This window comes from Saccostrea echinata, unplaced genomic scaffold (genome assembly GCF_033153115.1).
Source record: "Saccostrea echinata isolate AGI-Se365-2 ecotype Australia unplaced genomic scaffold, CSIRO_AGI_Sech_v1 ptg000054l, whole genome shotgun sequence".
NCBI classification, from domain to species: Eukaryota; Metazoa; Mollusca; class Bivalvia; order Ostreida; family Ostreidae; genus Saccostrea; species Saccostrea echinata.
Genome location: NW_026889803.1, coordinates 10615918 through 10754256, shown reverse-complemented (window position 1 = coordinate 10754256; position 138339 = coordinate 10615918). Strand labels below are relative to the sequence as shown.

The window sequence follows — 138339 nt, the reverse complement described above, 5'->3', positions numbered from 1 at the left end:
GATGCTGATTTATTATTGCACCATTTTTAAAATTGATTTTTTTTAGGATCATGGTGATACAGGACAATGTCGAGGTTCATGCAGATGTGTTTAAAACTATCAGTCAGTAAAAACAAACTCATTTGAACACATCTTGAGTCTTCACATGTAAAATGATGGCAGTACTTTTAATATGTAAGTTGAATTTTCTAAAGCTTCTTTGTGTGTGTATGTGTGTGTCTAGGGGGGGGGGGGGGGTGTTAAAGCTTAGAAAATGTAGATTTTAAATATTTGAGCTATAAAAGTGACCATCAAACTAATCTGTACATGTATGCTATATATTTTACAGCTAATATATTTTAAAAAGAATTTCAAAACAATTACATTCATAGTGTTGTGTATGATAAAATATTAAGATTAACAAATATAAGAGTTGAAATTTCTTTAATATTTATCAGTCAGAATGAGCAACTTGTAAGGAAATTCAAAATTTTCAAAGTTCTCTTTCACTTTCCTACAAATTACAAAATGGTTACCATGGAAACAAAACATTTTCTGTAGACTATTTATTTGATCTGCTCATGCAAGTATTTTTATCATTTTATAGTTGTAATGAATATTTTAGTTTTAATTTCATGTTTAATTAAAAGTACGGGAAAAGTAACACTACATGTGTAATAAGCAATCCATTATTATGATGTCATTATGACATCATAGATGAGTGAACTTGCACTGGCGTAAAAATTGCTTTGAAACAGATGAATGTATACAAGAATATAAAGGCTTATAACTTTTTTATTGCTACACCAATTTTCCTGAATGATACATCAATGGACAGGAAATAATCAGTACTTTCTATTTTTACCACTTTCGGGGTATTTGTAAACTTAATTTTTTCTTAATCATGGAGAAACAATGAATGCAAGGGTGAGGGATGATAAAATTTTGTGCAAAAATGCATTGATTTTTTGAAATAAGAGAAATTGACCCATATGAGTTCTTGATTATGATTTTGCTTAATGTATTTAAAGTTTTGAAAGAGAATAAAAGTGGTATAAGTTTATTAATAAGCTAACCGATGACTTAAAATTTGGGTGCAGTTGTGGCTAGATGGAAGCATTTTAGAAGAATTTTGCATACAGAACTGTGCATGGTGTAAAATCTTTATTAATGATTGAATTTTCCTGAAATTTGGCATAATGTCACTACATAGTCTGTAGTATGACTTAGGATGTAAAATGTTGTAAAATCCAGAAAATACTTTTTCAAATATGAGGAGCCTATTGGTAAGAGAAAATCCTCATAGATCATTACTTTGTTTTGAACTCATTGTTTACTATCATTTCCAATTGTTTAAATTTATGAAAGAAGCAAATTTGAATTTGTTTATACGTATTTTGAGACAAATCGATTTGTTAATACCCCCCCCCCCCCCCCCCCCAGGAACAGACAGCTTATGCTCATATCTCCCATTGTGTACAGATGTAGCATGTAAATTAAATGTATCGATTTTATACAATTTATTAATTCAGAGCCATTAATAGATATTTAGAAAAGGAACAATTATTTTAGAAGTACATCCACCACTATTGTTTATTTTCAATACACAAAATTTCACAAATGAGGTCGGAATCGGTAATCAGTGAAGTTCAAGGTCAAAGTGAAAGTAGAATGGCAGTAAGTTATCAAAACTGCTTAGTGCTACCTAGTGCAGAGTCTTGCAGTATGTAGGTGATATGCATTTGTCATTTTATGAAAGAGGTAAAGAAAAAAAAGGTTTCCATGCCTTATCACAATATTTGTAAATGAAAACTTTTATTTTCATGGAATAGAATTACATGTCAACGAGGACATACATGTGCATTCTTTCAAAGAAGTCGGTCAGGCTACAGTTGCGTAGAATTTAAGCAGTGTGTGCGTGAACATGCACACTAACATTTTTTTTTGATTTTATTAACTGCATTACATGTATTTGTCTAATGTATAATTATTGTCAGTAAACATGCTTTTTACCTGTATTATTAATTTACATGTAATTTAACAATGCTGAGACTAATAAGTGCAAATTCATAATTTTCAATTGATATCAAATTATGGGCATAAAAGGATTATGGTAGGATTTGTTTGTTTGATGTCTGTCTGTGAATGTTTTAGGTGCTTTATGATGCTGATTTATTATTGCACCATTTTTAAAATTGATTTTTTTTAGGATCATGGTGATACAGGACAATGTCGAGGTTCATGCAGATGTGTTTAAAACTATCAGTCAGTAAAAACAAACTCATTTGAACACATCTTGAGTCTTCACATGTAAAATGATGGCAGTACTTTTAATATGTAAGTTGAATTTTCTAAAGCTTCTTTGTGTGTGTATGTGTGTGTCTAGGGGGGGGGGGGGGGGGTGTTAAAGCTTAGAAAATGTAGATTTTAAATATTTGAGCTATAAAAGTGACCATCAAACTAATCTGTACATGTATGCTATATATTTTACAGCTAATATATTTTAAAAAGAATTTCAAAACAATTACATTCATAGTGTTGTGTATGATAAAATATTAAGATTAACAAATATAAGAGTTGAAATTTCTTTAATATTTATCAGTCAGAATGAGCAACTTGTAAGGAAATTCAAAATTTTCAAAGTTCTCTTTCACTTTCCTACAAATTACAAAATGGTTACCATGGAAACAAAACATTTTCTGTAGACTATTTATTTGATCTGCTCATGCAAGTATTTTTATCATTTTATAGTTGTAATGAATATTTTAGTTTTAATTTCATGTTTAATTAAAAGTACGGGAAAAGTAACACTACATGTGTAATAAGCAATCCATTATTATGATGTCATTATGACATCATAGATGAGTGAACTTGCACTGGCGTAAAAATTGCTTTGAAACAGATGAATGTATACAAGAATATAAAGGCTTATAACTTTTTTATTGCTACACCAATTTTCCTGAATGATACATCAATGGACAGGAAATAATCAGTACTTTCTATTTTTACCACTTTCGGGGTATTTGTAAACTTAATTTTTTCTTAATCATGGAGAAACAATGAATGCAAGGGTGAGGGATGATAAAATTTTGTGCAAAAATGCATTGATTTTTTGAAATAAGAGAAATTGACCCATATGAGTTCTTGATTATGATTTTGCTTAATGTATTTAAAGTTTTGAAAGAGAATAAAAGTGGTATAAGTTTATTAATAAGCTAACCGATGACTTAAAATTTGGGTGCAGTTGTGGCTAGATGGAAGCATTTTAGAAGAATTTTGCATACAGAACTGTGCATGGTGTAAAATCTTTATTAATGATTGAATTTTCCTGAAATTTGGCATAATGTCACTACATAGTCTGTAGTATGACTTAGGATGTAAAATGTTGTAAAATCCAGAAAATACTTTTTCATATTGGGTACATACCTCTAATTATTTTTAGAATCGGTAGGAGAAGAAAGTAGTGCAGAAAAAATTACAAGTTCCTTAATTTGTAGACCTGAATAAAAAAAACTGTGATAAGGTATTAAATTGAGCCTCATACTTGTTGATAAGGAGTATGTTCCCTTGCAAAAAAGCTTGTCAGATGTAATTTATCAAGAAGATCAGCAGAATTATTTTATGTATTATAACACCAGTGAGAAGTCTTGAAATCCCCTACTTTCACTTTCATTTTCAGAGGTTAACGCAGACAGACGCATTTTGCCGGAAAACGAATCTGACATGCCACCTCGAGATTTTAACCAAGGAAAGACAACTTGATGTGCTTTGATTTGAGGGGTCACTCAATGCTGAACGAAAATTAGGGACATTGCTATGTGAAGAAACGTTAACATTGCCGCCTATGGGAAAACAATTAGTGGGCTGTACCCATCTCATCTAGTTATTATTAAGTCTTCCGTTCACAACGGAAGACTTATAGTGATTGTATTGTTTCTTTTTATTATTATTAAGTCTTCCGTTCACAACGGAAGACTTATAGTGATTGTATTGTTTCTTTTTATTATTATTATTATTATTATTATTCCTCCCAAATTTTGTGAGCGCGATTACTCAGAGATGGTTGGATAGATTTTCACAATTTTTCACATGATAGTAGGCTGATATATGAAGTTTATATAAAATTCCGTTTTTTGAAAAATTCACTTCCGGTCCGAAGTTACGGCCGTATTTCCAATTTTTAAATGGACTTTTGTCCGGAATTTTTCTCGGAAACGGTTTGAGGTAAAGATGTGAAATTTACAGGGGTATTAGATCATGACATTCTCTTTGTTTCGAAGTTGTTTTCGTGTGTTTCCGGTACTACCTGTCCGAACAGGAAGTGAACTTGTGTTTGGTCAATTTTTAACTTTTTTGTTTTTTAATATTTTTTCAAGATATTATTATGTATAACAGAGGTTATTCTACAAATACTAAATATATAATTTGTTTTGAAATCAGATTCCACATTTTGCAGATTTTCGGTACCCTCATTTTCCCTATTTACCTAGTGTGTAGACAATGGGCAAAGAAAGATAACTCTGACTTGTAAGTGAGAATAGAACTTTCGAGATAAAGGCGGAAATAGTATCGATGACGTCAGAGACATATACACTCTCCATATCAAAATATTTAGACGTTCTATATTCACTCTTCAAAATTTAAGAGTACGTTGGTTACCGCTTCCAGTGCATGTAAAGTTTGAAGTTGCCAGTGTAGTGTAAGTCTGCATTGACAGTTAATTGATTTACACATGAATATATCTAAAAAAATAATATATATGCTAGGTAGCTAATTCAAGTAAATATATTATAAGCACTAAATATACATTTATAGTGATGAACAGGCATGCAGTTTTATCTATTTCGTATATTAAGTCCAGAATATGATAGTTATAAGCCTTCTATAATGCAGACGATTTATTATTCTCTATGATTTGAATGCGAAATTATCCCGATTTCCGAGTTTTACTTTCGATATTAAAAAATATTACATACACTCAAAAAAGGAATTAAGCGATAGAAAATTGTAATACAGTACTGTTTTAAAGCCTTTATAAATAAATTGATATCTGCCACTGAAAAGAAAGAAAATCAATCTAGAGATTAGATTTGGTTATTACATGTATATTTGATAAAAGGTTAAATTATTTATGACACATGATCTATATTCTATATACCCAAGGAATTATAAAAGATGTGAAAAGGCGATTCTTGGATTCTTGTGAAATACTCAAAGAGTTAAAGAGTGTGTGAAATAATGGTACGCTATATGTTTCTTTTGAAAAAAAAACATGATAAAAAAATTGTACAGGTCTGTTGATATGTGAGATAAGTATATCTGAATGAACACAATTTTATGCAATGATATATAATCATGTACATGCAACTGACGTCCGTACTTTTCCTTATAATTCATAAAACATAAAATTATCTAATTCCTTTGAAGCCCCCCCCCCCGTCTTGATTAATATTTGGAGACGTTCGTGCAGCTAGGCATTTGAATTATATATTCGTTTTAGATTTAAATCTGGAACATGTGAATAACATTACCATTTACATTTATACAGAATTTCATATTCTATAATTATGAAATGTTCAATTTACATGTCTGAGAGAGAGAGAGAGAGGAGAGATTCCCTCTTAATCCCGATCCAGACCAAAAATTAGTTCTATATCGGTCACACCCATTCTTTATTAGATGTTTTCTGATTACATAGTCAGTCATGGTCACATCCTGTATATTTTTCAGCTTAAAAAGTATCGCACGAAGTGCACGTGTGTTGACCTGTCAATCAAAATCACTTGACGCTGTATGCACTGCAATTCACAGGCACTTGGGGTATGGACCCCCCCCCCCCTTTTTCCATTTTTTTTCTTTTTAAATCTGGGTTCGAGTCACCTTTTTCCTATTTTTGTATTCTAATATGCACTATATGTTATCAATAATGTAACTCTTTTGTTTCTATAAGCTGTTTTTAAAAACCTCGCTTAAACTTCGCCTGATTATTTATCGAAAGCATAAGAAAACATGGAATATGCATACATCAATAAATTCGTTATACATTCTTCTTCCTTTTCATATTTCCATTTAATTTTTATGTGCCCCCGATTTGTAAATTTTTCGATTAAATCACCCACATCTAGGGTAAATTTTGTTGATGTGCACCAGCTGGGACGGAAGTGCAATAACGGTAACTCTAACTTTATAAATGTTATGCATTATAAAAAAAAATTCCAAGCTTTGCAATAACAATATTGTGAAATTTGGTTGTCTAGGTCTTCTGTTAAAAGTTAATCTCCATCCATTAAAATTTGCTTGTTACAGTTATCTCGTTATTCACAGAACTTACCGTTACATGTTATATGAAGAGAAAATTCGGGATTTATTCCTTCTCGCATTTAATGTTCCGAATGACATTACACGTAATGATGATACCCGAAAATACCGGGCACTTCCGTCCCAGCTGGTGCACATCAACAAAATTTACCCTAGATGTGGGTGATTTAATCGAAAAATTTACAAATCGGGGGCACATAAAAATTAAATGGAAATATGAAAAGGAAGAAGAATGTATAACGAATTTATTGATGTATGCATATTCCATGTTTTCTTATGCTTTCGATAAATAATCAGGCGAAGTTTAAGCGAGGTGAGGCAGACGATGAGAAAAGAGTTGCAAGCCTTCTCTCTTTTTATGTATCAGTCGAAAACGATATATTTAAAAACAGCTGATAGAAACAAAAGAGTTACATTATTGATAACATATAGTGCATATTAGAATACAAAAATAGTAAAAAGGTGACTCGAACCCAGATTTAAAAAAAAATGGAAAAAGGGGGGGGGGGGGGTGGTCCATACCCCAAGTGCCTGTGCTGCAATTAAGTAGCCTGAGTTCGAAATGATCTTGAAGTATGATCTTTAAGTAAATTTGATGCAATAAACTTGTGAAAGAATAGAATAAAATAAAAAATAAAATATCTCGGTATTATGAACTTCGACTGTGGGACGTGGAGACCGGTCCTTTGGATGAGATCGTATAAATCGAGGTCCCTTGTCGCAGAAGGTGCTGGGATAAAAAAGATTCCTCACTGCTCAATTGTGATAAGTGCCAAAGTATAGGACAAAAATTTGCAGTCTCCACCGGCGAGTGGTGGCATCTCCATGTGAGTGAAAAATTCTGGAGAGAGACGTTAAACAACATACGTATAATTAATCAATCAATCGATTGCTGAAGAATTACTGTAATTGAATAATCTGTCTTATAGGTATGCTGTCAAATCTTGATATTATAACTTTACAAAACTCAGTGACTTTACGTTTAATGTGATACTAACTTAATTCATTATATTTTTTTATAACACCATCACAATTATGCCAAAACATATACACAGTGAAGTTTATGATAGTACGGTGTTCGTTCGTCTGTTTGTTTGTCTTAGAAATGATTGCAAACAATTTTTTTTTTTTAAATTGCAAATGATATACGTATATCTCTTATAGGTGCAAAATGTATTATACAAGATTGATAATGAAAATCAAAGTACCTTAAGTACTGAAAGGACTTTTTTCCAGTAATTTTTTTCTTTCACAGTAAATATGATATGTATGTTTTTTACACAGAAAAAAGCAAATTCTTACAGATTTAGAAGAACGGAAGACTTTTTTGTTGCCATGGCAACAAGAGTCTAGTTATTATTATTATTATTATTCCTCCCAAATTTTGTGAGCGCGATTACTCAGAGATGGTTGGATAGATTTTCACAATTTTTCACATGATAGTAGGCCGATATATGAAGTTTATATAAAATTCCGTTTTTTGAAAAATTCACTTCCGGTCCGACGTTAGGGCCGAATTTTAAATTTTAAAATGGACTTTTGTCCGGCGTTTTTCTCGGAAACGGTTTGAGGTAAAGATGTGAAATTTACAGGAGTATTAGATCATGACATTCTCTTTGTTTCGAAGTTGTTTTCGTGTGTTTCCGGTACTTCCTGTCCGAACCGGAAGTAAATTTGTGTTTCGGTAAATTTTTAACTTTTTTGTTTTTTAATATTTTTTCAAGATATTATTATGTATAACAGAGGTTATTCTACAAATACTAGATATATAATTCGTTTTGAAATCAGATTCCACATTTTGTAGATTTTTGGTACCGTCATTTTCCCTATTTACCTAGTGGGCAAAGAAAGATAACTCTGACTTGTAAGTGAGAAATAAACTTTCGAGATAAAGGCGGAAATAGTATCGATGACGTTAGAAACATATACACTCTCCATATCAACATATTTAGACGTTCCATATTCACTCTTCTAAATGTAAGAGTACGTTAGTTACCGCTTCCAGTGCATGTATAGTTTAAAGTTACCAGTGTAGTGTAAGTCTGTATTGACAGTTAATTGATTTACACATGTATATTTCTAAAAAAAAAAAATACTATATATGCTAGGTAGCTAATTCAAGTAAATATATTATAAGCACTGAATATACATTTATAGTGATGGACAGGCATGCAGTTTTATTTATCTCGTATAGTAGTAAGTTCAGAATATTTATAAGATAGTTACTAAGCCTTCTATAATCAGACGATTTTATTATTCTCTATTATTTGAATGCGAATTTATCCCGATTTCCGAGTATTATTTTCAATATTAAAAAATATTACATACACTCGAAAAGGAACTGAGCGATAGAAAATCGTAATACAGTAATGTTTTAAAGCCTTTGGAAATAAATTGATATCTGCCTCTTAAAAGAAAGAAAATCAATTTATAGATTAGATTTGTTTATTACATGTATATTTGATAAAAAGTTTAATTATTTATGACACATGATCTATACTCTATATACCCAAGGAGTTATAAAAGATGTGAAAAGGCGATTCTTGGATTCTTGTGAAATACTCAAAGAGTTAAAAAAAAAATATGTGAAAACGCAATTCTGTGTGAAATAATGCTACGCTATATGTTTCTTTTGAAAAAAAAAAAAAACATGATAAAAAAAATTGCACAGGTCTGTTGATATGTGGGATAAGTATACCTGAATGAGCACACTTTTATGCAATGATATATAATTATATACATGCAACTGACGTCCCTACTTTTCCTTATAATTCATAAAAAATAAAACTATCTAATTCCTTTGACCCCACCCCCACCCCCCACCCCCGGTCTTGATTAATATTTGGAGACGTTCGTGCAGCTAGGCATTTGAATTATATATTCGTTTTAGATTTAAATCTGGAACGTGGTTATAATTACCATTTACATGTCATGTGTACAGAATTTCATATTCTATAATGGTACATTTGTCATTTTGATACTGAAATGTTCAATTTACATGTCTGTGTGTGTGTGTGAGAGAGAGAGAGAGAGAAAGAGAGAGAGAGAGAGATTCCCTCTTAATCCCGATCCTCCTATCCATTTACATAGACCCAAATATATTTCTATATCAGTCACACCCATTCTTTATTAAATGTTTTCTGATTTCACAGTCAGTCATGGTCACATCCTGTATATTTTTCTGCTTAAAAAGTATCGCGCGAAGTGCACTTGTGTTGACCTGTCAATCAAAATCACTTGACGCTCCATGCAGTGCAATAAAGTAGCCTGAGTTCGAAATGATCTTGAAGTATGATCTTTAAGTAAATCTGATGCAACAAACTTGTGAAAATATAAAATAAAATAAAAAATAAAACATCTTGGTATTATGAACTTCGATTGTGGGACGTGGAGACCGGTCCTTTGAGATCGCATAAATCGAGGTCCTGTGTCGCAGAAGGTGCTGGCACAAAAAAGATTCCTCACTGCTCAATGGCGAAAAGTGCAAAAGTATAGGACAAAAATTTTAAATCTCCACCGGCGAGTAGTGGCGTCTCCATGTGTGTGAAAAATTCTCGAGAGGGACGTTAAACAACATATGATCAATCAATCAATCGATTGCTGAATAATTACTGTAACTGAATAATCTTTCTTATAGGTATGCTCTCAAATCTTGATATTATAACTTTACAAAGCTCAGTGACTTTACGTTTAATGTGATACTAACTTAATTCATTATATTTATTTTATAACACCATCACAATTATGCCAGAACGTATACACAGTGAAGTTTATGATAGTAGGGTGTTTGTTCGTCTGTTTATTTGTCTTAGAAATGATTGCAAACATTTTTTTTTTAATTGCTAATTATCCTTGCTCTGTGATATTCGTATATCTTTTATAGGTGCCAAACGCAGTATACAAGATTGATCATGAAAATCAAAGTACCTTAAGTACTGAAAGGACTTTTTTCCAGTTATTTTTTTCTTTCACAGTAAATATGATATGTATGTTTTTTACACCGAAAAAAGCAAATTCTTACATATTTAGAACGGAAGACTTTTTTGTTGCCATGGCAACAAGAGTCTAGTTATTATTATTATTATTCCTCCCAAATTTTGTGAGCGCGATTACTCAGAGATGGTTGGATAGATTTTCACAATTTTTCACATGATAGTAGGCTGATATATGAAGTTTATATAAAATTCCGTTTTTTGAAAAATTCACTTCCGGTCCGAAGTTACGGCCGAATTTCCAATTTTTAAATGGACTTTTGTCCGGAATTTTTCTCGGAAACGGTTTGAGGTAAAGATGTGAAATTTACAGGGGTATTAGATCCTGACATTCTCTTTGTTTCGAAGTTGTTTTCGTGTGTTTCCGGTACTTCCTGTCCGAACCGGAAGTGAACTTGTGTTTGGTCATTTTTCAACTTTTTTGTTTTTTAATATTTTTTCAAGATATTATTATGTATAACAGAAGTTGTTCTAAAAATACTAAATATATAATTTGTTTTGAAATCAGATTCCACATTTTGCAGATTTTCGGTACCCTCATTTTCCCTATTTACCTAGTATGTAGACAATGGGCAAAGAAAGATAACTCTGACTTGTAAGTGAGAATAGAACTTTCGAGATAAAGGCGGAAATAGTATCGATGACGTCAGAGACATATACACTCTCCATATCAAAATATTTAGACGTTCTATATTCACTCTTCAAAATTTAAGAGTACGTTGGTTACCGCTTCCAGTGCATGTAAAGTTTGAAGTTGCCAGTGTAGTGTAAGTCTGTATTGACAGTTAATTGATTTACACATGAATATATCTAAAAAAAAATTAATATATATGCTAGGTAGCTAATTCAAGTAAATATATTATAAGCACTGATTTATAGTGATGGACAGGCATGCAGTTTTATCTATTTCGTATATTAAGTTCAGAATACGATAGTTATAAGCCTTCTATAATGCAGACGATTTATTATTCTCTATGATTTGAATGCGAAATTATCCCGATTTCCGAGTTTTACTTTCGATATTAAAAAATATTACATACACTCAAAAAAGGAATTAAGCGATAGAAAATTGTAATACAGTACTGTTTTAAAGCCTTTATAAATAAATTGATATCTGCCACTGAAAAGAAAGAAAATCAATCTAGAGATTAGATTTGGTTATTACATGTATATTTGATAAAAGGTTAAATAATTTATGACACATGATCTATACTCTATATACCCAAGGAATTATATAAGATGTGAAAAGGCGATTCTTGGATTCTTGTGAAATACTCAAAGAGTTAAAAAAAAAATATGTGAAAATGCGATTCTGTGTGAAATAATGCTACGCTGAATGTTTCTTTTGAAAAAAAAAAAAAAAAAAAAAAAAAAATCATAAAAAAAATTGCACAGGTCTGTGGATATGTGCACGTGGGATAAGTATACCTGAATGAGCACAATTTTATGCAATAATATATAATTATGTACATACAACTGACGTCCGTACTTTTCCTTATAATTCATAAAACATAACACTATCTAATTCCTTTGAAGCCCCCCCCCCCCCCCGTCTTGATTAATATTTGGAGACGTTCGTGCACCTTGCCATTTGAATTATATATTCGTTTTAGATTTAAATCTGGAACATGTGGTTATAATTACCATTTACATGTATACAGAATTTCATATTCTATAATGGTACATTTGTCATTATGTCTACATGTCTGAGAGAGAGAGAGAAAGAGGGAGAGAGAGAGAGATTCCCTCTTAATCCCCATCCTCCTATCCATTTACATAGACCAAAAATTAGTTCTATATTAGTCACACCCATTCTTTATTAAATGTTTTCTGATTTCATAGTCATGGTCACATCCTGTATATTTTTTCTGCTTAAAAAGTATCACACGAAGTGTACGTGTGTTGACCTGTCAATCAAAATCGCCTGACGCTGTATGCACTGCATGCAATAAAGTAGCCTGAGTTGGAAATAATCTTGAAGTGTGATCTTTAAGTAAATCTGATGCAACAAACTTGTGAAAAAATAAAATAAAATAAAAAAAATGAAATATCTCGGTATAATGAACTTCGATTGTGGGACGTGGAGACCGGTCCTTTAGATGAGATCGTATAAATCGTTAAACAACATATGATCAATCAATCAATCGATTGCTGAATAATTACTGTAACTGAATAATCTTTCTTATAGGTATGCAGTCAAATCTTGATATTATAACTTTATAAAACTCAGTAACTTTACGTTTAATGTGATACTAACTTAATTCATTATATTTTTTTTATAACACCATCCCAATTATGCCAGAACGTATACATAGTGAAGTTTATGATAGTACGGTGTTCGTTCGTCTGTTTGTTTGTCTAAGAAATGATTGTAAACATTTTTTTTGATTGCTAATTATCCTTGCTCTATGATGTACGTATATCTCTTACAGGTGCCAAATGCATTATACAAGATTGATCATGAAAATCAAAGTACCTTAAGTACTGAAAGAACTTTTTTCCAGTTATTTTTTTCTTTCACAGTAAGTATGATATGTATGTTTTTACACAGAAAAAAAAGCAAATTCTTACAGATTTAGAAGAACGGAAGACTTTTTTGTTGCCATGGCAACAAGAGTCTAGTTATTATTATTATTATTATTATTCCTCCCAAATTTTGTGAGCGCGATTACTCAGAGATGGTTGGATAGATTTTCACAATTTTTCACATGATAGTAGGCTGATATATGAAGTTTATATAAAATTCCGTTTTTTGAAAAATTCACTTCCGGTCCGAAGTTACGGCCGAATTTCCAATTTTTAAATGGACTTTTGTCCGGAATTTTTCTCGAAAACGGTTTGAGGTAAAGATGTGAAATTTACAGGAGTATTAGATCATGACATTCTCTTTGTTTCGAAGTTGTTTTCGTGTGTTTCCGGTACTTCCTGTCCGAACCGGAAGTGAATTTGTGTTTGGTCAATTTTCAACTTTTTTGTTTTTTAATATTTTTTCAAGATATTATTATGTATAACAGAGGTTATTCTACAAATACTAAATATATAATTTGTGTTAAAATTGGATTGCGCATTTTCTAGATTTTAGGTACCGTCATTTTCCCCATTTACCTAGTGTGTATACAATGGGCAAAGAAAGATAACTCTGACTTGTAAGTGAGAATAGAACTTTCGAGATAAAGGCGGAAATAGTATCGATGACGTCAGAGACATATACACTCTCCATATCAAAAATATTTAGACGTTCCATATGCACTCTTCTAAATGTAAGAGTACGTTGGTTACCGCTTCCAGTGCATGTATAGTTTAAAGTTGCCAATGTAGTGTAAGCCTGTATTGACAGTTAATTGATTTACACATGAATATATCTAAAAAAAAAATTAATATATATGCTAGGTACCTAATTCAAGTAAATATATTATAAGCACTGAATATACATTTATAGTGATGGACAGGCATGCAATTTTATCTATCTCGTATAGTAAGTTCAGAATACGATAGTTATAAACTTTCTATAATGTAGACGATTTATTATTCTCTATGATTTGAATGCGAAATTATCCCGATTTCCGAGTTTTATTTTCGATATTAAAAAAATATTACATACATTCAAAAAGGAATTGAGCGATAGAAAATTGTAATACAGTACTGTTTTAAAGCCTTTATAAATAAATTGATATCTGCCACTTAAAAGAAAGAAAATCAATCTATAGATTAGATTTGGTTATTACATGTATATTTGATAAAAAGTTAAATTATTTATGACACATGATCTATACTCTATATACCCAAGGAATTATAAAAGATGTGAAAAGACGATTCTTGGATTCTTGTGAAATACTCAAAGAGTTAAAAAAAATATGTGAAAACGCGATTCTGTGTGAAATAATGGTACGCTATATGTTTCTTTTGAAAAAAAAAAAAACATGATAAAAAAATTTGCACAGGTCTCTTGATATGTGGGATAAGTATACCTGAATGAACACAGTTTTATGCAATGATATATAATTATGTACATGCAACTGACGTCCGTACTTTTCCTTATAATTCATAAAACATAAAACTATCTAATTCCTTTGAAGCCTCCTCCCCTCCCCCCCCCCCCCCGTCTTGATTAATATTTGGAGACGTTCGTGCAGCTAGGCATTTGAATTATATATTCGTTTTAGATTTAAATCTGGAACATGTGAATATAATTACCATTTACATGTATACAGAATTTCATATTCTATAATGGTAGATTTGTCATTATGAAATGTTCAATTTACGTCTGAGAGAGAGAAAGAGAGAGAGGGGGGGGGGGAGAGAGAGATTCCCTCTTAATCCCGATCCTCCTATCCATTTACATAGACCAAAAATTAGTTCTATATCGGTCACACCCATTCTTTATTAAATGTTTTCTGATTTCATAGTCAGTCATGGTCACATCCTGTATATTTTTCAGCTTAAAAAGTATCACACGAAGTGCACGTGTGTTGACCTGTCAATCAAAATCACTTGACGCTGTATGCAATGCAATTAAGTAGCCTGAGTTTGAAATGATCTTGAAGTACGATCTTTAAGTAAATCTGATGCAACAATCTTGTAAAAAAAAATAGAATAAAATAAAAAATAAAATATCTCGGTATTATGAACTTCGATTGTGGGACGTGGAGACCGGTCCTTTGGATGAGATCGTATAAATCGAGGTCCCTTGTCGCAGAAGGTGCTGGCATAAAAAAGATTCCCCACTGCTCAATTGCGATAAGTGCCAAAGTATAGGACAAAAATTTGCAGTCTCCACCGGCGAGTGGTGGCGTCTCCATGTGAGTGAAAAATTCAAAAATTCTGGAGAGGGACGTTAAACAACATACGTATAATCAATCAATCAATCAATCGATTGCTGAAGAATTGCTGTAAATGAATAATCTGTCTTATAGGTATGCTGTCAAATCTTGATATTATAACTTTACAAAATTCAGTAACTTTACGTTTAGTGTGATACTAACTTAATTCATTATATTTTTTTATAACACCATCACAATTATGTTAAAATATACACACAATGAAGTTTATGATAGTACGGTGTTCGTTCGTCTGTTTGTTTGTCTTAGAAATGATTGCATACAATTTTTTTTTTAAATTGCTAATGATATACGTTTATCTCTTATAGGTGCCAAATGTATTATACAAGATTAATAATGAAAATCAAAGTACCTTAAGTACTGAAAGGACTTTTTTCCAGTTATTTTTTCTTTCATAGTAAATATGATATGTATGTTTTTTACACAGAAAAAAAAGCAAATTCTTACAGATTTAGAAGAACGGAAGACTTTTTTGTTGCCATGGCAACAAGAGTCTAGTTATTATTATTATTTTTCTTCCTGGGTACTTTTTTGTCCGTGAGTGATCTCCGAAACTACACATCCGATTGAGGTGAAACCTTTTTAGGGTTAATAGGAATGTTATGTAGATTTGCGGAACGAAGATCATTTTGCGCGCACGCGCATGCACGTGCGTGCGCGTACATTGCGTAAAATGACCAATATACTTGATATAGCTGTAACTTTTATATTTTTTGATGAAATGCTTTGATACTCAGAATATAAGGATATAATAAAAGTGTAAACAAGGTGACAAGGTCAACATGCACATACATGCACATGCATGCACGTGCAAAGCGTAAAATGACCAATATACTTGATATAAGCGTAACTTTTATACTTTTTGATGAAATGCTTTGATACTCAAAATATTTATATATACTAGAAGTGTAGACAAGATGACATGGTCATCATGCACATGCATGCATATGCATGCACGTGCGCGCGCGTGCAATTTGTTAAATGACCAATATACTTAATATAGCCGTAATTTTTATATTTTTTGATAAAAAGCTTTGATATTAAAAATATACAGATATATTAAAAGTGTAGACAAGATGATGTAAACATCATGCACATGCATGCACATGTGCGCGCGTGCAATTTGTTAAATGACCAATATACTTAATATAGCCGTAATTTTTATATTTTTTGATAAAAAGCTTTGATATTAAGAATATACAGATATATTAAAAGTGTAGACAAGATGATGTAAACATCATGCACATGCATGCACATGTGCGCGCGTGCAATGTGTTGAATGACCAATATACTTAATATAGCCGTAACTTTTATATTTTTTGATGAAAAGCTTTGATACTAAGAATAAACAGACAAATTGTAAGTGTAGACAAGATGGCTTGGTCATTATGAACATGCATGTAGGTGCGCGTGCGCGCAATGCTAAGATGACCAATATACTTGATATAGCTGGAACTTATATATTTTTGATGAAATGTTTTGATACTGAGAATATAAAGATGTATTAATAGTATAGACGGGATGACATGGTCATCCTGCCCATGCATGCACGTGCGCGCGCGTGAAGTGCAAAAAAACGACCAATATACTTCATTGCCTTATTTAATGAAGCTTACAGGAAATAAGACACCAAAAAGGGTGTTGGGGAGCGTTTGGGGAACATCTGTAACGGTCCCCGTTACAATTATAACCAGTTCTCTTTGTATCTGATGTAAAGTTCGCCAAATACAGGTACTCTGTTAGACACATCGATGTATCTGATTTAACGCTCGTCAAATACAGGTACTCTTATATATATCGATGTATCTGATTTAAAGTTGCTAGATACAGATACTCGATTAGATATACATGTATGTATCTGATTTAACATCAATGATATGTATCATGAACTTCAAATTGTTTTATTATACCTCTACTGTTTTTTCACTATATAAGAGTAAATCGATATATTTTGCTGATTCCCTGAAAATCACTGTAAAAAGACTGATTCCCTGCAAAAAGGTGCGTCAGTTTGATGAACTGATACACACCTATTCGGAACACCTAGCAATTTCTTTAAGTCGTATGAAAAGTACCTATATGTTCCAAATAAAATTATGAATATTCATAATGCAGCTCAGTTAAAGTTATATATAAGGAGGCGGGGCCTAATATTTATTCGGGAATTCAAAGAGTAACTTGTTATTGTGACGTCAACATGATAAACTAATAACTTTGTCACAGTGTACATGTAAATTGTTTATAAACAAAGTTGCTTGCAGATCTATAAACATGTGTTTAATAGACCATTGATTCAAATGCAAAGACCTTTTATTGAATTAATTTATTTATTTTATTTACATTCTGAGTAATCAATATTTCCATTACGCACCTTATAATTGCACTGCGTATAAAATAGAGTTGCAGTTATGGGTTTTGAAAATAGTCTAATTTTGGTATCGGTATAATAAAACAGTTAAAGTATATCATTGAGGGAGTCAGCAAGATTCCAGTTCCCTTCGAGCAGGCCTATTTCGCTTTTTCAATGTAAAGCACGGAGTTTAAACGTCTACAATGATTGAAACTATAAGCTTTTATATATCATTAAATGCAGTACCTGAGTTCATACTACTAATAATTTTCTTTCGGCAAAAAGATGAATATCTATTGATATATAGATAGAAATTTATTTCTGTTGTAAACAATGTGAGCGACGTAAACATTTTGTTTTTACACAAAAAGTTAACTCTTTTGGAAAAAAAATTCTCGTAAACAGCAAAATATTGAAAATGTTATCTAATGGTCATTTCCTTGTCAAGCTGGATGTGATCATGCTCACGTGACAGTTGGCACATGACGCAAAGTGGACACCATAAAACCATACAACAGTCCTCACAGATACTGCCCTGTAATTAACAGATAATGTATAGCCGTTTTTAAGCATTTATATTTTTTATTTCTATTCAAACAAAACAATGTACATGTACCTGTATTGGCATACCCCCGCCCCTTCCACCTACCGAAATATTTGCATTTGAAATAAGTCAACTGAAGAGTTAAAATTGATTAAGAACAAAAACTTACAACTATGTTGTTCTCCGCTCTCATTTTTGTTCTTAAAGGGACCAAGGACTCGAATCCCGACATAATGCAGGGCAGACAGCAGGACTCCCCGAGTTTACTGGACAGGTGATATATATAGTACCCGGAACACCAAGTCACAGCACAGCCTTTTGTGAAAATATTTATAGGTGTATTGAATAAAATATGTACATTTCCAAAAAATTTTCGAGATAAAGATTCATTATTATTCTATCAATCGATGAATTAACTATTTTGACGAAAGTTTGATCAAACTTTCGTGACCACACTATTAATAATTTATACCCCCCCCCCCCCATTATTTAAAATATGAATGTCAGTATCTGATTGGTTGATTTGGTCATATAACAGACATCAAACCGTTTATATGGTGCAGAAAATTACGGCAAAAGGAAGTCGTCAACGTAATCTGAGATATAAAAGTTTAAATGATATGAATTGCTTAGAATAAGAAAAACAATATTCCATGCACATAAACATTCGTTCTGAGACTCCTTAGAATATCATTATGACTAATAAACATACACGAAGACATGTCCTCGAAACAACCACAAATGCCGGTACTCCATTCTCTTTTCTTAGGGCGAGTTTGGACTGGTTGTTGTTGTTGAACAACCACTGTTGTGCTGCTGCTGTGCTACATGTACACGTATTTCAATGAAAATAAAATTGAACATTGAACAATTGCAGTGCTAATATTTTGCATTTGAAAACAACACTGATTGGCTAATAATATTTCTGAAATTAAGCATTTTAATATTGAAAAACAATTCCAATAAATATATTATAGTTTCTACTGACAGTTAATTACAGACTTATGACAGGAAGAAATACTTTGTGCAAAATCCCGCAGTTAGTTTCGGAGCAGAAGTAGTGTCATTTTCTTTCAAATGGTCATGATTCAGGACTCTCGAATGTACAGGTTTTATAAATAAGATTTTTAAAAATAACTTCTTAGATTTTTAATAAAAATAGAGGGATTGCTGAAATAAGTTGACCTACAGTCTATATTGAAGTCATGTACGTATAATAAGCTTATAGTTATACACATGTATGTGTTTGGTTATGCAGTGAAATCTTGGACGTCAAGTCTCAACTCTGATATCTCGACACCTCGGATATCTCGACATTTTCCGATGGTCCCGTCGATGTCGAGATAACGAAGTTTACCTGTATTAGATAACAGTTTGTGTAGACTAAATTTCTTTATTTTTTATCTTTTATGTCACCTCTATTTTATAAGATTAAATGTTCGAAAAGATTCATTTATCTACATTTGCATCATGTGACAGTGGTCATGAATATTTACATACAGAAGATCTTTGAAAACTAAGGTTATCACACCGAATATTCCTCTCTGCTTCATATCTTGATTACGTTAAATTGCTTACGTATCCAAATGGCTGCCCCATCCCCGGCTGGCCTGTTATAGGCATAGACCCTGGAAGTCCTGTGTACTGCGGCCCATTGTACCCATGAGGGGGTGGACCATCGAATCCAGGAGGCGGCCCTTAGTCGTAAGGTTGGACTTGATTTTGCATTGGGAATGACGTTGCGCGTGGGATTCCTCTCCTTTCTAACTTAAAAAAGTAAATAAACATTAAGAAAAAATAATTGGGCCATCTTTAAACAATTGTCTGTTTCTCCTCTCCTGACCGACTGACAAAAAATGGCTAGACTCATTTTTTTTTATTAAACCTTCAGGAAACAATATTTTTTAATTCACCCGGAATATTCTCATCCCATTAACAATAAAATTTTAATCATACCTTCAATTTGGAAATATAAATTGATTTTGAAATTTCTACCCCCAAATATCCTCCTAAAAGCATGTACCTATAGCTTCCCATTTTTTAAATCCTGAGTCGGGAGAGAAGAAGCAAAAGTTTCTAAAAAAAAAAAAGATGGCCTTAGAATTAGTTTTTCAATTTTGATTTGATCGTAGAACGGTCTTATTTGGCAAAATAATAGTGGTAAATTATATGAAATTTAATGTTTAGGTTCTATATAGATTGGACTAGGTGAATATTGTACTCTTCAATTGGCTAAAATATTCTACGATTCCATGGAATCAATTACTGATAACTTTATCTTTCTCCAATGAGTTCTATTTATATGTTTGTGTTCCTTTTGCAATGGAAATTCTGAATCTGCTTCAAGTATTTTGAAAAAAAAAAATTCACTAAAACAAACTTTTTTTAAAAATGCTAAAATCGCTAAATCAGTAGTTATCCCTTTACTCCCCATATTACTTATATTTCTACTACTGAAAGTTCTTTGTACTGAAAGTTCTTTTTCTCCCAAAAGGTATAGAGTATACAAACCTAAAGGTAACATTGAAAAAATATCATTTTTTCGTATTCATTTGATTTCTTTGACAGAAATTTCAATTGATATTTTTTTTTTGACATACTCACCATGATTTGCCTTATTGCTAGATGTTTCCTGGCGTATACCTGCACTGCTCAAATTGCAGTTTTATATCGAGTTTATCAAAGCAGGCGGAGTTTCTTCTCAGGAAACAACTATAAAAACTGATGCAGAAATTATATCATATACGAAAGTCTATTAGGTATCAAGTAACCAAAAAACCACCCCATTTTCTCGTACTTATAAGGTAATTATCTCGTAATTGCGAGAAAATTATCCCGTAATTACGAGAAAAAATCTCGTTATGATATGAAAATATCTCGAAATTACGCGGTCTTTTCTCGTAGTTACGAGTAAATTATCTCATTATTAATGAAAATTATCTCGTAATAATGAGATCATTTCACGTACATGTAATTACTAGAAAATTATCTCGTAATTACGAGATAAGATCTCGTAATTACGAGTTAGGATCTCGTTATTACGGGGGATAATTTTCTTATAAATAAGAGATAATTAACTCGTAATTACAAGGAAAAATTATTTATATAGAATCGGGTTGCACAAACTATGAATAGTCTTAAAAGCGTTTGGTTTGGAAAAGGGGAAAATGTACCAGCTGAATAATTTAATCAAAACGTTTTTTCGCTCAGTAATTTAAAACAAAGAATTCATGCAGATTTTAGTATATCCAGAGAATAAAAAATAATTTAAATAAGATTAAGAATAAATGTCTTGGCTTTATAATATATGATGTAATCACTGGCACGTAGTTTTGAAGGAGATGGGGTGGGGGTAGAGACGGGGACTGTCCCCTCCTTTTCCGAACCTTATCTGTTTTTGTTAATTTAGTATGAAAAAATGTTCATTGAAAGGCCGGTTTGCCCTGCTCTCTTTTGCAGTATAGTCAAAACCTCCAATATTGATGGATTAAAAACATTAATTAAACATTATTAAAAGGTGACCCCTCTCCAGAAATAGATTTTTTCATGTTGGATTTTTTTCTTTTTTTTTTTTAGCTCACCTGAGCCGAAAGCGCAAGTGAGCTTTGTCCGTTGTCTGTCGTTGTTGTCGTCGTCGTGGTAAATTTTTTACAACGTCGTCGTCTTCTTCTTCTCCAGAACCACTGGGTCAATATTTCAACCAAACTTGATATAGAACATCCTTAGATAAAAAAGATTCATGCTAGTTCAAATGAAGGCTCAAACCCTCTTACAAAGGGAGATAATTAAGAAAAAGTAAAAATTGGGTGGGGTCATTTAAAAATCTTCTCTCAAGAACCACTGGACCAGAAAATTTATGTGAAAGCTTCCTGATATAGTGTAAATTCAAGTTTGTTCAAATCATGACCCGCGGGGTAGGGTGGGGCCACTATGAGCGGTCAAAGTTTAACATGGGTATATATAGGAAAAATCTTTTAACATCTTCTGAAGAACAGCAAAACCATTGATCAGTCATATTTATATGGAAACATCAATAGGTAGTGTAGATTCAATTTTTTTCAAATCATGACCCCCAGGGGTTGGTTTGGACCACTATGGGCGATCAAAGTTTTACATGGGTATAAATAGGAATTTTTTTGAAAAATCTTCTTCTCAAGAATAGCAAAGCCATGATCAGTCATATTGATCTAGTTCTGTATCCTCAGATCGTGTAGATTCAAATTTGTTCAAATCTTGACCCCCGGGGGAAGGGTGGGGCAAGTATGGGCGAGCAAAGTTTTACTTGGATATAAATGGGAAGAATCTTTAAAAATCTTCTTCTCAAGAAAGGAAAGCCATGATTAATCATATTAATATGGAAGTATCCTTAGATAGTTTAGATTCATATTTGTTCAAATCATGACCCCCTTGGGGTAGGGTGGGGCTACAATGAGGTCAAAGTTTTCCACAGGAATATATAGGAGAAATCTTTTTTAAAAAGTTTTCTGATGAAGAACAGCAAAGCCATGATTTGTCATATTTATTTTTAAGCATCCACAGGCAGTGTAGATTCAAGTTTGTTCAAATCGTGATCCGGGGTAGGGTGGGGACACATGGGCAATCGAAGTTTTACCTAGAAATAAATAGGAAAAATCTTTAAAAATCTTCATCTCAAAAATAGCAAAGCCAAGATCAGTCATATTTATATGGAAGCATCAACCTGTAGTGTTTATTCAAGTTTGTTCAAATCATGTAGGGTGGCGCCAGGGGTAGAGTGGCGCCACAATTTTTTTTTACATAGGAATACATAGGAAAAAATCTTTAAAAATCTTTTTCCCAGGAACAGCAAAAACATAACATAGTCTGGGTAAAAATACATGTATTTCGTTCAATATTCAAATATTTAAGATAATACTTTACCTTTGAAAAATTTTATCTGATATGTCATTAATTAGCAAGAATCGGGGGCACATATAATGCACTATTTATCTTTAATGTTTAGAAAAAGGCAGTCGTAATGTGATCATTATTGTGTGAGAGCTGATACACAAAGAAATAGCCACAAATAGTTTCCAGAAAGCATATCATATTTAGCTAGCAGCTTTCTTTGCAAAAATATCGTCAGTCGGTAGAGCGCTCGCTCCGTGATTGGAAGGTCATGTGTTAGAATCACGGGCGCGACTGACCCAAGTAGTTAAAAAATAGGTAGCAACTGTTCCTTCGCCAAGGGAAGGAAGTGAAATTTGCTGGTCTTTCGGATGAGACCTTAAAAACCGAGGCCCGTGTCACGGCAGGCGTTGGAACGATAAAGAACCCTCACTGCTCAATGGCCCTGAGTGCCGAGTAAAGGTCTAAATTTGAAACCCTTCACCGGTATATGGTGACGTCTCTATACGAGTGAAAAATTCTCGAACGGGACGTAAAACAACTTACAATCAATCAATCAATCAATCAATCTTTGCAAAAAGGGTCCTGTAATTTTTTCCTCTTTAATATCCTTCGTAGCTGTGCTGAGCATCAATTTTTTTTCAATTTATATTCCTTTATGTTTGAATTTATCCCTCCACTCTCCCCTAGTGCTGTTTCTCTATAATTTGTCATGAGTTTTTTTCTAAAGAGAGATAGAACATTGTGTCGTAAATGATTTAAACCAGTAGATTGCTAAGTTTGAATTGGTTCCAAGACATTTACATGTATACAATAAGGTGGGGGATGGTGCGCCCCTTAATGTAAATGGGTTGATTCAAGGATCATATTTTTATTTAGGATGGTTTTTTCAAACTTGACTGAATCTTGTACATGTAAAATGAAAAATAAACTTGTTGTTTTTGTGCCCCAATATTCGAAGAATCGGGGGCATATAGTTTACGGTCTGTCCGTCCGTCCACTGTCTATTTGTCTGTCCGCAAAAACTTTAACCTGGCCCTTAACTTTTGGATGGGTTGGTGCTAGGGCATTTATATTCAACATGTGTATTTTTTGTGGCAAGACCTTTCTTTGGGTACCAACCCTTTGACCTTGACCTTTGTCTTTGACCTACTTTCGAAAAACTTTGACCTTGGCCATAACTTTTGAACGGTGGATGCTAAGGTATCCCTTGTGACAAGACCTTTATTTGGGTTCCAATATTTTTGATCTCATCAAAGATATTAAAGTTAAAAATCACAAATTATTGCTAAAATTTACATACAATATATTTTTAAAAATAATGAAAATACCCAATATTCAGTAACTATTGTATTTTCAAGAGACATGCTTATAATTGAAATAAATTTAAAATTTGAGATATTTGGCAAAATTCATTTCCCTTGAAAGTAGGTCAACCGTCTAGTTCAATGCCTCAAGGTCAGTAAGCCAAATATATAAATATCTGTTCTCATGTGCTCAATATCGAAGTCTGATTTTTTACAGTGCAAAGGACCTTGGCTTTAGGCTATAAGCTTCTCTCCATTCTGAGATCAATCCAAGTTTCAAGCAAATTTTTACCTTCATGGCTTCATTCTATATACATGTATACATTGAAAGTAGCATTTTGGAGTTAGAAATAAAATAACGACATTGTAAACTATTTCAAGTGCAAGAAGTTGAAAACTTTTATTCAAACTGTGCAATTACAATAGTCAATCTTGTTCAAAGCACTGAAAAATTCCATGAACAACTGGAGTTCCAACAGGTAGTATTTCTTTACTGCTTCGTGATAAAGTCGTGTTCTCGCGAGAGTTGACACAGGACACATGGATAACAGTAGCAGATCTTTGCGCTGTCGTCTAAGATGCTTCCCTGAAATGGATGAAAAATGCAAACACTCGATCGATCGATCGATCGATCGAGAGAGAGAGAAATTCAAGCAACATTAATCTTCAAGGTCTATTAAGCTTATCTTTTACTGCAAGATAATTTTCATACCGAAATATTATTTTCAGCTCTCATTTTGACCCGCAGAGCCAAGAGCCATGAGAGTCCCGGCAGACAGATTGGAAGACAGACAGACTCGCCGAGTTTGTCAGAGAGATAGCAGGGATAGCAACATTCACCGCAGAGCCACACGCCAAGACCTGAAATTTTTACGAAGATTTTCCTTTTTGAGATTTCCTTAGTCTAAAATAAGTATATGCTACATGTAACGGAAAAAGAGATTGTTTACTATAGGCCTTTAGATGAGTGAGCTACCGCAATGCATAATGATTTCGGGAGACAGTATACTGTACATGGAAAACATCTTCGGTGATCATTGACAGATATCTAACGAGAAATCGGTAAAGGGACGAATTGTTTAACCCTTCGTTCAGAATCGTGAACCAACAAACCACACTGCAACAAGACAAGGCAAAATACCACGTTGCACATGCTGTTTTTGGCAGGATGTGAATGTAATGCCAATAAAGTAGCTTGTTGTTTCCCTGATCCTTCTTTTGGATAAGAAGTGGGAACGTTTTCATAATTATGCAAAGGATGGGATTTCGAAACTAGAATCTCGAATGAGCCTTTTGCGCTTTCGTAACATTGGCTAAACTGTGTCTGGATTGGATCGGATTTGAAACACATTCCACTAATGCATGTACATTAGCTTTATAGGTATATAATAATTTCCCACAATTTTTTTGGAAAAAGCAAAGATATATTACAATTAACCAATTAATTAAAAAAGCTAGAAATGGGAATTTGACAAAGGTTTGGTAATATTTAAGAGTTGATTTTAGTTTTGAACTTTTCTGTTCTACTTTTTCTTTTCACCGATACTTTGAAGTACAGGCACTTATTTCGGAGTAGTATGTAGTATGTATGTAATATATGTAGTAGCTTGTATGTAATATATGTAGTAGTTTGTATGTAATATATGTAGTAGTTTGTATGTAATATATGTAGTAGTTTGTATGTAATGTATGTAGTAGTATGTATGTAGTAGTTTGTATGTAATTTATGTAGTAGTTTGTATGTAACGTATGTAGTAGTATGTATGTAATGTATGAACATGTAGTAGTAATAGGCCCTATGTTCCATTCGGAACCAAAAGTAATCAATTTACTTATAATTACATTTCAAGTATCCTTATATTTCATTCAAATAAACATCTGAAAAATATGACAAGCTTACCAAAGTTCATTTCCCCCATTTTAGCTTCAAGTACGATATATAATTAAGTAATGCCAGTATGAGCAATAGAATTTAAAAATATGTATTATATATTTAACTATATATACAAGAATTAAACAAAATAATGCACTTTAAATCAAAGTAAAAAAGAAAACATACAAGATGGCATGTCGGAGAAACATCCAAAGAGTCCGCTGCTCCAATCTCGCTGAGGAGGGCGCTGTGGCTGGTTCTGTTGGTTGATTACCACGGTAGTGCTTGATTGATGTGTCGACTGAAACAAAAAACTGTATTATTTTAATTTCTTGTAATAAATGATATTTGTAAAGGTACATTTGACATGCTAGCAACTAAGCAAGGTAAATACTGTTCCAGTTATCGGGATTTTGCCGAACTTAAACCTGGAAATCTTTCTCGTGCCAAATACAATGAACATGCATGCCTCGATATATAACATTTATTTTCTTCTTTTTTTCTATTATATGTGTACTTTAATTTGTTACGTAAAACGAACATTTCTATTATATTGACATGTGATTATATACATTTATTGACTGGGTTCGAGGGCAACATGCATTTTGTTGGACCCAAGAACCAAACTGTTAAAACTGTTTGTAATTATAAATTAAAATAAAATATGTTCAAATCAACTGTTTGTTTGCCTGAGGCTATTTGGTTGGAGAGTCGCTAATATACAATTATTGCTGGTTTTTGAGGTCAATACGACGATTTAGACACCTGAGAAGTACAATATTCACCGAGCACGAAGGGCGAGGTGAATATTGTACCACGAAGGTAGCTAAATCATCGTATTGAACGAAAAAAGCAATAGTTGTTTTATTATATGATTCAATGATTAAATGACACGCATTCATTAAACAATCCATACCATCTTACTTGTTCACATCTACTGAAGTACTAGCCGAACATAATGAGAGAAAGGGGTTAAAAAAAAACAACCAGTTATATTACATTGGATTTTTTATTCTAGTTTGGGTTCAATGTAGAAGAAATAAGTGTCAGGCACATATAAAGGATTAATTTTGAAAAAGGGGACATTAAAAGGGAAAAAGTGACAACTTACCTGAAAACAAATCTTTGACTAACCCCCCCCACCCCCCCCCCCACCCCAAAAGAAAAGGAATTCTCCCAACTCAAAATTTTATTTAGTGTGAGGTAAAGGTCCATAAACGAGGGGAGGGGGGCTTTCATTGAAAAATTTTATCCTTAAAAATTTAAATTAAAACTTTACATTCTCAAAAGGTGAGAAGAGGGGCAGGCCTCCTGCAACCCCCTCCCCCCATCCCTCACCCAAGAATCTATGTGTCTTAATGTTATGTTCATATGAGTGGAAATCAGGTGCAAGTGAAATAACTTTCCAAAACTTTTTGCATCAATTTGGAATTTCCCTATCTATTTTTGGTCCAATGTAGAATAAATAATTCCTTTTGTTATACCTTTAATAATTAGTTCCTATATATTTCTTTACTAAAAAAAAGTCTAACATTCCTTATGTTTTACTGAGCAGTCATAAAAAAATCGATGTTTGACCGCAGAGTGCGATATTGGACCTGTGGACGAGATATTGGACCGCTTACGTCACACCGTGATCGGGATTAGCTAAATCTTATTTGCATTCGTTGGTATGGAAGCCAGCAGCAAAAGATACATGTATAACATAAATAAATAAATAAATAAATAAATAAATTTAAAAAAGTAAATAAAAGGCATAACAAAACATTTATTGACTGTGTTCTCGCACAGGTACTTGTGGACAGGACCCCCCCCCCCCCCCCCCCGAATATACCCCACGCGTCAGAAAATATTTTTATGTATTTTTTTCATAAATTATTCTTCTAGTACACGTTTACAATGTATTCCATTAGAAAAATCCAAAAATAACGCAGACTTAACGTTTTACTAAAAAATCATACCCGCGGTATTATAAAATTTTAATAATAGTTTGGTTCTTGGGCCGTCCGACAAAACGCATGTTGCCAGAACCCAGTCAATAAATGTATAGTATTTTTCTAACATTGTTGGATCTTAGCCAATCAGAGAGATGGGAATTATTCAATCATGTTTTCTTCCTACTCAATATTTTTGATCCAGTTTCAGACTATTGTGACTATGTTGCAAATCTTGCATTTTCATGAGTATCCTACTCGTGTTATTGTACATCTTTCATTTGTACCCTCATGATAGATATGATTTATATTCTGTCATATTACAATATACTTTAATATTATTTATATGTAATCATTCTGAAATAATTGTATATGCCCCCTGAGGGCCCTTGATTGGTGAATAAACATAAACATATATAAACATATAATAAAATGCATTTTGCCGGAGAACACAGTCAATAAATTTAATGTTTTTTACCAATTACTTTTTATTTTGACATGTCTTGCACCATCCTCACAACGTCATGAGGTCCTGAGTCCACTCGAGGCCGCTGGACAGTCACGAGTGGACTCAGGACTCTTAACGTAGAGAGGATGATCTTGCGCCGGCTTCCATGTTTGCGAAAATGGACGCAAATTTCCTTTACCCACACTGTGGATTTAACTCGGTCAATTCCGTAACTGTCGAGCACCAACGAATTCAAATAAGATATACTGATCCCCCCTTTATAGCATTATATTATAGTGGTCCAATATCTCATCGACAGGTCCAATATCTCATCGACAGGTCCAATATCTCACTCAGGGGTCTAACATCGATTTTTTTTTTGGAAGGTTCAGTAAAACATTGAAAATGTTAGACTTTTAATAAGTATAAATTTATATACTTGGGAAACAATTTTTTAAAAGTATACAATTAATTTTATAATGAATTCGAAGAATGTCTTTAGAAGCTTACAAAATGCTGCATGCACCGACTTAAGTTTGTAAAATAACTACCATTCGAATGCTAACATTTAAGCATGTACGTCACTATTTGACTGTTCGATGTGACAAGTATAAGTACAAGCGTGTGTCACTGAAAGTCTAACCTATCGATAAAATTGTAATATCTTTGAACTTTTATGTTGAAAATTGTAATGGAAATTTATCAAATATTTCATGACAAAAATAATTTGTTGGATGTAAATTTATAAAGTACTGGCCAGGCCTGTAGGAGCGGGGTGGGATTGGGGTTGGGTGGAGCTCCCCCAATAATTTTACCAACAAATGCTATACAATAGAAAACAAAGTTGATTTGCGGTTGTACTTCATAATAATAACACCTGATACTTTTTTTTTGCTTGTCAACGAATTTCTAACTTTCGTTCGGTTACCCCCCCCCCCCCCCCCACTGAAAATGGTTTATACTGGCCCGGTGGTATTTAGTATTGTGCGGCTAATCATATATTTTTTACAGGTTATAGCAAAAGTAAAGAAAAGTTGAAGGGCTAGTTGATTAAAAATGGTTTATTCGTTCAGATGAATTAGATAATTATTTCGCCCGAACACTTAACTAATGCGTTTGAACAAATATTTTTCTCTGGTGTTTCAACGGCGCAGTAAATTGATTGAAATTAAATATTAAGTTTTATAATTAGTTATCTCTTGTTGACGCATCCTCACAACGTCAGGGGTCCCGTTGGCCAGCAACTTGTTGACTCAGGACCCTTGATGTTGTGAGGATGTTGTTGAAGATGCCAATTTATTTAAAATCCTTTCCGTTTCAACACTCACATGAAAAGGTGGAGGTTGAGCCGTCGGTTGCTGAGAAACCGGTGCAATCTGGTTGTATCCGAAACCTGTCGGGGACAGATATAAAATTCACGTTTTTATTTCTTATAATAAGCTATAAAATTTGTTGACAAAAATATATAGATATCAAGGTTTATAAAATTCTTCAATATGTTTGCAATGATTGGATTATTTTTATCTACTAAAAAAAATCAATAAATTTATTTTTAAAAGTAATACATGTGCAGGTAATAATCCCAAATAAAAAAGTTATATTGTTGATACGCGCAACTGATTTAAAAACAATTTCATTAAATCTTAATTGCTTATTTGAAAACCACACGGGACACTGGTAGTATTTACGTAAAATAAATAATTATAATTAAAATGCAAGTAATTAGGGTATATCGCAAAATGTGTCTGCTTCTTGATCAAATTATTACTGACCTTGGTTTTGCTGGTACTCCATTTTTCGCCTCGTCCCAGTGAAATATATTATTATGAACGCGGTGGTTAAAATCTTTATTTCAAGATACTAAATTAAATGACGTCAAATTTTCTGCTGCCTTTGTATTGCAATGTCAAACGCATAGATTGATGCATATGATAATTTGCTAAAATGCACGATATCAAACTTGAGATCATGTGATTGTTTCTAAGCATTGTTTATTATCTCTTGGAACACTTCCTTTGTTTGAGTAAGTAGTCAATGACAAGAGTGTTTGGCTATTCCTTCTTTCTATACGTTTTTTTTTTTTTTTGGACTTTAAACCCACAAAAGGTTCCTGTCTTAACTATACATGAGAGCATTATAAAAAGTAACCATGTCCGGTTTAAAGGATATAAAATGCGAAAAAAGGAGCAGTAAGATTATTTTTATAACGTAAACAGATGGATTTCCTCTTGAAAAATGAAGATTTAAATGCTGAGATGACTAATTCTTGGAACAAATATATAAGTCACAAGCATCAGGTATTCAAAAAAAGAAAGCATTTAATAACAAATATATTTATTCTAATGGTCTTTCAAATCAAAAAATACGAAAATCCAATGAGCTCATTTTCGTACGTAAAAAAAACAAAACGCGTTATAATGCGTAACTTTCGCGAATAAACACGTCTTTCGCGTTATAACGCGAAACTTTTGTGTTATAACGTGTAACTTTCGCGAGTAAACGCGAAACTTTCGCGTTTTAAGGCGAAATTATACATATGTATCAGTCGAAAACGATATATTTAAAAACAGCTTATAGAGAATATTAGAATACAAAAAAAAGTAAAAAGATGACTTGATCCCAGATTTAAAAAGAAAAAAATGTAAAAAAAAAAAAAAAAAAAAAAAAAAAAAAAAGGGGGGGGTGGGTCCATACCCCAAGTGCCTGTGGTATGACTGTGAAGTATGGAAATTTACAAAAAAAAAATACTTCAATTGAAAAACTTCACTTAAAATATTGTAAATATACCTTAGGTTTGAACACTTTATCATCAAACTTTTGGGTATATGGGGAACTTGGTCGATTTCCACTTATCGTTATTATTAAAGTGAGAATTGATTACTTTCTGGACAAAACTTCATTTTTCTCAAACGATCAAAAACTTATGCACTTGCATCATTTCATAACTTGCCCTGGGCCAATTATGTTAAAATTATTTCAGAGGAGTGTGGCCTACCTTGTTTATCGGCGACACACAACAGATGTACAGTTTAGCATGGGTTAAAAAAAAGTGAAAAGAATACTTGTTGACCGAAAAAAAGCAATGTTTATAATTCAACTAAGGGTATGAATATCGAATTTATGAAGAAATACTTGAATATCGAATTTATGAAGAAATACTTGAACCAGAAAAAAAATATCTTGTTATTCTTGCCTCGAAAATTTAAACTTTGATATACAGATTTAGATCTAACAATTTTAAAGTTCCTATTGAAACTGGGAGATGGAATGGTATTCCTATAGAGAACAAAAATTTTGTACTTTATGTGATCTTTGTAAGATTGTTGACGAATTTCATTATATTTTTGAATGCACACAAAAAGAAATTAAAGAGGCTAAGATTAAAATATATCTCAAATACATGTATCTATCTCACATACAAAGCTACATGTAATAAAGAGAATTTTAAACAACTCTTTTCACCAACAAACTGTTCAGCATTGATTTCTTTGTGTGTGCATATATCTGTTAGTTGTCAAACAATTCTTAGATAGAAATAATTGTCTTGAATTATTAAATGATATTTATGCACTGCTTATTCATATGTGTTTGTATATTTTCTTTTCCCCTCTCTACAATTAATGTATGTTTGTACATTTTTAAGAGAATAAAGTCATTCATTGTCATTGTCACATTTTACAAGTGTTTACCAAAATGTGTAGTTACTTCTACAAAAGCAATTAGATTTTCAAAAAATTAAAATGATAAGCTAAGATAATAAAACACGGTTTCTCCCCGATTAATTGTATTTAAAGCAATTAAGGTATGGAATGGAAAAGGTGGGCATTGGGAATAATGGATAGGAAAGCACTTTAAATTAAACTTTAAAAATTATCAAACAATTCTAATTAAGAATTAAAAATCTTTATCGAATATATATATTTTTGACTATTTACTCCTGTCAATTATGTAAAAATAAAGCTTCTGGGACTAGTATTCATTTCCATTCAATATATAATAGGCCTATATCTACACAGCTATCAGTATGGAACGCCTCAACTGCCTTATGAAGATAACATCATCACAACATGAATGGTATCCACATATGTGACGCGTCATGAGACTTGGCCCAAATGCGGCATTGGTAAATTGTGACACGATTGCGGTGTTTTTCTTTGAAGTTTGCCAATACTGAACGGAAATACAATGGGCGGAGCTACTTTCCGTTCTGTATTAGCGCTGTATACTGTCTTGTATTAGAAGTGGGCGGTGCTTTTTTTTTTTTTTTTTTGATTGATCGTGTCAAAAATCATTTAGAGAACTCGACAGGTTCTGTATCGTAGATACAAATTTGGGGTGGAGACTAGTGCTAGGCACTCGTCCACCCAAATTTGTATCTACGATACAGTACCTGTCTCGTTCTCTTAAATAATACATAGAGAATTGACGTCATAAACAACGCACGTTTTTTTCTCGGTTTTCCCTCATTTTTTACTTCATCATCGGTAAAAAAAATAATAAAACTGTCAAACATTATGGGCTTCCCGTGAACATAATAAAGGAGAAAAAACTCTGAATCTTTATTTATTTAACATTTTATACTATTATATATTTTATTTGACAAGATATTTTGTGAGAGATCATGACTTTGGTAGGTTCTTCTTTGGTAAAAGCATCGAAAGTGTATCTACACTACGATGGGGTATTGCTAAAACGCGGAACGGAAAATGGAACAGAAAACCGATAGAAAATATAAAAATGAATTTTTGAACATATTTAAAAAACAAATAAGTTAATTCTTTCGTAGCAGCATGATCTACAAATTTACATTGATCAATAAGGGGGTTTGGTATGCCTTTCTAGGCAATCGGAAATTCGTTGGTTTCGGCGATATTTCATGTATGCATATTGCATAAATAGTTGAGTTACACAATTTCTAATTAAACGATTTTGCACTAAAAAGAAATCTCTCATTATAAAATTTTTGTTTTGTTTTCTTTCTTATTAAAAGGGGGTGGGGGTACAAAAGAAATATAATAAACAAGCAATCAGTGTCCTCAATAGATGATGACTATTTAAATACATGTACTTTTTTTTCTAAAATATCGCCGACTCGTAGTTAAGCAATAATAATCAATCAATCAATCAATTAATCTTAATAAAATATGCCATGCTGATATATGGAACGCTTCAACTGTCCATATTATGATAAGGCAGTTGAAGCGTTCCATATATCAGCATGGCATATCATAAGAATATAAAACGTGCATAAGTTTTGTCTATTTGAATCATATTGATCATCAAAAAAAAAAAAAAAAAAAAAAGAAGCGCACTTAATTTTTCTAAAAACCATGGTTCTTCTAGGTATTAGCTAGACCCGTTTTTCCGCATGGTCGATATAAAGCAAACTAGAGAAAACAAAGCTACATTATGTTTGTGCCCCCTTAAAAACATCTGACGATCTTTTTGTGTGTGTTTGCTTGCCAAGGAACTTTTGCTTGGTAGTGCCTACTCAAACTGAATCCCCCCCCCCCCTGAAATTGCTTCCTACAGGCCTGTTCTTATCCATTCAGTTCTCAATTAAATAATTTTTCACGAGTTAATTTTCTTCCAAGTGTTTTCTTTTTTCAGAAAGCTTTATTTATCACTGTATTTCTCTGAATAAAAAAGGTTTAGATTTTAATTATTTTATTTGAAATGAGGTTAGTAAAACGTATTCATAGAGGGTTAATTTAAATTAGGCGATCATTAGTATATTACGTCATTTTGAGAACAACCGAAGACAGTAACTTGTTGATTATTTTGATAACTTATTATAATCTTCTTTCCTTAGCTGACTTAAAATTGGCCCCATTGACAAATGAAACAATTATTTTAGTTTGGAAAAATGTTTCAAGAAAGAAGTTTCGATAAAGCTCTTTTTCGGCCCCCTCAAAATATGTTATCAAAATTGAAAATAAAGTAAATAAAATTTTTATCTACACTGTACCAAAAAATATAAATATAATTCAAACTGCATGCGTATTTTCCGGTCACGTGAAAATTCAAGAGCAGGTGATTAGATTTTTAAAGTAAAATGTAACGTAAATCAAAGTACGGAATACATGTACTCCTAGGAGTTGAACCTTTCAACAATTTAAAGAACAAAATCAATCAATCATCGCAGTAATTCAATAAAAACCAGAAGTCTCTGATGAGACTGTAGCTCTACTGGTTGTACTTATAAAGGAAGATAAAAGTAGCACTTGGACTTGAAACTTTGCAACAGCAATAAATAGAATAATGATCCTTGGTTTAGTCTGTTTCTTGATGCAAGATTTATTGCAATCAGAATAAAACTGTAGGAGGAGTAGCCTTTTAAAATAATTTCACAGAAATTTCGATTTAAGTAACCATGGCAACATCATTCAAAAATCAAAAAGCAATAATGACAATTATGTATCTCTGTGTAGTCTACTTGTATGCGAAGGTATACTGAAATCAAACAAAACATGTAGGAGGAGTAGCATTTTGAAAGTATTTCAAAAAAATTCTATTTTTAGTGACCATGGCAATACCGTTCATTGAAATCAAAAACGAATAAACAGAAATACGTATCTTAGTGTAGTCTATTTGAGTGCCAAGTTATATTAAAAGAGATCAAAACTGTAGGAGGAGTAGCGTTTTGAATGTATTTCAAGGAAATTTCTATTTTTAGTAACCATGGCAACATCATTCATCAAAATCAAATACACAGAATTATGTATCTTAGTGTAGTCTACTTGTGTGCCAAGTTATAATGAAATCAGATCAAAACTGTAGGAGGAGTAGCGTTTTGAATGTATTTCACAGAAATTTCTATTTTTAGTAACCATGGAAACACTGCTAATTGAAATTAAAAAACCAATACACAGAATTATGTATCTTAGTGTAGTCTACTTGTGTGCCAAGTTATATTGAATTCAGATCAAAACTGTAGGAGGAGTAGCATTTTGAATGTTTTTCAAGGAAATTTCTATTTTCAGTGACCATGGCAACACCTTTCAACGAAATCAAAAACGGATATATAGAATTATGTATCTTAGTGTAGTCTACTTGTGTGCCAAGTTATACTGAAATCAAACAAAACATGTAGGTGGAGTAGCATTTTGAAAGTATTTCAAAAAATTTCTATTTTTAGTAACCATGGCAATACCGCTCATTGAAATCAAAAACGAATAAACAGAAATACGTATCTTAGTGTAGTCTATTTGAGTGCCAAGTTATATTAAAAGAGATCAAAACTGTAGGAGGAGTAGCGTTTTGAATGTATTTCAAGGAAATTTCTATTTTTAGTAACCATGGCAACATCGTTCATCAAAATCAAAAACAAATATACAGAATTATGTATCTTAGTGTAGTCTACTTGTGTGCCAAGTTATAATGAAATCAGATCAAAACTGTAGGAGGAGTAGCGTTTTGAATGTATTTCACAGAAATTTCTATTTTTAGTAACCATGGAAACACCGCTCATTCAAATTAAAAAACCAATACACAGAATTATGTATCTTAGTATAGTCTACTTGTGTGCCAAGTTATATTGAAATCAGATCAAAACTGTAGGAGGAGTAGCATTTTGAATGTTTTTCAAGGAAATTTCTATTTTTAGTAACCATGGCAACATCGCTCATTGAAATAAAAAACCAATACACAGAATTATGTATCTTAGTATAGTCTACTTGTGTGCCAAGTTACAATGTATAATGAAATCAGATCAAAACTGTAGGAGGAGTAGCATTTTGAATGTTTTTCAAGGAAATTTACATTTTTAGTAACCATGGCAACACTGTCCATCGAAATCAAAAACGGATATACAGAATTATGTATCTTTGTGTAGTCTACTTGTGTGCCAAGTTATATTGAAATGAGATCAAAACTGTAGGAGGAGTAGCATTTTGAATGTATTTCACAGAAATTTCTATTTTTAGTAACCATGGCAACACCGTTCATTGAAATTAAAAACCAGTATACAGAATTATGTATCTTTGTGTAGTCTACTTGTGTGCCAAGTTATATTAAAAAGAGATCAAAACTGTAGGAATAGCGTTTTGAATGTATTTCACAGAAATTTCTATTTCTAGTAACCATTGAAACACTGTTCATTGAAATTAAAAAACCAATACACAGAATTGTGTATCTTAGTATAGTTTACTTGTGTGCCGAGTTAAAATGAAATCAGATCAAAACTGTAGGAGGAGTAGCATTTTGAATGTATTTCACAGAAATTTCTATTTTTAGTAACCATGGCAACACCGTTCATTGAAATTAAAAACCAGTACACAGAATTATGTATCTTTGTGTAGTCTACTTGTGTGCCAAGTTATATTGAAATGAGATCAAAACTGTAGGAGGAGTAGCATTTTGAATGTATTTCAAGGAAATTTCTATTTTCAGTGACCATGGCAACACCGTTCATCGAAATCAAAAACGGATATATAGAATTATGTATCTTTGTGTAGTCTACTTGTGTGCCAAGTTATACTGAAATCAGATCAAAACTGTAGGAGGAGTAGCGTTTTGAATGTATTTCACAGAAATTTCTAGTTTTAGTAACCATGGCTACACTGTCCATCGAAATCAAAAACGGATAAACAGAATTATGTATCTTAGTGTAGTCTACTTGTGTGCCAAGTTATAATGAAATCAGATCAAAACTGTAGGAGGAGTAGCATTTTGAATGTATTTCATAGAAATTTCTATTTTTAGTAACCATGGCAACAATGTCCATTGAAATCAAAAATGGATAAACAGAATTATATATCTTAGTGTAGTCTATTTGAGTGCCAAGTTATATTAAAAGAGATCAAAACATGTAGGAGGAGTAGCATTTTGAATGTATTTCAAGGAAATTTCTATTTTTAGTAACCATGGCAACATCGTTCATCGAAATCAAAAACGGATAAACAGAATTATATATCTTAGTGTAGTCTATTTGAGTGCCAAGTTATATTAAAAGAGATCAAAACTGTAGGAGGAGTAGCATTTTGAATGTATTTCAATGAAATTTCTATTTTTAGTAACCATGGCAACACTGTCCATTGAAATCAAAAACGGATAAACAGAATTATATATCTTAGTGTAGTCTATTTGAGTGCCAAGTTATATTAAAAGAGATCAAAACTGTAGGAGGAGTAGCATTTTGAATGTATTTCAAGGAAATTTCTATTTTTAGTAACCATGGCAACATCGTTCATCGAAATCAAAAACAGATAAACAGAATTATGTATCTTAGTGTAGTCTACTTGTGTGCCAAGTTATAATGAAATCAGATCAAAACTGTAGGAGGAGTAGCATTTTGAATGTATTTCACAGAATTTTCTATTTTTAGTAACCATGGAAACACTGCTCATTCAAATTAAAAAACCAATACACAGAATTATGTATCTTAGTATAGTCTACTTGTGTGCCAAGTTATAATGAAATCAGATCAAAACTGTAGGAGGAGTAGCATTTTGAATGTTTTTCACAGAAATTTCTATTTTTAGTAACCATGGCAACACTGTCCATCGAAATCAAAAACGGATATATAGAATTATGTACCTTTGTGTAGTCTACTTGTGTGCCAAGTTATATTGAAATGAGATCAAAACTGTAGGAGGAGTAGCATTTTGAATGTATTTCACAGAAATTTCTATTTTTAGTAACCATGGCAACACCGTTCATTGAAATTAAAAAACCGATACAAAGAATTATGTATCTTAGTATAGTTTACTTGTGTGCCAAGTTTTAATGAAATCAGATCAAAACTGTAGGAGGAGTAGCATTTTGAATGTTTTTCACAGAAATTTCTATTTTTAGTAACCATGGCAACACCGTTCATTGAAATCAAAAACTGATATACAGAATTATGTATCTTAGTATAGTCTACTTGTGTGCCAAATTATATTGAAATCAGACCAAAACTGTAGGAGGAGTAGGTTTTAGAAAAATTGTTTACAGACGGACAGACAACTAGCTAGACGGAGGGACGATGGACACTTTACTATCACATAAGCTCTTCTGGTCTCTGACCAGTAGAGCTAAAAATAAAGTTAACATATATATATATCATGTATTTGAGAGAAAGGGGACGTAACGAGTCAATCCTAATCTTCCCTCCCCCCTTTCTCATTGTCGATGGACTTGTCCATCCATTGGTCAAAATATTGATCGCAGTTTAATGATGCATACTAATATGAATTTGAAAAAAGCTTTACTTAGAAAATTTCATTTGAGAATCCTTTTTTACCCATTTTCTATATACATCGGAAGAAATCGAAAGATCATGTGGTGTTTCTTCGGCGGATGTATATACCATACCTACATATGATTCTTAGAGCAAATTTCTGAGTAAATTGGCTGACACAGCGCACAGACTGCATGTTATTCAACTGTATCAACATTTTTGACCTTGACCTTACTTTTCTTAAATTAGTTTTAGCTCGGTTTCAAAGAAACCATTCAAGATATTTTTATCATACTTCATATGCTGATATATATTGATGTACGCTATTTAATTGCATCAACATTTTATGACCTTGACCTTTCTGTTGACCTTGACCTTACTTTTCTTATATTAGTGTTTAGCTCAGTTTCAAGGAAACTATTTAAGATATTTCTTATCTTTTTTCATATGCAGATACATACTGATGAGAGCTTTTCAAATTCATCAATATTTTTTTTTAACTTGACCAAACTTTTCTTTTAAAAAAAGGTTTAACTCAGTTTCAAAGAAACAATTTTTTTAAATTTGTGTTTAGCTAGGTTTCAATGAAACTATTCAAGATATTTTCAATCAAACTTCATATGTTGATACATATTGATTAACAATTTTGATCTCCACCTCTCCTTTGACCTTGACCACACTTTTCTTAAATTAGTGTTTAGCTAAGTTTCAATGAAACTATTCAAGATATTTTTATGTAAGCTTATGCATTGATACATAATTTGGTGAGAATTTTTCAACTGAACCCATTTTTTTACCATGACTTTCCAAATGACCTTTGACTTTATCAAGTATGAAACTCAGTTTTAAAGAATCTATATGAGATATTTTCATTAAACTTCATACACTTATACAAATCACAGTTGCATCATTAATGGAACCTAGACATGCCATTCATGTCCTATGGACATATTTCTAGTTCAAGTATATTTCTTCAATATGTAGAGTGCAAATTCACGTATTGTGCACTAATATATGTATCTGATCTTAAATTTCAAAATCTCAGAAAAACAAGCAGGCATTCTGTGTAAACCAAGGCAAAATTAACAAAAAAATTTAAGGACATATGCAACGTACCTTACCTACTGATAATTAAGATATTCTTAATTTAAGATTATAGTGCCATCAGATGTTCGTATACAAAAAATCAGCATGCATTACCAGGGGTTTTGAAAAGTTATCAATTGAGGAAAATTCTTGTATAACTCAAAGAAAAATATACAAAAATTACTAAACATATATTCTAGATGTTTTGCTTATCCAAACTTGTTTTAGAAGAAGTGTACAACAGCATATATAAACCTTAAAATGCAGCACACAGTTCCTTTGAATATTGGAACTCTTCAAATACAGGGAAAAAGACTATAAAGTTCAAACTACATTGCGTATGTCCTTTAATTAAAAAAGTCACATACAATATTCTGAATCCCATGTTAAACGTGGGAGGGGCAGATTTTATCATTACCTAACTTAATCCTTTAATTATTGTCAAATTTTTTGCAGATGTTTTATTTCTGAACTAGGGAGGATTGAAACCCCTGAAAGAACATTACTTTGCAATGGCAAATCTTCAAAAAAAAAAAATCAAAGCTTTATTATACTGGTTTTGAAATGTGAAGACAAGAATTCCTTTTTTACTGGACTTGAGACAGTTTTGCTTCCAAAAAAGCCAAGCAGTAATTAAAATACCTTTATTAAGAAATATACTTTTTAAAAAAAAAATGGACGGCAATGATTGCAAAGTAAAAATAAACTGCAGATTCATAAATAAAATGGGTATCCACAACAATCAATATCACAAATGTTAAATGGTTGTACATATATACATTTACCAAAAAACTAGCATAGATGAATCAAAACATAATTTCCTCTAAACAAATATGAATCTGACACAAAATCAAAGCAAAATGAGATTCATATTGGAATAAAGCTGATAATTGTCATAAACATATATCATCAACAATTTTAAAACAGATGATTTAAGAAAACCGAACAATCTGACAACTTCATGATCTTTCTACAATAATCAAACTTGTTGTTGTTCTAGTTCAGCATATCAAAACTTTCTGAAAATAGCATATTTCTCAAGGTCTCATTTTTTTCAACTAAAACCAACAAGTCTTTGTTTTTAGACATTTTCTTGTCATGGTCTTGTGATGTTAAGCATATCCCTAAATATTGTATCTCTGTATTTCTTCTCAAGCCCAATCATATAGGTCATGTAATTTGATGAGTGAAATCCTGTGATAGCATTCTCCTGAAGAAAAACATAAAAACTCAATGACTCTTGGTGAATACATCAATACTACGAATGAAAACCAATAACAGCTTTTAAAGAATATTAATTGTCAAACTCGTCGTACTGGACAAAACACAAAACAAACATTTTTGGCTAAATTATGTGGTAGTGTCAGATACATGGCTTCCTACTAGCTTAGGCTAGTGGGTTAACCCTTTAGCTCAGTTGGTAGAGCACTGGACTGGCATGCCAGAGGCCCCAAGTTCAATCCCCAGCAGAGGTAGATCAATGTCCCTGTTACAATTATGATTTATTTTTTTAATTAAAGACTTAAGAGCGAAAATTAAGTTAAATGTTCAAAGTCAGAAGTGAGAAACAATGTCAGAGAAATCTCCCAAAGTTTACAAAAATCTTATGAGAAACCAGAACATCTGAATGCGACTTCAAAAAAAAAAAAAAAGAGAAAAAAAGATTGGTATACAATATTATGACATATTAGTCACAAATGTCTAATTAACACAAATGAATACCTGGAGGTAAATGGTGAATTCTTGTGGTTGCATGTTTTCCATGATATTACACAGATAATATATGTATACAGCTGTACTTGCCTTCAGATATATGATGAGCTCTTGTGTTTGCATGTGTTCCATGATATTTTTCTGTAGGTGTTTGAGGATGGAACAGCACAGATACACCTGGTAGTCAATCCCCATCACAATACACAGACAGACATACTGACAAATCTCAGTCCAGTCCAGATAGTTCCAGAAACACTGCTTCAACCAATGAAAACAGATCTGGAAAAATGAGATCAGTAATAATGATAAAGAAAAAAAAAAGCAAAATAAATTTGACTGACTGTTACATGATTCAAAAGCAAAAGTAGAAATATGTCCATAGGACATGAATGTCCTGCCTAGGGTTCATAAGTAATGCAACATGAAAATTTGTATTAGTGTAAGAAGTTTGATGAAAATACACCTGTATCTTGAATAATTTCTTTAAAATGAGTTTTATACACAATGAATAGTAACGTCAAAGGTCATTGGGAAGCTCAAGGTAAAAGAAAAAAAATGGACACAGCTGATAAATTCTCATCAAATTATGCATCAGTGTATTAGCTTACACAAAAATATCTTGAATAGTTTCTTTGAATCTAAGCTAAATGCAAATTCAATGAGTCAAAGAAAAATCAAGAACACAAAATTTTGATGCAGTTCAATAGCACTCACCAAAATGTATAAGCATATGAAGTTTGAAAAGACTATGTTAATTTTTCCTTTTAAACTGAGCTAAACATAAAATTGAGAAAAGTGAGGTCAAAGAAAGGTCAAGGTCAGAAAATGTTAATGAAATTGAATAGCTTTCACCAATATGTATCAGCATATAAAGCTTGATAAAAACATTTTGAAATGTTTCTTTGAAACTGAGCTTAACACAAAATTTTGAAAAGTAAGGTCAATGTCAAAGAAAAGGTCAAGGTAATAAATGTTGATGAAAATGGAATAGCTCTCACCAATATGTATCAGCATATTAGGATGGATAAAAACATCTTGAGTAGTTTCTTTGAAACTGAGCTAAACACATTTTTTAATAAAAGTAAGGTAAAAGGAAAGGTCAAGGTCAAAAAATGCTGATGCAGTTGAATAGCTTTCATCAATATGTATCAGCATATGAAGTTTGATAAAAATATCTTGAATAGTTTCTTTGAAACTGAGCTAAATGCAGAGTGGGACAGAGGGACAGAAGGATGGATGATGGACAAGACAAACACTATATGCCCCGGCCATATTCATGGCAGGGCATAAAAATTCATCCATGTAATGAAATATGAGGTATCTTCAAAACATGGGGAGGGGGAGGGGAGAGAGAAAACATTAGCTAGACAACTAAAATGAAGGGAAGAGAGAGAGCATTAAAACCCTACTGGAAGTATTTGAAAGGACCATAAGTATTAATGGTTACATCCAAGTGGATATCAGTTATAACTAGGGATGTCAATTTTTTCAGCAATTCATTTAAGAAATGAATTTAATTTTTGAAGATTCATGAGGACATGAACTACGACGCTTCACGCCGGCATATTTCATGAAGCGCATTAGCGCTTCATGATAAATATGCCGGCGTGAAGCGTTGTAGTTCATGTATCTCATGAATCTTCAAAAATTAGATTCATTTCTTATATTTACATTATATTTCTGACAATTTGCCACATATAACACCATTCAACTGTCATTTTTAAAGCAAAACAGTTTGCACTATAGTTTTGACGTCAAGTAAGGTATTATGACGTAACAATGGAGATATTCATGCCTATTCATGGTAGTTCATGAGAAAATGAACTGTATTATATTTTGTAAAGAATCATAGGGGAAATGTATTGGAAATGTATATATATTCGAATATTCAATGAAAGTATTCGAATATATTCAAATATTCGATAAGATTTACTTCATTTTATATATGCATCATCTTACCCTCATGACAGATTTGAGGAAAAATTGGGTGTAGAATTTTGTGGGTGTACAGTAAGGAATTTTACATTTGCTATTTGTCGATGTTTGAAATAAATATAGTGATTTGAGTGTACAGGTAAACATCCCAAATATAATTTTACAAATTACATCTTGAAGCTCTAAACAATGAACTGATTGTCTTATCAAGGGCAAGATTGTCGTATACTGTTCAGATTTAAATGTATGTAATTAATTACAATTATCTACCCAATAAAAGTTGTAATTATAATCCTTGATTCAATGTTTTCAAAACGCAAACAAACACTTCCAAGGACAATTTTCGTAGGTAATTAACTATTTTCCCGAAAATGGTTTTTAGAATATATGGAATATGTACAACCGAGATAATCAAGTAATTAACGCAATTTATTGTGAAATTGATCCCTTTATGGTATTACAGACTAATTAATTCAATGATCAATGAATTTATTTTGTCAAGTAACCTCTTCACATCTTTCAGATTTACAAAGAAGGGTTTCATTTTGTTGTCCTCAAAATTAATCATAGTTATCTCTTTTTTGTGAAATCTGGAAAAAAAACGAATATTCGAATTGTAAATTCTTATTCGAATATCAACTCATCGAATGAATATTCGAATAATCGAATATTCGTTGACATCCCTAGTTATAACAGTAAATGAATTTGAGTAAATTGGCCCGAAAGATTTATCTATGAACTAAATAATTGAAATTCAAACACTTGACTTTCTGCTAACCTGTGCTGGAGTAAATCCTGACATTTTAAATGCAGAGGCTACAAGGGGAAGTTCTATTTGAAGGATGAGTTCAATGTTATGACCCGTGCTGGAAAACAACGGGGAAATTCCACTACACATCAGGTCAGATGGCAAGTGAACCTGAAAGTTCACAAAATATTATGAAGTAACTGGTTTATTAAACATAATTTATATCATTCAAAACAAAGGCAAATAAATAAATAAATTAATTCCTTCACACTTCATTACTATTTCCAAGGAAGCCTTAACCACAGTGGATCTGATTCATAACACATTCTAATGTTATACACAACTATTAACTTTATTTCAATTTTTCTTTTGAAAATCATAATCTTTCTGAATTTCATGGTGGGTCTTGGACTTATCATACCTTTGTAGCAATATATGCAATATCTATGTCATATATACAAATAAAACTTCCAAAACCTTAGAAGCTACAAAGTCAAGGTCAGAACATGGATTGATATGCTAGACAACCAATGAGCTTGCTGCTGACTTACAGAGCAGTGAAGTCTTGGGATCCACAGATAGCCAGAACAGCCTAAGGTGGAGAACTTGTGAAGGAAGTTCCAGGACTTCTCCAAGTTACCACCAAACATCAGGAAAATTGTGGCAGCAAACCAGTCAAAGCCTCCATAGACTGAGTGGAGATACTCTGAGAATGGAGAGCAAATTATTATATCAATTTCAATCAAGGTAAATATGATTGAATATATAAACAATCTGATTCAATTATTCAAGAGAGTAATTGGTAAAATGAATTTGTAGAAATCAAATATTAATGAAAACAGTCATTCAACAGCCTTTAGTTGGATATATATTGATGCAGGCAACATCATTTGATATATGGTGTACAATAAACATGTATAAGATAGACACGTAATTCCACATACTGGGAAACCATACAACTTCACAAGTTTGGAATGTTCTTACCTATAGAAGAATCAACTGCTTTCTGCTGTTGCTTGAGGTAGTAAGAACACTGCCTCAGAAGCTGGGCCAGGCGATCTGTTACATCATTGTGTATCACCTTCAGGTGAAGGCCATACCTGAAAGTCAAAGTCAATATTAAATGAATGTTTGCATGAACAATTAAGGAATGAAGCTTATTTTAGCCTATGTTATACGATATAACATAACTTGGGGCAGTTTATGCTTTATAAACCACGAAGCCGTTTATAAAAAAGAGTAAACTGCCCCAAGTTATGTTATATCGTATAACATAGGTTAAAATAAGCTTCATTCCTTATAATTTAATTTCAGTGTAGACAATAAGACAATTTTTCCTCCAAAAATGGCTTCAAATTGAACAAATTTTAAAAGTAATGTCAAGCGGAGTAATACGTTCTTGACGTAACTCATTGTGACATATAACTTATGTTATACGATATAAACAAAATCTTTTATCCAATCAAATGACATGTTACAACTAAAATTAAATTATTTGGATTTGCAAGTACCAGTACTGCATTTTTTGGGTCTTTGTCTGTGAAGTTTTATAATGATATATATTCTCTTGCACAATTATGGCCACCATGAGTAAATATAAGTATCTGTTATTTAATATAAAAATTATATTCTGCTCAGGAAAAAGAGTTAACACTCTGAATATGTTTTAAGGTCAAGATCTAGTAATTGAGTTTATACTGTCTTTTTGTGCTAGATCCATAATGACATCATAAATTAAAACTTTTCCCCATACTTTATGGTTATAATTGAATTATGTAGAAAATGATGCATATTCATGGCATTCAATTTGACATTTTTAATCCAGATGCCTACATGTATATTTCATTTAATATTTTTTAAAGAAAAGGTTAATAACATATAATCAAATTACCATTTTCTGAGAGGCAATCATCAATACATATCCTTTGTCTGATATGGAAAAAAAATCCCAAATCTATAACTGATTTTCTTCATTTTTTTCATTGAAAATGACAGTTTAAAACATGTTTTTCTATTTTGTTTACCCAAAAATTATGTTCCAAAACACTTTACCAAGCTGAATTAAGTTAATATAGCATCATTAAGGAATTCCTTTCTCAAATTTGTAAGCATCTTTCATTAACTAGATATTGACCTTAAGAATGCTACCAATCAATAGTTTTGTAATACCAAACTTTTTTTTTTTTTACCTTATAGCCATTTTGATGCCATTCTTCTGAAGTGGTGATAGTTTTAGACCTTTTAAAGCACTATCTGTACCTTTAGGATGGAAGAAAAGTAAGAAATTGAGCCTTACATCACTGCACTTGTTCTTATATCTGGGGTTGGGGTTTGAGATGTCATATTACATGCATATATCTAAATGTGTACATTGAAAAAGCATCTTTTCTATTTACAAAGAGAATTTAGTAAAAAAAAAAAAAAAAAAAAAAAAAAAAAAAAAAAAAAAGGATTTTTTTTTATCACTAAAGCTGCTATTTCTTTCAAGAATTTTTTATTTATTCTCTGAAATAAAAAGCAAAAATGTAGAGTGTTTAATATTGATACAAAAACAAAGAAATATCAAAGTGTTGAATAAAAAGTTAAAATTTGATGTTAATAAAAATTTAAAAAAAAAACACCTGAAAAGAATTATAAAGAAACAACATTTGTAATTGTTTTGTTATCCACAAGATTGTGCAAAATCTAATTATTAATATGAGTGTTGACCTCAGTTTGTGACAGTACAATGTGGCAAAACTGTGGCAACGGTGAGTTAGCCTACCACTGTTGCCACTGCTGGGGCGTGAGCGGCGCCCATAACACCAAGGCTCTATAAACAAAGGGACATTACTACAAATTTAATGGAAATGGCACAGCAAAATTAACAAGAGGCCCAAGGGCCTTAACGGTCACCTGAGTATAATACAACAATTTCGAAGTTAAATACACTGATAGATGAAGCAATGTGCCCTAAAGCAAGAGAAGTAGGGAGATCAGGATCAACAAAACAATTAGTCTAGTATTCAGTATCAACTCATAAATTAAGTTCTAATCTGTCCCCCACTTAACACTATCACCATGCAGACTATTGACAAACTATTAGTGCTTCTGTACTATTTTTAAACCCATATTAAGACCTCTAGCATTGACCTCTCTTATGGTCTTTGAAGAACTTTTAATAAGATAAGTTATTTTTGTCTCATTTTTATTTATCTATTACTTACAGGTCTACCTGATTATTAAAACTAAGAAAGTACTTTTTTAATTATACGATAAACATTCTTGCATAATTATCTTATTCTATTAACCTTTCAAATACATTATTTACAGTGATTAATTATCAAAGGTGAATGGAAAAGGGGAGTAACTTCTCTCAGTAGAATACAAATTAATAGAGCCCTGCCCAGGACCAGAATGCTTAGACGAATGGTCCAGATGTTTAAAAATCTGGTAGAAATACACTTACTCATATCATTTAAACTTTTACTCAGTTTGGTTCCGATATGCCCAGAAGCAGAGAAGAATTTCACAGGTACAGTGCATTTTCACTACAGATTCAACAAAGCCTTACCCTAACACCAGAACCCAAGACCAAGGGTCAAGAAATTTACAAATTTGGAAGAGTTACCCTCATCATCATAACTATGGACTTCAAAGAATTAACACTTTTCCACTATATTATCAAATATTGAAAAGGCATCCTTATGCATCATAACCATGCACTTAGTTTGTTTAAATAGTCTCCAGTAGCAGAGAAGAAGATTTTCAAAGAATTAATGCATTTTCACTATATAATCTATAGAGCCCCGCCCTAACACCAGAACCCCTGACCCTGGGGCCATGAATTACACAATTTTGGAAGAGGCACTCTTGCTCATCATAACTATGTACTTAGTAACTTTATTTAATACCCAGGAGCAGAGAAGAAGATTTTCAAAGAATTAAAGCATTTTCACTATATAATCAATAGAGCCCCATCCTATCACCAGAACCCCTGACCCAGGGGCCATGGCTTTCACAATTCTGGAAGAGGCCCACCTCCTCATCATAACTATGTACTTAGTTTATCAACTTAATGCCAAGGAACAGAGGAGAAGATTTTCAAAGAATTAATGCATTTTCACTATATAATCGATAGAGCCCCGCCCTAACACCAGAAACCCTGACCCTGGGGCCATGAATTTCACAATTTTGGTAGAGGGCTCAATGCTTATTACAATGATGCCAACAGTTTGACTGCTTGATGTCCAGGAGTAAAGAAGATTTTTAAAGATTGCATTATTTTTGGTGGTTTTAGCCCCACCCCTCAGGCCCCAGGGGGGCAGGGACCATGAAATTCAAAATTTTTGTTCCCCTTCACCTATAGATGCTATATACCAAATTTGGTTGAAATTGGTTGAGCGGTTCTAGAGAAGAAGTAAAAAATGTTCAAAAGTTAACGCACGATGGACGACGACGGATGAAAACAGATAGCAATAGGTCACCTGAGTGACTCAGGTGACCCAAAAACAGACATGTTACAACATTTAAGTACAAATTCAAGAAGTTTTACAGGTTACAAAGGGTAATGGAGGAAGAATATTGGATCAGAAATATTTAAGCAAGATGTCCAGAATCTACTGTGCAATCATATTTCATGGGGGTTGAATTTTTGTGCATGAGTCCTCCTTATCCACATATTTTAACCCTCAACAAAGATTGTTTTGTTACTCGTATCTTCATACAAAATATTTTTCAACAAAATTATGTCCCCACAAACCTGTGATGATATTAAAGCAAGTTACTTTAATGCACAACATTTTAATAGGAATTGGGAAATTGAATTAAATTAAATAACAGTACAATGTATTTCTGTAAATACCTTTAATCCTAAATGCAATACATTTAATTTTCAGACATTTATACAAATGCCTAAAATTGTCATCTTTATTCCTATAAAAAATTTATTTGAAACAGAAAAAAAAACTTAACAAACACAAAAATATAACAAAAATACAACATTCTTAAAAAGAAAAAATATTTTCCTATTACTTTCTACATATAGAAAGTAATGATATGAAGTACACATTTCTTTCTATTTTTGGGGAGGGGGGGTGTAAATAATAAACCATATGATTCATACCTGTATATTCCAGTAATGGAAAGACGTCCTGAATCTTAGACATAATTGGAACTCCCACCTCCAGCAACTGCTGCAACACTATGAAATAAAATATATATGTAGATTGGAAACTGATAGTACAATTTCACAAGAAAATAAATATTGAAAGATTACATGTAATCGGACTTGAAGCAAGAAAAAACCACAAGACTAAGCATGTGCAGGACTTAAATTCTGATGCATGCGTGCAACTTATACAAAAGATTTTTAATCACATAATCAAATCAGTTTAAGCTCTCCTTAATGCTATAAATTTTGAAGCTCTTGTGAATGCTTTATCATTTAAGTATAGTAAATGAAGAGTCATAGAGCTACAAACTAAATAAAATTTTCCATGAAATAAAATACCTTTGTCAAATCTACATTTAATTCACATACATGTGCAGTGTTTTGTCTTTTATTATACATGTACTCACAATTTCCTTTCAGCATGTCTGGTTTCGATATCAACATTTTAGAGAAGAGAGTTTTACATTTGTCCAACCAAGCTTGGCCCTTTTCTGGTTTCTTCGCAGACAGGAATTTAGCCAGGTCATTGTCTGTCAAATGAACATTTTAAAATTATTAAAAATTACGAATGTTAAAATATATGTAATATGCATAATATTAGTTCAAGAACTTCAAGGAAAATAAAATTTACACATACAAAAGTATTGAACTGATCTTTGCTTCACTTAAAGTCAGTTTGATTTTTAACCAAGTAAATTATTTTTCAATCTTACAAGCATTAACCGTTACATTAAAAAAAAAAAATTCAATCCTCCATTTCCTGCAAAAAAATATTACGATGATATGGAGTATCTTTGGTGTGGCTTTCTCAGTAAATGAAGAATTAATCAATAATTTTTTTAAAAAGTTAAGTGTTAATAAAAATATTTGTCTTTGAACATGTAAAAATGCACAGCCAAAAATCTTTCGGTGAAATTACTTCTGTGCCTGTGACCATATTAAGTGGTCACACAAACAAAAACCAAAATTATTGTTTACCCATCACTGCACTTTCATGATGAAGAATGAAGCTATATGATTAATTTATTAAAAGAAGGCAGGAATGAAAGCTAGTTTTCCTTTCTTTCTTTTCTTTTCTTTTTTTTTTTTAATACATTTTGTATGCATTTTATAATGGAACATGGATATAGATTTCATAAATGGAAGAGTATAGGCATTGAAGTTCAGCATGGATCAAAAACATATCTGAGCTCATTGTCTTCAAAAGTTCTTTTATCTTCCAATTCAGTGTAATATTGAAAAGATGAGATATGTTCAGAAGGTTTAAAAAGAATATAGAAATTCTATGCCTGTCTTCAAACTTTTAAATCATCTTGATACATGTATGCACATTTAATGTTTGCACTGTATACAAGTCATGTATATATATAATCATACAGGGTGCATGTTCACATGCAAACAAGTGCCCAGATACAAACCTTCCTCTTGTTCCGATGTCAAAACAAAAGCTACAAAGTCAAACATCACAATGTACACAAAAAATAAAACATCCATGTGGACTGCATTACCTGTTTGAGTTTTATAATGTTAGTGTTAATGGCAAAAATCTATAATGATGTTGATGGTGTCAGGTGAAAAAGTGTGCTGTTCTTCTTTGATGACCTAGAGTACAGTATAACCTGAATATTTCCCAATCCCATATGAATTTTTAAAGGTGTGTCTCAAACAACTATGTTATGCCACTGGCTATGTTAGTACATGTACTACATTCAAGAATATGTACACATATTAAATTATACTTCAAAGGGAAAATAGATTAGTTCTACATATTGGTCATGTGTATTAAAGAGTTACATGTATTCAATCTATATCAATATAAAAGATAGATATATGGGTTTTTTTAATAATCACCATCACCTTCACTGAAGAGAAATTTGCAACATGATGTTTGGAAATCAGTACGAACAGAGTTTTCCCCCTGACCATAGGGTTCACCACTAGAGGGCATTAGTTCACACAGAAATGAGAAATCTATTGGCTGACCTGAACTTGTAAATAAACCCAGAACTTTTCTCTTCACATCCGACTCTGTATATTATCAAATATTAAAATATGTGTATTTCATTGATTCACTTTCACTCTCTCATGACCCTTCAACACTGAATGAATATCAGTATTCCATCATATCTCCAGATTCAGTGAAATTGAATTAAATCAGGATACCCATACAATAAATATAGAAGGCAAAGCAACTACACATTCTTTACATGTACATTATAACTATTCATAAATGTTTATAGAATATATAAATGTACAATAAAGAGTTAATAAAAATATATTTTTAAGCATTAAATGCATATACTTGTATGTTGTTTACTCGTGTAAATAAAACGGTAATACCCATGCATATAGTAAAACATGACATATATACCTTTAAACAAAATATACAACATAAGCATGCTAATGTGATTATCTGAACCACTAGTACACATTGCTCTTTATATAGAATATACCTTGTTTGACTGTTGACCTCCCCCCAATACTAGGGACATATTCTCTTGGAACTGGATAGGATGAAAACAGAGGAAATGAAAACACACCATTCTTCTTATTCTGAAATGCAAATAATATGAAGTTCATTTTCAGATCTCCTATTAATTTAACTTGCTTCACTAGAGATTAAGTGTCATTACAACTTGGTAAAGAATGAGCTTGGAAAAAAATTCTAACCTCATCAATGGTTCTGGGTGGCAGGATTCTCTCTGAGGGTCCCCCTATAAGGTAGGATCTCACCAAAATGTGGTTCCTCTCCAAGGAGAGTAAGTCCAGAATTATGTTTTCTCTGTAGAAGAGAATAGGCATTTGCATAAATGTACATGTATATGTACAATGTATGTACAATGTACTGACTGTAAGATACTGTATGTGTACTTAAAAAAGCGAGCTTCACATTTTAGCGGCTTTGGCTAATTCATGAATACCGCTAAGAAATCATTTATAGATACAACATACGGCACAGACATATATAGTGCTAATTTATGATTTCGCCAACAACTCCATACCAGTGATTGCGCTAAATTTTGAATACACCAATTTATGTTCACGTACAGTATGTTAAAATGAGTTATCGTTATATTCAGCTGATACTCATGCATGTAACTGTTACCTACCAAAAGAAACAAAAGCAATTAATTTATGTTAACATGTGTAGCTTAACAGGTGCATGGGGAATTCTACAGCTGTGACCAAGCTTTAAAAGGTGATTTAAAGCTACTGCTTTGTGCAGCTGCTTTGCTTTGTGTACATGTACCACTGCTTTGCTTTGTGTACATGTGCCACTGCTTTGCTTTGTGTACATGTGCCACTGCTTTGTACCACTGCTTTGCTTTGTGTTCATGAATTACTGCTTTGCTTTATGTACATGTGCTACTGCTGTGCCATATGTGCATGTGCTTCTTTCTTCCTTTGTGTACTTTTGCTACTTTGCTTAATGTGCATGTGCTACTGCTTTTTTTGTACAGATGCTACCACTGTCTTTATGTGCATGTACTACTGCTTTGCCTTTTTTGCTTGTGCTTCTTAGTGCTTTGTGAACTTGTACTACTGTTTTGCCTTTACTTCCTTGATTTGTGAACTTGTGCTGCTGCCTCACTTTATGTACATGTGCTACTGTTTTGCTGTGCTTGTGCTACCACTTTGCTTGATGTACATACTCTACTGCTTTGCTTTATGTGCATGTGCTTCTTTTTGCTTTTTGTACATGTGCTACTGCTTTGCTTTGTGTACATTTACTGCTGCTTACTTTATGTACATTTGCTTCTCCTTGGTTTTACTTACATGAACATGTGCTGTTCCTTTGCTTTATGTACAAGTACTACTGCTTTGCTATATGTGCATGTGCTTCTTCTTTGCTTGATGTACTTGCACTACTGCTTTGGTTTTTGCGTATGTGCTACTATTTTGCTTTATACAATTGCTTCTGCTTTACTTTATGTGCATTGCTTCTGCTTTGGTTATGTACATGTGGCACATATCTTTGTATTTGAGGATAGACAACTGATGGACCTGCTTATACTTACTTGGGATAATGGTTGTCTTCCTGAGCAGAAAGTAGGATTTCCTGGAAGTTGTACTGAGACTGCAGCAACAGGAAGGTGTCCAGACAACAAATCATCACACTTAGTACTCTGTAAGTACAGAAATAATATACAGGAAGGTGTCCAGACAACAGATCATCACACTTAGTATTCTGTAAGTACAGAAAAAATATACAGGAAGGTGTCCAGACAACAGATCATCACACTTAGTACTCTGTAAGTACAGAAAAAATATAGAGGAAGGTGTCCAGACAACAGATCATCACACTTAGTACTCTGTAAGTACAGAAAAAATATACAGGAAGGTGTCCAGACAACAGATCATCACACTTAGTACTCTGTAAGTACAGAAAAAATATACAGGAAGGTGTCCAGACAACAGATCATCACACTTAGCACTCTGTAAGTACAGAAAGAGGATTTACCATGCATCCGACACAAGATTGCAATCCATGGATTACTTACATTTGGACACAAATTTTGTACACTCTTTCACCTTGTAACTACGTTTTATCATTCATTTGTGAATAGGTACATGTTCAGTGTATGTAAGTCAGTAATCATTGTATCAAAGTACAACTTCTGGTATTGAAAACAAGAGGCCCATGGGCGACATCGCTCACCTGAGCACTTTGGCTAGGAAAATGCAGAAATCAGTTCAGTATTGAAAAGTTTAAATATTTAAAATGGTTCTGGGGGTGGGAATAGGGGTGGGGTGGGGGGTACGATTTGAACAAACATGACTACTAATATTTTTGCTGTTCTTAAGAAGAAATTTTTATCGATTTATCCTTTATATTCCTATTTATAACTATGATCCCCTGTTATGGCCCCTCTATACTCCTGGGGGTCATGATTTGATCAAATTTGAATCTACATTACCTGCAGAAGATGCTTTTATTTTATTAAGACAAATCACAATTTTGCTGTTCTTGAAAAGAAGATTTTTAAAGATTTTCCCTTTGTATTCCTATGTAAAACTTTGATTGTCTACTGTGGCCCCACCCTACCCCCGGGGTCATGATTCAAACAAACTTGAATCTACACTACCTGAGGATGCTTCCATATAAATATGACCAATCATGGCTTTGCTGTTCTTGAGAAGAAGATTTTTAAAGATTTTCCCTATGTAAAACTTTGGAGGTAACTAAATATTAAAGGATGGATGTTAAGGTTTGTATTTGTCTGTAATTAATTATTCTTCATCTCATGAAATAATTAGTGGAAATACTGATTCAAAAGGAATATCATGAAAAGGAAGAATGAAAGTTTTAAGATGATTTCAAGAAAAAGGGGCTGACCACTAATATAAGGGGCCAAGTTGATTGCCCACTGTGGCCCAACCCTACCCCCAGGGGTCATGGTTTGAACAAACTTGAATCTACACTACCTGAGGATGCTTCCACATAAGTTTCATATTTTCTTGCACAGTAGTTCTTGAGAAGATTTTTAAAAGATGCCATAAATGTTTCACGAATTCACAATTATCTCCCCTTGAAAGAGGGCATGGCCCTTCATTTGAACAAACTTGAATTCCCTTTACCCAGGGATACTTTGTGGCAAGTTTGGTGGAAATTGGCCCAGTGGTTCTTGAGAAGAAGATGAAAATGTGAAAAGTTAACGACGACAATGACAGACAACGGACAAATGGACAAATTTTGATCAGAAAAGCTCACTTGAGCCTTTGGCTCAGGTGAGCTAAAAATGTTTTCATTTCAGGAAATAAAACTCTACTTAGACTTGAGGAAAATAAAATTTACCTCAATCCAAAAGTGTGACTCTGTTCAAAATTAAACAAGGAATGGATTTTGGCATCAGAATCTACCATGATAAGACGATCCACAAAATCCTACAAATACAATGCATAATATTGTGTTCATTTAGGATTTACATGTCAGTGTGTATATTACATTAAACAGAACCTGCCTTGTTTTTATTCCAAATAATTTTCTTACCAATTCATAACTTAAAATTTAGGTTATTACTTAATTAATCCACAAAATTTCTACAACTGTCCTTTCAGTGCAACAAGAAACATTAATGTACAATCTACAAGTCTGGATATCTTACTACTATAGTTGTAGGAATTTCCCTGAATCCATATTCTGGCTTGGAAGGAAGAGGTTTGTTGGCCAGAACCTCATACACAGCAGGGAACGCAGACAAGACATTCAGCAGTCTGATCAAATGCTAGATAAAAACAAAAGGCCCATGGGCCACATCGCTCACCTGAGCACAATGGCTAGGAAAAAGCACAAATCACTTCAGTATTGAAAAGTTTACATGGGGTGGGCAGGGGGGGGGGGACTTGAATTTTAAACTACCCGAAGATGCTTCCATATCAATATAACAACAAATGGCTTTGCTGTTCTTGAGCAGAAGATTTTTTAAAGATTTTATCCTGTGGTATATGTTCATTTGTAAAAATTTGATACCCAATTGTGGCCCCTCCCTACCCAAAGGGGTAATCATTTGAACAAACTTTAATCTACACTACCCAGGATGCTTCCATATCAATATGTCTAAACATGGCTTTGCTGTTCTTGAGACAAAGATTTTTTCTTTTATACTCCTATGTAAAACTTTGATCCCCCATTTTGACCCCACCCTACCCCGGGGGTCATGATTTGAACAAACTTTAATCTACAATACCTGAGAATGCTTCCATATCAATATGACTAAACAAGGCTTTGCTGTTCTTGAGAACAAAATTTTTTAAGTTTTTTCCTATATATATATTTCTATGTAAAACTTTGATCCCCCATTGTGACCCCACCCTTCCCTTGGGGGTCATGATTTGAACAAACTTGAATCTACAATACCTGAGGATGCTTCCATATCAATATGACAAAACATGGCTTTTCTGTTCTTGAGAAGAAGATTTTTAAAGATTTTTTTCCTATATATTCCTATGTAAAACTTTGATCCCCCATTGTGGCCCCACCCTACCCCCAGGCATCATGATTTGAACAAACTTGAATCTAAACTATATAACAAAGATTTCCTATAAGTTTCAACTTTTACTTTTTTGGGCCAGTGGTTCTTGAGAAGAAGATTTTTAAAATATGCCACCAAATTTTCACTATTTCTGAATGATCCCCCCTTGAATGAGGGCATGACCCTTCATTTGAAAAAACTTGAATCCCCTTTACCCAAGGATGCTTTGTGGCAAGTTTGGTTGGAATTGGCCCAGTGGTTCTAGAGAAGAAGTCAAAAATGTGAAAAGTTTACAGACAGGCGGACGGTCAGACAGACAGATGGACAGATGGACTACAGACAAAATGTGATCAGAAAAGCTCACTTGAGCTTTCAGCTCAGGTGAGTTAACAATGTTACTTGTGAAACTCTATGTCCCTAGACAGTGTTTATAGTCAATTCAACATTAAGGTCTCATTGGATCCACAGATTGTTATGTTCTCGCATTACCCCAAAATAATTATTGTAAGTAATTTATTATTATCTTTGACACTATGTACAAGTTAAAACTTGCTATAAACAGACCTTGTGGGAGGATCTATCTATTGTGTCCACTGACCAGCTTTTGGGGGTAAATAGAGGTGTGTCAGAAGCCCCACACTCCAGAACCGACCACATCTCTGATATCAGTGACTTAATGTAACCTACAACAGTATAAGGCATGGACATGTAAATTAAAATAGTTCAATTAAATAAGTTCAGATGAAAAAGTTCCATAACTGTCTGTTGAAAATTAAAACTTTCTACAATTATTTGAATTTACTTTAAACTTAAAGGTAATTTAGATGGCAATATAAACTGTTGAATTTTCTTTCCTTTTTGGATGACAAACAATCCCAATATTTTCCTTGTCCACTAAATTGTAAGTAATTAATTTTGCTAATTGACTTTTCAATCAATCACCTGTTTTCTGCAGGGCTATCATTCCTGGAGCAGTGGCAGCTACCTGGGTCACCATGTATCCATATCCAAACTTCTCACACTTACTAACCTATATTACATTATCATTCATCTTAGAAAAAAGTATCACAGATTGAATATTGGAAAAAAACTGATAGCTAGTCAAAATAGCACAGTGTATCTTTATTACAACATGCAAATTCAGAGAATTATGGCCCCCTCCAGTTTTGGGGTCTTACTGTTTGGGGTGCAATGAATCAATTGACATATTGTAACTGTCTTGTCTGTCCTATCTTGTCCATTCATCATGCTAAATAGAAGTTTTATATTTTTAAAGAAATATGTTCTGATGCAAATGTTACAGCCAAGTTAATTTTTTGAAAAGTTGGTCAAACTTCAAGGTCATGAAGTAAAACATCATAGTACATTTGTAAAGATCTTGACAAAGATAATGCACATGTAAAAATATATATACTAAAGTTAAATTTTTTGAAAAGAAAGTCATACTTCAGGTCAAGGTCATGTGGTCAAAAATCAAAGTATATTTGAAAAGATTTTGTTGGTATAGATAATGCACATATAAGTACGAAATGCCCCTCTCTTCTTTCATTCAAAATTTAATACTTAATTAAAAGTTAAAATTTTTTGAAAAAGTAGGTCAAACTCTACGGTCAAGGGTAAAAAATCATTGTACATTCTGAAAGATCTTGTCACAGGAAATACACATGTGAAATATGAAAGCCCTATTTTCTCGCATTGAAAAGTTGTGACCAAGGTTTATGTGACTGACAGATAGACGAGACAGACAAGATTTAATATCCCCAAACTTTCCTGAAAGTGGGAAACAATAAAGTTTATGTGAAACAATTAATTATTGGATTGCATGATTAAGTAAAGTTCTCACCTGCAGTTTCTTCTCGTATCTAGCATACATGTAAGACATACACTCATTCATGGCCCCCGTCTGTTGTAACAAGAGAAGCCCTTTGGCAGAACTGGCAAAGTTCAGCAAGTTGTCTCTCAAAGTATCTTCCCAGGCATTTCTTAAGAAACAACATAACAATATAGTAGTTTATAGTCCTAAGCTTTTGCTTAACATTCATATGAAGAAACCTATAAAAAGAAACATTGGCGATGTGACAAAGATTTTTATATGCATGTAGCATATACTGGATATAGTGGAGCATATGTCTCAGTGGTCATAGATGTTTGGCCAGTAACCTAAAGGTCGCTGGTTCAAGCCCCACTATTGGCACTTGATTTTGTGTGTTGTGTTATTAGACAAGGCACTTTATCTGCATTGCCTTGGTCCACCCAGCTGCAATGGGTACCAGTTTATGTTGGGGAAGGGGAGGGGTTAACCTGGGATGGACTGATGTCCCATCCAAAGGGTACAAAGACTCATCTGCTTAGCACCACAGAAACTGTGTATAAACACTGGCCTAATGAGCTTCATTGCTCAGAGAAGGATTTAACTTTTTTTTAAGGATAAACTTACATGTCCAAATTGCCATGTCTGGCTGTTACGATAGAGTCTGAATCACTGGAGCTGTTATCTGAAGGAGTTGGGGTCACAGTTCTCTCTGATTCTCTGAAAGCCTACAAAAAATATGACTATGTTACAAGTTATCCCCCTTGAATGCTTTTACTTTGATTGTTTAAAAATGATTTTTTCTCTTTTAATTATGTTAAGGATTTCATTTTAATTAAAATCTTGATATTCAATATTATCAACATACATTTAAAAAAAATTTGTTCAATTATTTTATTTAAAGAGGGAGTTTTTTTTCCCATCAACCCTTTTTACGTATATGTAAATTACTCTTGTTAAAATTCACATACAGTGTATCTACAAAAATGTAAGAAGTGCATAAGGAAACTTATTCTGATTGCACAATGCTACTGTACGAGCCAATCTACAATTTTACCACTGCTATCCAAATGCAAATTTGTACAATTAGAATGAGATCTAATAAAAATATGTACCTCAAACATTAAGTATTATATGTGTTAGTATTTTAAGAAATTTCATTATCAACACGAGTGCAATTACTGTTTCAAAATCTCTTAAGATTGGTCTTAACTCTGACAACAAACTGACCTCTTTCCAGACCCGGACGATGACGTTATGAAGTTCATACTGATACAGAACCAGGAGCCCCTCACACGTGTTGTACAGCTGTCGACAGATGTAAAGGTATGCCCCAATCACATTCTTTGAGGGAGCAGTCCCACCATCACGAGGAATTTCTCCAAGCAGGGCCTTCTTTGTGAATTTAGCAATGATATGTGCAGCTGATGATCTAAAGCGAGAAAACATGTCCTCAAATCACCTTGAAATTTTCACTTTTGTAATTTTTTTTTTTTTTTTTTTTACATTGGAATAGGGATCACAACTCAGTCTTGAAATAAAAGCAAAATACATAACATGAACCATCAATAAAACAAAAAAATAAATAAATAAATAAAGCTCTATTCCTGCATACTGGTATTAAAACAAATAAAGTTGAAAATTGATCATCTTTTGTTGTCTACCTAAGTCTCCTTAAAAGACTCTCAATAAAAGTTAAATTCCCAATAAGACAAAAGTAGATTTAAACTAAAAACATAATTTGCAATAAAATCTCTCTATATACATTAAGACAGTAATTATGCATCTAAAATTGTGAAAATTTAAATTTAAATGGCATTGTACAATAAAAATTTACTTGCATTTTTTTTTGTCACATGCTTTCCACAGAAATATTTTTTAAAAAAATCTATCCAACAATGTAATTATTTAAAATGTAAACACTGATTACTTTTCTTTATCTTTTGAAAGCAAAATCTTTTTGTTTCTTACTTTGTGCGTGTGAAAATGTCCTTGCGTTCTCCATACATCAGATGTCTCCGGCCTTTTGTACTGGATGCTATCATTGATACAATGTCTGCTATGTGTAATAGAGTGCTCTCCCCTGGAGAATTGTGCTCCTTTAAATCAAAATAAAATGTTCTTACTTAAAATACATTTCAATTTAATTATAAATATATAATTATGATAAGAAAATGAAATTCTTCATGATTGTGAATTTTGAAATGATTCACTGGTTACATACACTCCAGCAAAAGAATTTGATTGAAAATGAATGAAAGCCAGGTATACGTATTACATGTAATATCTACTACAATGATTGATAAATAAAACTGGTGGAAATGAAATATGTGAATTTTAAAAGATGCAATTAACATCATGCATTTAATTACTGGTAGCAGTTAAGCATTTACACATGTACATACAAATTAAGTACACAACAATCCCTAAATAATCATATTCAATAACTACATGTAAATATATCTACATTTAGATTTGTTATACACATGTACACATATTTAACAATCTGATTCTGGGCTTATTCATCTAGAAAATATAAGCTAATTTATAGATATTTCACTACATTAAAAAATTGAAGTTTTCATTGTAAAATGAGAAAAGTTCGGACTGTAGATTGTGAAAGAGTCTTGTTGAAAGAAATTAGTGTTTTTAAAGCATGATGGGAATTTTCGGAATTGCATGACACTCTTGGATGAATTGGATAAAACTTTTTTGTTTTTGTTTTTGGAGGGGGGGGGGGGGGGGGGGGGAGGGAGGAGGGGGATTAACAGGGAAAATGGAAGAGTTCACTATAAAATGAACTTCACGGGGATAAATAAACAAAACATAGCATTAGAAAACTGTTCAGATTTTTGAGTTTTAATTAGAATCAAAATTATAAAAACAAAAGCTGAAAACCTGTCTGTTACTTTGGAATATAAACTCAAAGGCAAAAATGGTTCAGGTGTTGAGTCTATTTTCTCTCAAATACTTGGATTCAATCTCACCTCAAAGAAAGAATAATCACTTTCTGGTCGCCCAAGCTATAGGATGTGAAAATATTTGAAATCTGACATATTACATGTATTTGATACTTCATTATTTGCAGCCTGTTTTATAAGAACTACTTCACTTTAGAAGTACATGTATAATCGGAACTACATAATTTCATGGAAATACATAAAAAATTCTTGAAATATATAAGTGAAAATGCATTGCAACTACACATACATGTATTAATTGGTATAACTCTCTTCTCATCCGAGCTAAATTAATCAACTTGTTTTTGTAATAATAAATTCAGCCAAAAAGAGTATTCTCCGTTATATAAAAAAAGCTAATTACATGTAGCTCCCTATGATGATCTAAATATAAAGTTAGCATGTTCCATACTAACTACTTATAACACCACTGTTATTTAACAAGGCAACCATAAACCAACCAGCTGTAAAAGATAGTACATGCACTGTATAATAAATACCATGGAAACATGCAAATTAACTTACAACTTCCTCTCCCTCTGTTTCTGTTTTGTTACACTGGATGAAGAATGACAACAGTTTTGAACAATGATTAAAATGTTTCAATGATTAAATGAGACCATATTGATGTCCCTTTGGATTTTGAACAAATCATTTTAGGTCTTGACTTTTGGGGGCTATTTTTATAACCTTCACATAAAAAAGAAGTCAAACTCAAAAATAAAACTATATATTGCTTACATTTTAAATGGGAGAAAATGAAATCAAATACCTATTTTTCAAAGTCAATTGAGTATATTCTACATTTTAGGATCTAAATTTCATGCTCAGAAGTTTTAAGGATGCAACAGTATGCATAGATGGGTAAAAGTGAATGCAACATAACAGTTTTTAACATATGATTACAGTAAAGAATAAGCAATTTAACTTACATTTAACGTAAGCAACATATACATGTATGTTGAAGATTCAAAAATAGTAGAGCTCTTGATTTATTCAGAATTAAAGTCTTATTGTCTAGGCTGTCTTTAAGTGTAAATTCATGATTGAATGAAATGTCTATGAGATGTATGAAAGATTGGCATGGTAAACAATTTAAACATATACTTTCATATATAAAGGAAAACTGAGAGAGGTCTAAAAGAAATTTTGATACAATGCTTACAAACAAAAAAAGACCCAAGTATAATTTCTTGCCAAAGAATCAAAGAAATGCCTAAATATGAACAGAACAGTTTTACCTGTGCATCCAGAAACTGAGATACGGGAGAGAGGAGAGCTGTTGTGATCTCGTCCTTATACAGACATATCTCGGCAGTCTGCTCATGGCTACAAAGGATCTTAAGAATCTCGGTCACCAGTGTAGCAGGTTCATAAAACACTATATCAGAATAAGGTAAAAAATAAGAGTATCTCAAAGCACCGAAATGCTGCTTCTAAGAAATCAAGTCCTCTGACTACCTTGTACCATTGACTTGATTTTATAAAATGCTTCATATACTGTAGATCACCAAATTTTCATGACACATTAATTTGGCAAGAAAGTCATAAGGTATTAATAATCAATACAAAATTTTCACGAATTCTGGTTAAATTGTTGCATGTAATCTTAACAATAAGAATATACATGAAAATGAAAATTTCGCGAGCAGACACTCGTGTGTAATTACGCCAAAATCGAGTTCTTGCAAATAAAATTTAAAAGTGATTTACAGTAACACACATTACAAAGTTTCCATATTTTTTTTGGCATGAGAAGCTATAATTCTGCAAACATGTATATGCATCATTCACTATCTTACAGATTAAGAACAGCACTTCTTGAATCAAAGCAAATCAAATTTAAAGTTTATTTCACTCACAACTATTAGCTCTAGGTACCGGTGTTGTAAAGGAACTTGGATCCACCACAACCAAAACCAAAGAGACAAGCAACTTCTTAATTGTAATCGGGTCTGTAAATAATATGTACGTGATTAAAAGAAACTGGCACATCCAATATCATTTAACTTTGTCAATAATTGTCATCAAAATCATTTTATAATCAAATCATTCAAAAATATTTTTGAAAGCTTTAGTGATTGAAAATAAAAATTAGAGACTTCAGAAAATTTTGAAATCAACAAATTGATGTGTGAGATTTATAAATCCAATAAATTTTTCTTATTCTTATACATTATACATGCCTTCTGAATCTTTTAGCTTGATGGGGAAAAATTTGCGGCCATTTGTGAAGCATAGCAAACGACCAAGTAAATGAACGGAATGAATAAAATAGGCATATTCCAGCTCTGCTCCTGCATAATAGCTTCTTCTACCACCTACAAATAATTAACAAACACTATAAATTTTTTTAGACATAGTCTGGGAATTCATTAACCTTAATGTTCAATGTTGCATTAATTGTGATATACTGTGGAATCATCATTGTTCGTGGGGGACCAATGTTCGTGGATTTCGTGGTTCACCCTTACCCACGAATTAACATCCCCAAGAACGTTTATTTTGTAAACATAATGATTTATTGAATCTATCGTTTAAACGAGTGACCCACGAAATCATACTCCCACGAACATGTAAAATTTTGCTTGCCCACAAACACTGACCCCCACAAATTAAAATGATTCCACAGTAAAAGTTTATGATATTGTAGTTTATATTAAATGAGTGAATCTGTGCGAGAGGATAGCTTTGTAATTTCAATATCCAAAATTCAAAATGATGAACACCTCCAACGTTAATCTTTGAGTAAGTGTCGGAAAAATCACTCATCAGATCAAAAGGAAGTTTACGATTGGCTGAAAAATCCAGACAATGACGCACAGCATTTACAACCTACAAAATACATCATTTTTACAACAATCAAAGAAATTGATTATTGACTGTATATATGATTGTGTAAAGACTTTATGATCATAAAAGTGACGATAATCAGAAATAAGGAACTAATAATTTTTTTTTAAATGATATGGTAATACAAATCATAATTTGAATTAATGATAATTACTTATTCCATGCATAAGAAAATACACAGGTCGTCCTTTTAGTTTTTTATTTAAAGAGTTACTGATTTTTTTTCTTACTGATACAAATGGAAGAATTTTACTTACAATGGGTCTATACTTTTCCAGTAATTTCAACAATCTATGACGACTGTAATTGCCATGCTAAATAAAAAAAAATGAAAATAAAAAAAAACCCTTAAAATTCTATTTCAAAGCTTTCAAACTACATGTAGTTTCTCCTGAATCAAAAAGCTTGTAAATTAATCCTTACCAATACATATACATATTTGCAATTAAGAAAACTTTTTATATCTAAAAGCTTTTACTATTATGAAACACAAATAAATGAATTATAGCTAATTCTAAAATGTTTCTTGTTTCTAAACATTTACAAAATATTCATGTCATAGGAAAACTGACCATCCACTTAATGAACCATTGCGCCTTGGGGTCAATGATTGCAATGAAATGAATGGGGGACAACTGGGCAGATGTTCCTACAGGTCCTCCCATCTGATGAATAGAAAACAGGTTCAAAGTACTCTCCAGGATTTCTTCTATGTATCTGAAAATTATAATAACAGAAATTCTAAACAATCATGTAAACTTATCACCACTGTGAATGTATAAATAAATCATCGATTTTAAATGTTGTTGAAGATTATACTCTAAATTCTTTCTTTTTCAGAAAAATATGTGATCTGAGGCCTGTTCAACAGAGCGAGCACTCGCAAATATTTCTGTTGAAGGGATAAAGAATTTTGGCGAGTGCTCGCGAACGTTCGCTCTGTTGAACAGGCCTCTGTTTTACACTGAATACCAACCTGTCTGGATAACGTATCCAGTAATTAGTCGTTTCTTGCTGGAACTCATTCAACAAGCGAAACTGAAAATAAAACAAGTGGCCCAAAGGCCTTAACGGTCACCTGAGTATCATACAACAATTTAGAGAATCCATAGAGTATAAAATGAACTAAAAGGTGAACCTTTGTTGCCCAAATGCAAGAAAAATAGGGTGATCAGGATCAACAAAATAATTAGTCTAGTATTCATTAACAGTTCATAAATTAGGTTCTAATCTCTTCCCCATTTATCTCTCTCACCATAAGTATATTAACAAACTATCAGTGCTTCTGTAATATTTTAATTCCTTGTTGAAATCTCTTACATTAGCCTCCCTTGGTCTTTGATGAACATTTCATAAGACAAGTTATTTTTGTCTGATTTTTATTTATCTACTACTTACAAGTCTACCTGATCATTAAAACTAAGAAAGTACTTTTTGTATTATACAATAACAATTCTTGCATAATTCTCTTATTCTATTAATCTTTCAAGTACATTATTTACAGTGATTAATTATCAAAAGTAAATGGCAAAGGGGAATAACTCCTCTCAGTAGAATACAAATTAATAGAGCCCTGGCCAGGACCAGAACACTTGAAGAAATGGTCCAGATGTTCAAAAATCTGGTAAAAATACCCTTCCTTATTAAAACTTTTACTCTTTTTGCCTCTGATATGCCCAGGTGCAGAGAAGATTTTAAAGAAATAATGCATTTTTACTACAGATTCACTATATTCACTATATTATCAATAGAGCCCCCCCCCCCCCCCCACCGAGAAACACCAGAGCCTCTCACCCTGGGACCAGAAGTTTGCTCATCATAAGTAATCACTTTGTTTGTATGCTTAACACTAAGAGCAGACAGGATTATTTAATAGAATTAATGCATTTTCACTATATTATCAAGAGCCCCACCCTTACACCAGCACATCTGACCCAGGGGGTCATGAAATTTACTACTCTGGAAGGAGCACTCTTGCTCATCATAACTATACACTTAGCTTCTTTGCTTTTTAACCAGAATATTTTCAAAGAAATTTTGCTTTTTCGCTATATAATCAATAGAGCCCCCCCCCCCCCTTTTTCACCAGAACCCTTGATCCTGGGAGCCTGAAATTCACAATTTTGGAAGAGGCATCCTTGCATATCATAACAATGTACTTAGTTTATTTAAATAATACCCAGGGGCAGAGAAGAAGATTCTCAAAGAAATAATTCACCTTCACTATAGGATCTATATAGCCCCACCCTAGCACCAGAACCCCTGTCCCTGGGGCCATGAATTTAACAATTTTGGAAGAGGCATCCTTGCTTATCATAACAATGTATTCAATTTGTTTAAATAATAACCAGGAGTAGAGAAGAAAATTTTCAAAGAAATTTTGCTTTTTCACTATATAATCAATAGAGCCCCCCCCCCCCCCCCCTTTTCACCAGAACCCTTGATCCTGGGGCCATGAATTTCACAAATTTGGTAGAGTCACCCTTGCTTATCATAACTATGTATTTAATTTGTTCAAATAATAACCAGGAGTAGAGAAGAAGATTTTCAGAGAAATTTTGCTTTCTCAATATATAATTAATAGAGCCCCCCCCCCCACCTTTTCACCAGAACCCTTGATCCTGGGGCCATGAAATTCATAATTTTGGAAGAGGCATCCTTGTGTACCATAATTATGTATTTGATTTGTTTAAATAATACCCAGGGGCAGAGAAGAGGATTTTCAAAGAAATAATGCACTTTCACAATATGATCTATATAGCCCTGCCCTAGCACCAGAACCCCTTACCCTGGGGCCATGAATTTCATAATTTTGGTACAGTCACTCCTGCTAATCATAACTATGTATTCAATTTGTTTAAATAATAACCAGGAGTAGAGAAGAAGATTTTCAAAGAAATTTTGCTTTTTCACTATATAATCAATAGAGCCCCCCCCCCCCCACTTTTCACCAGAACCCCTGACCCTGGGGCCATGAATTTCACAATTTTGATAGAGTCACCCTTGCTTATCATAACTATGTGTTCAATTTGCTTCTATAATACCCAGGAGTAGAGAAGAAGATTTTCAAAGAAATAATGCACTTTCACTATATGATCTATATAGCCCCGCCCTAGCACCAGAACCCCTGACCCTGGGGCCATGAATTTCACAATTTTGGTAGAGTCACCCTTGCTTATCATAACTATGTATTCAATATGTTTCAATAATACCCAGGAGTAGAGAAGAAGATTTTCAAAGAAATAATGCACTTTCACTATATGATCTATATAGCCCCGCCCTAGCACCAGAACCCCTGATCCTGGGGCCATGAATTTCACAATTTTGGTAGAGTCACCCTTGCTTATCATAACTATGTATTCAATATGTTTCAATAATACCCAGGAGTAGAGAAGAAGATTTTCAAAGAAATAATGCACTTTCACTATATGATCTATATAGCCCTGCCCTAGCACCAGAACCCATGACCCTGGGGCCATGAATTTCACAATTTTGGTAGAGGGCTCAATGCTTATTACAATCATGCCAGCAGTTTTACCCCTTGTTGTCCAGGAGTAAAGAATAAGATTTTTAAAGATTGCAATAATTTTAGTGGTTTTAGCCCCACCCCTCAGGCCCCAGGGGGGCAGGGACCGTGAAATTCACAAAGTTTGTTCCCCTTCACACATAGATGCTATATGCCAAAATTGGCTGAAATTGGTTCAGCGGTTTCAGAGAAGAAGCTGAAAATGTTCAAATTTAACACACGACGCACAACGCACGACGGAAGACGACGGACGAAAACGGATAGCAATAGGTCACCTGAGTGACTCAGGTGACCTAACAATTTTCTGTATGATGACTCTATCAATTTTTTACACAACAAACAGGACAAACTGTGTTTGGCATACATGTAGTTTTATCTTAAATTATAAATTTGAGTGCACTTATTTAAAAGTACTGTTGAACTTCGGTATCTCGAACACGGATTTCTCAAATACCATGGATATATCGAAGTTATTTTGAAGTCCCAAGCGCTTATTTCTTAAGTATTCTACCCTGAATATCTCAAATCCTCGGGTATCTCGAAGTATTTTCTTGGTCCTGTGAAATTCGAGATAACGAGGTTTGACTGTATATATTTATTTTAAAATTCAATGTCAGATTTTCTGTTTATTTCTTGCAGCAATAAACTCTAAAAAAAAAAAAAACTTACTGCTTTAAGTAGTTTAGCTATTGCAGAATTTGTTATGTCTAGACCATTCTTTATCTTTGGTATCGTTCCTTTCCGTGTTTGAAACTGTCCTATCAGATACTCAGCTGCAAAATTAGACATTTAATTATAAGGTACTTATTTTGAAATATTCTGTGCATAAAATAGGTGGAATTGTCTTGGTTTTTTTCCTCTCTCTAAAAAAAAAACACTTTATTTTTCTTAAAATAAATGTCTTCAAAAAAAAAAAAAAAAAAAAATAAATAAAATAAAATTATAAGTATTAGTAGTCATATTAAAAAACTATACAATTACTGGTAATAAAAATGGACTTTCTCACCAAGCATTGTATAAATTTCTCTAGTTTGTGGTGATGTTGTCACAAAAGCTCTGGTTATGAACTTCAGAGGCAGGTGCTACATACGAAAGAAAACAATTCATTATTTAGCAATTCTAGAATATCTTTGAATTGCACAACATTATTACATGTACATGTATTTGTACATGTACATGTATATATGAAAAATATCAAATATTACAATGAATCATGCTGAAAGTGAGGCTTCAATGATAGTTGCAATGCTCTGTTAATCAACAGGACATTTCAAACTTTTGCTAAATAAGTTACACTGTTTTTGATCATTTTGTCATCCATCATCTATGATTCTGTTAAACACAATTTTTTTTTAAAAAAAATGTATTTTACTGTGAGTAGTTCCTCTGGCTCGGTCATGACATCCAGCAAATTTTTCCGAATCTGGGGCCAGTAGTCACTGTTAATGAAGTCAGCTGGCATGTTCTGATTCAAAATCTGCATGGCTTCTGTCTTAGACTGCAGATAAAAATATCAGAAACAAAAATCATTTACACGCATTGCACAAGTGTAAATATAGAAAACTGCATTGACAAAATAATTATATTAAGCACAAAGCATAAAGAAGAAAATAAAATGTAAAAAATTGTGTTTTAATTAATTTTTTCATCATCACCACGAGGACTTCAGCAAAGATTAAACTCTTTAGAGAAATATTGTGATGACTGGGGTATGAAAGTAAATTCTAATAAAACAAAAATGATCATTTTTAATAAAGCTGGGAGAACAATTAAACATAAATTTCATTAAAAAAAATTTCAATATTGAATGTGTATCAAGTTATAAATACTTTAGGCATCCATTTCATAGCCTCAGGGACTTTCTCAATGGCTAAACTTGAGTTATACAAAAAGGAACTAAAAGCATTCTTCAAACTAAGAAAAGATTTCCTTAGCTTAAATACTGGGATATCCACCAGTCTAAATGTCTTTGATCACACTATTAAACCTATATTACTTTATGGCTCAGAAATATGGGGAATATTTAATGTTAATAATTCAGAAATAAAGCAATCTGATGATGTATTGATGCAACTATGCTACAAAAACTTTATAGGTGAAAATTTACACATCAAATTCTGTAAAACTATATTAGGTTTGAATAGGAAAAGTATGAACCATGCTTCTCTTTCAGAACTGGGTAGATATCCTTTACATTATGATATTGTCAATAGATTACTTAAATACTGCTACAGACTAGAAAATTTTACATCAGATTTTCCTTTATTAAAAGATGCATTCACATGTAGTTAGGAACTTCATCTCGCCAAAAGAACAACTTGGTATTCCTCGATAGAAAAATTACTAAGAATTCTTGATATTCAAAACATTATGTCATATACTAAGAGTAAATTTGTAACTTCATTAAAACAATCCCAGATGAAAAATACCCTATGGATTGGCAGCACTTAAATGAAACACTAAAAGAGGGTAAACTTGTCACTTATTTGTTTCTGAAGAACAATTTTAGACTAGAAAAATATCTAATTTTATTAAAACCTGAATACAGAAAGCCAATTTGTAGATTATGTGTATCAGCACACAGGCTCTTTACAGATTTAGGCAGATATAATAACACACCTAGAACAGAAAGAATATGTAAAAATTGTATGCTTAATCAAATTGAAGATGAAGAACATTTCCTTATTCACTGTAGCAAATTCACAAAGGAAAGAGAAGACCTATTTAACTTAATCTCATCCAAAGTAAAACATTTTACAAAATTGCCTGATAAACAAAAATTATTCTGGATTCTAAACTGTGAGGAATTAGATATTTTGAATTCTCTTGGAAGATTTTTACAAAAAGCATTACCATAACTCAAGTCTGAGGCATGTGAACTGTTTTATGATAAATTATGTAAAAAAAAATATGTACTTTAATATGTGTATGATATAAATATGTAAATTTGCATATATATGATGTATGATATTATTTGTGCAGAATTTATATACATGTATATGTATAAAAACTATCTGGTTTATTCCTTTTTATGTCTTTCTCCTTTCAATCATGCAACTCTTTCTCTCTTTTGTGTATGTATATTGTATTACATGTATATGACTACATGTATATATAAATGTTAATTTACAATGTACTTTCTTTTTGCCCCATGAGGGCCCTTAATTGGTAAATAAACTATTAAATTGAATTGAATTGAATTGAATTATATTGTGAGTGATCTATACACTACCTGAATGTCTCTGCTTTTATGAAGCTTGTCTGCAACTGACTGCAATTCCTCACTGTTTGGCAGCAATAGCATCCCCTAATAACAAAAAGTACTGTTTACATAAAAATTGTTTGAGTCTACATGCAAGTTGCCCATAACATTGAACATGAATTAACATTCTAATAATTCACATTTTTTCTGAAGAACATTCTAAATGAAATTTGACTCAAGATCAATGTCACATAATTTTTTTTGAGGTTGAAATTGTCACCTGATGAAATGAACTGTCATACGAGGACTCTTCTTCATCACTATCAACATGATGACTATGGCGATGATATATCAGAGGATCAGAGGTTTCTTTGTGTTTTCCAGATCCAAATTCTGCATCAAAATTTTTTATCAACTCTTCCACAGCCTCTGTTATGTATCTTTTCATTTTTCTTGACATGTCACAATAACTGAAAGAAAATGTTTTGTATCTAAATTTTTTAAAATACAACAGATCATGTTGGTGAGTATATTCAAAGTTTCATTAGAATAAGAGTAGGGAGAAAAGTCAACATTTACTAGAAAACCTTTCCCATAAAATGAATATGTTTGGGCTGACCCTTATAAAAGCTTATTTATACATTGTACGTACGGTTTGGAATGGATGACGCATTGTGTGATCTTGCTAACCAAGGTCTCTTGTCCTGATGTGTCAACTTGACCAGCCATAGCAAACTTTTCAATCTCATCCTCAATCAAAGGACTCAAAGCTTCATCAATCTTTCTCTTCAGTTGTTTTACAAACTCAAATCTACAAACAAGAGACATGCAACTTGCAACTCACAATATTTATTCAAATAATGTATTGAAAAATCTTTAAATTTTAAACTTTGTTTTAGATGGAGTAAATCATGATCATATCTTATTATCATAATCAATATTATAAAATTATATTTGGACAAAATGAATGCATTTTGGTCTAATTCAGTTGAAAGTTTATTTTTACATACACTCAAAAGACATTTTTAACCTGTGAAAATGTTGCTCATTTTCTTCTAGGTGGAGCAAGGTCTCCTCAGCAATTTCAAAGTTTCCAGCTTCTCTTATGTGAGGCTCAAAATCAATTACAAGCTGTCGAATGTTATTCTTCAAATCTTCTCCTTCTAATCCTCTCCACGCCATTCTTAATATATGTTATGCTAGAATAAAAATAATGCACCAGCTAAGTGAGATCTCATTATAAAATAAAAAAGTTTTAAATGGTTTAACCAAGATATTTAATTTGATCTTTACTAAATTTAAATATGTGCATGTTATTCATTTAAAAAAATTATCATCTTATGTCTAGTGTCTGCGATGAAAATGAATATACCCCAATGTGAACACATATACTATTGTGCTATAATTTCAGTAAAATAGGTCCTTGTAGTTAGAATAATCTAACTGTGTTATGGGACAAGCCCTCATCACAGTTAGAATATGTCCCATAGAGTTGCAACGTAGGAAATGGAAGTATGCATGCAGATTCGCTCCAAAGAATTTTGAAGAATATAAAAGGAATTACACTGAAAATAACTGCCAAATTAATTGAATGTATGTTCGTTCAGCCTAGAGCATGTTTGCCCTTATTACTGTTTGCTCTGAAATTCTTTTGCTGAAGGTGCATTCACCCTATTTTATGTTGAATACGTTTGTTGGTTAATTTTTGTAATTTATGTTCATTTTATTGAATTTCATGAATTTTTCTGTATGAATTAAAATTCATTACATTTGTACATACAGTATGGATGAAAAAATGCATGCATCCATTAAATGAATAATTTTAATAGAAGATTTTTAATTGTAGTAATCAACGTCTGCTAAATATACTCACTAATTTATAAGTAACGTTATATATTCTAATGCAGGAATAAGAGAATCTTCAAAGATAAAAACCTCGATCTGTTCATTCCAAAAATAGCTTATTAACATCTCAATTTCTTTAACAATATGACACAAATAAATGAAAAACAAACAAAGTCTTAGATAAAAGCTGTTCTTATAATTTACAGTGTATTAAATTCTTTTAAATTAACAATAATCAAAAAATACATCTTTGATGAACAATAAAAATTAGAAATAGTCAATTTATTTATTGAAAGGAAATAGACAATGCTTTACTTGATCTATAAACGGCTTAAAAACTTTAAGTTAAAATTCAACAGAAATGTTAATATACAATAACTGCAGGGACCTATATACTAACAGGATAGGCAACTCCAATAGTGCCATGTTCATTTACCCAAAATGTCATGCACAACACTGCAAGTTTTTCAAAGTATGTTTATTCCCAGTAAAAAGCCCGTTTTCGGATTAGTATAATCTGTTCTTTTTGTATTGGAATGTATTTTTAATGAATTTTAAAGCATACATTATAATCTAAATATAAATCAAACACCAAAATGGATGAATTCTCGGAAATACTGCCGATCAAAGGCACATGCCTATTTTGAAATAAACGTAATTACTACTAAGATAAGGAGTACATACATTGCCAACAACAAATCTTGAATAATTTTTTGATAGATAAATTAAGGTTTTGGTCTGAAATATTTGATAGTATTGGAGATGATTTAATTAAAATTGGCTTACAAAATACTGCAACTTACGAGATATCATGAGACTTGCAAGAGTTGCCTATTCCATTAATATATAGGCCCCTGATAATATTTTCAATAGGGCTAACAAGATGATGAACATGGTACAGGGTAAATGAGAATTATGGCAAACAGACTGTGTGCAAATGGACTCATGCCAACAGGTCTGGTACAATCACTAGATTTAGCTACGTAGCTTGAACTACCTACATAGCTTTATTTACCTACCTGAAGTAACTTTATTTAGCTACTGAATCAAACTTTTTTCTTAAATTAGCATTTTTCTCAGGAGGTGCAGAAAATTGCACTTTGACGCAGTGATAATTTTCAACTTTAACTTGTTTAAGCTCATCTGAAAACAATTCATGAAAAAATCACTATTGGGGATGTGTCTTTTTCTGCGCAATTTCAATCAAAGTTCTACAAGTTTTGGGGCTATAAACAACAGTTAATTTGTGACCACCAATCAGTTACTTCTTGAATGAAATAACAAAAAAAAAAAAAAAAACCAGTTCAAGTTAACATGAGCACGAGAAGCAATCATACTTATCCATGCCTCACTGCACACAAGGTGGTGTACAGTTACTCAAACAATGGAAATACATCTTTTCCTTAAAAGTGTTCAAACGCAGCAATGTTAAAACTATCTGTGCATTGGATTGCTTTTTAAATAATCTCTAGTATAACTATCAAAAGTCATTTATTTGCGATTTTTTGTCTTTTTAAAATAATAGGAAAAATTGTGAAAAGTTACCTTGAAATAGCTAAATAAAGCTACCTGAAGTAGGTAAATAAAGCTACGGTAGGTAATTTTAGCTATGTAGCTAAATGTACTGATTGTACTGGACCTGGCCAACAGGTAGACAAATTCAACTCATTCTTCAACGTTTTTTTCTCACTTAGAATTTACACGCCATGTTGATATTCAAAACTCACTTAATTATTTTTAGTAAACGTGTTGATTAGAATTATCTGTCCCTATTTATTTTCCTACAAACTGACCACACCATGAACCATGTGAACACAGGGAACGAATTCTATCGTTTACTTGTAAAACCGGGTGCGTAGGACAATATCATTTTGACGATACACGTTTTATCTTAGTTCCTTAACCCTGGGTACAAAATTATCAATTTGAAATACATGCCAGCTTTCAACATGATCCGATATCAAAATCATCAGATCACGCAAATCTCATCTGCTCATTTAGCCTGTGCGAACATACCCTTAAACTCCAAGTTTTAAGATGAAAATGAACGGATATGCAGTGTAAATGAAATTTCATTTATCAGTTGCATAGCAAATGAGTCGGATAAAATCAGATTCCTTTGCAAAAATAAACTAAAAATCATGTTTCTTTTCAGACTTTAGGAATGTTTACATCTCGCCGCCATGATTATTCCTTTCACAAACTGCAAATTCTTTCGAATGATCCAATTGGTCAAGTCTTCACCCAAAACCCAATGAAAATTCGCCATGGAGAAATCCGTTTGGTAGTTGGCAAGCGCAGATCGGAACGTTTCGGATGTTTTCAAGTTCGAAAGGAAGAACCTTGGAGCTCCGATACAGTACACTGTACCTCACTAAGTTTTGACCTACTTTTCTAGATGCAGATTTGACCAGAATCATGAGAATGGCAGCATACGTGAATGCACTAGCGAAGAATGGACGGGTATGTGTATGAAATTTTCAGTGTAGGTTTCGCAACAATTTATGAGATTGAGTAAAATTTGTGATTAATTTAAACTATACCTTGAAAATTCATATGCACATGCAACAGACTGCTTGTCATGTGGGCAGGAACAACCCCCCCCCCCCCCCGAATATACACATCGGGTCAGAAATTAATTTTTATGTCTTTTTTCATAAATTATTCTTCTAGTACACATTTACAATGTATTCCATATGAAAAGTAAAAAAAATAACGTAGAATTAACGTTTTATTAAAAAATCCTACCCGAGGCATTATAAAATAGAGAAGGTAAGTCACTTCCATTTGTTAACACTGGACCCCTCTGGGATATCAGGCCTGAAATATCATTTAACTACTACATGTCACCAAAATGTGTCATGATATCTTGTTTCGGCAGATATTTATGTCTTTAATCGTGCTATTTAATTGTCTAGGCATTCCACAATAATCCGAGTATTCATCGTCAAACAGGAAAAATGCTACAAGATTTGGAAATGTCAAAGTAGAAATTACGGAAGTGATGCAAAAACGACACCTAGCGTGTAACGATCGAGTTCCGAGTGTTATAGAATTAAGGGAAAAGCCAGAGGTGTATGTACGAAAAAGTTCAGGAAAATTTTGATAAAGAAGTTGAAATGTCCACAAGTACCTGTGGTCAAGTTGTGGTATTTTACTAGGCCTAGTTAAAAACTGAAACTGGAGTTCAAGTAGTAAAGGTATGAGGGCATTCATGCAGATAAATTTACCGTCTGAACTCTTTAAAATTACTAGTACTTTCAGTTTCTACCTGTATCTGTATAAAATTTTAAGAAAAAGACAATGAAATTCACACCCTTGCTTTTAAAACACGTGTAACAGGACTGTAGGAAGAGAGAAAAAAGGTATGGCCAGATGGGAAATGGAATCATGGACCCCTACATCACTAGTCAGGTGCTCAAACACCTAAGGCCTATGTTCAAGGTCCAAACCATTACATTCCTCACTCCTTAAATTGTCTTCGCCCTTGAAGACACAACCCAAGTTCTTAATTGCCCCCTGGCAGGCTTTTCACCTGCAAGTCCAGGGGTGGTCAATGGCAGCAAATCTTTAACAGGAAGGGAGAAAATATATGGCTGGACAGGGAATCAAACCTAGGACCCCAGCATCACTAGTCAGGTGCTCTACCAACTAAGCTATCCAGGCCACCAGGAATCAAATGTGTCTGATTGCCATATTCCTCCCTCCTTAAATGTCTTTACCCCCAAAGACACCAACCCAGGCTCTACCTGTCAGGTCTTTTTATCACTTCCAGGGCATGGCACGGCACCAAATCTGTAACAGGAATGGAGGAAATGTATGGCTGGACTGGGAATGGAACCCAGCTAGGACCCCTGGATCACTATTCATATCGAATCATATCAATATCTTAGGCCCAAACCATTACACTCATAAAAAGATATCTGTTCAACCAAATCATCAGCATATCTCAAGATAGCAAGTGGTAAACAAGGTGCTGTATACAAATTCATAATGAAATGCATAAACACGAACAGACTAGATTATAACTTGTAAATGGAAAAAAAATATCTTAGGTATATTTTTATTTATTTCCAGCTCATTTCAAGGTGTTTTTCAAGGGTTGTAAACAGTCGTGGTATACATGATGAACCAGTGTATGAACTGCGGACTTACAGCATTTATCCTAAAGACTTCAAAGCTTTTATTCAACTCTCAGCAGAACACCTGCACTTACGAACCAAACATTCTAAACTGATAGGGTACTGGACCAGTGAGATTGGAGGAATCAATGATGTTGTTCATATATGGGAATATGGTAAACTAGCTCACTTAACTGCATTCCACTTCTACAACAAGAAAGACTGTTTTATTAATGTATAGTAGAACTTTAAGCAGATATTTACTTAAATATACTGGACATGCACAAATAGTTACAGCAAAATCAACTAATGTACAGTAAAACATATCTATATATTTTTAATGAATTTGCAGATTGTTTGAAACATAGAGCTGATGTGAGACAGGCACTAGGAAATGATCCTGATTGGCTTGCTCAGTACATTAAAAAAATTTTGCCAATGTTGGATCGTCAAGACAATGCTTTACTGAAACTGACCAGAAAGAGTAGCCTAGTGCAGACAGACAGTGGAGGTATGAAACTGATCAGCAGATAGCTAAATAAGGAACTGACCAGCAAGATTATGCAGACAGTGTAAAAAAAAAATTCCATAAGAGTAGTCTTATGCAGAAAGAAAGTACATGTATTAAAAATTAACAAATTTTGTGCAAACAGAAAATGAAGATGAAAAAAGAAGTCAAATAAATGTAAGTTCCGTTAATACTGATCCCATTTTTGAAATCCAAGAAAGATTTATATTTATTTGAAAAGGTAAATGATTAAGTTATAGTTTCTTATTGTCAGTGTTTCTTTGCTCTTTGTCATCTTTCTCTGGTAAAATTTAATAGTCAAATTCATCGTAAACTATACTAAGTCTAGTACTTGTATCTTTAAAAGCTGTCTCTTTTTCTTTTGTTTAGGCTTTTGAGGGTGTTTCATACAAACTAATAGTAAACCACAGGTAGCAAGGAAGTTTGACAGCAGTCAGCGAGTCCATAGCTATATTAACTTTCACCTTTCTAGGGCCCCACTCTGCGAGTGCTGTATAGGGATCATTCTGTCCATTTGTCCACCTGATTTCATTTGTCTGGAGCATATTTTCTCTCCCCATGGCCCAGTTGGAATCAAACTTCACCCATAGACACCCTCTACCAGTGGGTAGAGGATTTGCAGTGACTTTTATTCAATTTTCTGGACCAAAGGTCAAGGTCGAAAACCTCTCTGTGAAGTCCTTGTCCTGAGCATATTTTCTCTCCCCTTGGGCTTGGCCCAGTTGGGATCAAAGGTTACCCATGGAGTGCCTATGGAAAGAGGGTGTGCAGTGACCTTTAACCAATTTTTCATGCAATGGTTAATTGAAAAACATCTCTGTAGAAAATCTTTGTCCAAATTATATATTTTCTCCCCCCTTGGCCCAGTCAGGCTCATACTTCACCTGTAGAGTACCCGTGGGAATAGGGTATGCAATGACTTCAAACCAGTATTCAATTTGTGTAAAATCCTTGTCTGGAGCATATTTTCTGTCCCCTTTGCCCTACCTGTCTCAAACTTCACCCATAAGAGTACCCATAGGTGTGTTGTGTCCTTGGTCAGATTATAGCAAATATAAATGTCTTTAAAATTCTTCTTGGGCAATTTTTAGCTCACCTCAACGAAGTTGGGGGAGCTTATGTAATACCCTCGGCGTCGGCGTCCCAGGTTAAGGTTTTTGGAGCAGTTTTCTTTTCAAGTACTTCTATGGCCTATATTAGTCAGAGATGCATGGAGGATGCTTCTAGTTTCATTGTACCAGTCAAGGTTTCAGATGCTGCAATTTCAGCTGAAGAATGACCAGGTTGATGTTTTTGTAGCAGGTTAAAGTTTTTGGAGCAGGTTAAATTTTTTGGAGCAGGTCTCATTTCCAACTAACTATAAGCCCTATATTGACCAAACTTGCATGAATGATACATCTAAGGATGCACACTACTGAACTTGCTTCGGATCCTGGATCTGACCTACATTTTCCGGATGAGTGACCAGGTTAAGGTTTTTGGAGTAGATCTCATTTCCAAGTAACTATAAGCCCTTTATTGACCAAACTTGCATGGATGATACATCTAAGGATGCACACTACTGAACTTGCTTCGGATCCTGGATCTGACCTATATTTTCCGGATGAGTGACCAAGTTAAGGTTTTTGGAGCAGATCTCATTTCCAAGTAACTAAAAGACCTATATTGACCAAACTTGCATGGATGATACATTTAAGGATGCACACTACTAAACTTGCTTCAGATGCTGAATCTGACCTATATTTTCTGGATGAGTGACCAGGTTAAGGTTTTTGGAGCAGATCTCATTTCCAAGTAACTATAAACCCTATATTGACCAAACTTGCATGGATGATACATCTAAGGATGCACACTAGTGGACTTGCTTCGGATGCTGGATCTGACCTACATTTTCCGGATGAGTGACCAGGTTAAGGTTTTTGGAGTAGATCTCATTTCCAAGTAACTAAAAGCCCTATATTGACCAAACTTGCATGGATGATACATTTAAGGATGCAAACTACTGAACTTGCTTCGGATGCTGGATCTGACCTACACTTTCTGGATGAGTGACTAGGTTAAGGTTTTTGGAGTAGATGTCATTTCCAAGTAACTATAAACCCTATATTGACCAAACTTTCATGGATGATACATCTAAGGATGTACACTACTGGACTTGATTCGGATGCTGGATCTGACGTACATTTTCCGGATGAGTAATCAGGTTAAAGTTTTTGGAGCAGATGTCATTTTCAAGTAACTATAAACCCTATGTTGACCAAACTTGCATGGATGATACATCTAAGGATGCACACTACTGGACTTGCTTTGGATGCTGGATCTGACCTACATTTTCAGGATGAGTGACCAGGTTAAAGTTTTTGGAGCAGATGTCATTTTCAAGTAACTATAAACCCTATGTTGACCAAACTTGCATGGATGATACATCTAAGGATGCACGCTACTGGACTTGCTTCGGATGCTGGATCTGACCTACATTTTCCGGATGAGTAACCAGATTAAAGTTTTTGGAGCAGATCTCATTTCCAAGTAACTATAAGGCCTATCTGAACCAAACTTGCATGGATGATGCATCAAGGGACGAACAATCTCAAAACTTGCTTCGAATGCTGGATTTGACTTACATTTTCTGAATGAGTGACTAGTTTTAAGTTTTCAGATAAGTCTATTCCCAAGTAACTGCAAGCCCTATCAGACCAAAATTGCATAAATGTTGCATCTAGGGATGCACACTCCTAGATTATTAGTTTAGTGTGGGACTTTGCCTTACTTAAAGACAACATTCATTGAGGTGAGCTCTGTAATCTCCGATTACCTATGTTTTTTTCTTCCATTTGCACCATCTGACTCAAACTTCACCCAAAGAGCCTTGGATAAAGGGACTTTCATCCTAATGTTCTTTGCTAAATGCAGGGCCCTTTGAGATGGTCACCATCTCAATGATGCCTTGTTTTAATTATTTAAGGAATTAATTTTAATAGCTACCCAATTTATACGGTATAAACTGGGTTGGGGCAGTTTACCCTTTAGAAACAGCGAAGCGGTTTATAAAAAAGAGTAAAATGTTCCAACCCATTTTATACCATATAAATTGGGACGGGTGCTATTAAATTCATTCCTTATAATTTAATTTCATTCACTTAGTGTAAAAAAATTAGGTGATTGCTCTTAAAAATGACTTTGTATTGTACAAATTTAAATGTAACGTCAGGTGGATGCGTTTTTGACACAAGTCATTGTGATGCAGGTGACACAGTTTATGATATGGAGTGAATTTTTTATTCAATGAAATGGTGCATTACAACCAAAATTAAATTATTATTAATTAAACGGCATGACACATGATCATCTACATATTCCAGGTGTGTATGAACTTTGCTGCACAGAAAAACCTTTGAAGGATCTTCCAGTAACTAGAGGAGATGCACAGTTACTTGGAACCTTTTCTTCTCTCATAGGATCTCTCAGTTCATGTATGTAAAAAACATTATGGGGTATATTCTTTTTGCACATTTAGAATGTTGCTTTTTTGTTTCACTTAATAAAAAACCCCAAAAACCTACATGTATCTTCAAGAAGTTGAGATGAGCTGTGGCAAACTATTGATATCAGCATCTCAGGTTCAAGTTTTTATCACTACCTTTTCAAAACTTGTATGGATGAGGCATCTAAGGATGCTCAATACAAGTCATGCTTCTTGCATTGACTTATTTTTTCAAAGAAGTAGCCATGTTAGTTTTTGGAGTAGGTCCATTCCCATATAATACATGTACAAGTCCAACCTGGACCAAACTGCAAAAATGATGCAGCTAAGGATGGTAATACAGTACTGTACATAGATATATGCATGTCACTGCCTACTGAAAGTCCAAACTACTAACAGATTTGTAACAGTCAAAAAATGCATTTATTTTGAATATTTGTATACTGAAAATTGCACACTTGAAATTTAAGTCTTAAATCAAGATTATTTATTGCAGAACATGAAACTTGTTTAATTTTCAACATTGGTTTTATGTTTTAATTAAGTGTTATTATTCCTCTGTTATGATTAATTCTATCTGTGTTGTCTTATAATAGAGTGTCTTGAATGTGGCACAAATATATCTCAAAATGTTGATATTACATTCAAAAGTTTTATCCTTTGCAATGGCTTTTAGATATGTTCTTCAGAGAATATTAGAATGAGCAGTATTATGATGAAAAGGGCCCTGTTATTATTGTTGAATATACATGTAGTTTTAATCTCACCTGAGCCAAAGGCTCAAGTGAGCTTTTCTGAACAAAATTTGTCCGTTGTCTACCTTTGTTGTTAACCTTTGACATTTTCATCTTCTTCTCCAGAACCACTGGGCCATTTTCAACCAAACTTGCCACAAAGTATCCTTGGGTAAAGGGAATTCAAGTTTTTTCAAATGGAGGGCCAAATTACAAATTAATGAAAAATTAATGTCATCTTTTAAAAAATCTCAAGAACCAATGGGCTAGAAAATATAAAATGTGTGGAATCATTTTCAGATAGTATAGATATACGTTTGTTCAAATCATGATCCCTAAGGGTAGGGTGGGGCCAAAATGGGGGATCAAAGTTTTGCATAGGAATACATAAGAAAAATCTTTAAAAAAGCAATGATTGGCCACATTTATGTGGAAGCATACTTAGGCAGTGTAGAATTAAGTTCTCATGTGAATGTTGTGGCCCATGGGCATCCCTTTCTTTTTAAATTGTTAAAGAAGAAATTAAGTTATATTTCTTAAACCTTTTGTAGCATACCAGCTGTGGCATCACAAATCTGTTGACGACATTGTAACCAGTGCAGCGGAAGGATCATGTGAGTGCATTTTTTATACCCCCTCCCCCCGCTTAAAAAGCAGGATGTATATAGTGATGGGGGTGTCCGTTTGTCTGTCCATCTGTTACGCTTTGGGGTACCCATCTCTTATCTGCAACTCCTCTTATACCACTGAATGAAATTTAATGAGACTTTCACAGAATCTTTGTTATTTAGTGCCATTGTGACTTCCTATTTTACTCTTTGATTGGACCCATATTTAGGGTTTCCCATAGCAAAACATGGACAATGTCATTCTTTTGATAATATTGAGGGGTACCCATCTCTTATCCACAACTCCTCTTATACCTCTGAATAAAATTTAATGATACTTTCACAGAATCTTTCTTACATAGTGCTATTGTGCATTTCCTATTTCACTTTCTGATCAGACACATATTTCGGGTCTCCCTTAGCAAAACATGGACTTTGCCATTACAAACATTTACGAGGCGGGGGGTATCATTTTGTGAGCTCATTGCTCACAGTACCCCAAGTTTCTTTCAGTATTAGTTGTTACTTTTTTTCTCCTACATTGGGATAGTAACTTTTTACTTGGGGTTAGTGATTTTATTACTGTCACTAGCCTGTGGGCTAGTACTTGAATTTTTTTAATTGCGTACCTCTGGCACAACATTTCCCAGAGTATCTTTTAATAAAAATAAAGTTTCGATAAATAAATTCTCAGAATTGTACTTGACAATACAAATTTTTTAATAGCTGTCTGTTTAACATATATCTAACAAATGTTTTTCTCATGATTTTTCAACAGACAAACCTTATTGCACCAAAAGTCGTCTACTCCTTCCCACTGCTTGGTCCCCCATGAAGTAAAATAAAATTTGCTGCTGTTGTAGAGGATCAGATTACATGAATTCTGGGATGAGTAATTCAAGTACAACAAAGAATATCATATTTAGTAGTTTGGATGTTGTGGAAAAATTGCGGATGAAATTGTTTATTATTATTACCTTTCCTGTATGCTAGTCAGATTCATTTTATATGCATGTTTGTACATTTTATCTTTAACCTGTTATTATATGTCAGAATTCTAGTAGATATCAGTGTTGCTTAAACTTTGTACTTTATGTTTGTTAATACAATATTGACTGCATCTTTGGCATGATCTTTTTAAAAAAATTTTCCAGATTCATTTAATAGTACTTTGCATAGGACTTTTTTGTTATAACCTTTTCTTTATATTTACCATGTTAATTTTACAATATGAAATAATGTGTTCAGTGTAAGTACATGTATATCAAAAGTTGTACGTGGTTGTTAGGTCTGTTCATATAGTACATGTATATGTATTTGCAAAATTCTAGGTGCTAATTTTAAATTTTAATATAAAAATAACATACACAATAAGACATGTTAATAGCAAATAAATATATTAAAATACAAGGATTCAAATTACATTTGTATATTTTTAGCTCACCTGAGCCGAAGGCTCAAGTGAGCTTTTCTGATCAAAATTTGTCCGTTGTCTGTCGACGTAGTCGTTGTAAACTTTTCACAGTTTTATCTTCTTCTCCAGAACTACTGGGCCAGTTTCAACCAAACTTGGCTCAGAATATCCTTGAGTGAAGGGGATTCAAGTTCGTTCAAATGAAGGGCCACCTCCTCCTCTAAGGGGAGATAATTACGAAATAGCAAAAAATTAACAGCATCATTGAAAAATCTTCTTGAAGTTCTTAAGAACCAATGAGCCAGGAAAGATGAAACTCATGTGGAATGATTGTCAGATAGTGTAGATTCAAGCATGTTCAAATCATGACTCCTGAGGATAGTGTGGGGACACAATGTACAATCAAAGTTTAACATAGGAGTATATAGGAAAAATCTTCAAAAATCTTCTTCTCAAGAACAGCAAAGCCATGATTAGTCATATTTATATGGAAACATTCTCAGGTGGAGTAGATTCAAGTTTATTCAAACCATGACCCCTGGGGGTACTATGGTAGGGCCACAATGGACAATCAAAGTTTCACATGGTAATACATTTGAAAAATCTTCAAAAATCTTCTTCTCAAGAACAGCAAAGCTATGATTGGTCATATTTATATGGAAGCATCCTCAGATAGTGTAGATTAAAGTTTCTTCAAATCATGACCCCCTGGGCATAGGGTGGGACCACAATGAAAGTTCAAAGTTGTAGGAGAAAAAGGACACGGTCAAAAAAATATGTAAGCATCCTTAATTAGTGTAGATTCAATTTTGTTCAAATCATACCCCCTCCCTTTTAGGGGTAGGAGTTTGGGACCACTTATGCATTTAAAGCTTTTTAATACTTAACTGATCCTTGCTTTTTTCCTAGCCACAGTGCTCAGGTGAGCGATGTGGCCCCTGGGCCTCTTGTTAAGAGAAAGCATCCAAAATGTGACATTCCCATGGTACCCCATAACATAGGTTTTAGATACCACATTGACATTAATGGGTGATTCAAACTCATATAAAGTAATCAATATAAATTAAATGATCTGCTGGAACTTATCTTAAAAAATACATGTATGACTTGCATCTCAGCCAGACAATGTTTGTTGCAAGTCAGCATGTAAACTATCTAATAGCATGCAGTCAAGTTTTCAAGATAATATTGCCATTGTGAAATGTGCAGTTGAAAACTGTAGCATAAATAGAATGAAAAGTAGCAGCAATGAAATGTGGAGATAACAAACAGTATTCAAGTCCAGTCAATACAAATCAGGAGCAGGGCAAACAATGACCTCTAAATCATCAGAGGTGGGATGAGGTGCCATGGAGGAGTGAGCAACATCAGAGGTGGGATCAGGTGCCATGGAGGAGTTAGCATCCCCTGCCCACCGGTCACACCTGCCGTATGCTCTTCATCATAGGAAACAAACGGAAAAATCTGTAGACAATTCAGTGTGTAAATGTTGGCCTAGCAGTAACAATTCTGAATCTTTTGATGTGTACACTGATTACTTAGTGCAAATGTTCTCAAGGGAAAATAAACCTTTTCATCCTTAAAACTTATTTACTCAGAAAAAAAAAAACATGCATGTCTTTTTCATTGACATACTTCAGAATTTCAGTTACTTCAAACTGGAAACTCAAGGTTAGGGTCATTTAGGTAGAATATCTCAGTAGACATCTAGCCTTTTACACACAGATATATATATACTGTATACAGGGAAATTTTCACCCCCGTTTTATTTTCGCCCCTTTCGCCCTAGACACAAGTGGGCGAATTTAAGACTGGATGAATTCAAAGAAAACAGTATAATTTCTTAAACAAAACAGTGACTGGGCGAAATTAAAACGGGGCAAAATTGTTTGCAAGTGTGAAAGGGCGAAAATAATACAGAATGAAAATAACCCTGTATACAGTATTCAAATGGTAGGCTCCCACTGTAATGATCTCGCACTGAAGTAATACTTGTGGATCTATTGTATGGGTAGAACACATACTGTACAAGGAATTATATTGCTCCTTGTTATTTTCACACTCTCGCATTTGTAAATGATAAACAAGAGGCCAATGGGTCACAATGCTCACCTGAGTCACTATGGCCCATCTTTTTCTTCACTAACAAAAATTTTTCCTATATTATATGTCTATGTAAAAAATTAGATCACATATTGTGGCCCCATCATACCCCAGGGGTCATGATTTGAACAATCTTAAATTGAATCGACACTATACACTGTACCTGTGGATGCTTCCATGTACATATTATTAATCATGGCTTTGCTTTTTTCTTTCTTTTTCTTTTTTTTTTTTTTTTTTTTTTCTTTTTTTTTTTTTTAGATTATTCCTATATTGATCGCCCATATATGGGTGTGTGGCTCTGGTGAGCTAAAAAGTTTTGTTCAAAAAGAGATAACTCATTTCTAATTTTTGCACTGACATAGTCATATTTATACGTTTGTTCAAATCATGACCCTCCAGGCTAGGTTGGGGCCACAATAGGTGATCCAAGTTTTCACAGAAATACATAAGGTATTTATTTGGCAGAATCCTAATACAGGTAGTGTACATTCAAGTTTGTTCAAATCATGACCCCTGGGGGTAGGGTGGGGCCACAATGGGCAATCAGAGTTTTATATGGAAATACACAGGAACATTTTTCTGAAGAACAGCAGTCATAATTATTCATATTTATATGGGAGCATCCTCAGGTAGTGTAGATTCAAGTTTGTTCAAATCATGACTCCTGGGGCTAGGTTGGGTCACAATGGGCACTCAAAGGTTAACATGTGAATCTTTAGGAAGAATCTGTAACAAGAGGCCTATAGGCTACAATGCTTACCTGAGTCAATACGGCTCTGCTGTTTTTCATCATCTGATTTTTTCTCCTAATCTATTTGATCCCGTTTTTGCCCCACCCTACCCCAAAGTGTCACGATTTAAACAAACTTGAATCTAAACTATCTGAGGAATTGCTTCCATATTCATAAGACTAATCATGACTTTGGTGTTCTTGAGAAGAAGATTTTTAAAGATATGGCCCAATCCCACCCTGAGGATCATGATTTGAACTAACTTGAATCAACACTACTTGAGGATGCTTCATTATCTATTTGACTAATCATGGCTTTCATGTTCTTAAGAAAAAAACATTTTAAAGATTTTTTCCCATATATTCCTATGTGAAAATTTGATCCCCTATTGTAGCTCCACCCTAACTCAGTGGGTCATGATTTAGACAAACTTGAATCTACACAACCTGAGGATGCTTCTCATATCAATATGAATAATCATGGCTTTACTGTTCTTTAGAAAAAGATTTTTAAACATTTTTTCTTATATATTCCTATGTAAAACTTTGATCCCCCACCCTACCCCTGGGGATTAAAATTTAAACAAACCGGAATATACATTACCAGAGGATGCTTCCATATCAATATGACTAATCTTGTCTTTGCTGTTTTTGAGAAGTTAAGATGACTTTTAAACATTTCTTCCTATATATTACTATGTAAAATTTTGATCCCCCAGAGTGGCCCACCCTACTACTGGGGGTCATGATTTGAACAAAATTGAATCTACACTACCTGAGGATGCTTTAGTATCAATGTTACTATTAATGGCTTTGCTGTTCTTGAGAATAAGATTTTTAAAGATTTTTTCCATTTATTACCATGTTAAAATATGATCACCAATTGTGGCCACACCTTACCCCTAGGGGTCATGATTTGAACAAAATTGAATCTACACCACCTGAGGATGCTTCCATATCAATATAACTATTATGATGGCTTTGTTGTTTTTTAGAAGAATTTTTCATAAATATTCCTATGTAAACATTTGACCCCCCATTGTGGCCCCATCCTATCCCCAGGGGTCATGTTTTGAACAAATTTGAATCTACACTATGTAATGAAGGTTTCAGATGCGTTTCAACTTCTATGGGCCAGTGGTTCTTCGAGATTTTTAAAAGATGCCAATAAATTTCTACAAATTCTTTAATATCTCCCCTCGAAAGAGGGTTTAGCCCTTCATTGGATTTGAACCAATTTGAATCCCCTTCACCCAAGGATGCTTTGTGCAAAGTTTAGTTGAAATTGACAAAATGGTTCTGGTACGGAAGCCCATTTAGGACCTATCAAAAATATTTTTGAATTTGATATAACGAATTGTGGAATTTGTTATAACAAATTTAATTCGCTATAACAATCTCTTTGAATTCATCATAATGAATTTTATTTGATGTACATGTAACAAATTTGATGAATTCGTTGCAATGAATTCAAAAATTTGTGATAACGAATTAAATTAGTTATATCAAATCCTAAACTTGTTATCATGAATTAAATTCATTAAAACGAATTCATTAATTTGTCATAATGAATTAGTTAAAAGATGTTCGAAAAATCCTTATTTGAATTCATATATATTTTTCTATAGGCCCGATTGTTGAATGTGAATAAACGAATTTAACTCGTTATAACAAATTTTAGAATTTGTTTAAACAAATTTAATTTGTTATAACAAATTTTAGAATTCGTTTAAATGAATTTAATTCCTTATTACAAAGTTTTGAATTCATCATAATGAATTCAACAAATTTGTTATAACAGATCAAATTGTTATAAGAATTTAAAGAAAATGTTATAACGAATTTAATCTGTTATAACAAATTTGACAATTTATTATTTCAAATTCAAAAATATTTTTTGATAGGTCCTAAATGGGCTTCGGTATTCTGGAGAAGAAGTTGAAATTTTGAAAAGTTTACAGATGGACAGACAAAATGTGATCAGAAAAGCTCACTTGAGCTTTCAGCTCAGGTAAGCTAAAAATCCTCAAGAACAGCTAAGCCATAATTAGTCATATTTATTTGGAAGCATCATCAGATACTGTAAATTCAAATTAGTTGGATTCCTGACCTCTGGGCAAAGGGACTGGGGCCACAATATGTGATCCAAGTTTTACGTAAGAATGTATAGGGGAAGAAATTTGCTGAAGGAGAACAGCAGGACCATAGTATCTCATAATCTCAAGTGAGCATTGTGGCCCACGAGCCTCTTGTTTTCATTTACCATTCTCCAAAACACACTTTTCTAAAATTCTAGCAGATCGGTTTTACAAGGATTGTCCAGTAAAATCATAGACAAGTTGTCAAGAATAAAAATAATACACGCTGTGTTCTGCAATTTTCACTACTTATTATTCTTCAATATACATATCAATTTCAATGTTCATTGGCCTCGTCAGGACCTACTGATTTACATAAAACCTGAACAAACCTGATGAACTTGTGCCTTTGAGGTCTAAGACGATTTAAGGACTAAGGAATGAAGTGGGCAATATGGACTGTGGATATTGGCCTGCGTAGCTCAGAAGAGAACCTGCCTAGTGATTCAGGGGGCCCGTGTTCTAATCCTGGTCTGGTCTGTCACAGTTCTCTCCTTTCCTGTTACATTTAGTGTCATGACCAGGCCCTGGAAGTGACAGATGAACGACCTGCCAGGGAAGAGCCTGGGTTATTATTTTCAGGGGAAAAAACCTTTGAGGAGGGAGGAATGTGGCAGTCAGGCAGTGCAGGTTCAATCAGTGGCCAGATCGATAGCTCAGTCAGTAGAGAAACTGATTTGCTTCAGGGGGCTTGGGTTCAAATCCTGGTCTGATCTGTGGCATTTTTCTACTTTTCTATTATAAACTTTCAATTCAGAACAGACCTTTGCATCATCAACTTGAAACAACTGAATTGCCAATAGTAATTCTTAAATGCATATGAAACTGAAAACCTTTTCTTGCTACAATTAGTATCAATAAACTGATGCAATTAATTCAAGACAATCCTATTTTGATGTAACAATCCAGATACAAATTAAAAAAGTTCAAAGTCAGTTACTGATTCACTCCCTGCATTGCAGAAAATATCACAAGTATTTTTTTCCTTTAAACTATTCTTTAATAACAAAATTAACTGCTATTAACAGATGAAAATTATAACAAATTACATGACTAGAAAATCAGCCTATTGAATGGCTTAATTCTAAATGATACATATTCTAATGAATACAAGTTTCTTTAAAAAATTCTCAGAAAAAAAAACAAAACAAAACAAAAATATCTACAAATTTAAAATGATTTAGTACTGAAGTGCAAAAAACAAAAACATCTTATGAAACGAACATTAAATAAAAAACAAGAATGTCTCTCTCGTCAACCATAAAATGTATCTCAAAATACAAAACTGACCATTTAAAATGCTTTTCTACCAAAATGCCCCACACCATTTCTTTGCTGGTTTATATGCATGGTATTTCTTTGTATTTCAATGTACCTATTTTGATTTCTTATCAAGATCTCAACCAGTGCATACCACAAAATTTCTTGTAAGACTCATATTTGAATGTGAATTTATGATCTTACTGTGCAATTCCCAATTTTCTTAAGGTTATAAAGCAAATTTACTATTCACAAACTTATAAAACCTTTTTATCTCTGTGGAACAAACATGAATCTCCTATCTTTTACAGAAATAATTTAATCGGAAAATATTAAAGCTGCATGAAAATGGGCACAAGTTTAGTTAAATAAATTAACTAAGATGATGCTAAACAATATTGATCAGAAAAGCTTATTAAGCTCTAAATCTTGTGAGCTAAAAACAATTAATCAAACAGGAAGATATGTGCAACTTTGCACTATAAATAAATAATGTGTGGCTAAAAATAGACTGCTAATTGCCATAAAATTCTATAAAAAATACATATGAAACTCAGTGTCTACAGATTTGTAAAAAGTAAAAATATTATATACTTTAACTGAAAGTATATATTTATGTAACAAAACTTTATATACATGTATAGTTGAAAGTCATAAAGTAGTAACAATAAAAATGAATCTTGAAAGGACACATAGTATACAAAATTTGCATAACTGCATGTGTTTGAACATCAGTGCTACTCTGCTAGAATTACTTGTGTATTCCTATGCTCTGTCTTTAAAATATCCACTATTCTGTATAATCTCTTTGAATTTCTGAACAGATTGTTTCCCATTCCATCCAAACATCTTTATTTGTTGAGTCATTAGAATTTGAGTGGTTATCCAGTTCTGGAGAGATACCTTGTTCTGGGTTTGACAGCAGAATCAAACTTTGGGCAGCATGGAGAGTGTCATTTTCTATCGGATTAGATGGAATCCAGGACATTGTCTGATGGCCTCCATAAACAGATGTAGGAATCAACAAAGGACATGAATCCTTCCCATTGCTTGATAGCTCTTTTTGTGATATACTTTCTGCAGTTTTTGCTACTGTAGGTAGCAAACAAGTTCTGTCTTGCATGTTCCAAGTGTAAGAACTGGGGCTGCTTAGAGAAAAGTTCTGTGCTCTGATTTGATCATTTCTGGGATAATTAATACTTTCCATTTCTTGACTGGATATGTCTGTTGGACCCTTTTCTGTGTATCCAAGGTCTTCTGCACTTGAAATACTAGATAATTCCCGGTAGGTCTTTGCAGCACCAGATGAATATTCCTGTGTTGATTTGTTAAATGGTTCAAATGTACCTGAAATGCTGCAAAGATTCATTCCAGCTTCATTGTTGAGCAACCCCAAGTAAGAGGAATATGTAGGGTCATCATCCAAATTTCTCTCTTCAATAACATCAAATGCTGCTGAAAACCACCCAGACATTGCAGAATTTGAATTGCTTTCTAGCCTGGCTTTACTGTACATTAATGGTTCCATAGTAACATTATTTGCTATATTGGAATTATTCCATCCCTGGTCCAGTTCAGATGACTCACCTGAATTGCTTGTCTCACTGTCTCTACGTTCTGATGACCTTGTACTGTCACTGATGGCTAAGGGATAGCCTGCATCCTCAAGAAAATTTTCACAGTGGCTTGTGATGCTGTACTCCTTGACAATTTTTATCTCCTCATAACAAGTGCTTGAATGAGACTCTTCCTTTAGGCAGGACTGAATTTCTGCAAGTTCTGGATCTTTGTAGTGGAAATGTCTAACAATGCCATTTTCACCACTAGTATAGTCTATTTTGTGAATTAGCTCCAATAAATCTGCATTTTTATCAAAGAAATTGCTTTCCATCTCCATGAATTTATTTTTTTTCCTTGATCTAGATTGTGAAAACTTGTCGTACAATGCAAGGTCATGGTTTGAAGTCTTGCTTGGGCAAATGGCTGGCTTTGGATACCCATCTTTCACTAAAAGTAGAATTCATTTTTAAGAGGGTAAATAACATGTAAATCCATCTTTATTTGCAAGTCAATAAATATCTTTCATTAAATTAAACAGACACACAACATCTCTACAATATTTAACAAGAGGCCCGTGGACCACATTACTCACCTGAGTACATTGGCTACGGAAAAGCAGAAATCAATTTGGTATTGAAAAGTTTCAATATATAAGGGGCCCCCAAGGCGCAGGGCAAGGGTCATGATTCGAACAAACTTAAATCTACACTACCTGAGGATGCTTCCATATAAACATAACTAATCATTGCTTTGCTGTTCTTGAGAAGATGATTTTTAAAGATTTTCCCTATGTATTCCTATGTAAAACTTCCATCACCCATTGTGGCCCCACCTTACCCCCGGGGGTTACGACTGGAACAAAACTGAACCTACACTACCTGAGGATACTTTCATACAAATATGACTAATCATTGAGAAGAATTCATCCTATTATATATTCCTGTGTAAAACTTTGACTGTCCATTGTGGTTCCACCCTACCCTGGGGGTCATTAAATTTAACAAACCTGAATCTACACTACCTGCGGATGCTTCAATATAAATATGAATAATCATGACTTTGCTGTTTTTAAGAAGAAGATTTTTAAAGGTTTTTCCTTTATACTTTGATCAGTCATTGTGGCCTAACCCTACCCTTGGGGGGTCATGATTTGAATAAACTTGAATCTACATTACCTGAGGATGCTTCCATATTAATATGACTAATCATGATATTACTGTTCTTGAGAAGAAGATTTTTAAAAATTTCTCCTGTGTATTCCTATAACTAAGCTTTGATCGGCCACTGTGACCTAACCCTACCCTTGGGGGTCATGATTTGAACAAAATAAATCTACACTACCTGAAGATGCTTCCAATAAATATGACTAATCACTGCTTTGCTGTTCTTGACAAGGATTTTAAAAGATTCTTCCTATATAAACCTGGTATATAAAACTGTGATTGCCCATTGTGGCTTTGGCCTTAACCCAGGGGATGAGGATGTGAACAAAGTTCAATCTAAACTACTTAATAATTAGCTATCGTATAAGTTTCAACTTTTCTGGCCCAGTGGTATTGAGAAGATTATTAAAAGATGCCATTAAATTTCACCAATTCTTAATTATCTCCCCTTGAAAAAGGACCCTTCTTTTGAACTAACTTGAATACCATTTACCAAAGGATGCTTTTAGGCAAGCTTGGCTGAAATTGACCCAGTGGTTCTTGAGAAGTTAATAGCCATTCTCTGTAAGCATTTAAACACTTATATAGGGAGTGTGGCACGCTAGGTCTTGGATTTTTATGAAACTTGGCACACATTCCTATAATGATGTATGAAACTAAAATTCATAATAAAACGGTAGCTATGGTCAATGGTTACCATGGCAACCAACATACATTTTTCATGGCCTAAAAAATGCTAAATTTTGATGAAAAATGACCATTTTTGACTAATTAAAAGTCTTTAATACAACAAGATATTTACACGACTTTATCTTTTTGTCAAAATACATCATTTTTATAGTTCTTTAGATAATTTCTAGTATTTGAGTAACTTAACCTCATAGAAAAAATATCCCCCCTTTTTAAGTATGATTTTTCTAAGGAAAAATTGTAGATTTTAGGCTCTTTTGAAAAGCCTGGTATAAATTTTTGCGGACATATTGGAAAAAATAAATAAATTGGTTTGAAAGTCCATATATAGTTGTAATATAAACTGCAAAGAACCACTTGGTATTCATATCTTGTTTTCATGTTACCATGGTTACAAACTAATGCTTTTTTTAAGAATTCCAGACAAGGGCAATAGGTATCTACTATCAGTTTCCATATAAATACCTGAGTATTTTAAAATGGATTAAAACCAAATTTGTACACGTAGTACACAATAGCAAAAACAAAGAAAAAAAATCGATTTTCATAACAAAAGGTCAAAGGTCAAGGTCAAAATGGCTCGATTTAGATGGAAAAGTAAGGAAACTAAGCACATTTTTTCAATGCCATTAATACTTGTGTTTTAAACAACATAATTATGAATAAAGTTACAGTTCTGGTTGACAATACATGTAACTAGCATCACATGAATTGGTAAATATGGACAGAAGGTCAAAGTTCAAGGACACAATGGTATATAAAATTTGCCTTTTTGTCCCCTGCTTTCACTTAAAGTGGGGGATATTTATTTATGTCTGTCTGACATCTATCTGTCTGTCATTCTGCAACACTTTCGTTTCTGCACGATGTCTCGTGAAGCCTTTGAGTCTTTGCAATGAAAGTTTATATAACAACTCCCTGTGGCCTAAGGAAGATCCCCATTGATTTTAAGGTCAAAGGTAAAGGTCATGAATTCATAAATTCTGTCTGTTTTAACACTTTATTTCCGCGCAATATCTCAAAAACTTCGAGCTTTTGCAATGAAATTTTACACTGAAACTCCCTATGGCCTAAAGAAGACCACTATTGATTTCGAGTTCAAAAGGTCAAAGGTCAAGGTAAAAAATTTATACATTGTTTGTGTGTAAAATTTTCATTTCCGTGCGATATCTCAAGAAGCTTTTAAGCTTTTGCAATGAAATTTTATATCATAACTCCCTTTGGTCCCGCCTGCAACTCTTAAAGTATCCCGTCCCCCCAACCGCACCATCCTCCGACCCCACCCCTCAAGATCCGTACATGCTCTTTTTTCCTTAAGCAGGGGACACAGCTTCTCTGAATTAGCTTGTCAGTATAGCATTTAACTTGAGTCCTTGAAAATATTGAAAATAATTTGTCCCTGCCTTCTTCCTATGGTTTTCATTTTTTAAAATGAACATGATAAAGAAACCAATGACCAGGACTTACTCTATCCCTTCCAGGAACCATGTAAAAACACTTACCCCACATAAATTGGTAAGAGTCATAATTGTAAGAAAAACACGGATCCCTAGTGAAACATTAAGAAGCATTATATATATATATGAAAGAAAGCGGTTCATTCATAAGTGATTAACCCCAACCCGCCCCCATTCCCGAGTATAGATTTTTTGTGTTTAGTTTCATTTTTTTTTCTTTGGGTAGAAAGGGGTGGGGTGGGGGTGGGGGGCTTGTCAGAAATTTATTTATGTTTTCATTATCAATAAAATTCAGCTACACAGATTTACTATTAATTTTACTGCTGCAAGGTTCAATCTACATTTTTCTTAGTCTAGAGAAATGATAAACTTGATAAAAATGATAACTTTAAATATGATTCAGACAATTTGTATTTCTATGCAAACACCCCCCCCCCCCCTAAAAAAATCAAAAGTATAATTTTCACTGGTCGAAAGGAATCAATTACAAAACAAAACATTTTCATTACTGACCTTAACAATTTTTTTTTTTCTTTTTTTTCTTTTTTTTTTTTTTTTGGATAAAGACCATTCCCTTAAAGAAAATACTTGGATCAGGAACATTATCAATTTCTTTGTAAATATTTTCAAAGTCATTAAATAAAAAGTTCAAATCTGAAATATACACAGATAACTTTTCTCTCTTTTTTTTCTGAATCAGATACAGATAAAGGCAAACAGTAGTATTAAAAAGATTGAGTTTTCTGTTACATCCCTCACTAAAACAGGGTTTTTAGGTGTGGATTGTTTTCTACATGTAGCCTTTAAATAGAGATAAAATATACTTTTACGTTCTTTAATTTTAGGATGAGGGTGTAAAGAGTATCAGTTTATATTTTAAATGTAGCAAATCCTATCAAGTGAAAAGACTCATCATATAAAAATTGTAAATTACGAATGACATAAATTCTGTTTAAAACTGCATAATATGACTGCGTTGACTATTGGTTAAGGGAAGACCATTTGATTCAGAAGGGGGGGGGCAAATTTTTTTCCGAGTCAGATTATTTATTTTCATAGAATTGAAGGACAGATTATTTATTTCCAATATGATCCAGGACAGATTATGTATTTTTTGCTTCACTGAAAAAAGTCTGAAAATAAAATAGACAATCCATCCCACCCCAAGGGAAAACGCCCAAACTTTATTTCGTGGGGGGTGGGGGGGGGTAGGCATTTGTTTCCGGAATAATTTTTTTAACCCTAGTATAATAATAATACTTATTATAATATGGGTTGAAAAATTATTACCGAAACAAGTGCCTTTGGGTTGGAGGTTGTAGCACTTATCAAAGATGGATTATTTATTTTCCTGCCAGTTGAAGATAGATTATTTATTTTCAACATTTTCAAGAACGGACTTTAGTTTCTAAAATCTGTAAACTCCCCCCCCCCCCCCCCCTCGCATCAAATGGTCATCCCTTTTATGACAGACATCAACTTACATACATCATTCAATACAAACTTCAACTTCCAGTTCTGTACAAACATGTAAATGTAGCTTGACTTAAATTATTTAGGTAAAATCAATAGCCTAGTTCTCTCACATTATAATTCAGGTTTTTTTTTCACATTTGTTTTAAAAAGGCACTAACTTTCCAAGGCTGTATTCATTATAATATATCACTCTGACTGAGACATTGTACCTCTTCTTACAACCAATTCAATATAATTCTGATATCTCAAGTTTATCTTCATCTCCATTTTAAAACTCCTAAGACCTTGAGGCTTAGGCTTCAATATCATGAATGAATCAGAGCTGATTTCCTATACCATGTGGTTTTTTACATTTCGCCACTGTTCACTCATCAAAATTATTCTTTTGCATGCAGGAAATAAACAAAGAGGTTAAAATTTGTATGCACATTAAATAAACAGAAAAAAACACTTGATTTTACTTGAAATCCAGGATACATGTTGATAATGTAAACAACTTCCAGTCAGTTTTGTCCAATGATTTTATTATCTCTCGCACTAAAGAGCTCACAATTATCAAAGGGAGATAATTCAATTTTTAAATGAATGTCTGCTATTTTAATCATAGATTTCTTATATTTATAGACTGAATACCAACAATGTTTTTAAATGCCTTTTAAAATCAGATGTCATACTTTTTATTTCTGTGAGTAACATGAATTGAAGTAGCCGATTGACATTCCCAAAAATTGCATTTTTTCAGAAAAAATCAACTTTAGACACCGTTTCCATGGTAACTACTCAACATTCATATGATCTAACAATATTTTTTGGAGTAGTTTATGACGTGGTAAATTCTAGCCAAATTTGAAAAAAATCTGTGACTATGCGTGCCACAAAAGTTTAAGTGGTTACAGAGAATGGCTATTAAGATGTGAAAAGTTTACAAATGATAGATGACAGACAGGTGCTGGACACCCTTTTATCAGAAAAGCTCAAAATGTTTGTTAAAATGTTTGTTATTATATGTTTAGTAGTATATTTGGAAGTACTTACAAGATGTCCCTCTAATGGAAGATGCTCCCCTGTAGAACTTTTTCATTTCTTTTACGAGACATTTTATCAGATCTTTGTGTGCTTGAGATTCAAAGTGTTTCCTTAAGTGGAAGGGATAGTTATATTCCTTCTGACAAGTAACACATTTGTGGACCTCTGTAGCATGGAAACTGTAGAAATGTCTCTGCTTGGCTTCCTAAACAATATATATATAAAAAAGCAGGATATTATCAACTGCAGCACTAAACAGTACCAAAACTTTAAAGTCATTACCTGGCCATCAAAGGGCTTATAAACATCACTTATCTTGAACTTTTTGCCTTGATGTTTGAGCATCTTTGAAAATCTTATTCATATAGTGAATATGAAGTTTGCCCTCTGAAATATACTGCTTAAGGACAGATGATACATTCCTCAATAATATATAATTTTTTCCAAGATTTTGTCATTGAAGTATTGGTACTTTATAGGGATGTCAAAATATTTATTTTCTGTAGTCGAATATTCGATTGCATTATTCGAACGATAGTCGAATATACTTGAAACTTTTTTCGGAAACTAAAATTTTATTTCAAACTTCACTGGTACATGACATATTTAACCCGAAGTCCCCTTTTCTTAAAATTATTAAAAAGTTACCTCAAATGTTACACACAGATGTTTACATGGACCTAAAATGTATGATTTCCCCGTCAATCATGTTCATAGATCGATCTATCGATCTGTAAAGTCGTTTTTTTTAGGAAGCATAAAAATGACAGTACGATATATTTTTTAAAGCTTATTAAAATGATTGGGGGGACACACACGATGAATCTGTGATAATGTATTTGAATATACTTTTTGTACCAACTATCAAAATGTCTTTGAAATATATAAAAGAATATTAATTTTATAATAATTATCTTAGTGTCAAAACATGTCACGGCTATAATGGGTACATGGTATGAGATCAAGTCCAATTAATAATTTTACAAAGAAAGCGCAGTATAACGAGAAATTTTTTTTTACAAAAACAACACATTAATTGACAAATAATACTCGCAGAAGTGAAGCATTTCTAATTACTGTACTTTCTACATATAAAACCAGCAGTTTTTAATGAGGAAAATTATCTTATTGACTGTGTCTGAGGAAAGACGGCCGGTTTCTCAATTTTAGGATGAGAATTCCATCTCTTTATCACTCTTTATTGAAATTTATTTATTCGAATGTTGTTTCATTATTCCATCGTCGGTCCATTCGACTGATGGTCGAATAGTCGACTATTCGTTGACATCCCTAGTACTTTAACATGTTTACTCCCAAAAAATTGAGGTACCTTACCAGAGATTTGTGCATGATACCAGAGTATAGTTTTTCTTGTAAAATCCTTTTGGAAAAAATTTAATTTGCCAATATCAAATTTTTTAGTGTTTGGATTTTTTAAAGACGATTAGAAACTGGTTAAGAAATAATAAAAACATTAAAATTTTGAATATTTTTCACACTTTACAAAGATATACATAACAGATATTTGAGGAACATATCCTCTGACCTTAAATGCTATATAAAAGAAGGGACTTTAAATTTCTGACTGAATTGAAATGTATGTTTGATTCCTATCAAAAATACACACAATAACCTAAAAAATACAGGAGTTACTGCATGAAATACTAGATCACGGCTTAATTGACCCTCTTTGGTACAGAGTCTGGTATGCTTTCAATTGGAAATTTTACACTGAAAAAGGTGACAAATTATAGAAATATTAAACGTCAACTAAGGAGTTAGATTGTAGACTTATTCCTTATTGACATCTTTATAAACCATTATAATCTCAAAATTCAAGTAATTTTTTTTTATATAAAAAGCACTGAAAAATTCTGTTTGATTGTTATATGGGAAATTTTAATGAATTTTTTTGGGGGAAAATGAGTCGATTTTCAATTGAGACTTGAGGTCATATACATATCTAATTCCAATATCTCTCACTGAAAAAAAATTCTTTGTAGCTACAACTGTGCCTACCTTTGAATCCAGTTCTTTGTCACACCGTGAACACTTGTGATCATCTTTGATATGCTTCTCAATTTGTGAGGCTTTCTTGAAGCCTTTCTCACAGATTGGACAAGGAAAGGGTTTTTGAGGTATATTTTTGGCCAGCTCTTTTTCATTCTTGCCACTCTGTTGAGCTTTGAATGTTTTTAAACTTGTGTTTCTAAGTCCTTGGTGAATCTTAATGATTGGTTTCACAGGTAATTTTCTCTGATGTTTCTTGTTTGCAGCTTTATCTTCTTTCTTATGAGGACTTTCTTCTTTCTTTGGTTTTGAAACTTTTCCATCAGTACTCACAGTCTTCTCATTTTTTTCAGTTTTCTTTTGATCACTTTTTGAAGAGGATTGGTTCTGCTTCACAACACTGTGTTTCTTTTCTTCTGAGACACCATTCTTAGCATGGCTGGCTTCTGTTCCTTTCTCTTGCAACTTTAAAGCTGTTGACTGTGCAATGCCTCTTATTGTCTTTCCACTTTTCTCCTTGTTCACGGGGAAAAGTTCCTTTTTCACTTTTGTAGTTTTCTGAACTATACAGACTTTTTTAGACTTCCTGGTGGTAACTGTCTGAGAATTCTTAGTTATAGAAACTGCGATTTCTTGCAAACAATTCTGGACCATTACTTTAGGAGATTGAGATGATCTAGATTTTTTAACAGTTGACTGCTCACGAGGCGAGTTCCTCTTTTCATCTCTTTTTCTCTTTTTTACAACTCCACTTCTCATTCTGGCTTTGTGTCCAGTTTTTGAGGCATTTTGATCAAAGTCATTGTTAAAAGATAAATCTGAACCTCCACTTTCTTTCTCAATACTGACAGAATCTTTATAGCTAACTGGAGTCAATATTCCTTCATTGCAATTGTACTTTCTGCCTTCAAACTGAACCACTAATAATCTGTTTTGGGCATCTGGAGATTTCCTCTCCAACTTACTGTTTTCCTGTTGGTTATTTTGTCTTTTACATTCTGTTGTTTGCTCTTCTTGAAAACTTTGTTGAGTGGTGTCCTTGTAAGCCTCCTTTTTTAAGTTTCTTTTTTCCACTTTCTTAGTACTTTTCTGATAATTTTGTCTACTGGGTTTTGAAACAATTATGGAAACTTGATTAGACCTATTCCTGTTAGCTGCCCTATTTGAACTCCTCATTACCATTCTATCATTTTCTGTGTTATCTTTAGGACGAGTTTTTTTTCCATATGTTTCATCTTTAGTGGAGCAGGGAAGTGGCATTTCATTTCCATGTGACTTTTCTGAAAGAGATATTCCAGTCCTTTCAGCAAAATTGCACGATTCACTCTCCACATAAAACTCTTCAAGAGAATTTGGCAATGCATAGTCTTGTACTCTCAGAGATGTTGAAACTCTTCTTAGTCTTCTGACTCGCCTTGTGGAAAAACTATCATCTTTCAGAAAAGCAAATGACTCCTTTAAAAGCTGAACAGTTGAATTAGGTAGCTTTTTAGCAATTGCTGGAGAGGATGATTCTTCACTTTTCACAGTTGTATCTTCAGTATTACAGGGTTTCTGCTGCTCTTTCTTGCTGAACACATTTTGGTTAACTGAAGCTTTATCAGTTAAAGCTGACTTCTGTAAAGTTGCTGAGATGCCTTTATGATTGCTTGTTTTATTTTCTGACTCACAGACATTAGGAATTGCCATTTCTAGTAACAAATTTTCATCAACGTTCATAGAAAATGTATTCCTTTGGTCATGTTCAGGAGTTACTTCTGTTTCAGATTTGTTTGTCTGAAGAAACTGTTTTCCTGGTTCAGAAATCCCCTTTTCTTGTACTAAAGAATTCATAATTGTGTCATGAAATTCCAAAGAACTTTCATCATAGTTCAAAGACATTTTACTTTGTTGGGGACAAGGAATGAATTCTTGTGAAGAAATTAACGTGTTGGAGTTCAATGATTGAGGGAGTTCTTTCTTTGATTCAGAAATAACCTTTTTTTGTGATACAGAATTCAAAATTTTGTCAGAAAATTTCAAAGAATTATTCATATTCATATGACATCCATTTCCTTGTTCACAAGGAAAGACTTGTGCATATGTGTCCATGCTAGAACTGACTGACTGAGGGGTCTCTTTTCTTGGTTTGGAATTCACCCTTTCCTGAGATAAAGAATCCAAAAAAATGTCAGGAAATTCTAATGCATCTGCATTTCTTTGCAGAAATAAGTCAGGAAACGATAGGTCAAATATATTCAACTCTTCCTCAGGATTTGCCTTTGCACTTTTTAGAATCTCAGATGTCTTGTTTGAACAAACATTTGTATTCTCAACAGTCAAGAAATCAACAGAAGTAGGTATATCTTTGTGCACTTTGTCCTTGTCAATAAGCTGGTCAATTTTGGAGTCATTTTGATACTCCGGACTACATGCAGCTGAAGATATTTCTGTCTCATGTAAGGGAGATAAAAGACTTGCATCATGACCCATAGAATCAAACTCCAATAACTTCTCTTTCTTTCTGCACCTTGGATCATCGGGATTCTGAAACTTAACCCCTTCATAATTTGCTCTAGGAACATCATCAAGTGGAATGACAATCCATGGCATGTATGATGATGAAGTGTCCACATTCAGATTGTACTCATCTCTTCCCATTTTGTTCATTCTCTTTTCAAGAACACTTGTGCCTTCTTCATCTAGCTCACTGTCATCGCTTCCATCTTCAAGAATGTGACAACCCAGAGGCAGTGCTATTGGATGGTATCCACCCTTCTCCATAAAACTGAAAGACACTTCCAATTTTATACCCTCAGTGCTTTTCTCGTTTGGTGATGGAGAACCTTCCATTTCATCATGTGTATCATCTGTTATTTTCAAAGGAGATATGAAATCCATGTCCTGTATTTCAGGTGTTGAAAGACATCTAGGTAATTCTGGATGATCATTTTGTGAAGTATTATGGAAGGATATTGTGCTTTCTAGACCTTTGTGAGATTCATCAGTCAATGAAAAACAACTTGATTCTGGTTCAACACATGTATCCTCTGCTAGTTTCAAAGGAGATATGACATTCATTTCAGGTCTCGCATGACATCTAGGTAATTCTGGATGATCTATTAGTGGTGAAGAACTACAGGAAGAAATTGTGCTTTCCAGAACCGTATGTGATTCATTGAAAGTCACATCTGATGTCAGTGAAGCCAGATCTGGAATAAATTTTCTGTCCTTAAAACTGGTACATCTTTTTGTAAATGAACCATATTCTTTACCAGAATTAGGGAAAGGGCTCATGAAAAACTGCTCAGATTCAGAGGAATCCGAATTTAATGATGATGTATCATTGTTCTTATTCTTCACATTCAATGGAACCTCTTCATAAGAATCTTCAGAGGAAATCTCAATTAAGTCTTGGCTGGAATTTCCTATGCTTTGAAAACCCTGTATAAAAGAAATTTCTCCACATTCCTCAAAATTACTGCTGCATTTTTTCTCCTTTGAAAGAGTTGTCACCTTCTTGCTAAGCTGAGAAATAAAACGACTGGTCTGTTCATTGTGCTTTAGTTGAGTTATATATGGTGCAGGGGCATTGGGAAAGTTCCTCAAAGATACTCCTTTATTTGAGGTGTTCATCTCACTGTTAACAGTTCTGGATTGTTGTTCACAAGAATATTTGGATTTCCTCACAGAATCAACAGTGCAATGCAATTGCTCTGTTGCTTGTGCTGGTAGATTTGAACCAACATTTTGGTGAGACTGGTGTGGACAGTACTTGTGCAGTATCCGTCGACTGTGATGTTGCTTCAACTGGTATCTAGCAGGTGGAGAAGCAGGATGTTCTGTTGCATGTGCTGGCAGATTTGAACACACACTTTGGTAAGACTGGTGTGGATAGTACTTGTGCAGCATTCGTCGGCTGTGATGTTGCTTCAGTTGGTATCTAGCAGGTGGAGCAGAAGGATGATTTCTAATGGAACTATTCCAAATCTGAGCACAACCAGAAAATTCACGGGAAGAACTATTTGTGACAATTCTTCTAACTGATCTGACAGTTTTCTTGTGTAAAGAACGTCGGGGTAGTATTGAGCCTGCATAACCATTAACACTCCCAAACACTTCGAATGAATGTTGATCATAAATATTTTTTGTAATATGAGGAGTTTCTGAATAAATTTCAGATATTTCACTTTCAATGAAACTTTTGTATATTTGTGATTCAAGTTCTTCATTGCAATTTGTCCCATTCAAATAATCAATAGGCTGGTCCATACTTTCATACATTTCAAAGAGTCCTCGCTCTGCTTCAAAGTATCCAGGATATTTGTCCATTCTGAATAGTGGAAATCTATATGTTTTGCAGTATTACAGTATATAAATCTGAAAAAAAAAATTGCAAACTACAAATAAATCATTTCTGAACCTCTTTTTGTGCTCACTGTTCATCAATATCAACAAGAGGCCAAAGGACCTTAATGGTCACCCGAGTATAATACAACACTGTAAAGGATTCATAGACTGAAGTATAAAATAAACAAAATAAACTGTGATATGAAGATATGTTGCCCCAAAGCAAGAGAAAACAGATAATAAATGATCAATACAATGGTAAATGTAGAACTATGCATTTTCACTATATGATCAATATAACTAACTCCAGAACCCCTGACCCAGGGGCCATGAATTTCACAATTTTGGTAAAGGACTCAATTCTTATTACAATCATGCCATCAATTTACTGCTTGATGTCCAGGAGTAAAGAAGATTTTTAAAGGCTGCATTAATTTTAATGGTTTTAGCCCCACCCCTCATGCCCCAGTGGGTTAGGTATCATAAATTCTAATGCAACTGTTTTGTAGAATGCAATTTCATTGGGTAAGCACTAATGTTTGAGGCAGTTAAACAGGCATTAATGAGTGTGAAAGCTTTTGATTATGACATCATAATAGAATGATGCAACCAGATATGTCATATATGCCATGAATGCCCACGCAGGCAACCAAAATTTCAAATGCCATATTTAGTTTAAATTTGTATTTGAACTTGACCTGTATTTTCTGGTAAAATACCTGCATATGCAATTTCAACCTTTATAAACTTGACCTGCGTATTCTTATAACGTATCCACATGTGTTACTGTTGCAGAGATAATGAATGTAAAGAGAATGATGACAGAATGATTGAACAGGTAACACTATATATATATATATATATATATATATATATATATATATATATATATATATATATATATATATATATATATATATATATATTTATATATATATATGCCCTGGCCATTTTATAGGGCATAAAAACATAGAGCTTCGTGACATATCAAAACACAACAAAATAAGATGTAAACATTAAACAATGTGCAAAATTTGCATTAGAATGGAAATCTTCTCATTTGTTATTAGTGACCGTTAAGCAAGGGTTAATGTATGAGTAGTGCTCCATTGGTTAAAAGTAATGGAGCTGAGGCCACAAAGGGGCCAAGGCCCATTGCCTTTTTAAAAGGAATTGAGTGCTACGAGTATACTGACCCGCTTAAAATCCACTGTTTTAAATGCTTGTTATTATAGTTTGTCAATATATAATATCATATTTTAATAAAATACACTGTAAATATATACATTTAATGTATTACTGGAATTTAAATAATATAGAGGGATAGTCCAGTGAAAAAGTCTTCAGAACTTATTTAAAACCCCAATCCTTCAACAACTTCAATAGTGTAGCGAGATGAGTGTTCAGCTATGAAAGTGAAGGTACCGGGTTCAACCCCAGGGGTACTACACTTTCTCTTAGTATGAAAATATAACTTAAAAATTTTTTTCCCCAGATAGAGGCATGGGAAGGATAATTTGTACAAAAAAAAAACCCGTTTTCAATGTAAATTGCAACTCTCCAGGGTTGTCCCTAAGACCTGGGGGCTGGGGAATTTTCCCGCCTATAATGGCATAATCCCCTGGTTACTCTGGTATTCCCACTCATCCCCCTGTTAAGGGAGGAACCCAAGACACCTTTCTACTTTTTCAATGTCCCTTGCTATTTTATTTTTTAGGGACAACCCTGAAACTCCATTCCTGAAAAGTGATGGTGTGCTCAAACAAAAGAGTGACATCACAAGTGCATTTTAATGCTGAATAAACAGTTGCAAACATCCGTTAAACTGGCTCCGCAGATGCATCACTGGTAAAACTCAGTTTGGGACCACTAAATGAAATCTCAGATTTGTCAGGGAAATTCCATTTTGGAGTTTGTTATTATTTCAAGGGGTTGTGGATACATATATTTTTTAAACATATATTTTTTTTTGGCCTGATAAAAAAAAACCCACAGAAATCTAGAGGCTGGATCCAGGAAACATCAATTTTAAATTTTAGTAAAAGGTTAAGTACTCTTTGCAATCATGGAAACAGTGTCCATGGGTAAATAAGAAGATTTTCAAAGTTGTAATATATTTTTCAATATATGACCGTTACTTAGTCCCTCCCTGGAGCATGAATGCTTGAGAGAACATAATTTTTAGAATTCTGGTAAAGGGTTACATGTATGCACTCATTGTTATCTGTTTGCCTGTATAATTTTATTTAGGAGAGAAAAAAAAAAGATTTTCAGAGGTGTAAATGAATTTTTAATCTATGACAAACTTAGCCCCACCCTGGGGCCTAAATCATGGGCCCTAATTTTTGGGAACAGTTTAGTTCAAGGGTTTGGCAAATAACATTTTGCCCAACAAGAGAAAAAAATCAGTGACCACTCATCCCAGGGGACAATTACACCCACTTGTCCCCCTGACATTTTTACTGGTACCTTATGAAGCTTGCTTTTCCCCAAGTATTTAATATAAGATGCGCAAGGGCCTTAATGGTCACCTGAGTATAATACAACAATTTAGAGGATCAATAGAGTATGAAATAAACTGATAGATAAAGCTTTGTTGCCCAAAAGAGAAATAGGATGATCAGGATCAAAGAAATAATTAGTCTAGTATTTGGTAACAACTCATAAATTAAGTTCTAATCTGCCCCCCATTTATCACTTTCACCATGCAGACTACCAACAAACTATTAGTGCTTATGTATTACTTTTAACCCTATATATTAACCTCTCACACTGGCCTCTCTTGGTCTTTGATGAACAATTAATAAAATAGTTATTTTTGTCTCATATATATATATATATATATATATATATATATATATCTATATCTATATCTCACATTTTCAACAGTGAAATACTGTGATTTATTTATTGAATAAAAGTGATATTCTCTCACAGTGTGAAAGAATACCACAATGATATTCTCTTACAGTGTGAAAGGATATCAAAGTAAGTAAAAAATAAATTCTGGCCTGTCATAAGAAAGAGATAGTACTGTAACTAAACATCTTGAGAGAGAGCTAAAACTGCAATTTTCTTCCCAAATATGTTGCTAAAATCCATGCTATGTAATGTTTTCAATCTCACAACTGCTAAGCTATGACTTCTCAACCGCTCAACTATGACGTCAAGCCAAGCTATGACACTTGTGTTAAGAAAAGACAGAGGCAAAGGGAAAATCAAAGAAAATGTAATAAACAGAAAATTCAATGTTTTGTAGATGAATATGGAATTTATTTCACTCGTGAGACATAGGTAATCAGAGATTACAGAGCTCACCTCAACGAATGTGCTCTTTAAGTAAGGCAAAGTCCCACACTAAACTAATAATCTAGGAGTGTGCATCCCTAGATGCAACATTTATGCAATTTTGGTCTGATAGGGCTTGCAGTTACTTGGGAACAGACTTATCTGAGAACTTAAAACTAGTCACTCATCCAGAAAATTTAAGTCAAATCCAGCATCCGAAGCAAGTTTGAGATTGTTCATCCCTTGATGCATCATCCATGCAAGTTTGGTTCAGATAGGCCTTACAGTTACTTGGAAATGAGATCTGTTCCAGAAACTTTAACCTGATTACTCATCCAGAAAATGTAGGTCAGATCCAGCATCTGAAGCAAGTCCAGTAGTGTGAATCCTTAGATGTATCATCCATGCAAGTTTAGTCAATATAGGGTTTATAGTTACTTGGAACAGGGATCGACATTAACGGTTGTCCGATTGCCCGGGACAAGTAAATTCTCAGTTCGGGCAAGTGAAATTGTCGACGTACTTGTCCGATTGGGCAAGTGAATTTTTCTCATACAAATGTACATATTTATTTAGTTTACATTAATTTATAAATAAAACAATAAATTGAACACTTGATTTCCGCCACGCACCTGACTGACAATGTTTTTGCATTCGAAATTCCTTGGTAGCGTTTCTGGATTATACCGCTCATTTAAAAATCGGGTTCGTTATTATTTTTTCATAGTTAATACGCTCTACCTCTGACAAAATTTTGTTAACTTCTCATTAGGAAATTAGATTATTCATTCAAGCACAGAATATAAGTACAGTGTAACACGATGTATCCTGATCAAGATAAGATGCATGTTTCGTAGCATCTTCCTTAAGCATTACTTCACAGTTATCTCTGAAAATCACGAATCACAAAAGGATCCTACCGAAAATAATTTTTAAAAATATGAATTTTATTAAAAGGAAATGGAGAGTTATTGTTGCATGCCAGTGTGAGTTAACAGATTAAATTTTCAAGTACAGCGGTATACATTTATTTACAAATGCACCATGCATCGACATTTTTTTCAGGTAGCTCAACTTGCCAAATTGACAGTAGTGTATTTGGTCACATTTTTTCTTATCATAACGTTTACATTAATTAATAATTTTCTTCTTAAGTTCTTTCCTAATTTTGGGCAACCAAGTTTTGCATTCGGACAAGTCAAAATTTGAGATCACTTGCCCGAAGGGTAAGTGAATCTGAAAGTTAATGTCTATCCCTGTGGAAATGACATCTGCTCCAAAAACTTTTACCTGGTCACTCATCCAGAAAATGTAGGTCAGATCCAGCATCCGAAGCAAGTCCAGTAGTGTGAATCCTTAGATGTATCATCCATGCAAGTTTGGTCAAAATAGGATTTATAGATACTTGGAAATGACATCTGCTCCAAAAACTTTAACCTGGTTACTCATCCAGAAAATATAGGTCAGATTCAGCATCCGAAGCAAGTCCAGTAGTGTGCATCCTTAGATGTATCATCCATGCAATTTGGTCAATATAGGGCTTACAGTTACTTTGAAATGACATCTGCTCCAAAAACTTTAACCTGGTCACTCATCCGGAAAATGTAGGTCAGATCCAGCATCCGAAGCAAGTTCAGTAGTGTGCATCCTTAGATGTATCATCCATGCAAGTTTGGTCAATATAGGGCTTATAGTTCCTTGAAAATGAGACCTGCTCCAAAAACTTTAACCTGCTCCAAAAACATTGACCTGGTCATTCTTTAGCTGAAATTGCAGCATCTGAAGTCTTGACTGGTACAATGAAACACACTAGAAGCATCCTCCATGCATCTCTGACTTATAGGCCATAGAAGTACTTGAAAAGAAAACTGCTCCAAAAACCTTAACCTGGGAGGACGATGCCGAGGGTATTACATAAGCTCCCCCATCTTCCTTGAGGTGAGCTAAAAAATCCTGTCCCACTCGTGAAATAAATTCCATATTCATCTACAAAACATTGAATATCCTCTATATCTATGTATATATATAAATATACTAGATGGAATCCCGCACAAGCACGGGGAATTGAATTTATACCACCACCCACAGAAAATATATTGTAGTTTCTACTGAGAGCCGATAGGCTTATAGCAGGAAGAAATACGTTCAAAATCCCGCATGAAGTAGATGTACGTCCCCCCCCCCCCTTTTTGTAAAAACTTGAAAAATAACAATTTCATTAATTGACATTTATTGTGAAATGTGTTATACTATGTTACAGATATTGTACTTCAGATGCTCTTATTTCATTACTGTCAAAGATAAAAGCAGCGAATATGCACATTTTACTGATAAATTGATTTGGGGGGGGGGGGAGGGGGAGGGAGGGGTAAAAATTCACAGGTACTTGGGTCTTGGTTTATAAATATGTATGTACCTTATTGATATGTAAAAAAAAAATGTACTTTACTTTTTTTTTTTTTTTTTTTTACATATCAATAAGGTACATACATATTTATAAACCAAGACCCAAGTACCTGTGTAAAAATTAGCTTTTAATGCCCTATGAATAGGCCGAGTATTTCATACAAAAGAAATGTATTGATTAAAGCACAAAATTTTTACAGCTTTAATTGTATTTGAACAATATCTTATTCATTAATTTTCTCTTTTCATGTAAGCAGTTTTCAACAAAGTACAAATTGTACTTCAGGTTCGTTGCTACGATGCTCTCAGTAAGGAATATATACAAATTTTACCAATAAATTTATTAGGAAAACATACTACATATATGTAATAGTCTTTCGATATATAAATATATTCACAACTTATAATGTTATCAATGATTTACCTTAAATTATTTCAATGACCATTCACACATAAGCTTTTTTTTATGCTCATGCGGCTATAATCGCTTCGTTTTTCTTTTTAATATCGGGCTCGATGCTATATGATGTTCTAGAAGCTTCCATCAATATTAAGATCGGTGAAAAAGGAAAATAATTTGCACAATTCCCCTTTTAAATGGTTATCACAACTTATTTCTTTTATATCATTTAAATCGAGTTTTGATTGAATAATTCAATGATGATGTTTTATGAAATAAATAAACGACTGCTTGTTGTCATTTTCATTAAAAATTGTCAGTAACTTAGATCCGCCAACCGGAAACGCCACTGTACTCACGTTTTTGCTATTTCATGGCTGTTTATAGAAAATGAAAGTAGACTTTTAATTTAATGTACGATACTTACTCTGCATGTGAAATCTAAATATAGTTTACAGACATCATCTTGAATATACTGTATTGATAAAGGTGTAAGTAAGAACTCTGGTGCACCCATTTTGGAGTTCATTTGCAAAATTTATTAGTTTATAAGTATAGATATATATATCCATTACTTACAAGTCTAGCAGATCATTAAAACTATAAAAGCACATTTTGTATTACACAATAAAATTTCTTGCAATTATTCGATTATTCTATTAACCTTTCAAATACATTATTTACAGTGATTAATTATGAAACGTGAATGGCAAAGGGGAATAACTTCTCTCAGTAGAATACAAATTAATAGAGCCCTGCCCAGGACCAGAACACTTGACCAAATGGTCCAGTAAATGTTCAAAAATATAGTAAAAATTACCTTGCTTATTAAAACTTTTTCACTGTTTGCCTCTGATATACCCAAGAGCAGAGAAGATTTTCAAAGAAATAATGCATTTTCACTACAGATTCAACACAGCCCTACCCTAACACCAGAACCCATGATGCATGAAATTAACAAATTTGGAAGAGTACCCTCTTCATTTGTTGAAGATTTTCAAAGAATTAACACCTTTTCACTAACCATTATCAATAGAGCCCCCCCCCCCCCCCCCCCACACACACACATCTGGGACCATGAGTTTTAAAAATTTTGTAAGAAGCACCCTTTCTCATCATAATTATGCACTTTGTGTATCTGCTCAACACCAAGGTGCAGAGACAGGATTATTTAATAAAATTAATGCATTTTCACTCTATTATCAATACAGCCCCACCCTTACACCAGCACATCTGACCCAGGGGCCATGAAACTCACAATTCTTTCTCATCATAACTATACATTTAGTTTCTGTGGTTTATAACCAGGAGCAGAAAAGAAATTCAAAGAAATTTTGCTTTTTATGCCCCTGGATCGAAAGATCCTGGGGGTATATTGTCTTTGTCCTGTCTGTTTGTCTGTCTGTCTGTTGTCAACTTTAACCTAGCCATGACTATTGCGCTGTCAAGGGTAAGGCTTTAATATTAGACTTGAGTGTTCATTATGACAAGACCTTTCCATTGGTACAGAAATTTTTGATCATGTGACCTCAACTGTGACCTTTGACCTACATTTGAAAAACTTTGGCCATAACTATTACACTGTAATCTACGTCCCACTCCAGAATTGTGTTACCATCGGTGGCATAGTGTTTCACAAACACATCTTGTTCAATATATAATCAATAAATTATTTAATGCTGTATGCCAAAATTAGTTGGAATTTGTTCATTGGTTCCAGAGAAAAAGCTGAAAATGTTCAAATGTTAACGGATGACCCACATCACCCGACAACGGACAAAAACAGATAGCAATAGGTCACCTGAATGACTCAGGTGGCCTAAAAAAGATCAAAGCTCGTTTTCGATTTCTTTTCAAACTGTACCTGATTAACATATGATATTTGTTTAATCAAAGTCCAAGTCTCTTGTCAAATCTGGAAGAGCTTTGTTTCATTTTCATGACATTAATATTATCACCAAATATAAACAGAAGGAAATTATCATGGTAAAAATTTTACTCATCACCAGTAGGGCTGGGATGATACATTGTCAAGTTTTTCTACATCGACATGTATCATGATATTTGAGCCACAATACGATATGTATCATGATATGTTGAATTGGTTATAAAATCTTATTTTTGTATTGAAATGAACAGAACATTTCTTCACAAATAAGAATAACGCAGCTATGTTAAGGCTTCCAGAAGCTTTAAAATGCGCTCAAAACATAATATTTCATTGCGAGGTCGGTTTTGGTTTTAATTTATAAGTATTGTACTTTAGATCTTCCAATTTATATCGAGGGTTCCCTCGGTTATATATTAACATGTTCGATATGATATCACATGACTTTGTTGATCACGTGACGGTCATTTATAATTTTTTGAAGTGCTTCACATTAATTGCTTCGGCGCAACTGATTAACACAATAATTATTAACATTTTGTTATACAAATAAACTTATCGTTTCCTTGTGTACCCGAAATGTGCTTGAGAAAAGTCATAGTATTACTTGGGTAAAAAATATTTCGTGAGAAATTCAACTTACCTACAAATTTGAGAGTATTTTCCACACAATATTGTAATCTGTATTAAAACAAAGCCATCACAGATTTTTTCCAAGCAAGATTCAGTTAAAGAACAACCTCTTCTTACAGATTTCCACAAAAAATCTCAGATTAATCCTCATAAATCACCTGCACCAGACTCTTTTATACACGCAAAATAAATTCTACCTCAAACCACGGGTATAAAACAGAGTACATTTCAAAAGTATATTTTTCGTAAGCATTTTGAATATGCTGAATTTCAATCAAGGTTGCATAAGCGATGTACTTTTAAAATTTTCAGACATATAAGATATATAGAAATTAACTTGGTCAATGCCATAATTGTACTGTCCAACACCAAAGAATGCAAATTAGACATTGTTTATTGACCCTTATTGAATGTTTCACCTGATCAACGGATAGAAATTAATTGTGACGTAAAAAATGTCATAGCGGTCCAAATCTCACCAACAGGTCAAAATCTCATCAAGTGGTTCAACATCATATATTTTTACTACTCAGTATAAACAAACATTGAAAATGTTAGACCTTTTCTTCTTCTTCTTTTTTTTTAAATACATATCTTCATCATTTGTGTATGTAGCAGTCTTTCAGACTCAAAAATCTTTTAACACATGCAGATTTTATAGCTAGAATTTCTCCCCCCAAAATATTTGCAAATATATTGATCTAAACAAAAAATGAGAAGACAGATATTGATTCCAGAGGTGTCTTCACACAATTTGAGTGTTTGTGACTACATAGTTGTCTGTGTTGGGGGGGGGGGGGGGGGTCAAATCCAATAAAGATTTCACAACTCAAAGATGAGCAAATAAGCATGACAAGCAAAAATTCAAAACTCTTCTGATGAGAAATTTTGCATAATTTGATGATTGATACCAAGAATATGTGGGGTGAGGTGACCCTGGGGCACCCACCTGCCTCTGTGAGACTATGGGCTAGGGACTAATGGAGTTTTATTGTAAGATTACATTTCACTCTAAAAGCAGGAGCATCTGGGGACTTCACCCCATGGACCCTCACCATGGCCTTCAAGACCATGCAGCTGTTTATATGGACCCACTGTGAGCCTTAAAGTTGTCCCCAGAACTCCCTCCTTTAAAATAATACTTGACATCCAACAGAAATATCTGAATTCAAAGAAAGAGAGAGAGAGAGATATATATAAAACGACCTCGCAAATCCAATTCAAACTTCTGCAATGCCTGTTGAGCTGCGACTCGCCGAGTATAGAGTAGCCTCCAATGCAACTAACAGTTAGCCCTCGATATCAGTGCATTTTAGATTAGCAATTAATCAATAGCATCGTACAAACGAAAGAAGTAAACTTACCAAAGTATTTCAAATATAGAAAGCAAAAGATCGACAATCTTTTCCATCATGGTATCATCATTCTTCCACTCACACCGTTCTGTTTAATATTTGGCGGCAGACGTCGGAAACCACTCGGAACATCTCTACTTGGACCTTTCGTCTGTTCATCAGTAGCACGTGGGCGGATCCCAAAGAATTGTAAATGGGATCCCCCCCCCCATCCTATCCAGTCAGTCTACCGATCACACCTTGATATTTAGAATAAAATATTAAAACGGGCCACTAAATTTTGTACAAGTGGAATTGCAATCGATAACATTGTTCCGCCGCCTACCTCCAACTTATTTTGGAAAACGAAGAGCGATAACTTTACAATTTGGGTAACACTTGTGTTTTTAATATGGAAATTAATGGAAAACGGAAAATACCCCCCCCCCCCCGCAGTGAAACAAAAACTCCTTTTCACAGGTATTATTTCACAAATTCATACTAAAGTTTGTTTTTGTTTCACCGGGCGGAAGGCGGAATACGTTTGCAGACAAAAGACAGCGAAAATGTTCATTTTCTTAATTTTCCTACCAATTTCGAAGGTGATTACACTTAAAAAAAAAATGGCATTTTATCAACGCACGGCAATTTCTTGACTTTCAAAATAGCATCTCTTTATTACCACGCTATATGGAAATATAATGTAGATATTTCCAAAAACGGCGACGTAGACCAACAAAAATGACGACAAACTGAAAAGGCTGGAGCTGGATGTCATACGAGATCACCGTTACATGTAAGTATTCGAGCAGTTTGGTTTATGATAGGGGTTGGGAAATTGTCCAGCTTGCTTTTGTTTTCATATTTTACTAGATATTCATTTTATGCATGTATTAATAGCAAATTTTTAACTCTAAAACATCTTATTTGCAATTTTTTTTTTTCATTTTCTATGAAAAATTGGAAAAAATTCTTATAAAATAATTTAGAGCTTATATCTGCCTTTTAATGCTGAAACCATAGTTTAAAGGGGATGTCTTAAAGATGTATGAAATAAAATTTTGATGTGGCATTCCTCCTTAAATTCTTCCCTCAGACTTAGAATTGAATGCTTATTTCAAATGTTTAACGATTTATAAACTTTATTAATGTTATGTACATGTAGATTAAGGAGGGTGCCTATGCGCAACAGAGGCAACTTTGTAACAATTTTTTAAGCCCACAATTTGCTTGACCCTTTTTTTTTTATTGAATGGCTCTATTACTTAAGTGAATGATTTTAATTTTCCCAGAATCATTGCTAGGACCTGTAATAAGGTGAACATTTACTCAAATTACGTTGATAGCCCAACGGTTAATCATTTAACAATGTCCATTCAAAACCGTTAAGTGGAAATCTATGGTTAGCAGAGTAGAGCCATGCAACAAGTTAATATTACACATGGTTTTATTAGAACAAACACCAAACGTACATTTATATGCAATAAGAAAATATGAAATACCGGGTAATGCGTAGAACAACGAGTGAGTCATGATGCAAGTATATTTTGGTTAACAATAACTGCAACGACACGATTTCTGAACAAGAAAATTATGAAAATATAGTTAACTGAAAGCATACAAGGGAAAAGGATAGTGAATGTCAAACCCTTATTACATACTAGATCAAATAAAGGATATTTATAGACCTCCTCTCTGAAATTAAGTGGATAATTTAGGGCATTAGCCGCACATCTATTTTTCATAACGGTACAACAATTATAATATCCAACTTAAATTTCAAGCTGACATATGTTCCTTGCATGTAAGTAAACATATAAATATTGTTTTCCAAGCATATAAAAATAAATACGCAAACATATAAAGCAATGATCAAATTGTGAACTGGGAAGCAGTATTTTCTGTTATTTCAAATTATCGCCCTTATAATTTTAAATTACTTCATTTTTTTGGCAAATATAAACAATTTTGCCAAATCCATTTTAAAGTAAAAAGATCAAGAATAAACATTTTATAATTTCTTTTATAATAACGGTAAGAATTTTGGAGGGGGAGAGAAAGCGAGTGGGAGAGAGAAGGAGTGGGGAGACAGGTTGGGAGAGGGAAGGAGTGGGGAGAGAAAGAAGACGATACTACCGTGTATAGACTTGTGTTAAATACCTCTGTTTATCATTTTTTTTTAAATGTAAAAATCCTTATTTTGTGAAAACTTTGTTGACACTAGCAAACGACAAAAAACATTGATAAAGATTTTGAGCTAATCACGTTTTGTGACCCTGATATCGAAGGTCAGAGGCATATTGATTCAGTCCTGTGTGATATTTTTTTCACATATTTAATCTTCCCTATATTTTTATGAAAAGAAGTTTGAGACTTCATTCTCATAGAAATTCAAAGATAATTATGAGATCAATTTTCTTAACAATCGACCTTTTAAAAGCAAATTGGGAAGAGTTAAAAAACGTTAACCTTTCTTATTCCTTATGTAGAAGAAAGAAGACTTTATTTTGATTTTTTGCACATTTAGATAATTAAAACTGTGAAAACTGACATTTTATATTATTAAGGTATTCCATCGCTAATAGCAACAGATTCAATGAAATTGAATACATATCAGAGGTATAGGTGTTGAATACTCAGTATATTTAGACATAATTCCCATTTACTACTATAAGCATTTAAGGGTAATTTAATTTATGATCTTGAATTTTGGTAAGAGTTATCTCATTTTTTTTAATTATTTAAAAAAATCAATCTTAAAAAAACTTATCTGGTAAAAAATAAAACGTTTTCAATTGTCATTATATTTCTAATGTTTAATGCATCTTTCCATGACAAAATTTTTTGATATTATTATTTGAATTTTTATTTTTAAAAAAATTGCTTGTCCCCATAGACTTCAAAGCAATCTTTTTCTACAATCCACACGGAGAAAAATGACCCAAAGGCCATAATTTCTACGAAAACGTGGATCATTTTTCTACGTAGAATATTAACCGGGGGGTCAAATTTCTACATAGAAAAATGATCCCTGGTCAATATTCTACGGAATTACTTTTCGTCGTTACACCGGACAAAATGTGATCAGTAAAGCTCAGTTCATCTTTCAGTCAGGTGAGCTAATCAACAATAACTAAGTGACAAAATTGGACAATATACGAATTTTAATCAGGCTAATAAATTTCTTAGCTTTGTAAATACATATGTACATATACACACTGTCAATAATCTTGCAATGACTTTTAGCTTTATAGCACATACAGTATTACATGTACGCACTGTCATGAACATTAACTTTTGCAATGACTTTATAGATTTGTTTCGCTTTTAATACTACTATATTATTTAAATGTTGTACTTCAACAATGTATCTGAAGGGAAATAACATTTATTGTTGACATGTCATTCCATGTATTTTAGGACTTTTACAGCCCCACTGTCATACTCTCCCACCCAAAGTTGTCCTAGTTTGTCTATACTCAGTCTTCCACAGTAATCCAGACTGCAGAGAAATTTTCCGTCCTGATCAATGATGTGGATACATTCGTTTCCGAAATCTTCTACCAGAATGTTACCCACAGCGTCCGTAACAATGGTAGAAGGTTTAAATTTTTTCTCCATTGTTTGCTCTCCTTTATACCGGTATCGGAGTCTTCCTGTCTTGTTCACCACTGTGACGGTATCGGCATTGCAATCAGAAGCACATATATCCCCGTTGCTATTTTCTGTAACAAAGAGCATCAAGGAACCGCCTTTAAATAGAGGATTTCCATAGTCGTCTTTCTGTATTTCCTGAACTATCTCCTTGTCTTCAAAACGAACAATTTTATATACTTCAGAATTCATTGCAAGTAAACTGACGAGCAGATTTCCTGATTTTGTGGAACAAACTCCAGCAGGTTCCCAATCCTTTGGAACCTTTATCAGTTTGACAGACTTTTCATTTCGGACAACATTAACGTAACTATTCTTCCGATCTGTATAGAGTAATTCTCCTTCCGGTGTTACTGATATATCACTGGGATGTCCTTTCCAACTACTACAACTGGAAACAATTGCCTTTGCCGGGGAACCACGTATGTTGAATAGTTCGATTATTCCATCGTTCTCTCTGGAAATCCAGACCTCCCCTGAATCAAGACAAGCTAAACGATGAATCTTTTCGATTTTGGTACAAAATCTTTTAATTTCAACCGTTTCAGCAAGAAAATTCTTGCCGTCTGTTAAACCAGGATACGTCCTTTTACTTGGTTTTGTAAGGATTTTAGGGCCAGTAACTTCTCCAAACAATGTGCTTATTAGATATGAATCAGTTTTCTTGATAACAAAATTTGGTAGATGTAACTCTACATGTAATGGCATGCTCAGGTACGATCTGAATTGATATTGGACGATTTCTTTCACATTAACTGACTGAAGAATGTTTTTATTCTGTTGTGCTGTTTCTTTTAAGTTCAGGAATGTAGTTTTGTTTTCATTCTGGAACTTTCTTAAATCTTGAATTGCACCTTCTCTCATTTTGTCAATGTCTTTCTTTTTTTCCTTCACAATATCATCAATAACTCGATGGCATTCTTTGCCTTGTTCTGTGACAGATGTTTGCAATTCATCGCATCTAGAAATCAGATCTGCTATTTGGGATTCAATATCCAAGTTGGCTAGTTCAAACTGGCTTATGATACTTTCAAGAACAGTTGTATGTTCTTCTACCTGGTGTTTTTTGGTGGTAACATCGTCAGTAAGATCAGTAACAGCGTGGCCTTTATGAGGCCCTCTCAAACATTTCATGCAAACTGGTGTATCACAATCATGGCAATGGGCAACGCATTTCTCTGTGTTGTGAATTTCGCAATACGGAAAAATAAAATGAAACTTTCTGCTTTGATACTTAACTATTCCATGATATGCTGTCGATGTGACAGTATGTTTTCCGACACAATCTTCACATAAGTTGGTTTTGCAGGGATTACAGTGCAGCAGGGCTGGTCTCTCTTCACATAGACAACAGAGGATGATTTCTTGAGCCATTAGAGGACTGGTGGCCATTACGGTGTCTATATTGTAAAACTTAACTAAAATTAATGAAATAAATGAAGAAATGTTAATTATATAGCAGTACTGCTACAGCATTATTAAACAAATTTATGATTCCGGATTGTCCGGTCGCCGAAAGAATATAGAATAACTGCTGATAGTTAATAAAAGTTTATCTTCTACTACTCAGTATGCCAATCGATCGAATGGCAATGCAATTCTATTAATAACAAGAGGCCCAAGGGCCTTAACGGTCACCGGAGTATAATACAACACTGTAAAGGATTTATAGAAGTACAGTGAAACCTGACTAATCCGACATATACTGGGGGCAAAGTTTTTATCGGAATATAAAGGGTGTCAGGTTACACAGGGTAAATAACATGGAAAATAGTAAAATGGGAATGAAAATAAGGGTGGGAATTCCCAGTGAAACAGATTGCACAGGGTCGGATTAGATAATTTTCACAGTAAAAAATACAACAAAACTAATAAATGGAAATATATTAGCCATTAGCAAGAAAAATATTATGACCAGGGATCAACAAATTTGTTAGTTTAGTACTCATTAAGAAATCATATAAAGTAGATTTTTTTTACTTGTCAGTGCTAATACATTCCCAACCTCGCTTTCAACATACAGACTAGGAAAAAAAACAATATTGCTTAAGCCTTTGTAGTAAACCCATTTCCTCTCACATTGGTCTCTCCGGGTCTTTGAACATATAATGTACAAAAATCAGGTAATTTTGTCTCATTTTCATTTATCTATTATTTTCAAGTCTACCTCATCATTAAAAACTATAAAAGTACTTTTTATATTATACATTAAAATTCTCGTATATAATTATGTAATTCTTTTATTCAATTGACATATCAGATACATTACTAGTATTTACAGTGATTAATCATCATATAGGTTAATTATCATAGGTGAATAGCAAAGGGGAGTAACTTCTATCAGCTGAACACAGATTTTACTATAAGATCAATGGAATGTAAATGTAGTAATTCCTTCAAAATGCCTTACCGTATATACTCGCCTATAAGTCGGTTGTATTTTTTAAGCTTAAATTAGAGGAATTGACCCACTAAAATACCACATTCATTCTACAAAAACACGACCAATTAAGAATTTTTTATATCGCTTACAAATGTACCGTTGTAATATCTTAAATATAAATTTAAAGGTCGATTTCAACTCTAAGACATACACACATGGTTTTGTAAATATTCACCGATATATATGCAGTTAAAGTTTTGATATGAACATAATGTAATGTTGAAAAACGTATTCGACTGCAAATCTTAATGTCGCTTCATTTATTTATGAATTTCAAGATGAAATTTTCAGCTGTAAAATCGTTCCGAATAGATTGCAATGAATGTTAAAAAATGTCTTTTATTCTATATAAAAAGAAATCAAACCACTTCTCGTAAGGAAATGCATAGATCCTTTCATGCAAATTCATAAGCATGTCGGTAAAAATCGATTAACCTCCGTAACGATTTTATTTTAAATTTCACGCATAAAATGCAGATTTCAAAAAGATCTGAAACTTATCTGAAAGTGACCATGGAACCTTATATCATCGATTCTAGTTGCGAGTCAGCTTTTTTAGACGATTACATTTTCGACATAAATGAATTAGACAAAACATTTGTCTCTCTTAAAAATTTAACTTCCGTAACGGTAATTCAGGAAAGTTTTTGCATTAAAGGTATAATTTTTTTTATTATTTTGGGAGCGGAATGCTTTATACTTTTGTTTAATATCCTAAAACAAACTTTGATTTTAACTATTGAAGATAATTTTAACTTTTATTGCTGTGAATTTACTTCCGTAACGATATTTTTCCCGAAAATTTGATTTAAATTCGGATTCATGCGAGACTTCATGAATCATACTTTAGCGTTCTTTACTGAACATCAGAAACGAAAAATTTGTCAAAGTCAGCTTTATTTAAAAAATAATAAGGCTTGATCAAGTATTAACTTCCGTAACATTACATTAAAATCAATGGTATCTTGAAATTGTTGTAAAAAGTTAACGATACCAGATTTGTGGACAATTCTTTGTTTTCAAGTTCACTGATATGCCCTTAAGAGAGTTATGATGTTTATTTTGCTACTTGAAACAATTATTTTTTTTCATGTTTTTTACTCTGAATTGGTCCATTTATCGTAGAATGACTGACCATTCTTTTTATATCTCGCGTAAAAGTCGGATAAAGAGTTTTGGACCAAAGTTTAACTCCAAAAAAACCGACTTATAGGCGAGTATATACGGTAATTATAGAATGTACAAGTGAGACTTTGGTTTCGAAAATTATCTAAACATGTTACCAACTGATCTTAGGTTATATTTGTGTAAATTTTGTTGTGTCAGTCATAACTTGCCAATTGAAGCTGGTAGATTTAATAGTATTGATAGATCTGAGAGACATTGTAACCTCTGACAATGAACTTGGTGATGAGTTTCATTTATTTAAGTGTCTTTTTTTAAGAATAAAAAACAGAAATTTATACGTAGCAGTATTTATATGAACCCAAACACAGTATCTTTTTATGATCTGATGCATACTTCTGATATATATGAACTAATAGGTTTAGCTAGTTTTGTAAAACTGTTCTTAAATTATTTCAGGCCTGAACTTCCTAGAATGTAAACATTAAATGATTTTTTTAACAACTGTCAGTACTGTCCATCACATAGATTTTTTTGTAGTTCATTACGTTAATTGTTCACATGCTGATTTGTTCAATTGTTAAACTTCCATTGTACTTAAATACCCCATGTTGGGGGCTTCAGTGAAATAAAAAAGTTTCAAAGTTTCAATAGAGCCCTGCAAGCACCAAAACACTTGAGCCAGTGGTACAGAATTGCACAAAACTGGTAAAAACCTTGCTCAATACAATTTTATTCTGTTTCCCTCCTGCCCAGGAGAACAAAAAAGGAATTTCAAAACATTAATGCATTTTCACAATATAATAGAGCCCCACTCTAACACCAGAACCCCTGACCTAGGGGCCATGAATTTCACAATTTTCGAAGAGGCACTCTTACTCATCATTAACATGCACTTACTTTATTTGCTTAGTACCTAAGAACAGAGAAGATCGAAGATTTTCAAAGAATCAATGCATTTTTCTCTAGAGTTCCACCCTTACTCCTGAACCCCGGACCTTAGGGCCACGATTTTCTTAATTCAGGTAAAGGACTCGTTGCTTGTTATAATCATGTAAACAGTTTGACTGCTTGATATCCAGGAATTAAGAAGAAGATTGAAAAAAAAGCATTAATTTTGATGGTTTTGGCCCCACCTCGCAGGCCCCAGGGGAGCAGGGAGCATGAAATTCACAATTTTTGCCCCCCCCCCCCTTTGCCCATCTATGCCTTACACCAAAATTGGTTGAAATTGGTTCAGCAGTTTATGAGAAGAAGCTGAAAATGTTTAAAAGTTTACGACCGACGGACAACGAACGACGGCGAACAAAAACAGATAGCAATAGGACACCTCAATGACTCAGGTGACCTAAAAAGCACATAAAAATGTAAATGAGATTAGTTTCTTGTTTATGATTGGAAGATATTGTTCAACAAAAAATCATACAGTTTGGAAAATAATGTTAACTGAAACATTTTAATGCATGATTCTATAAAACAAAATAATAAAGAATTTACCCGTGTGTAATTGACTCCATAATATATACTTTCGTTTTATTTTTATTATTCTATTATTCATATTATCACGTGGTAGAAAACTCCAAATATGGCAACCTCATTGTAAACAAATGTAGATCATTTATATGCAGTGGCCATAAAACAGAATGCCACCATGGATTAACAGTCGGCTTAATGTTTACTCAGATTTGACGGATGCATGTGAACAGATATGCTTGCTAATATTTAGCGTGTTTAGTCTTTGTCCTTGTCCTAGAAATACTCAAAATAGTGTTATTTGATATGTCAGTAACTACAAATTATGAACGAAATACGTCTTTGATTTATTTTACAGCTATATCTTTCTATGTGACACACCGACCTTCTCTTTGTCTACTTACGGAAAGATGACTTTACCAATATCTGAATTACCAATGAACAAATCCTATCTAGATACATAGGAACTATGGTCTTTGAAGAAATAAAATAACAACACAGTCTTTTTGCAAAGGTATTAGAATTTCAACAAAGACTCCTAAAAAGAGTTAATATTACTACAATGTAATTTAAATACACATTTAAAAATCATTATCTTAAAACATTGCAAGGTCAATTGAATTATTGAGGTAATTGACCTTATGTTTTGTCAGAACGTTTTTTATTCATTTGGTATGCTTTTTAATCTACATGTCAATAATTCACAGTTGGATGATCGAAAAAAATTAATTGTAATCTTTATTTTAAAAAAAATCAAAAATACAAAGATAGTATTCCATACATGAATGAGTTTACTGTAAATCATTTTCGGTTTTCTTTATTGACAACACTTTTAAGGCAAAAAATAATACATATAAATTGTGTTTGAAAATAAATGTCAATGTGAAAGTTCAATGAATTAAAAATACAAGAAGCTCATGGGCCACAACGCTCACCTGAATCAATATAGCCCGGCTGTTTATAATCAGCAGATTATTTCTAGTATTTATTCTTATGTAATACTTTTATCCCCGTTGTGACCCCACCCTACCTACAGTCGTTATGTGAGTAAACTTGAATCAACAATATCTGAGGATGCTTCCATATTCATATGACTGATCATGGCTTTGGTGTTCTTGAATTTTAAAGATGTGGCCCGCCCTACCTCTCGGGGTCATTATTTGAACAAATTTGAATCTACATTACTTGAAGATACTTCTTTATCAACATGACTTATCATGGCTTTGCTGTTCCTGAGCAGATTTTTAAAGATTTTTTTTCTCTATATATCCTTAAATATAAATTCATAGGATGATGCTTCAATATCAATATGATTAATCATGGCTGTTCTTGAAAGGAAGCTTTTAAACTATATACTCCTATGTAAAATTTCGATCGCCATTGCGACCCCATCCTGACCCCGAGGGTCATGATTTGACAAATTTGAATCAACACTACTGGAGGATACTTCCATATCAATATACGTATTCATGACTTTATTGTCTTGAGATTTTTGAAGATCTTTTCCTCCATTTTTCCAAGCAAAATTTTGTTCCGTCATTGTGGCCCATCCTACCTCCAGGGGTCATGATTTGAAAAAAAAAAGACCTGAATCTACACTATGTAATGAAGCTTTCACACAAGTTTTGACAACTCTTTTGGCCCGTTAGTTATCGAGAAGAAGATACTTAAAAGATGCCATTATAATTATCTCCCCTTAAAAGAGGACATGGTCCTTTATTTGAACAAAGCTGAATTTCCTTCACTCACGAATGCCTTGTGGCAAGTTTTGTTGAAATTGGCAGAGTGGTTCTGAAGAAGTCGAAAATGTAAAATGTTTACAGACGGACAGACGGACTACGGACAAAATGTGAAAAAAGCTCGCTTGAGCTTTCAGCTCAGGTGAGCTAATAATATTGTTAATTATACTCAAATTCTTGAAAATGTATATACTTTTTTTAATTATTTGAAATAATTGCTTTTGTATTCCATCGTTTTCCTCCTGTTTATGATACAGATGTTTCCTCCGGATTAGGAAACGTACAGTTTTTGCTTCATACATCAATGAAGCAAAAGCATTACGGCACATTGTTAAACTGTTTGAGATATTACATAAATTAAACCAAATAACTCTTATCATATGTGATACAAAGCACCTATGACAAAAACATAATGCTGATATATATTTCCACCGCATAATATCGTTACAATTAATGTTCAAAACCAAACTATGATCCCGATAGAAATAGACTTACTCGAATAACGAAATTTAGCTTGTATCACTCCATTGCACTTTTTAGTTTGTCATCTACATGTACTAACATATTGATTTATACATATATTACGTTAAAGTATAATAAATATTTTATCTAGTGACGCAGTGAAACGAATATACACAGCTTCATAAAGCCTCATCACACACATAATAAAAACGACTGCATAAGAAATTATTTATAACTGTCACATCTTAAAAATGACTTGTCCATGGCTTGTGCTTCTTATGATCAGCGAACGATCGTTAAGTAATCAGCCATTTAGTCGAGTGAATGATGTGTTAGGAGATTCTCTTCTACTACCAGTTTACCAAAAGTATATGGAATGTCTTTGATGCTCAAATGGCTCTTGGCAATATTTTCATATTTGCTCTCCTTCTTTCGATTTTTAATACATTCTAAAAATAAGATTTTAAATACGTGTATTTAAATTTTAAATAAACTCTTTTTTGATACTAATTCAAAATATGAATTTCTTCTTTTTTTATGGGGAGGGGAGGGGGGGGGTGTTGTAGAATGTATTTTTGTTTTTGCTAAAACCGACTTAAATTACGGCCCAACATTACTTCTCATACACGTAATTTATATATGAATAACTTTGAATCATTCTACATTATCCTTTAATAATGCAGGCTTTTTTTGTAATTGCGCATGCGTGTATTTTTCCCTAAAAGTGGGTTGCTGCTATACGGTTTAATAGCCAAATGATATGGAAATGCAGCTGGAATAACAACCATAACAATGGAAAAAAGCAAATTTTTAATAGCTCAATGTGTATTCACAGGTAGGATAATATAAAAATTACATTAATCTTACAATTAATTTGATGCTTAAATAATGTATCTATAAAAGTAGAGTGCAATACCAATGATACATGTAGTCTAATTAACGCTTCCATTTCAGCGAAAGACTTAAACATTCTTTGGCTATATATTTAAGGTATTTCTTTATACGGCGGAGTACCTAGTTACTCTTCTGTATTCTTTTGAGACTTTTTAAGTTGTATTGTTAATAATTATGTATAGTTTTGACAATGAAGACTCTAAGGACCGTACATATAGAAAAGTATCAAACGGAAGACTTAATTTCTGCATTAAGAGTCAACATTGCAATTACCAATTAATATACAGTATGCGCCAGAAGAATGGCAATATGTGAAGAATAATTCAGTTATTTTTAAAACGATATGTTATTTTAAGGATGTCCATCTCTAAACCAGAAACAAAAGCTATTGAAATTGGCAGTTATTTGAATAGTCTCAAATGAAGCTTAAGACTAAAATCTTTGCATAGCAAAATTTTCATTTCATTTATTCTTAATATGATTCAAGGTAGTATGAAGTCTGAAACAGTCTTTGAATAATTAATCTGTTCTTTATAAAAGGAAAAAAGATTTACATTTCTTAAAAAGAGAAATCAATTTTATTTTAAACCTGTCTCATATACCTATGCTTATTAGCAGGAAATTAAAAATGGATATTGATCTTTAAACATGTATCTGATTTCTTGGAATGACATCACATGCTATTTACACAATGTATTATATATAATACTTGAAGTGAATAGAAAACTAAAATAACACAAATATCAAAAGCATACTTTTTTTTTTTCAAATGCATGAATACCTATTGCTCTTCTCCTGTAATATAGTTGTTGATCAATTTTCAAGCAGAAAATGTATTATCGATGTTTTATTCACATTTCCTTAAATATATTTGAGATACTGTTGTTTTCCTTATATAACATGATTAACTATTAATGAAAATTGCATGGATATACATGCATTTTTACTAGTACATTGTGTGTTCAGCATTTTATGAGCTGTTGATTTTTGAAAACCCGAGATCTTTTCTCATTATCGATTTTGGACAATGAGTATTTATGATAATGTAAGAACTGAAAACGTAAGACACTTGCTTAAATATTAGACAAATAGCGTAAATATTCATGTCATGACTTCCTGATGGCATCCCATGCTAAACTACATGTATTTTGATCTGAATGAAGAGGTAAGTTTCAAAGTACTTTCTATGAGACGTGAGTCTGATAACTTTGAAATTTAATTGATAAAATAAAATAATTTAATTTTGTTTGTATTCTAGCCTCTGATTGGTTAATATCCAAAAAGGAACACAAATTATTTCTGTATAACCTGGTTTGGTATGGGGACACACCCCCCTGACAACAAGCTGAATCATCTGTATCCATACAATCCTCTCATTTCCAGTCCTCGGGATTCATGGGAAATTCAAGATTTAATAAATGTACCTTTAACTTCAAACAATAATTCGATCTTACCACATGTAAACAAACAACAAGGCTGCTAAGCCTATGTATCAGTTTTTACCTCCCCTTGCTTCCCATCACTTCCGTTACTTCCGTTACTACGGTTGTATTATTGAGCGGCAAATTTGAACTAATAAAAAGCAACGAAATTTTACACCCATAGTTATTTAATGATTTTAAAATTAAATTATAAGGAATGACTCTAATTCTTGGCCAAATTATTCGAGGATAACCTGGTTTGGGCCAGTTTACGCCATTTTATAATCCGCTTCGCGGATTATAAAGCGTAAACTGACCCAAACCAGGTTATACTCGAATAATTTGGCCAAGAATTAGAGTCATTCCTAAAATATTTTTTAAAATGCTATTGATAAAATTAATTATTACATTAGAAATATAATCAAAACTATGTGCGATCTTGTTGCCATGGCAACAAGTGGTCTTTCGTCTGTAAAAGATCATAAGAATTTCAGCCAACGCAAAGAAGGATTTGAAAGATTCAAGACAATATGAACTAGAAGTCTCTGGCGAGACTGTAGCTCAACTTGTTTGTACTAATGGTAAAAGAAGAGAAATGTAACACTTGGACTTTAAAACTCAGGATGTAACAGCAATTAATAGAATGATGGTCCTTGGTTTAGTTTCTTTTTGTGGCAAGATTTAGTGCAGTCAGGCCAAAATTGTTGAACGAATAGCGTTTTTGAAGAAATTGGCACCGGAGATGTGAATCCAAAAACTTTAAAAAAAACTCTATCAAAAACATTTCATGTTATATCTTTCCTGAAAATTTCAAGAAAAACAATCCAGCCGTTTTTTAGAAATCGCACCAACAAAAATCGGTAAGAGGAATAAAAATAATAGGGAAAAGAAACAATAGAATAACAGAAGTGTCTTCCGCTGGAGACAGAAGACCCTAATCATCTCTGATTAAAATTGATAAATTTTGTTAAATTTCTGTGGTGCAATGAATGAAAAATTTTATTCTACCTCTGATCATCTCTTGTGTTGGTAAATAATGTTAGTGCCCCTAATACCATAACTAAAACCTCTATTAATGTTTTCTTATCTATTATCAATTCCGTACCTCCGTATATAATGCAAGTTTAAATGTCAAAGTAAGCCGTCATCTGTAAAAGTCAGTGCTTCTCGCAAAAGTCCATTACCCCATGATGTTTTTTTTTTTTTTTTTTTTTTTTTTTTTTTTTTTTTTTTTTTAAATCCAAATAACATAAATATGCACAACAAGGATAATAACGAACGTTTTGTTGCATCTTAAACACATAGAATAACGTTATTCGATTGATATATTAATGCACCTAAATTATTTTGACTTCAGTAATCAGCTTTCAAGCATGTCGCTGTGCAAGGTTTAGCATAGAGGTGCTACGTGTGAAGACTGGAGCGCAATTCGGGATATTCGACATCTACGCTAATACAACATTGGCTGGCGTTTTCACATCAGAGAACAATGGAATACAATACACTCAATACAAATCAGACATCATCAACGATTGGGAGAATAGAAATATTCAGAAGGTACGATTATTCACATGAAAAATAATTCACCAAAAATTGTCTTCCCTTCATATAAATGAAGTTGGTAGTTAATATACTCTTCATTGGATTGCACGTTTTCTTTTAGTTTTATACTTGAGGAGGTAAATGTACACTCCTAAGCATTTGAATTCCACAGTAGCAAATTTAATATCTTTCAAAACGTTTAATATTAATTAATAAAAACATATACATATTCATAAAAATATTGTGTATATACAACCTAACAATATGTTGTTAAAAGACAAAAAGTCAAATTCTTCTAAAAGAGTTTTCTTGGAAGATATTTTTTTTCTCGTGGAAGCGTATGCATATAAATAAGCCTATCTTAATTTAAAACTGGTTTTTAAACACCTTCTTAAATTAATTTTAGTTGTTATGCATTTAATTGTTCGAATTAAAAAATACACGATTCGATGTTTTAGTAAAATACAGAAAAATTACATTCACAAAAACTTAAGAAAAATAACTTTATTTTTCTCTTTGAAATTTTATTCATATCCTCAACAACTTATATAATTTTTTCTTCATATAAGTACGTAAGACCAACAGTGCCACATGGGCACTTTTTCATTTTCCACACTTTAATCTGAAAATTTTACACTTTAATCTGTAAAATTTACACTTAAAACTGTAAAATTTACATATCAATTTTTAGATTTTACATTTCAATATGTAAAATTTACACATTAATTTGTAAAATATTTACTTTAATCTATAAAGTGTATAATTTAATATCTACATTTTACATTGAATTCAATAAACAATGAATCATGCATGCTGAATTAAAATTTTCGTCTAAATATAAATTCAATTGATGTGAACAGAAAATAAAACACACATGTATTCTCAAAAAATATAATATGTATAATTAACACATAAATCTGTAAAAATCACAATTTATTCTGTAAAATTTACATTTCAATTTGTAAAATTAATCTGTATAATTCAGACAATTAATTTGGCAACGACACAGTACACGTCGTAAAAAATACGCCTTAAAATTAATTTAAAAAACCATGAATCCTTTAAGCTTAAATTTAAGTTTCAACTTTAGTAAAACAATTAAAGTGGAGAACTATTACTTGTTTGGCTATAGCGCAAATAAATAACCATCTAACGTAAATGATTTAAGTGAGACTATCATAAAAAATATTTGAAAATATTATTATGAATGCATGCAATTAAACAGATTTAAGTGTAAATTTTACCTATTAAAGTATTAAATTCAAAGATTAAAGTGTGGAAAATTAAAATAAAAATATAAAAAATGTCAATCTGGCACTAATACACTTCCGTATTAATCCTTTTTTAAAATAAAATTTAGAATTTATTCTGTAAATTTTACACTTCAATCTGTAAAATTAACACGTTAGTCTAGATATTTAAACATCTATTCCCAAATGTTATAGAAAGAATGGAAGTGTTTAAATCAGTATATTTTACAATTTAATCTGTAAACTTTACACTCTTATCTACAAAATTTACACTCTTATCTGTATATTTATCTTTAAAATCTGTTAATCTGTAAATTGTATACTTTAATCTGAAAATTTTACAATTTAATCTAATAATTTACACAATCCGAAAACCGTATTCCTCCATACCTCTTAAATAAAAACAATTTAAAACTAATAGACTATGCATAAATCCTGCATCCTATGATTAGTCTAACAATTTATGTGCAAAATAGGATCTCCCATGGTTTGTGGTTGGGTATGATAAATCGCGGGGATAAAAACACACAACTCGGTGGATAAAAATCATATCCAACCACAAATCATAAGAGATTCTTTTTATCACATGTTTTATATATTACAATCAATGTTTTACACTGTTTTTTATACATGAATCCACATTATTTTACTTCATCACTTTCACGCAAAACCCAATGTGACGTCACAGTAGTGGAATATGAAAAAAAAAATATCCAATGAGTGATATCCACGGGATAAAAGGGTAAACGTGATAAAATTACTTATCATATTTTAGATGTATGGATATAGCATAAAGTCCTTTTTTTGCTATGGGAAACGTGAAAATATCAAAAAATCCTGTCTCACGAGTGAAATTAATTCCATATTCATCTACAAAACATTGAAATTTCTGTTTATTACATTTTCCTAGATTTTTTTCCTTTGCCTCTGTCTTTTCGTAATGTTCACAGTGTCATAGGCTGTGACGTCATAGTTGAGCGGTTGAGACGTCATAGCTAAGCGATTGCGAGATTGAAAAACGTTGTAAACATGGATTTTTAACGACATATTTGGAAAAACTTTGTCAGTATAACTATTAGTCTCTGTCAGGATGGCTCATTAACTCTATCTTATAACAGGCCGGTGATTTTTTTTAAAAACACTCTTCGTGAAGGGAAGGAAAATCGTAAGTTTTGCCGCACTTCTGATATTCTCACACTGTGAGAATACCATTTTGATATCCTTTTACACTGTGTCAGAATATGACTTTTATTCGATAAATAAATGATCGGACAGATATTTTCAGTTTCCCATAGCATAAAAAGGACTTTTCAATTATACTCATATGGGAGCGGTGTTTTTATACTTTTGTGGAAGAGGGGGGGGGGGTATCATTTTGTGAGCTCTGTGTTCACAGTACCTAAAGTTTTATGACTGCAAACATAAAGAACACAGAACAAGGAAGATTTTAGAAATGCATTCCCCTTATAAAGTGTGAGCACGATTTTCATGCATCGAGAATAATGTCCGTGGCATTTCTTTGATCTCGTCAATAACTGTGGTAGAATTATATATAATATATATTATGTTTAGGCATGGTCTATAGCTGTATACGAATTAGAAGATTAAAACCTTGTGTAATTACAGGTAAAAATAAGCCTAAGCAGACAGAATCAGGTGGAAGCTTTTTTTGAGTTCGATGGAAAAAGTTCAACTAGCATGAACTGGATGTCTAAATCACGACTAGTCAATTCATCATATACAGATCTAGATGCAGCTTCAATACAATATTGTGAAATCAGGTGATTTTATGAACATAATAATTGTTTGATGTAAGATTTTTTGAAACAAAAGTTTTTTAGCACCTTTAACAATATATTGGAAAGAATAAAAAAAAATCTGATTATAAATTCATTTATCACTGAAAAAAAAACAAATAAGTATTAAGGTCAGACGACACGTTCCTCGAAAATATATAATTTTTCACAAGAATTTGTCATTGAAGTATTGCTACTTAAAGAAGTTTCTTCGCCAAAAATTGAGGTACCTTAACAGGCATTTCGGCAAGATACCAGAGGTGACATTTCTTATATAATCCTTATGGGTAATCTCTTGAATTGCCAATGTAACCATTTTTTGTGTACTTATTTTTTTAAAACATTCTGAAAATAATTTAGAAATCACAAATAAATGACAATTATGAATATTTTTTTTATATAAAACCAAGGTATACAAAACCTATATTTGAGGAACGTGTCGTCTGACCTTAAGAGGCAGTCCACCAGAAAACCAGGCAGTATTGTATTAATAGGCGGCACATCGAATGTGACGAATATTTGATATTTTATTGAAAATGATATTAATGTAGTCCATATGGAATAATGTAAGTAAAGATTTGTTTGAAAATAGCTTATTTACTAAAATATCGTTTTGTTTTGTTTTTTGAATTCCCCTATATAAATCATTGAATGTAGGTCGGAAACAAAGAACTGTAAATTCTAATACATTTTCAACAGATCTATAATTCACTCCAAACTAAATCAAGAAATATTTTATCTTTCAATTTAAAAAATAAAATCAGTGGGAAAAATATTTTCAATAGTAGTTTTCTTGCAAAATAGACAGTCATTTTTATGAAATTCTGTGATGCAAGAGTTATCTCCCGTAGCATCGGGAAATCGGTTAAACATCTTACTATCAGAACCCCTGTGAAATATTTAGAACTGATACACTAAAGAATGTTATTCAACCAAAAATAATTGGCTTATTTTCAAAAATGGAATTAATTTTCACCTCCAAACATAATATTTAGTTTAAAATTTGCTTTATTATTCAGGTTGAATCCACGCTCCATGACTGATGTATCAGTGACGTCAAATACCTATCTAATATTGCGTCACAATAGTTGCAGATATTCTGCGGAAGTTGGTAAATTTATGTAAACGTGCAAAGAAAAAGATTTTTAAAAAGTTAAGTTAAATAATTTCTCTTATCTGTCCAATTACTTTTCCGAGTGCATTAAATAATACTGTGATCAAGAATGTATTTTATTCACGGGCGGTGCCTCAGTTATAGATGATTTAAAACAAGTCAGTATTGATAAGTAATTTTATACATGTACAAAACATCTTTACAGTAATCATAATAGGATTAAATTGTTTTATTTTTTTTTAAATGAGGTAATTGCACATGCATATACTGATATTTTATAATTCCTAAAAATTATTTTTCTAGTGTAATTTATTATGAACATTTCTGATAAAACTGGGATGTGAAAAGATTAAGAATTATTTCTTATTATTTAGTAATGATGAATATTCCAGATTTACGCAACATTAGATTCAGCAAAGTCGAGATGTGCACTTCATTAAGTGTTGTTAATACTTGAATATGTTAACTTATATGCAGTAGTATCAAATATGCAGTCAGCATTATACGATTGCTCACGATCGACTGTCCGACCGAATAAGTTTTAACAGTTGTAAGAACGGAAGTACTCGTCACATTCCATTCACTAATTAGCAATGGTTGTTTACTGTTGGTGTCGGTGGTTCAGTTTCTGTTTGGATTTAATTTTATAAAATGTAAAAACTACAATAGAAAAGAAGTTATAGAAATCTATAAATTTACTACTTAATGAGGAAAATGTTGCCAATAATACTGCTGGACGCCCCACTTATAGCTGACACTAAAACGGTAGATGATTCAATGGAACATTTTTTTTTATTTTCGTTTTTTTTAAAATTTGACAATTGTTTCAAATATCCTTATACTTTATATGGAGTTAAAATAAGTCAGTTAGTTGGTAAATTTCCAAAATATCTCATCATTATCAGATCAATCATTTCTGGGCTCTATTATCATGATTTTATGTATGTAAGTGTACAGGTTTTTTTCATATTTATTTCAAATTAAATTTATTAAAGCAGGAAAATATTCCTTAATATGATGAATGGATGAAAAAAATTGGATTAAAGCCGAGGCTGTACATATAAAAAATACTTGCTGGATTAAAGTACGTACATGTATAATTTCGCCACTGCAGGACTATTTTTTTTTTTAGATTTATTTTTTATTCCAAATTTAATTAAAAAAATTATTTTCTTGGAAATGAGATATTTTAGAAAGCTTAAAATTTGCTATTAATTGTTACATGAAATAAATATCTTTTTAAATAGGTGTGTATCAAGTAATCAAACAGAATGATGTTTTACAAGTAATTAAAAAGATCTTCATTGACCTGAAAAACATTAAGTAATTAAGATATATGTAATCTATGGATAAAATCATCTAAAAACATTTAACTCACAGAAAAGAAAAAAATACAGACATATTCTTATGATAAAATACAACGAAGAGCCGATTTTAGAAAATATTTCTAAATTTTAATATAGAAACCAATCCCGATTGAAATAAAACCGATCCCGATCGAAATTAATGCAAATTCTTAAGTAATCAAATTAATGGCAATTGCCACCTAGAAAACATGTTTAAAAATAAATCAAGTAATTTGGAAGCCATATTAAAACAAAACAACCAAATTTCATGATGAAATCATAGTAGCTTTCTTCTTTATATAATTCCGGTCGGGATCGGTTTAATTTGGATAAATGTATAAAAGGTAGATAATTTGACGCCTCTTATTTCTCTAAATATACCTGTTCCCACTAATTTTTTTAATTTATTCAACAATTTGTACTTTGTATTCATAATAACATAAGGAGAAAGTTTTGACATTTAAATGTATTGGATTTTAGAACGTAATGAAAATTGGATAGTGAATTCATTAAGTCACTTGCTTAACTCAAGTTTAGACCACATAATTTTTTCTAAAGAAATATAAATTGGTGTCTTATTCATTGATATTATAAAAGATAAGTGTTTATACTATAAATAATATTTATTGACATATCCAGTTTTTAAGTATCTGTTTCAAATAAAACAAAACAAAAACGTAGTAAATTTTTAACCAACTTGTTGACCTTTTTGCACTTAAAATTAAGCACTTACTAAAAATAGGACTAGAGGAACACTGAAGAATTTTTTGATGTTGCCATGTGTAAACATTTGCTTTAATAAGTCTACATGGAAAAAATAATTAAAATCCATGACATGCGATGTGCCACCCATTGCCTGGTTTTTTGGTGGACTGCCTCTTATTGTTGATCTTACACATTTTTGTTTTATATGTATTTGTCAATTTCAATTTGAACGTATTGTAAAGATCACGCTGAAGCTAGCTGTCTCAAATCTTCTGCAAAAATCCATTGAAGCAAGCGGCAATAAGAAACCAATAAAATGACTGAGATTGCTATCATTAATTCATTTTTATAAACACTTCATGACTAATCAAAAGAAAGTAGTCGCTGCTTGGCGCAGTGGTAGAGCGTCTGCTCTAAAGTAGCGGAGTTAGGAGTTGATCCTTACGTCGCGGGTTCGAATCCCACTGTGGGACATGGAGACCGGTCCTTCGGATGAGACCGTATAAACCGAGGTCCCTTGTCAGAAGCATAGGTAAAAACTTACAGATCTCCACCGGCAAGTAGTGGCGTCTTCATTTGAGGGAAAAAATCTCGAGGGGGACGTTAAACAACAAATAAACAAATAAAGAAAGTAATGACTATATTGATTATGAACTGAATAAATGGTCACAAGCAATGAAGCTCACCACTAAATTTCAAAAGTAATTAATCCAGAAAACACTTATAATCCATTGGCTAGTGAAAGTGAAGGAGAGGATCAATTTGTGCCGAAACATTGAAGACAGGGCAAAACATGGCTACACTACTGGACGAAGAAAGTGCTGAGAATCCCAAATTTTACTGATAATGTTTGATAATTACTGATACGGTGCTGTTCTTGCTGAGAAATACTGATATTTACTGTTATTTTACTGTCGTTGCTGATAATTTTAGTTGTTTCTGATAAATACTGATAATTACTGTCGTCTTTACTGAGCTAGAACTCAGGACCATAAAGCGATCGATTCTCATCCTAAATTGGGAGGCTAAATAGGAGTACCACCTGCAGCTGGTGGTACATGAGGTAAAAAAATCAGGATCATTATCTAAAGGATATTTCAGGACTTAATTAGCCAATTATACGAGGACCATAGTTGTCCCCAGAGGAGCCACAACAGGCAAAGTACCTGTGTAGTTTAACTGCACTAATGATCATTGACTAGTGAAGGCTCTTTTTGTGACAATTATGCTGCTGCATGGACCTCGGCTCTTACGGTCTCCTCCAAAGGATTAGTTTCTACGTCCTGAAATGGAGTTGACCTCAAGAATTATCAATTTTTAATCCTTGATTTGGGCTGTTTGGGTATGACGCTGTGGTCCCAGAAAGAAATAACATTGTATGAGTTTTTGAAAACTAAAATAAACCAATCACTGCACAGACAATCGTTGAATCTCTGAAGTTCAATCGTAGCACCTTCACCAGTGTTTTATACGAACACAAAGGGCCTCTTTGACCCTAATCTTTAATGACATACACAACATAGATAAAGGAAAGAAGCTTTGAAGCGATACTTTCTTCGATTGATGGACATAGCGGTACCCTTTGTGGTACCAGGAAATTGTATCTTGTTTTATGCTCTGTAACAATAGCGTATTTAAGGACTAGAACCGACCAATCATTACATAGATTGAGACTTCAAAGGCTAAACACAGTCACTCACTTCTAGAGTAAATATGTACATGGACAAAGTATTCCTATTAACTGGTATTAATTTAATTATTTGTAATCCAAATCTTCGAAGACCATAAAAACTATACCCAGATAGAGAGCAGGAGACCTCAAGGGGGTATTTATCCCAAGTAATGCTTTCCAGGGGTAATGCCCTCGTAAGGTCAGCTTATTTTCTTAATCCTATACTCCAGTTAAAAATGTACATGTAAGTCCATATGACCCTTATTTTCAAATACAAGACGGATAAGAGTCAAGTCCAAGGTAGAGAAACCTTAGAACTATTATTTCACTTCTTTGGTTGGGGGCTATGGGTTTACCACCTGGAGACTGATTTTGAAACTAATTTCCTGATTATCTAGCAAAAGGATGCTTAAGGACACATAGTAGGATGACCGCTGGAACTGGAAGTTCATGTCAAAGGTATTAAGTTAAAATTCTGTAAAATTAGCATATTACAAAGTACCCCTTTGACCTTACCTGAACTTAAGGAGATATGTCAGGCCAAACTGTTATTTATTGTATGTTTAAAGTATCGCTTTTGAAATACATGTATGGTTTCATCATTGAAAGACCATTAGAAAGTTTTAATTATTTTATGTATTTTTTCAGAGAAAAATAGAAAATTGTTTTTTTTTCTTTTTCTTTTTTGCAAATAAGACACAAATTGAGCGATTTAAGTTAGCTGTTAATAATTTAATTTTGTTTGTATTCTAGCCTATGATTGGTTAATATCCAAAAAGGAACACAAATTATATCTGTATAACCTGGTTTGGTATGGGGACACACCCCCTTGACAACCAGCTGAATCATCTGTTTCCATACAATCCTCTCATTTCCAGTCCTCGGGATTCATGGAAAATTCCAGATTTAATAAATGTACCTTTAATTTCAAACGATAATTCGATCTTACCACATGTAACCAAACAACATGGCTGCTAGGCCTATGTATCAGTTTTTACCTCCCCTCGATTCCCATCACTTCTGTTACTTCCGTTACTACGGTTGTATTATTGAGCGGCAAATTTGAACTAATAAAAAGTAACGAAATTTTACACCCATAGTTATTTAATGATTTTAAAATTAAATTATAAGGAATGACTCTAATCCTTCGCCAAATTATTCGAGTATAACCTGGTTTGGGTCAGTTTACGCTGTTTTATAATCCGCATCGCGGATTATAAAGCGTAAACTGACCCAAACCAGGTTATACTCGAATAATTTGGCCAAGAATTAGAGTCATTCCTAAAATATATGCAAAATTTAGATATCTTTTAAAAAATTCCTGAAGGGCAAGAAATTTTACTTTTTAATGTCATATATGAAAGAAATATTATACATTCATATTTTGAAAAGAAATTGAAAAAAAATTGAGAAATGTAGGGAAAAAAAATTATAATCCTTTAATTTGATCCTATTCCGATCTAAATTTAAGTAAACTGTTCCCGACTGTAATCTATAAAGTGGAACTCTCCTTGACGTGTTTTATTGGATTTTTATGGTTTTTCTTTGAATAACAGCAAACTTGAAGCTCCGTAATGTCTAATTTGCAAAGAGAATAATGTTTTTATATTTATTTCTTTACGTTTTTAGCTTCGATAATTTTCGTGAATTTTCGTATCTTAAGAATACTGGTTTTTCATGCATGAGCGATTTAGCGCTCACTATAAATACATTTGCCGGGCAATGTTCGATTAATGCGACGTTCGTTACAAAGAATCGCAGTAGTTTTTGTGTCTTTGGCTTTCCCGGCCCGCCCAGCCCTTGCATTGTTTATTCCCTTGCATTGTTTATTTTGTGAAAATAATATAATTGATTTGTGTTATTAATAAAAAGCGATTTGTAACGAACGCAACAACCTACAATATATTCTTTTTCTTTGTTTTTCAATAAATTAGTCAAGAAAATATTCATTTTCGGAGGAGTGAAACGAGGGAGAAAATAATTTCTCTGAAAAAAACCCCAACCAAACAAATAAGCATATACAACTTATGATTGTTACGGAGACCGTTACAGATAATCCGCAAATGGTCTCCCTACTTCCGAATGGTTCCCCGTTCTATATAAGCCTCATGAAATTAAGTAAAACTTTAATAGACGTAATTTGTAATATTACATACAATCTGAATTATGTCTTGTTTAGTAGAAAATTTGGAAAGTTTTAACCACTAACAATTTTAGCCAATCAGATTTCAGCACACGTAATAGCTTATATTGGTCTTCCAGTGATGCAATCATATTCACAGAGATACTTTTGCATCAATTAAATAAAACTTTGGTGTGGCATACTACAAATTCAAAATCACAAGGTATGTAATGAAATATCTTTACAAAATGTAATTTACAAATATATTTAAGTCAAATTTGATAAAGCAATTAGGAAAATATTGATTTCCACAAACGTTAAAAGACGTTCAGGGACACCAGATCTGCAAGCCCAGTGTGCATATACTTGTTAAAAAACACAC

The 138339-nt window shown here is 32.9% G+C and overlaps 3 protein-coding genes across 3 annotated transcripts; 1 reads left to right on the top strand and 2 right to left on the bottom strand.

Moving 5' to 3' along the window:
- Window positions 1–40382: 40382 nt before the first annotated feature.
- Window positions 40383–74536, bottom strand: LOC133205507 (protein broad-minded-like). Its single transcript, XM_061341334.1, has 36 exons — window positions 74432–74536; window positions 71601–71769; window positions 71223–71381; window positions 70851–71040; window positions 70601–70675; window positions 68741–68866; window positions 68375–68450; window positions 68038–68141; window positions 64819–64880; window positions 64415–64559; window positions 64100–64156; window positions 63719–63824; window positions 63176–63310; window positions 62852–62944; window positions 62231–62370; window positions 61515–61547; window positions 60001–60128; window positions 59260–59461; window positions 58657–58757; window positions 58063–58201; window positions 57162–57249; window positions 56784–56902; window positions 55353–55472; window positions 55043–55131; window positions 53265–53372; window positions 51916–52027; window positions 51699–51798; window positions 51229–51273; window positions 49653–49775; window positions 49198–49275; window positions 46283–46352; window positions 45078–45193; window positions 44645–44799; window positions 44124–44264; window positions 41501–41689; window positions 40383–40907 (listed from the first exon to the last, which is right to left on the bottom strand). The coding sequence occupies exons 2-36, from the start codon at window positions 71750–71752 to the stop codon at window positions 40794–40796; spliced, it is 3990 nt and encodes a 1329-aa protein (XP_061197318.1). The 5' UTR covers window positions 71753–71769; window positions 74432–74536; the 3' UTR covers window positions 40383–40793.
- Window positions 74537–74779: 243 nt separating this feature from the next.
- Window positions 74780–83301, top strand: LOC133205570 (protein NipSnap homolog 3A-like). The gene is made up of 6 exons (XM_061341408.1): window positions 74780–74878; window positions 76493–76712; window positions 76889–77047; window positions 80428–80538; window positions 81835–81897; window positions 82670–83301. The coding sequence occupies exons 1-6, from the start codon at window positions 74834–74836 to the stop codon at window positions 82729–82731; spliced, it is 660 nt and encodes a 219-aa protein (XP_061197392.1). The 5' UTR covers window positions 74780–74833; the 3' UTR covers window positions 82732–83301.
- A 33300-nt stretch (window positions 83302–116601) lies between these two features.
- On the bottom strand, window positions 116602–118245 carry LOC133204606 (uncharacterized). The gene has a single exon (XM_061340359.1). It carries the CDS (start codon window positions 118243–118245, stop codon window positions 116602–116604), a length of 1644 nt encoding a protein of 547 aa, XP_061196343.1.
- Window positions 118246–138339: the final 20094 nt, after the last annotated feature.

Bases quoted from the DNA above. Each gene is read 5' to 3' on its own strand.
- LOC133205507 (XM_061341334.1), bottom strand. From the start codon at position 71,752: ATGGCGTGGAGAGGATTAGAAGGAGAAGATTTGAAGAATAACATTCGA. The intron at 70,676-70,850 runs GTGACAATTTCA...TTTTGTTATTAG, and splicing joins ATGACAGTTCATTTCATCAG to GGGATGCTATTGCTGCCAAA. The intron at 63,311-63,718 runs GTGTTCATCATT...AATTATTTGTAG, and splicing joins CTCAAAGATTAACGTTGGAG to GTGGTAGAAGAAGCTATTAT.
- LOC133204606 (XM_061340359.1), bottom strand. From the start codon at position 118,245: ATGGCCACCAGTCCTCTAATGGCTCAAGAAATCATCCTCTGTTGTCTA.
- LOC133205570 (XM_061341408.1), top strand. From the start codon at position 74,834: ATGAGAATGGCAGCATACGTGAATGCACTAGCGAAGAATGGACGG. The intron at 74,879-76,492 runs GTATGTGTATGA...ATTTATTTCCAG, and splicing joins CACTAGCGAAGAATGGACGG to CTCATTTCAAGGTGTTTTTC. The intron at 77,048-80,427 runs GTATGAAACTGA...TACATATTCCAG, and splicing joins AGTGCAGACAGACAGTGGAG to GTGTGTATGAACTTTGCTGC.